At 46.2% G+C, this 144179-nt stretch overlaps 1 protein-coding gene across 1 annotated transcript; it reads right to left on the bottom strand.

The window, feature by feature from the left end:
- Positions 1–25749: 25749 nt before the first annotated feature.
- On the bottom strand, positions 25750–88406 carry grpr (gastrin-releasing peptide receptor). The gene is made up of 3 exons (XM_078560491.1): positions 87746–88406; positions 64392–64743; positions 25750–26820 (listed from the first exon to the last, which is right to left on the bottom strand). Exons 1-3 carry the CDS (start codon positions 88147–88149, stop codon positions 26422–26424), a joined length of 1155 nt encoding a protein of 384 aa, XP_078416617.1. The 5' UTR covers positions 88150–88406; the 3' UTR covers positions 25750–26421.
- Between the last annotated feature and the right edge of the window lie 55773 nt (positions 88407–144179).

Here is a 144179-nt window from a genome sequence, read left to right as displayed (position 1 = left end):
TTCTAGGGCATGGATCTTCGTGCTACAGCATCTTCTAGGGCATGGATCTGCATGCTACACTAGCTTCAAGGACATGGGTCTGCGTTCTACAGCATCTTCTAGGACATGGATCTGTGTGCTACACTAGCTTCTAGGACATGGATCTGTGTGCCACAGCAGCTTATAGGACATGGATCTGTGTGCTATTGTAGCTTCTCGGGCATGGATCTGTGTGCTACTGCTGCTTCTAGGACATGGATCTGTGTGCTACAGCAGCTTCTAGGACATGGATCTGTGTGCTACAGCAGCTTCTAGGAAATGGGTCTGCGTGCTAGAGCAGCTTATAGGACATGGATCTGTGTGCTATAGTAGCTTCTAGGGCATGGATCTGTGTGCTACAGCAGCTTATAGGACATGGATCTGTGTGCTATAGTAGCTTCTAGGGCATGGATCTGTGTGCTACAGCATCTTCTAGGACATGGATCTGTGTGCTACAGCAGCTTCTAGGACATGGCTCTGTGTGCTACAGCAGCTTCTGGGAAATGGGTCTGCGTGCTAGAGCTGCTTCTATGGCATGGATCTGTCTGCTACTGCAGCTTCTAGGACATGGATCTTTGTGCTACAGCAGCTTCTAGGAAATGGGTGTGCGTGCTAGAGCTGCTTCTATGGCATGGATCTGTCAGCTACAGCAGCTTCCTGGACATGGATCTGCATGCTACAGCAGCTTCTAGGACATGGATCTGCATGCTACAGCAGCTTATAGGACATGGATCTGTGTGCTACAGCAGCTTCTAGGACATTGATCTGCGTGCTACAGCAGCTTATAGGACATGGATCTGTGTGCTACAGCAGCTTCTAGGACATGGATCTGCGTGCTACAGCAGCTTCTGGGACATGGATCTGCGTGCTACAGCTGCTTCTAGGACATGGATCTGCGTGCTACAGCAGCTTGTAGGACATGGATCTGCGTGCTACAGCAGCTTCTAGGACATGGATCTGCGTGGTACAGTAGCTTCTAGGACATGGATATGGGTGTTACAGCAGCATCTAGGACATGAATCTGCGTGATACAGCAGCTTCTAGGACATGGATCTGCGTGCTACAGCATCATCTAGGACATGGATCTGTGTGCTACAGCAGCTTCTAGGGCATGGATCTGTATGCTACTGCAGCTTCTAGGACATGGATCTTTGTTCTACAGCAGCTTCTAGGAAATGGGTCGGCGTGCTAGAGCTGCTTCTATGTCATGGATCTGTCTGCTACAGCAGCTTCTAGGACATGGATCTGCGTGCTACAGCAGCTTCTAGGACATGGATCTGCGTGCTACAGCAGCTTATAGGACATGGATCTGCGTGCTACAGCAGCTTCTAGGACATGGATCTGTGTGCTACAGCAGCTTCTAGGACATTGATCTGCGTGCTGCAGCAGCTTATAGGACATGGATCTGTGTGCTACAGCAGCTTCTAGGACATGGATCTGCGTGCTACAGCAGCTTATAGGACATGGATCTGCGGTCTACAGCAGCTTCTAGGACATGGATCTGTGTGCTACGGCTGCTTCTCGGACATGGATCTGCGTGCTACAGCAGCTTATAGGACATGGATCTGCGTGCTACAGCAGATTTCCGGACATGGATCTGCTTGCTACAGCAGCTTCTAGGACATGGGTCTACATGCTACAGCAGCTTGTAGGGCATTGATCTGTGTGCTACAGCAGCTTCTAGGACATGGATCTGCGTGCTACAGCTGCTTCTATGGCATGGATCTGTCTGCTACAGCAGCTTCTAGGACATGGATCTGCGTGCTACAGCAGCTTCTAGGACATGGATCTGTGTGCTACTGCAGCTTCTAGGACATGGATCGGTGTGCTACAGCAGATTCTAGGACATGGATCTGTGTGATACAGCAGCTTCTAGGACATGGATCTGCGTGCTACTGCAGCTTCTAGGACATGGATCTGTGTGATACAGCAGCTTCTAGGACATGGATCTGCGTGCTACTGCAGCTTCTAGGACATGGATCTGCGTGCTACTGCAGCTTCTAGGACATGGATCTGTGTGATACAGCAGCTTCTAGGACATGGATCTGCGTGCTACTGCAGCTTCTAGGACATGGATCTGTGTGCTACTGCAGCCTCTAGGACATGGATCTGCGTGCTACTGCAGCTTCTAGGACATGGATCTGTGTGCTACTGCTGCTTCTAGGACATGGATCTGTGTGCTACAAAGGCCCCTAGGACATGGATCTGCGTGCTACAGCCTATTCTAGGACATGGATCTGCGTGCTACAGCAGCTTCTAGGTTTTGGATCTGCGTGCTACAGCAGCTTCTAGGACATAGATCTGCGTGCTACAGCCGATTCTAGGACTTGGATCTGTGTGCTACAGCAGCTTCTAGGATATGTATCTGCATGCTACAGCCGATTCTAGGACATGGATCTGCGTGCTAGAGCCTATTCTAGGACATGGATCTGTGTGCTACAGCAGCTTCTAGGACATGGATCTGCGTGCTACAGCAGCTTCTAGGATATGGATCTGTGTGCTACAGCAGCTTCTGGGACATGGATCTGCGTGCTACAGCAGCTTCTACGGCATGGATCTGCGTGCTACAGCAGCTTCTAGGACATGGATCTGTGTGCTACAGCAGCTTCTAGGACATGGATCTGTGTGCTACTGCAGCTTCTTGGGCATGGATCTGCGTGCTACAGCCGCTTCTAGGACATGGATCTGCATTCTACAACAGATTCTAGGACATGGATCTGCATTGTACAACAGATTCTACGACATGGATCTGCATTCTACAACAAATTCTAAGACATGGATCTGCGTGCTACAGCCGCTTCTAGGTCATGGATCTGCGTGCTACAGCAGATTCTAGGGCATGGATCTGCGTGCTACATCAGCTTCTAGGTCATGGATCTGCGTGCTACAGCAGATTCTAGGACATGGATCTGCGTGCTACAGCAGCTTCTAGTGCATGGATCTGTGTGCTGGAGGAGCTCCCAGGGCTTGGATCTTCATGTTACATGAGCTTCCAGGACGTGGAACTTTGTGCTACTGGAGCCTCCAGGATGTGGAATTTTTTATTTTTTATTCATTTACGGTATGTGGGATTCGCTGGCCGGGCCAGCATTTATTGCCCACCCCGAGTTGCCCTTGAGAAGGTGGTGGTGAGCTGCTTTCTCAAACCGCTGCAGTCCATGTGGTGCAGGTACACCCACGGTGTTGTTAGTGAGGGCGTTCCAGGATTTCGATTCAGTGACAGTGAAGGAACGGCGATATATTTCCAAGTCAGGATGGTGGGTGACTTGGAGGGGAACTTCCAGGTGACGCTGTTCCCATCTACCTGCTGTCCTTGTCCTTCTAGATGGTAGTGGTCGTCGATTTGGAAGGTGCTGTTTAAGGAGTCTTGGTGAATTCCTGCAGTGCATCTTGTAGATGGTACACACTGCTGCTACTGTGCGTTCGTAGTTCAGGGAGTGAATGTTTGTGGATGTGGTGCCAATTAAGCTGTCTGCTTTGTCCTGGATGGTGTGAAACTTCTTGAGTGTTGTGGGAGCTGCACTCATCCAGGCAAGTGAGGAGTGTTCCATCACACTCCTGACTTGTGTCTTGTAGATGGCGGACAGTCTTTGGGGAGTCAGGAGGTGAATTACTCATCGCAGGATTCCTAGCCTCTGACCTGTTCTTGTAGACATAGTATTTATCTGGCTAGTCCAGCTCAGATTCTGGTCAATGGTAACCCCCAGGATGTTGATAGTGGGGGATTCAGTGATGGTAATGCCATTGAACATCAAGGTTAGATTCTCTCTTGTTGGAGATGGTCAATGCCTGGCACTTGTGTGGCACAAATGTTACTTGCCTCTTGTCAACCTAAGCCTGGATATTGCCCAGATCTTGCTGCATTAAGACATGGACTGATTCAGTATTTGAGGAGTCGTGAATGGTGCTGAACATTGTGCAATCATCAGCGAATGATCAGGAAGGAAGGTCCTTGATGAAGCAGCTGAAGACGGTTGGACCCAGGACACTACACTGAGGAACTCCTGCAGTGATGTCCTGGAACTGAGATGACTGACCTCCAACAACCAGAGCCATCTTCCTTTGTGCTAGGTATGTCTACAACCATTGGAGAGTTTTCCCCCTGATTCCCATTGACTCTAGTTGTCCTAGGGCTCCTTGAAGCCACACTCTGTCAAATGCAGTCACCTCACCTACGGAGTTCAGCTCTTTTGTCCATGTTTGAATCAAGGCTGTAATGAGGTCAGGATTTGAGTGGCCCTGGCGGAACTCAAACTGGGCGTCAGTGAGCAGGTTATTGCTAAGCGAGTGCTGCATGATAGCACTATTGATGACCCCTTCCATTGCTCTACTGATGATCGAGAGTAGACTGATGGGGCGGTAATTGGCTGGGTTGGATTTGTCCTGCTTTTTCTGTACAGGTCATACTTGGGCAATTTTCCACATAGCTGGGTAGATACCAGTGTTGTGGCTGTACTGGAACAGCTTGGCTAGTGGCACAGCAAGTTCTGGAGCACAAGTCTTCAGTGCTGTTGCCAGAATATCGTCAGGGCCCATAGCCATTGCACTATCCAGTGCCTTCAGCCATTTCTTGCTATCACATGGAGTGAATTGAATTGGCCGAGGACTGGCATCTGTGTTGCTGGGGACCTCTGGAGGGGGCCGAGATGGATCACCATCTTGGCACTTCTGGCTGAAGATTGTAGTAAATGCTTCAGCCTGATCTTTTGCACTATGTGCTGGGCTCCCCTATCGATAAGGATAGGAATATTTGTGGAGCCTCCTCCCGCAGTGAGTTGTTTAATTTCCACTACCATTCACGACTGGATATGACAGGACTGCAGAGCTTAGATCTGATCCGTTGGTTGTGGGATCGCTTAGCTCTGTCTATCACTTGCTGCTTATGCTGTTTGGCATGCAAGTAGTCCTGTGTTGTCGCTTCACCAGGTTGACTGCTCATTTTTAGGTATGCCTGGTGCTGCTCCTGGCATGCCCTCCTGCACTCTTCATTGAAACAGGGTTGATCCCCTGGCTTGATGGTAATGGTAGAGTGGGGTATATGCCAGGCCATGTGTTTACAGATTGTGTTCGAGTACAATTCTGCTGCTGCTGATGGCCCACAGCGCCTCATGGGTGCCCAGTCTTGAGTTGCTAGATCTGTTTGAAATCTATCCCATTTAGCACAGTGGTAGTGCCACACAGTGGAGGGCATCCTCAATGTGAAAGCGGGACTTGGTCTCTACAATGATTGTGCCATGGTCACTTCTACCGATAATGTCATGGGCAGATAGGTTAGTGAGAATGAGGTCAAGTAGGTTAGTGAGAATGAGATCAGGTCAAGTATGTTTTTCCCTCTTTTTGGTCCTCTCACCACCTGCAGCAGACCCAGTCTAGCACCATGTCATTTAGGACTCAGCCAGCTCGGTCAGTAGTGGTACTGCCGAGCCACCCTTGGTGATGGACATTGAAGTCCCCAGCCCAGAGTACATTCTGCACCCTTGCCACCCTCAGTGCTTCCTCCAATGAATGTTAAACATGGCGGAGCACTGATTCATAAGCTGAGGGAGGCCGGTACGTGGTAATCAGCAAGTGGTTTCCTTGCCCATGTCTGACCTGATGCCATGAGGCTTCATGGGGTCCAGAGTCAATGTTAAGGACTCCCAGGGCAACACCCTCCTGACTGTATACCACTGTGCTGCCACCTCTTCTGGGTCAGGACATACCCAGGGATGCTTCATGCTGGTGTCTGGGACATTAGCTGTGAGGTATGATTCTGTGAGGATGACTATGTTGCTTGACTAGTCTATGAGACAGCTCTCCCAATTTTGGCACTAGCCCCCAGATTTTAGTAAGGAGGACTTTGCAGGGTTGACAGGGCTGAGTTTGTCATTGCTGTTTCCGCTGCCTAGGTCGATCCGTCCTGTTTTATCCCTTTTTTGGGGCTTTGCAGCGGTTTGTTACAACTGAGTAGATTGCTAGGCTATTCCAGCAGGCATTTAAGAGTCAACCACATTGCTGTGGGTCTGGAGTCACATGTAGGCCAGACCAGGTAAGGACAGCAGATTTCCTTCATTAAAGGGGATTAGTGAACCAGATGGGTTTTGACAACAATTGGCAATGGTTTCATGGTCATCATTAGACTTTTAATTCCAGATTTTTATTGAATTCAAATTCCACCATCTGGCATAGTGAGATTTGAAGCCAGATCCTCAGAGCATTACCCTGGATCTCTGGATTACTCATCCAGTTACAATGCCACTACACCATTGCTGCAAGTGGACAGCTGCAGGTGGTGATGGTCTGTGTTGGGGGTGGTATTAGACAGGGAGGAGAGGAACAAAGAGGTGGGGTGGGTGTGGAAGCCTAGGGGAAGCGAGGATTTTGGGGGTGGTAGGGGAAAGAGAGACATGCTGTGGGGATTATGGAATGGGTGAGGTGGTATTGAGCAGGAGGGCGGGCAGGGCCATGGTGAAGAGTGGGCAGGAGGGCACAGGGTGTGCAGGTGTAATTGGCATGGGGGTGTATGTTGGTGTGAACGGGCATGGAGTGTGCAGGTGTAATTGGGCATGGGGGTGTATGCTGGTGTGAACGGGCATGGAGTGTGCAGGTGTAAATGGGCATGGGGGGTGTGCAGGCATGAATAGTGTGGGGGTGTGCAGGTGTGAACGGGCATGGTGGGGTGTGCAGGTGTAAATGGGCAGAGGGGTGTGCAGGTGTGAACGGGCAGGGGGGGGTGTGCAGGTGTGAATGGGGATAGGGGTGTGCAGGTGTGAATGGGCAGGGGGGTGTGTAGGTGTGAATGGGCGGGGGGGTGCGTAGGTGTGAATGGGCAGGGGGGTGTGTGTGGGTGTGAATGGGCAGCGGGGGTGTGTAGGTGTGAATGGGCAGGGGGGGTGTGATTGGGCAGGGGGGCTGTGTAGGTGTGAATGGGCAGGGGGGTGTGTGTAGGTGTGAATGGGCAGGGGGAGTGTGTAGGTGTGAATGGGCAGGGGGGGTGTGTTGGTGTGAATGGGCAGGGGGTGTGTGAATGGGCAGGTGGGGTGTGTAGGTGTGAATGGGCAGGGGGTACGTAGGTATGTAGGTGTGAATGGGCAGGGGGGTGTGTAGGTGTGAATGGGCAGGGGGGTGTGTAGATGTGAATGGGCAGGGGGTGTGTGTAGGTGTGAATGGGCAGGGGGGATGTGTAGGTGTGATTGGGGTGTGATTGGGCAGGGGGGGTGTGTAGGTGTGATTGGGCATTGGGGGTATGTAGGTGTGAATGGGCAGGGGGGGTGTGTAGGTGTGAATGGGCAGGGGGAGGTGTAGGGGGTGAAAGGGCAGGGGGGGTGTGTAGGTGTGAATGGGCAGGGGGTGTGTGTAGGGGTGAAAGGGCAGGGGGGTGTGTAGGTGTGAATGGGCAGGGGGTGTGTGTAGGGGTGAAAGGGCAGGGGGGTTGTGTAGGTGTGAATGGGCAGGGGGTGAAGAGGGAAAGTGGTTCAGAGGGACGGGTCTGCGGTGTCAACTGATGAGCCGTGGGCAGCACATTGAAGGAGCTGTAGATAGGAAGAGATGGTGAGGGTAATGGGGGGAGTCGAAACCAGTGGGGTGGGAGTGTGAGGATCCCACGATGACAGGTGAAGGGACGCTGAAGATTGTTGGAGGGTACACAGAGGATAAACCGGATTCTGGAGGTTGGCAGGATGGGAGTTGGTGGGGAGTATGTCTGTTGTCACGGGGGTGGGCTGCTTGTGAAGGTAGGGGACGTGGACATTCACCTGCACAGGGCGGAGGGTGATGGGGGAGGGCTGTAGGGTGACTGTGGGAATGTCTGAGGTCCCATCAGGAGGGTCAATGGTTATGCGGGGAGGGTGTGGGACATGGGGGGAGATTGGGAGACTGAAAGTCACACACACCATGGCCACCTGCAACTATCTAAAGCCTTGAGTTCGAGATCTTGAGATGTTGCATGGGAGTTGGGTCAGAGAGGATGGGCGGAGTGGCAGGTCAGCTCAAAAGGACAACTTAAGGGAACCCCAACACATAGAGCTGACAATGCTCAGGCATTTCAACTGATGAGCGCATGAAGGGCAAAGGCTCAGTGTGTGCAGGAGGCTTCTTACACATAGCTCGCAAGGGCCCTGGCAAAGATCCCTGTCTCCCTACCCGGGGGACGTGGACCCAGCCTGGGGTGTCCCCCTGAAGATCGCAGGTTGGTTGGTGCAGACAGGCCTAAAGGATATGAATCACAATTAAACCACATGAGACCTCATTAAAGTGCAAGTGTAGTCTATTTACAGAAGTGTAAGAACATTAGCAGTTATAGTGCGCCCTTGCAACCACATGTGAAATCATAACTTCTTAATCTTTCATTCCCTACCGCTTCTTCTAGGTGCTCCCCCAACATCTGCAGCAAGGGTTGGAGGCAGCCTGCTGACCAGTTTACCCAAGGATGACCTTGGCGAGCGTCCTCTGGAGACCTGAGGCCTGGAGGACCCCGGCTTACTTTGGCTGCCCTGCTGTGCAGCAGCTGCCCCCTCTGCAGTCACAGAAGGTGAAGCTGAAGGGGGGTCACAGGCAAGGGGGATTCTGAAAAGCCGGACATCCTCAGAGAATCCTGAGCGGAGGTCCTAGGGTGTCCAACAGCAAGCCCTCATCCCTTTGAATGCCCAAGGGCCTCTGCCTGACTCCTTGAGGAGAAGGGGCACCTGGAGGGTGGTTGAGGTGCCCCGTTCCCCCTCTCGCATAGCCACAGCAAGATCTCACCCATGGCTACAGGGAGGGAGTTCAGATCTGCGCGCATCTCCGGCAGAAACTTGGTGTTCTGCTGGACCAGTCTCTCCATGGTGTTTGTCATCCTCCCCATGGAGACCTCCATGGCTGGAAGCGCTTCATCAGAGAGGAGGCGAACGGACTCCTCTGCCTCATGTGCCACTCTGTTGATGTTCCCCTACCTCTCGTGGCATCTCCAGCATCTCGGGCAGGGCCGATCGCAAAGGCTCATCAGCTGACTTGGACATTTCAGATGCCTCTTCCCAGCAGTCCGCTGAGTGCCGAAGAGCTTGGCTGACCCTGCCTCCTCCTGCTCCATACATGTGTCCAGATCGTGAGACCCTGGCTGAACTAGATCTAGTACGCACCAAGGTGTGTGCCTCTGGGCTGTTGGAGAGTGCAGGTGGCCACTGTGATGGTTCTACAGGTGCACTTTCAACCTCCCCCGCAATTTGCTCAGTCCTCTGTGGGCTGGAGGCACTGCTGGTCAGGGCATCGTCTTCTAACCTTCCCCTCTTCCTGCTGGCCGCTGTCATTGAGAGTGGAGATCAGCGAGTGACTACATGAGCTGCCTCCAACATGGAGGTACGCATGGCCCTTAGGTTTCTATGTGACTACTTTATGCATGGATCATTACTGGATGGATACTGCCCGCCGACATCTCCGTCTGCACAGGCTCAGTCCAGTTCCTCCTTGCCCGCTCAGCTGCCTGTTCCTCGAACTCTGTAAGGTTCCTCAGTTGAGGTGGGCCCCCTCCCATTTCCTCTCTCTCTCTCTCTCCAGTCATGCCGTGACTTTTCCTGTGCCAAGAGAGAAGAGAGGGTTGAGAGCAATGGGTTTCAGGTATCTTTCTCATGCTTCCGCTCTTGCAAATAACCCACTGGATTGTGTGCCATCTGACTGAGGCACTGCAGGTTGTCCACAAGGGTTCTTGGCAGCACCCTCCAGAGCGGTGAGCCCATGCAGATAGAAGGATATGGCTCACAGAGGCATGTCATTAGTGATGTTTGCTGGTCCTCTCAACGCCTAACCCCCTTCCCAACCCCACCCACCCCCGCCAACCTGGACAGCACCTGAGTCTCTGTGTGGAATTGAGGTCAGGGAGTCACTGTGGTCTCTCCATCCGCAGACTAGATAGACTGCAGTGGGGCTGTGGGGCATCACCTTATCATGTTGAGTAGCTCCTTTATGCATGGGGCGCATGGATGGTGCCCTCATCACTGAGGCCCATGTCCACTCTAACATTCAGTGAGGTGAGTGTGAGCAGTTGAGGATTCACTGACCGTGGTGGCACAGGTGAGGCCATTCATCCTTTTCCGGCACTGCAAGGCAGTCCTCCGGTAGAGGCCGTGGGCACTGACCACCCTGGCGACAACCTCTCATGCAGGGTTGGGCACACGGCTCGGCCTCCTCCTTCCATCCTCAAGTCCCTCTTGGCCTCCAGTGAATTGAGCAGTGCATTGAGGGAAGTGCTGCTGAATCTGGGAGCCAGAGCTCCCTGGGATCACCAGCCCATTTCCTCCTTCCACCGCGGGCTCACGAGAAAGAAGTTGATGTCCGTGCGCCTTTTAAGTACGGCGCCCGGACATGACAGCGGACCACGCGTCATTCAGCTCGCCCCCAACACGCAAAACATCCGATACCCGCAACTGCATAATTAATGAGCCCAGCATCTCGCGATTCGGCACAAACTCCCACAGGGCTCCATGGGGGGAAACACTCCCAGTGCCCGCCCCCACCACGGGACTTAGACCTGGAGTGAGAAATCCTGGCCAGGGTGGAAGGACAATTAATTTCTATTTCTTACTATAGCGATTGTTCAAAAAGAACCAAAAAGAAAGAAGACTCTGTGCAAGCCAGCTTCACCTGTAGAGGTCCTGGGGGTGGCGGGGGGGGGTGATGGTATTTAATGGCCTACCCCATGGCGAGTTTCGTGGTGGGTATTTAATCAGGTGGGGAGGGAAGCAAGTAGGGACCACACCCCCTTCCCATCTTCACCCCAGTTAAGCCCGTGGCAGGAATGCCCGTGCCTGGCCTTACTGCCAATTGAGGCCCATAAGTGAGCAATTAATGCCCACTTAAGGGCTTCACCCTGTTGTCTCTGGTATTAACCTAATGACGGGCGGGGCAGTCGCCATGTGGGTAGCACGACAAGCACAGCCATGCAGGGCTGCTCGCGGGCTCGGGTGAGGTGGAGGCATCCTTCACTCAAAGGCACTCAGTGCCTGACTGAGGGACCCGGCATTGGGAAGGGGGCCCACTGAGAGTCACCCCAATTCCCTTGCTGCTGACACGCTCACCCACCTCTCTCACATGAGCCCCCCCACTGTCGCCATCACTCACCTGTGGCCTGTGTGGTGGCCTAGGCAACTACAGGGAACTCATTTAGTGCTAAAAGGGTTAATGGGGAAGTTGAATTATATGCCTAGGCCTAAGAGAAAAATACTGAGAACAATACCAGCTTGTCTGACCACAGTTGTAGGATGAGCCCTGAGACATTCCATTTTGTTCTTTCTCAGGCCAATGTAATCAGGATTGTGATAAACATTTGCGTAAGCACAACATTTGTTGTGCTGGGAATGAAAATTTACTGAAATATGGATTGGTCAGTTAACTTATGCAAATAAGCGGATAGGTTTGTGCAAAATTTACTGATTGGCTGTAAAAATGCTTTTAACAGGTCTGCGTGTATTCTGCTACGAGACTGTAGAGTAGCTCTTTTGTGTGCTGTCTCCCTTGTGCACAAGTATAAATGGGGTTTCTACGTACGAAATGATGCCTCAGTGTGATTAATCTCCGACACCTGGAGTTCAGTGACGATCTTAAACCTCGAGTAGGTATAGTACCGGCCGCAGCCACCACCACCCAGGTGGTACTGCCACCCGATAGATCTGTTAGCCTTTGACTGGCCAGAAACTCTTGGTGCACGGAATTTCCATCTCCAGGGTCCTTGATCAGGGGATGTGTGGGGGGCTTGCACAGGAGGAAGGCTCACTGCTGACCTGCCAACTGCCTTGAGTGGCACATGATATGGTGGGTCTTCGCTGACAGAGGAGATGCAGGGTTCTCAGTGGCTCGTCAGCTGAAGTTGGGGGGTGGGGGGGGGGGTGGGGCGGGGGGGCAAGGTGTGGTGGTGGCGAGACCCTGTCATCTCCATTTAAATACTGCCCCTTGGCTTTGATTTCCCATTTGCTTTTTTAATTTCAGTGCCCCTGCTGAGCAACCATGGAACCAGAATGATTAAAGAGGGGAGGAAAGACAGTGAAGAAGGTGAGAAATGGCTTCTAAAGCCTATAGGCTGCAAAAGAAAAAGAGCTCCACAAATCTGAGATACTGGGAAAAAGTGAGGGTTTCTGATGGTGTAATGTGCGTTGACTTTAAAACTCTGCTTATAGAGGAAGGATGAAGAAAATGTCGGGAGAATATATGGATATTAAGAGGAATAAGAAAGGGCATTTGGGGGTGTTTTCTGAGGGCAGCTCTGGTAATGGATGAGATATGAGAGGCCAATTTGAGAAAGTGAGAAAAGGACACAGTGGGGCCAAAAATATCAATAAATGAAGATTTGAGGATAACATCTTTAAGGGTAAAAAGAAATCTGGGACTTTTTGGCTGGAGTTCAAGAGACATAGAGAAATTTTTATTTCCCCATTTTGGCTGATGAAGAAGATTCAGATTTACTAACTCAATCATTGCACTGCTGAAGAATTAAGACTGTGTGCGTTGGGGGCATGCACTCTAAAGAAGTTGGCAAAAGCAGAATAATTACCGTAGGCTGGAATCATCAGCTTCTTCCAATAAAGCACATTCACAGCTCTATAAAGCAAACGAGCAAAGAAGTTAATTCCAAAGGCTTCAAACTGACTGAGATGACAGATGATAGGACAGAAAAATAATATGCAGAAATGAACCAAAATACGGCAAGATTTACAGTTGCATCACAGTCGAATTCAGGGAACCTTTCTCTTATCATCAGAAAACACATTTGAAAACAGGCTTCTGTCTCATGGAATTTCTTAATGGTGAAAATGTCAACCTTATTGTGTTGGTAAATTGACATTCTTGCCTATCAGGTCTTTAAAATGGACAAACACTTGGGAAATGAAACTACCTGATGGAAGAATATGGAGAAATTCGAGGGAGGGTTTACACTTTGTCATCTGAAAGCCCAAGTGTACACCTAGACTAGATCTGTAAAGATAATTCTCCCTCAGATGTAGCAAGTAACTATCTGAGGACAATGTTGACATTTCCAGGCCCTTTATTTCATTGCAGACTTTCTCTCTCTCTCCCTCTGTTGCTCTGCAGATCGTTACACTTTTCAGCTGACAATGTCTTTCAGCTGAGGGGGCAGTACAGGCATCATTATGGTGGTGTGAGTGTTGGGGCCACTCTTGCAGAAACACCTATCAGGCACTTGTAGTTTATATTCAAGAAACAATGGGGCTGGAATTGGGCCACAGGGGGATAGGGCTGAAAATGAATCGGCACCCCATCTTACCCTGTGTCCAATTTGATTTCTGACTGAAGCCCCTGGAGAAAACAATTAGTTGGGGTGAAAAACCAACTTTTGATTCCTTAAAATATTAAAACGTCCTAATTCACACAATCATTTTTGTTTAATTGTTAAGACTGGATATTCTTTTGTGAAAGTTATTTACAACCCATCATTTACATCAGATGCTACATTAATTTTTGCACTTGGAATGGGAATAATGGGGAAATTCAAACCCTCAAGAATGAATAGGCTGGCTCCTTACAGCTGTCCCTGTCACCAGTGTCTGCTGTTGCTCACTTGTGAGCTGTGAATCATCAGGTGAAAACCCAACTAACTGTCTTAAGTAAGGTCACCGAAGTGTTTCAAAGCTGCCTGTCAGATGGGAAAGAGTGTAGCTCATGAAAGCACATGGAATCGAAGGCAAGCTATTGAATTGATTATAGGGTGAGTGGCAGGACACAGTAAATAGGGAGAATTGACAGGATCTGACAAGTGGGGCCAGTTTTCAGATGGCCGGGGAGGCAGGACTGGAGGCAGCCGGGCAGAAAAATAGCAGCGGGAGAGCAGCCTATCAATTTGTCAGCACCTTCCCACCTCTGAGCCACACTCAAGCAGACTGCCTCAGGGGCACAATGGCTACCCACCTGCGAGCAGTGGGTAGCCAGTTGAAGCAGCGAAGTGGCCCAATTGAGACCGTCTTCTACACCGACTGGAATTTTCGGATGGGCCTCCTGCGGTGGCCGAATCATGGCCAATGAAAGGGTGCGGCCGCCCAGTGACAGGCTGGGCAGCCTGCTTTCGTGGACAATTTAAAGACCCACTCACACCCCCGCCACTGCCCCCCTCCCCCACCCCTCCCCCACAACACACGCTGATGCTAGTGGGTCCCCCTCTAAAATGGCGGCCTGGCAGTTGTGGTCATTCTTATCTTCAAAACTTTTAAAAGTGCTGAAAAGGTATCTCCACCTTGAGATGCCCTCTCTGCCCCTTAATTGCATCAACACAAGCTGCTGGTCTCAGTGCTGAAGGGCCTCCTATTGGCTGTCCAATGTAGGGAGTCTGCCTACCCACTGTCCTTAATTGGATGCAATGTGTGCCCTCTGGCCATTAATTTGCCAATCCTTTGAAAACCATTTTGAATGACTATTTCTGACTCGCTTTTCACCCTGGTATCAAGGTCCTGACCCCAAGACAATATTCCTGCCTGTGGTACCACACAATGATCTGTGTTGCACCCTCAACTATTCACCGCATTTAATAATGACTCAGATGATGGGAAAGAAAGCCACATGGCATAAACATAAGCAGCATTGTTATCATGGATTCCTTCAATGATATTGTTACGATCAGGTGAGGAAGGATGAAATGATTCCCCAATTCTCCCACTCCTCCTTTGACAAAAACTGTTAAGAATTTAGAGAGGATTTGCTTTACTCATTCTGTTTACAAAGAACAAAGAAAAGTGCAGCACAGGAACAGGCCCTTCGGCCCTCCAAGCCTGCGCCGATCATATTGCCCGTCAACTAAAACAATTTTCACTCCCAGGGTCCGTATCCCTCTATTCCCATCCTATTCATGTATTTGTCAAGCTGCCTCTTAAACACCACTATCGTACCTGCTTCCACCACCTCCTCTGGCAGCGAATTCCAAACATTCACTACCCTCTGTGTAAAAAACTTGCCCCGCACATCTCCTCTAAAGTTTCTCCTCTCACCTTAAATCTATGTCCCTTAGTAATTGACTCTTCCACCCTGGGAAAAAGCTTCTGACTATCTACTCTGTCCATGCCACTCATAATTTTGTAAATTTCTATCAAGTCGCCCCTCAATCTCCGTCGCTCTAGTGAGAACAATCCGAGTTTCTCCAACCTCTCCTCATAGCTAATAACCTTCAGACCAGGCAGCATCCTGGTAAACCTCCTCTGCACCCTCTCCAATGCCTCCATATCCTTCTGGTAATGTGGTGATCAGAATTGCACGCAATATTCCAAGTGTAGCCTAACCAAGGTTCTATACAGCTGCAGCATGACTTACCAGCTTTTATACTCAATATCCATGTCGATGAAGGCATGCATGCCATATGCCTTCCTGACTACCTTATCTACCTGCGTTGCCACTTTCAGTGACCTGTGGACCTGTACACCCAGATCCCTCTGCCCGTTGATGCACTTAAGGGTTCTGCCATTTACTGTATAATTCCTGCCTGTATTAGACCTTCCAAAATGCATTACCTCGCATTTGTCCGGATTAAACTCCATCTGCCATTTCTCTGCCCAAGTCTCCAACCGATCTATATCCCGTTGTATTCTTTGACAATCCTCTTCACTATCTGCAACTCCTCCAACCTTGGTGTCGTCTGCAAACTTACTAATTAGCCCAGTTACATTTTCCTCCAAATCATTTATGTATACTACAAACAGCAAAGGTCCCAGCACTGATCCCTGCGGAACTCCACTAGTCACAGCTCTCCATTCAGAAAAGCACCCTTCCACTGCTACCCTCTGTCTTCTATGACCAAGCCAATTCTGTATCCATCTTGCCAGCTCACCTCTGATCCTGTGCGACTTTACCTTCTGTACCAGTCTGCCATGAGGGACCTTGTCAAAGGCCTTACTGAAATCCATGTATATAACATCCACTGCCCTTCCATCGTCGATCATCTTCATCAATTCCTCGAAAAACTCAATCAAGTTAATGAGACATGACCTCCCCTTCACAAAACCATGCTGCCTCTCACTAATATGCCCATTTGCTTCCAAATGGTAGTAAATCCTGTCACGAAGAATCTTCTCCAATAATTTCCCTGCCACTGACGTAAGGCTTACCAGCCTGTAATTTCCTGGATTGTCCCTGCTACCCTTCTTAAACAATGCGTCGAGGTTGTAGAGAATTACTTAGACAGGTTTTCTTAGGTTAAACAAAGAACAAGGTAAGTTTATTGAAACTATTCCCAAGCTCAAAAAATAAGAAAAACACAACATTCATAATGTCACACACATTTGTCTGGGTCCCATGCACACAGCAGCCCTGATGACAGAGTGGGAGGATAGGCTTATAAGCATTTTACAGTACGTAAAAGAAAAAATGGAACAGGAAATTGGCTGTTCCTTGATTGGTCTCGATGCAGTGATTCAATGTTGCAGTTGTTTAGCTTAGCTGTTCTCCTGGAGCAGATTTCCTCGCTTAATAGATGAAGTTTCTAGCCTTACCTTGGTTATCCTTTCAGGCAGTAGAAAATTAGTCCTCAAACTCAGCTCTTCATAGTTGCGGACTCTGAGATGAGCTTGGCAGTGATTATGCCCCTGCTCTGTCAATGTTTGAAGGGGCCCTTGGCCAGCATACATCACCCTAACAGAACTCCCTGTCCAATTCTCTAAAAGGAACTTTTCAAAATCTTCAACGGGCAATTCCAACTAAGATATTGTTTACTCCACAGCTAGGAAATCAAAATATTCACTATTCCTGCTGGTTAGGTGCTAACTATGGTGCTTGAGAAGTGTGAAAGTGGAGTTATCAAATAGGTCCATTCATCAACAATGCTGGACTCAGACTGAATAGAAAACCCGAAAACAAACTAGTATGAGCCTACGAGCTCAGTGCTACAAAATAAGAGCTTTCAACCCATGTATTAAAAGAAGAACGTTTATTCCCAAAAGAGATTTTAGGGTAATTTCATTAATTAGTCTGAGTTTGTAGTTATTTTTAAAATCGTGTCTTTTTCCTTCGGTTGAGATTTGATGGGAGTTATCAGGTTGGTCTCTATTCGTGGTCAATGGAATTGGTAGTATTAACCCTTCAAGTGCTACAAACCGCTTGACTCATACAAACACTTTGGTGATGAGTTAACTTGTTGTTGGACCGTTCTCCTCCTTGGACATGTAAAAGCTTGTCCAGTTTGGGAGGCTTGGCCTTTGACAACTTGAAAGCAATGACCCTTCCAAGGGGACCATAGAAGATTGAGCGGTCTGACTTTCTGCTGAGTTTCCATTGTGTTTAGTGCTGTTTAATGCGCTCATGAAAAATTCCTAGGAATTTTATACATGTGTATTAATAGGTGTGTTGATAATAGTCTTCGCAGAATTTCAACTCTAAGTGAATTACAATAGGTAGGATATGAACACTTCAATTGAGAGATGAAAGAAGCTGGGGTTGTTATTTTTAGATCAGGGAAGGAGAGACTGGGGAGAGGTGTTTAAAATTATGAGCAATGTTACTAGATTAAGCAGGGAAAAACGTTTCACTGACAGAAGGGTTGATAATCAGAGGAACGAAAAAAGAACAAAAGACTTGCATGCATATAGCACCTTTGATGGCCTAAGGGTGTCTAAAACACTTTAATGACAATTCTGTACTTTTGAAATGTAGCCAATGCTGCAATATGATAAACACAACAGCCAATTTGTGCACAGCAAGGTCCCACAAACGGCACTGTGATAATGGCTAGATAATCTTTTGTGGCACTGTTAATTGAGAAATAAATATTGGCTAGGACACTGGAGATAACACCCTGCTTTTCTTCAAAATGTGCCATAAGATAAAAGACATCCATCCAAGAAGGTAGGCAGGGTCTTGGAGTAACATTTTATTTGAAAAACAGCACCCCCAATAGTGCAGTAGGCTCTCAGTACTACACTGCATATCAGTTTAGATTGCTTTTGTGTTCAATTTTCTAGAGCGGGACTTGAACACACAAACTTCTGACTAAGCAATACAAATTCTACCACCTGAGCTACAACTGATAACCAAGCCAGATTTAAGATAATTAGCAAAAGAAGCAGAGATTTTTTTTATGTAGAGATTTGTTCTGACCTGGAATGCCTGAAAGGGTGGTGGAAGCAGATTCAATAATAGATTTCAGAAGGGAATGGTATCAATACTTGAAAAGGCAAGATTTCAGGGCAAGGGGAAGGAGCAGGGGAGTGAGACTAATTGGATAACTCTCTCAGTGTACGGCACACATATGATAGGTCAAAGGGTCACCTTTGGTGCTGTATGGTTCTCTGAATAGTGAGAATAAAATGAAAGTTTGTGAAAAATGATCAACAATGATGGGAGAAAAAGAGAGAATGGAGAAAGTAAGGTGGAAAGGGCAATGCTGAATCCAGTCCTGGTAATTTCCTCAGGGTTACATCTACTCGGTTGGCAAAGATCAGGTGAAATTTTGGCACCAGTGCTTTTTAGGCACATAAACAAGAGGCTGGATGTTCTTGCGAGCATCGGGCCCCCAATGACTGGACAAAATGGGGGTCCTGAGCCTGTACTTGCCAGTAGGGAGACCAGTTCAGTGATTTCCCGGGAGGCGGATTCCCAACTGGCCACCTCTGTGTTTGCCGTGCTATTAAGGATGGCAGGCAGGATCTTGTTGCTGCACAGCCAATCAGGGGGCTGGCAGCTCTGGAGCCTTGGCTGCCTCACCGGGAGAGGTGGCCACTGCTGAGGCAGGTCGGGGACTGCAAGGGCACCTCAACATGGAGGCAGCCTCTGAAGAATTATACATTTGACAAGTAAATGGTGGTCACTGCTGCCAGCCCATCAATGTGGGAGGAACCTCTCCAACAAGATGACCTGTCACTGTAGCAGTGGCCCTCGCAGGCCAACAAATCCGTGCTTTGCAGGACAGACCTCTAACTGCCCTAGCCTGCCGCCTGTCAGCCTTCCAGATATGCCAGGTATGGGCTGCAGCCACGGTCAGGGTGAAGGGGGTGTGCGTGGCCCATCCACTGCCTGGAAAATCCAGACAGCATGTGAAGAGGGCTGTCAACTGGCATTGCAATTGGCCTAATTCCATAGTTGCTAAATGTGGGTGGGTACCCATCATCTACCCACTTCTCTGCGGGCACCAGTTCCCTGAAAATAGTCCAGAGCTAGGTGTATGGTGGCAGGCTGGCACACCAGTCAGTAGTGAGAACCCCCCATGCCTGCCTTCAAATCCACCTGCATGACAAAATCCAGCGCAAGGTTTCCTCTGAAGTGACAGTCACACAGTACGAGAAACAACCAAGAATTTCCAGTCGGAACTGCTTTCCTCTTTGTTTTATAAAATTATGTTTTATATGCAGGTTACTTCTGATATTTGAGTTCTGCTGTTCTTGTGATATCAAGGGTTTATTTCAGTGTGTAAACTGCAAACTCATACAGCTGTCTGGCTTAAGGGAGCAGTTGTTGCTTTGGATTTGTAGGCTCTCCGAGGTTTGACAGGTTCAAACTGTATCGGAGTCTCAATGACAGTGAATGAAAATGCATCACCTTGGCTGAAATTATATAAGAGAGTGTCCTTGTAGGGAAATGAGAGAGAGTGTGTAAAAACAAGATCAGCCGTATGGAAATACTGGCATCTTCGGGATTAAAAGCACTCCGACTGTAAAGGTAAGAACAAAATGACGCATAAATGCCACTTCACGTGACTTTATCTCCTTTATTGGGGAAAAACAACGCGCAGGCACAATGTAAACAAGGAAGCATCAAAACATTCTGCATCACTTCAGTGCAAACAGTTCTAAAATAATAAGCACACATCAGATGCAATGCTACTGATTCACTATTGTATGACAATAACGACCTTGCCTACGACATGTACACAATTATTCATGGCAATAAATATTTTTTGTCGTAGTTTTTTTTAAACAATAAAAGTACTTTATGATAATTCTATATATATTATACTTTTACTTTTGATTGTAGTGAAAAAAATAAATGTCTTTAGCAACTAGTAATCTTTGGGAAGAAACAAAATGCAGACAAGGGGAGGGATACTTATATTGATAGCTTTTCCCTTCAAAGCACAGCTGTCAGAGATACTATCAGGTTCATGCTACCTTGACAATTGGACCGCAACAGTCTTAAGCATTGATCTCTGTGTTAAACCACAGAGAACAAGAGGTAAAGCCGACACAGCAGGAAGCCATGAATCACAGATGATAAGTGGCATGCATCCACATAACTCATAACAGCACATTACAATTGACTTGTTTTCCAAATTCTACTGCTATCCCATCATGTATTGTTTTTTATATCATACATCCTGGTGTCCTTATTATAAAATACAACACAGTTCTTTGCCATCATTTTAAATCTTTTTGAATTGTCCTATGATCAGCCAATTGTTACAGTCAATTGCTGGTCAGTGTTGCTGAGTGCTCAATATATAACTACAATCTCATCTGTTCACACTCGAGAGCTCTATAAAATGAAACCGGAATCAATGGAGGGTAGAACAGTCAGCGCAGTGCAGGAAATTAATGGGTAGATGAGAATGAATAAGAATTCCTGGAATTACAAAGAAAATCAGTATCTGTCAAACCATTAGTCATCAGGAAATTAGGTGAAATAATTTAACTATAGGCCACAACTCTTGAGCATCAGCGACTTCTGTAAACCCTGCCCTTGTCACAGCCATAACGTTCCCTCAATTTTAAACCAGCTATATATTACTGCACTTAAAATAACAGTCACCTTCTGTCTGCTCATTGAAACCATGTTGCAGAAGAAAAGCATTTGTTAACACAGAAAAGGAACACGCCGATGTGTCACATTTGGCGCCCTCTGGTAAAAGACCAGTGAAGCAAATGATGAGAAGAAACAGTTGGAGGTATTATGAATAAGGTTTGGTCTTTCTGTAACCATGAATAATGGTTGACTTTTTTTTGGATCCTTTGGGTCCAGGAGCCTACTTTGTACAAAATACAAAACTGGGATATAAACCAGTGATCCGTTCTGTAAATCTACCTGTCTTGGCAGATATAGGGGAGGATAACATTTCTTTTCTAATTGGAACTGATGGTTCTTTGTCTCTGCAATTTCTTGGAAAATGTTCCGAAGCTACAAATTCCTACAAGTATGAGAGCAGACTTCCTTTCTAACCATGGAAAAAGATGGCCAACCCCCCTTCTCTCATTAAAATAGGAATTACACCCACCATGTCAAATACTGATGTTTCCATCAGGATTGTGCACAAGCAAGGTTGGTTGTGACGTGTTCTACTTCCAACAAAACACTTGAATATTTACAACTTGACTTGATGGATGTTATTGTAAACTAGCTCACTACAGTCAGTCAGCTTTGGAAGAGGGCTCTCCTAAAATGGACTTACTCGCATTGAAAAGGAAAGATGAGTTCTGAAGAATGGAACCAGTTTTAGCTTTGGGCACCCAGTGTCAGCACTAATACATTCCCATTTCAGGTAAGGGCATTTCAAAGCTTCCTTCACTCTGTCTGAACCATAAGAATAGAATAGCAATCCCTACTGCACCAATTAGACATAGTCACCTCCTGCATTAACAACCTAATGACATCTTTTTTAGTGAAGCCGCCTATTTTGGTGCCAATTTGTCTCAAAAGGTAGACAGGGGAGGATAACAAAAAGAGGACGAGACGGGATAGAAGGATCCAAGGTGGGTTTGGGAAGTGTAGTAAAAGGCAGATAGAAGGAATGAATTTGGGTCTGCAGGAGCAGCCAAAATAGGGAATTCTGGTTTCATAGGCACGGCAAAGATTAGGATAACTGTCCTGGTTGTAAACAGAGGATAGGGAGGAGCCTGTTGAGAGAGTTTAAAGTTAAAGTCAGAGTCCCATAGTGGGATAAAGTTAACCAGGGTTAAGTTAGCTTTCAGCACAATGTCCAGATTCAGAGACATATCAAGAGGGCAAGTGAGTCCAGGAGCTGTTTGAAGCACAGAGTATCTCTGCATTCTGGATTTTGGTCCAGTAGTGACTAAGACCTTAAGCTATTTCATTAAGGACCCATGAAGCTAACAGGAAAAAATGTAATCAGTCAAGGGAAAGGACTGTGAAACCCGCTGTACCATCCAGAACACCCTACATTACTTTTCAAAGGGAAGGGTTCCTTTTACAATCACGGTTTGTATTTTCTACTTTAGAGCACCAGCAAGACACAAATCCTTCATGCTTATAGAGCTATGGAATTCATGATTTCTTATACAGTGTTATCTAATTGCATTATTTAGAAATTCAAATAGAAAATGTTATAACTATACTTTTGGTTGTCAGAGATTATGAGGTCCAGCAAAACCAACAGTGCAAACTTTGATATTACAATCGGCATGAACACAGCTTCACCTGCACTTACTTCAGTCAAATATATACAATCTATTTACATATTATCACAATAGTCATATGCAGCAGGCATATAGATTGTCATCATTTACTGGTTGGCAAACTAACGTTCAAAAAAAGTCATATTGTTGAGAACTGAGCATGCTAATGCTTTTATTTGTACAAGTCAGACTAACGGTATCACAGTGAACTACGATCAGAATCAGGATCACATTTTAAGACTGAAATAAAAATGATAACGCATAGTATTCCATTGCTAGCTCATGGCATTCCACTGATAGCACGATGTATCAAGTTTGTTTAAAGAAAAATTAGTTAATTTTACAAAATATCAAACAAATTGCCTTTTTGTAATGAACGAGGGTGAAAAGACAATTTTCCCTTTCCAATGTGGAAATTTCCAAATGTTATACAGGAGCAGAAGCTGCAATGTAGCAATATGCAATTTGTTCTCAAAGTGATGGAGAAGCTTCAGAACTCACAAAGTACAAAGGCACATGAAAGTTATGAAGCCCTTCCTCACAAGGGATTAAACAAGGCACTATAATTCTTCCCATTGTATATTCTCCTATGTGACATGTTGGAATTGTTACAAAGAAAAGCTATTTTGATTTTTTTCAACCTTGAATGAACATTGCAGGGTGCTTTAACACTCATTGTTTTGACATGCAAGCTACCTCTCACATCCATGCCCGGCAGCTATTTTAAGAATCTTCAAGCATAAACTAATTCATGGGTGCATCTCAGCTGCTCCAATGTGACTTGAATATGAGCAGTGAAATATTAAAAATCTCTAAGTAGTTTTTATTTTGAACTTCATAGGATAAGTTTTTTTTTTATTTGTTGCCAATCCCTAACTGCCCTGCTAGAGCAGAGTGCAGGCTAGCAGATTTTCTTAGTGAACCAGGTGAGTTTTTATTGACAATTGGTGACAGCTTTAGGGTCACCATTACTAAGACTAGCTTTATATTCCAGGTTTATTAATTGAATTTAAATTCCACCAGATGATGCTGTGGGATTTGAACTCACACTCCTAGAGGATTACTAGTCCAGTGACTTTACCACTTTGCCACCATCTCCTCTATATTAAGTGCAATAGAACACTAGTGTATTAACATGGTTGAAAACTCCCAAAAATGCTAGACTGAGAGCAATGGAATGGGGACTATAGGTTTGGTTGTGAAGTTATCACTCAAGCATGGCATGTTTGTGTCATGCATTTATAACATCCAAGATATTAAAATACATATAATATAGCCATTGTGTTTAGTTGGCTTGTTTTCTAAGTCTGTAAATTTTATGCTGATATAAAGTTTCTATGGAGTTGCACAAACCTTTGATGTATACCTTCCTGATTTTCCATCTATAAACTCTTGGGAAAAGTGTTTAGCATTGACCGCCTTTAGTATTTCCGATTGCTCTTTGCTGATTCCCATAACTGCTGTCTCTAATATTGAACATACTTCAGATTATCTGACAGATTAATCTCAAAGTTACTTGCATAATTTAACAAGGAGGACAATCATTGTGCTTCATATCCTTGGTGCTTTGTGTGCTTTCCACAGATGACTTTATATTGGCTTCTTTAAACAAAGCACATCAAATAGCAGGAAATGGAATGACCAATCATCTCTCCCAGCATAAATCTACAATATTTTAAAATCTTTTTCTTTGTAATTTGATATTCCACTTAACCCGATGAAAAAATTGCCACATGAAATACAAACTTCGGGCCACTGTGGGATAATTAATTTGTTTTGATAATATTGCAGTCTAATGACTTTATTTCAAAGTTACTTTGTTCAAAATATCAGTTAAATCACATTCACATTAAAATGATTTAAGTTGAACAGAGGGATAATTCGAATTTACTTCGAGCAAAGGAGCCCTGAAATTAGCACAGCAGCCTGTTTGTCAGATACTACTTTAATTTAATCGCGGATGAATGCCATTTCTTCTTTGTGGTGCTTTTGCTGAGGCATTAATCTTCTTGAAGTAATTGAGGATAATCTACAGGTTCAAACATGACAGTTCATCTACTACATCCCACACTAACTTGAGGGTTGTAGAGTTTTGGATTGTGTAGACTGGGCTGAAATCAATGTTTGGTCACAACAGGGTGTCCCAAAATTTGGTGAAGGTCTATCGTTGGATTTTCCACTGGGCATTGAGGATACCACCAATTTTGTTGTTTCACTTCCATGGGTTTTGGCTGACACTCATGGCATCCACCATATCAAAACATTGTTCCACTGGTGTCCAGATGGACCAAATCTGCTAGCATTGGTCTGGTGCTAAAATTATTAGCCACTGGGCAATGTGTCAGGAATATCAGTGTTTGCATGCGGAACTAGCAAAAATACTTTATTTAAGGTCCCAGTTCCAAACATGCATTTCTGAAATTCTATCCCCGTGGTATTTTTTAATTAGTTATCTATGATTTAGCCACCAGACTGATTTCCAATCATTATTTTGGCAGAGCCTTTATAGCTGCCATTAAAAAATAGCGTATTGCCATTGGCAAAATATTCTAAAGAGTGGTTTTACACTGGAAGTGAAAAATACCTGTAGCAATATTTATTTACATTTTCCACTGGAACTGGAAAATCCATCTGTTTCATGTAAAAATCTTTGCTCCTAGCCATTCATGATTCTGAGCCTTACCTCAATGCAAATCCCTACTCTGAAAGGCAGATCCCAATAAATCCTATCCCAGTACAAGGAAACACACTTACTGGATACAGAGCCATAACTAAAACCCAATTCACTTGAAGGTGGCCTTTGTTACCAAGATGGCACTTTTGGAGATATAGGAGCTCCTTATATTATAATACTGCCTGATACTTCCCAACCCCTGTTCGGACATCTCTCTGCTGTACCACAACCTTGAAATAAAAAAAAACAGGGATTTGAAAGACCACAATCCTAGTTCTTTTCAACTTTCCTTCCAGCTTTGTCACTGCTTCTCTGTTGAAATCAGAAAGACTTGCTGGGCCACCATTATATAATCACTGACCAGTTGCTACCTCAACAGCTGCCATTTTTCAGATGTAAGCCTTCAACACTGAGTGACAGTTTGTGGTGGCTAACATAGTTGACTCAAGGTTTCCCTTGCTAAGAGTCCATACCGGATCACTTTCCAACTGGAGTAGTTTGATTGTGACCACGAGTTGGACATATTACAGACATATATGTAATAACAATGCTTCAATCTTCACTCAGAGCAAAAACCCCTCCTGTTGAGGGTTATTTTCACTTTACTTCCCATTTGCCTCAGGAAAACATCAACCATACTTCAAAATGGTCATAACCAACCCTCCCCCTCTCCTCTTTTGGGGCATCATTTGGCTTCTACTCAACTCAAATTAGAAACTGGGGCCGGGATTTTCTAGCCCCTCACGCCAGTGGGATCTTCTGGTCCTGCCGATGAATAGCTCGATGGCCCAGCCATGGGGGAACCCAACGCAGTGGGAGGAGGGGGGCGGGAAAATTCCAGCCTCGATGTGGGATTATTTGCATTAATCCATATCCCATTGCTCAGTGGCATTATTGGTTGGTGCTCTCACGAGGTACTGTGCTACCAGAGCCTCCAACTTAATTACAGCTGTCTGATATACCACAGCATTAGATATAATGCACCTCTCTCTAACGTACTAACAAATCTTTGATGTAACACACATTATTTATAGACCACTATCAAATAGAATAACTAAAATTCTCCACCTGTAACAAAACTCTCACTATACTGGTTTTATTTATTGCCTCCCACAAGTTCCCTGAGAGCAAGTCTGGCAAACCACAACCTTTGTGGCATATCTTTGGTACACCATTAGCATCCCTGATGGATGCCCTACTACGAAAGTGGGCCGACTGTACATCAAAACCGTTTCGAACATCTTAAAGGACTGCTTTAATCTGAATCTTGTATTTATTTAACAAACACACAGCAGACACCTTTCTGCCTGAACTCCAACTTTCTCCCATCAACCCATGAATGCATCATTCTCCTTGACATCCTCTTCTCTGAGACTGAGACCCCTGGGCATGATTGCGATTGCTGAAAAAAAGTGCCAAATGTACATTGTTTAAGAATGCCGCTCGGCACCTCTATACATAACCTTCCTGCTGAACAAAGTTCCCGTTGATTAGGCTGAAGCTTGCCACTGAGTGGTTTGTGCTTTTGAGGGATGTCATGCGCGAGGCGGTGGTACTCCTGCCCATGCTGGTTGAGCGGATGAGGAGATGGCTCCTGCAGCAAAACAGGTTGCTGTTGAATTGTTTTCGGAAGGTCTTGCTCAGCAGGTAGAGGGCAAATGGGTTAACACAGGAGTTGCTGAAAGCGAGAATCCTGGCACAGATGCTGCCAACCATGTGCACCAAGGAGGTGTCCGCCTGTCCGTAATGGTAAGAACGGTATAGGTAGATGATGTGATTAGGGAGCCAGCTCACTGCGAAGAAACCCACAAACACCAGCACTGTCTTTGCAAGTCTTTTCCTGGATTCCATCTGTGAATAAAACAAAATGGAAAGATTGAAACTTTCTAAAGCAACAGCAGCAGTTTGTGTGAAACTTAAGGGCTATAGTGAGTACCAAAAATGACTCCATTGATATTGAACCTGCATAAGAGGACTGAATAAAGCAAAACAATGCAGAGAAGAAAATAATGGGTGGAGTTTTCCATTCCGGGACTAGGTCCCATGGTGGGGGCGGGAATGCAGAGGCTGCCGGGAATTTGCGCGACCCCGGCCTCATTAATGATGCAGTTAGGGGGTTTCCCCATGTTTTACGCGGAGGGGTGGGCTCTAACCTCATATTGGGGCGCCATATTTAAAAGGCACCTATACAGCAACTTACCTACCATTCAAGGAGGAGGCAGCCAGAAGAGGAACCTCAGCTCTGGCGCCCAAGTTCAGCGATGCTTCACTGGGCGTCCTCCTCGGTCAAATGGAGGCTGGGAGGGACATCCTCTTTTCAGCAGATGGGGTGGGGAGGGGGAGGAGGCTGCGCAGAGAGACAAACTCTGTATTGGAGCAAGTCTCCAGGGAAGTCAGTGCCCAGGGCATCCAGCAGAGGACTGCCCTCCAATGCTGCAAGAGGGTAAATGGCCTCATCCGCACTGCCAGGGTAGGTGAACCCTCAGCTGCTCAAACTCACCTCAATGAATGGTGCAGGGGACATGGGCCTCATTGGTAGCTTGATAAGGTCACATCTCATAGCCCCACTGCAGGCTACCCACTCTGCAGGTGGAGAGGCCACTGTGGGTCCTTCACCCCTTCCACAGAGAAAGCTCATATGCTGTCTGGAAGTGGGGTTGGGGGAAATAAAGGGCTCAGCTGTTGAGGACACCAGCAAGCAATGCTTGTGACATGCCTCTCTGAGCTTTATCCTTACCTCTGCATGGGCTCACCGCTCTGGAGGGTGCTGGCCCAGAACCCTCCTGGACAACCTGCAGTACATCAGTCACATGCCACACAATTCTGTGGGTTACTTGTAAAGCTGGAAGCATGAGAAAGGTACATGAAATTGCTATATACAAGTAAGCGCTAAATGCAATTGTTCTCAAACCCATCTTCTCTCTTTGCACAGAAGTTCAGTCATAATGGTAGAGAGAGGGAGAAGGTCAGTGGGGGTCGGCCACAGTTATAAGGAACTCACTGATTTTGAGGAGCAGGCGGGTTGGCAGTGATGGGGGCCATCAGAGATGGACAGATTGGCTTGCGGCCTCTATCCAATAAGGATCCATGCATGTCATAGAAAATTTAGGGTCAAGGGTGTTATGGCACAGCTGATGGTAAATGCTGAGCTGCTCAAATCCCAAAGGGAAATTCGAAACAACTGCCACAACTGTTTTGCAATTTGTATAAATTTCGAGGTGCGTGCCTTGAATTCAGTGGTAATAAGAACACCGAGTCTTATAGGTTTCTTACAAAAATTAATTAAACCCTTATTAATAGAAGAAATGATTTAATACATACATAGATCTACAAATTACTACTATGATAACTTCTAAATCCCCTAGTTAATCTAACTCCCAGTTACACTTTCATAAAGGCAACAGTAAGACACATGGATTGTCAAAGACCCAGGCAAAGCGACACACAATACCCTGAAACAGTCGAATTCAAAGTGAGTTGTCTTAACTTCAGTTCTTTGTAGACAGCAGGCTGAGGCTTGGATGCTGGAGGTTTTGCACACTTATTTTAGATCTTGGAATGCCTTCCCTTGCACACAGCCTTCTTTCCTTTATCCATATTTTCCCCTTCGAATGCAAATTCCCATCATTTCACTATGTCTTTGGACTTTACCTCTCTAACAATAAAAATCTCATAGTACCAACTTTACTAGTAATCTTTGGGGAAAAATAAACACACTGTTTCTAAACTTCTCCAGACTAGGTGACACATTTCACCCCCTCCTTTGAAATCAATCTAGTCTGGTTCATTTGAAAATTCAAATGTTCCCTTTACACCTACTTAAAATTTCAAACCTAGCTAATCTTCCATTACATCAAAGACTTCAGAGCAGCTGCCTTTAATTCAGTTACGTCACACACACACACACACACCCCACTATTACTCTTCTTTACAATAAATTCCAATAACATTATGAAAATTATTATATCTTCCTAACAAGGGTGCCTCCCATGTTGGAGGCAGCCCATGCAGTCACTTGCTCTCTCTTCTCTCTCACTTACAGGTGCCACCAGGAAGAGGGCAAGGCCCGAGACACAGGAAGCCCTGTCTAGCTCAAACACAAGCCTGGAGAGGAGTGAGGACATTGCTAATGACCAAAGTGCACCTGTAGAGCCATCACAGCAGACACCTCCACCCTCACCAGCCCAGAAACGCACACCTTGGTGGGCATTAGTTTAATTTTAGGAAGGGTATCACATTCTGATGGTCACTGCACAGGCACATGTCCGCAGCAGGAGGAAGCAGAGTCAACTAAGCTCTTGGAGGAGTGCTGAGAAAGAGGCATCTGTGAGGTTCGAGTCTGATTACAGGCCTCTGGAATTGGCCTTCCAACTGATGCTGGAGAGGCAGCAAAAGGTAGGGAACGTGAGGCAGAGATGGCGGAGGCCCTCAACAGGGTGGCAGGCAAGGCAGAGGAGTCCATCTGCCTGCTGGCTGATGAAGTGGTGCTGACCTGTGCAGGCATGGAGGTCTCCATGGGGAGGGCGGGAATCCATGGAGAGCCTAGTCCAGCAGGTTCTGCCAGAAATGCGCACAGACCTGCACTCCATCATAGTAACTACGGGTAAGCTTCTGTAGTGGTTACACGAGAGGGGGATGGGGCACCTCGGCATCCCACCAGGTGCCCCTTCCCCTCAAAGTGTCAGGCAGGGACCCTTGGGCACCCAAAGGGAGGAGGAGCGGCAGCTGGACACCCCTCAGACCTCCACTCAGGACTCTTTGAGGTTGTCTAGCCCTTCTAAATTCTGTTTGCCTGTGACCCCTACAACCTCATCCTTGTCCCACAGTAAACCGAGACCTGGAGAGGACAGCTGCCAAGGTCATCCAAGGAACAGGGTCAATGGATCAGCAGGTTGCCTTCACCCCTGCTGCAGAAGCATTTAGAAGAAGTGATAGGGTGAGAGAAGTTAAGAAGTTCTCAATTCACAAGTGTTTGCATGGGTGCACTATGAATGTCACACATATCAAACCTTTTAACATATGGTTCACTTGTACTTTAATGTCTGATGTGGTTGATTTGCCATAGTTCTTAAGCCTTTGCACAGCACCACCCTTCATCTTCCAAGGGACACCCCATGTGTTGTGTTATGGGTTCGCTTGATGTCTCAATGATGAGATCTTGAGACTTGTATGTTTGAACACGAGCCATTTATTTGTACTCTTGAACTATATACAGATTAAAGTTATTGGCATACATGGTGCTGTTTCCATGCAGGTAGGCTGCTTCTACAGTGTTCTCTCAGTCTATTACCATGTGACTCGATACATCATACCGTGGGCGCTGTTATTTTCCAGTCCTACGTTAATCTCTGCTCTACTGAGCACCTTTACATGACAATGGCTTGCAGGCACATACAACATCATACAACACATGTACCCCAGAATCATGCATGTGCAGGGAGACAAAGCTCTTTGGCACCTCTTCACACGCCATCGTCACACTCTCATCTGCCCACTCTACCAGCTCTCACTGCCCCCTTTAACCATTACCATCCCCTCATACTGCCGGTTGCCTCAGTTTGCCCACCCCCCAGGAATCCTCCGTTGACTCCACAGACCCCTCCCTCTGAACCCTTTTCCCCTTGGTAGCACCCCCCACCGCCCCCCAAGCTCATCCACACCTTTTGACAATCCCTATGCCATTTCACATCTGTGAAAACCTCTTCTCTGCCTGCCCTCCAACATGACCCCCATGGTCCGCACCAACGTACCCATTGCAAGACCCCCGCTGAGTCTCTCTCTTTCCCCTAGCACCCCCAACCTCCCCTGTGCAACCCCCCGTTCTAGGCCTGCACACCTGCCCCACCTCTACATTCCCCTCCTCCTCGTCATTTGCCACCCCCCCCACCCCGCACAGCCCTTCACTACCCGGACATACCTCCTGCAGCCTTTCACCTGCTGCTGGAGCATCCAAACGCTGGAAAAAGTGGCTTCCGGGACATCTGGGCCCCAGGAAAGGTTTCTCGCTGAAGATCCAAGTCCCGGGAGAAGCTGCTGTGCCGAGGACAACCCACACCCTGGGGTGCTGCCGCTGCTTAGGAAAGACCCCCCCATGGCTGATGCTCCACCCACCCACTGATGCACATGGCGTTCCAGGGTCCGCTCGCTGGAGGGGTCCACCTTCTCCTCATCGCCATGAGCTGCCCCAGGCCCACGCCACGTTGGTCCAGGAGTGTTCTGGACAGGTGTGACTTCCTGCTGGCGTCACGGACAATCGGGCCTGGGGTGGGTGGGGAGATTCCAGTCAAGCCTTCACCTGCATCTCATTCGTGGGATGCAAATCAGTTTCACGCTGGCCTCTGGCAGGATTTGTGAGCCGCCATGGCAGCCGGGAACGGAAGATCCTGCCGCCATTTTACACCAGCGGGAAACCAATTTTCGAGCTCCCACCGTATTGTCCCCCTGCCCACCGTTAAACCTGCCATTGGTGGTTGGGGTGGGGGGTGGGGGGGGGGGGGGGTGTGGGACTGGAAAATACCAGCCAATGACATCCAACTCATCAAGCCCATTCCTTCAACAAGCCACGTCCACACTGCTCTATCAAAGAGACTATTAATTCCCCTGGGGAAAGGGCCTGTCAGCTCCATTAATGGCAGTAGTGGATGTACCACCCATTATATAGCCTGCCTGTTTTTCCTTTAAGCAGCTGTATCGCAGGCAGGTAACCCTTTAGCATCATCCCCTATTAAAGTTGAAAGTTTGAACCATTTGAATCCACAGTTGATTGCTGAGGGCTTGGCCTGGATTTTTATATTTTTCCCTGTAACACACGCCGTGTTAATATTGGGCCATAATTACCCCGGAGTGGCGGTCAGCGTCTAATTGCCACTCCGTGCCCAATTACTTACTCTAAATTTCTTCCATGCCCTTCTCACCCGGCCTTCTGACCCAGGCCAGGCCAGGCAAGATCCAAACAGCGCAGCTGTCTCCGAAGCCCAGCATCGCAGTCCAGCAGAGTCAGATTGAAGAAGGATACTCCCCCTTTTTTATGGGTACTAGCTGCTGTAAATCAGGTAACTTAAAGGTCCCACTAAACTTGACAGGCCAGGGAGTGGGAGAGCATGGGGGTTTGGACTTTGGGGTGTTGGGGGGATGGAATTTGGGGGAGGTGGGTGTTTGGACCTTGAGGGGGGGTGGTGGAGGGTCTGACTTTGGCGGGAATGTGGGGAGTTGGGGGTAGGACCTTGGGTGGGAAGGGGTCAGAGGCTGGGGGTGGTCAGGTCAGGTCAGCTGGGGGGTGAGGTTGGGCCTGAAGGGTGGGGGGGGTTCGTGTCAGGCCTGCAAGGGTGGGGTGGGTGGGTGGGGTGGTTGGGTCGGGTAATGCGGTGTTGGGTCTCTGGAGGGGGGAGAGTGTGGGGATCGAGTCACTTCGGGCCTGTGGGGTGGTGGGGGAAATAGGGTCAGGTCAGGAGGTGTGAGGTGGGGGAATCCCATGTGGGGCCAAGGGGTGGTTAGTAGGGGGAGGGTGGGGGGAGTCCTGTGGGGTGGGTGGGGGTTGGTCTGGGTCTTTACAATAGTTACCCAGAAGTTAGAAGAGGTTTTAATTCTTCTAACTTTTCCTGAGTGACCATTCGTGTAACACAACTGGAAATGTCTGAAGTCTGCCATTTAAATTGCATTTTCAGATGGTTCCCAGAGCAAGTCATATGCCCAGAGGAAGTTTGCACTTCTAGGCAATTGCTGTGCAAACCCTTACCTGTGAAGTTCCAAGAGGGATTCCCCAGTGCATCTTTGGGATACCCTCCAAATCCAAAGCTGGGGAGCTCAGAAATCACAACCCAACATTATTCTCATATTAATAGCGGCTCTGTGGAAATCTCTTTTTATAACAAAGCCATGTAAGTAATGGATCAACAGCCCTGCACACAAAGAAACGAGGAAACCAGGTTGCCGAGCAGCAGTTTCCAGTGGCAACGGCCACCAGCTAGCCTTATTTTACTGATGTCTCCGAGCAGCAAAGGTCAAAGGTGAGGTGACCCTCGAGGACTCAATTGCAATATTCTTTTCATATTTAAATGGAAAGTAATACTAAAGTAAGAGTGAGAATAAACAGTTTGAGAAATTTTAGTAAAATCAATTAGAAGTGGAATTAGCAGAATGGTTCCAGGCATGAAAGGTTTACAGTTAGATGGATGGATTGGAGAAGCTGAGGTTGTTTTCCCTAGAGTAGAGGAGGCTGAGGAGATTTCATTGAGGTGCTTAAGAAGGAGTTTAAATACAGTAAATAAAGAGAAATTGTTCCCCATGGAGTAACCAGAGGGCACAGGTTTAAAGTGGTCGGCAAAACAATCAGAGGCCACATGGGGGAAAAAAACAGATTTTACATGACGAGTGGTTAGGGTTTGGAAGATGCTGCCTGATGGAGTGGTAGAAACAGACTCAGTGGGTAGCTTTCTATACAGGACTTGGTAGAAAAGTAACTGCAGAGATTTTGGGAAAAAGCTGGGGCGTTGAATTAACCCTTTGAAAGAGCTGGCACAGAGTCGGTGGGCTGAATGGCTTTTTTCTGCGTTGCACTATGCAATGATTCTATGACTTAATGAAATGCAAAATAAAACACTGTCTTGTTTTCTGTTAACGACGTCTTAATTACCTCAGACCTTCCTTTATAATCAGGCCTAATAGCTGAAACTCTTTCGAGTTATCAACAGTCACAGATTGCAACTCTTTCGAGTACAATCACAGTTCTTGGTTTCCGGGAGTGGAACATGAACCCACAACCCTCTGATTCAAAGGTGCTATGAACTGAGCCACAGCTGACACCTCCCCTAATAGCTGAAACTCCTTCAAGTTATCAACAGTCACAGATTGCAACTCTTTCGAGTACAATCACAGTTCTTGGTTTTCCAGGAGTGGGATATGAACCCACAACCCTCTGATTCAAAGGCGAGGGTGCTATGAACTGAGCCACAGCTGACACCTCAAAATTGAAACTCTTTCGAGTTATCAACAGTCACAGATTGCAACTCTTTCGAGTACAATCACAGTTCTTGGTTTTCCAGGAGTGGGACGTGAACCCACAACCCTCTGATTCAAAGGCGAGGGTGCTATGAACTGAGCCACAGCTGACACCTCCCCTAATAGCTGAAAGTGCAGTAATCCGGTCAAGGGCCAAATTGGTACTTGACAATTCAATTAGACACAACGGAAATGACCTAAGTGACCAGCTTTAATTCGTACTAAATATGTCAATGGCATCTAGAGGGTGACCTTAAACACTGCATTAAAAAAAAAACTGGAATTGTAGGCATGATCAGGAAGTGTACGGAAACCTGCTAACTTCCACCTTTAATGAGAGTGCTTTCTACAGCAGCTGGGGAAACCCCCTTAGGGCAGGCGGGTCTGCTATTTTATAAACGTGTGAATGATCATTAGTTGCTGTTTAAACCAGGGTTCTGACTTTAACTCTGAGCGCATGGGTTTCCCAGGCTTACTGCACCTAGCAGGTTTTGCAGCTTATATCCCTGTCTGACACTAGTGCCTTTTAAGAAATATTACAAGGGGAATGTGTCTGGCATTTGAGTTGTTTCAAGCCTGTGCAAATTGTGCAATAGCCACTCTCTGCTGGCTCAAATACAGAATTGGTACAGGAACTTTGCTGCAAAATGAAGACATCGTGGCTGCTGTCAGGACACTGGGTATTAATTTGCATGATACCCTGAGTAGTCACACACTAGCTGGACTGTTGAGGGAGTAGAATTCCTTTCAGTTGTGGTATGTCTCAGGTAATGGCATGTGGCGATGGTAAAGTGATACACTCAATGGCACCCTACACCATGGGGAAGCCTGCAATCCTCATGAAGCCACAAACTTGCACCACCTTCTTCTTTCTGAATAGAGAGAATGCACTATATTCAAGTCTCTTTGAATAGAGATCCTCAGAGGCCTCCATTTTGTAACAACGGACAGCAAACTGGGGAGATCTTTCAAATATCATCTGCCCCAGCCTCGAAGGAGCCAGACGCATAAATGTCCACGGTCATGGTCACTTGCAAAGCCACTGGCAATGCTGCCCTGCTCTGAGGTTGTGTAAATTCCTGTCAGCACCTCCGTAATGAAGCAGAGATTTCTCACACGCTGTTCTTTACTGGCTTTCCTTCTTTACTGGGTGGGAGAATCGCTCTTTGAACACACTGGGCATAAATGATCTCCTACCAAGAACTGTTCTTCCCATCCTCCCTCTTTCAGCAGCGTGTCCTGCTCTGTGTCACTTTTGCTCATTCTCCCTGTCACGCTATAGTCCAAGGGCAATGCAAACAACGTCTGGGAGCAAGTGGTTTGTGCAGAATCCTTGCAGTCAGGAGCAAGTCCTACACCCATGTGCCACACCATTCCCTGTAGGCTTCAGCAACTTGAACCAACCCTGGAAAACACCAAACACTTCTACAATTGCAACAAGAGTCAGTAGAAATCAATCAGCAACAAGTCGATGATCTCTTTAAATGGCGCGGTCCTGCGCGTTGCTGCACACTGTGTGTGGCTGTGCGAGGTTAGGAGGTGGCATCAGCTGGAGCATTGAGCTCCAAGATGGCAGCGTTGGTGTCAGTCAGCCTTACACAATGGTGAATGTCGGCCTGCTCTGCATATTTCTGGTGATGATCCCTGTACCCATGCTAACATTCTCACCAAATGGCACCTGGCGTGGCTAGCACCCAAAGTGTTGCATGTTCACAATGGCACTTGTAATACTAAAAAGGTAGGTGCTACAGAGCTGAATTTCATAGGCCTTAGTGTGGCAGTAACAGCAGCTGACCAGGATGATTTTTAAGTTAGGTGCAAAATCTCAAAGCGAGCGCTGAATGAATGCTTCATGAAGTGGGAATTGTCTGGTGGCATCAACTCCTCTGTCATGAGGATAGCAAGCAAAAAAAAGCAGTAGGCAATAAATCAGGAACGTTGGAAAATGTTGAATCTGATCGCTTGTAATTTGTTAACAATGCAATTGAGTTCCACTCCAGTTTACTGAACAAATCAGAGGACATTGAAACCCAGCTCTGAGAGTGATTAAATTTAAATAGTCACCGCAGTGTGTGAACAAACAGCAGGAGATCAGCAGCTTGTTGATATAAGCTTGCCTGTCGGATTCTGATACATGGTAGTTTTGATGGAAGTGTCACCTGGTAATATATTTCCCAGCTATTATGATGCAGGCTGATTCTTGTTTACAATAATGGCTGTAACATAGAAAGTAAAGTTTAGTGGCTGCCTTAGTTTAACGATATCAGCCTCTGTATAAATTAATCCACTGGCTGCTCACACAGTTTACGCTTCCAGTCCAAGGCCTGGCTTCACAGATTCTGCACAGTTCAAATAAACCTAGGCCTCAGAGTTCATGTCCATTCTCAGATGAATCCTCACTGATTTGTTTTAACCCCAAATCAAATTTCTCAAGTCCTGTTTTCTGTCGCAGAAAGCGCACCGTGGTTCTGTTCCTCTATTCCACCCGTGTGTCAGAATTCCTGTCCCCACATCCCGCCCATGTGTCACAATTCCTGTTCCTAAGTCCCGTCCGTGTGTCACAATTCCTGTTCCTAAGTCCCGTCCGTGTGTCACAATTCCTGTTCCTAAGTCCCGTCCGTGTGTCACAATTCCTGTTCCTAAGTCCCGTCCGTGTGTCACAATTCCTGTTCCAACATCCTGTCCGTGTGTCACAATTCCTGTTCCAACATCCTGTCCGGGTGTCACAATTCCTGTTCCAACATCCTGTCCGGGTGTCACAATTCCTGTTCCAACATTCTGCCCGTGTGTCACAATTCCTGTTCCAACATCCTGTCCGGGTGTCACAATTCCTGTTCCAACATCCTGTCCGGGTGTCACAATTCCTGTTCCAACATCCTGTCCGGGTGTCACAATTCCTGTTCCAACATTCTGCCCGTGTGTCACAATTCCTGTTCCTAAGTCCCGTCCGTGTGTCACAATTCCTGTTCCAACATCCTGTCCGTGTGTCACAATTCCTGTTCCTAAGTCCCGTCCGTGTGTCACAATTCCTGTTCCAACATCCTGTCCGTGTGTCACAATTCCTGTTCCAACATCCTGTCCGGGTGTCACAATTCCTGTTCCAACATCCTGTCCGGGCGTCACAATTCCTGTTCCAACGTCCTGTCCGTGTGTCACAATTCCTGTTCCAACGTCCCGTCCGGGTGTCACAATTCCTGTTCCAACATCCTGTCCGGGTGTCACAATTCCTGTTCCAAGGTCCCGTCCGGGTGTCACAATTCCTGTTCCAATATCCTGTCCGTGTGTCACAATTCCTGTTCCAACATCCCGTCCGGGCGTCACAATTCCTGTTCCAACATCCTGTCCGGGTGTCACAATTCCTGTTCCAACATTCTGCCCGTGTGTCACAATTCCTGTTCCTAAGTCCCGTCCGACTGTCACAATTCCTGTTCCAACATCCCGTCCGTGTGTCATAATTCCTGTTCCAACATCCCGTCCGAATGTCACAATTCCTGTTCCTAAGTCCCGTCCGTGTGTCACAATTCCTGTTCCAACATTCTGCCCGTGTGTCACAATTCCTGTTCCTAAGTCCTGTCCGTGTGTCACAATTCCTGTTCCAACATCCTGTCCGTGTGTCACAATTCCTGTTCCAACATCCTGTCCATGTGTCACAATTCCTGTTCCAACATCCCGTCCGTGTGTCACAATTCCTGTTCCAACATCCCGTCCGAATGTCACAATTCCTGTTCCTAAGTCCCGTCCGTGTGTCACAATTCCTGTTCCTAAGTCCCGTCCGTGTGTCACAATTCCTGTTCCTAAGTCCCATCCGTGTGTCACAATTCCTGTTCCTAAGTCCCGTCCATGTGTCACAATTCCTGTTCCAACATTCTGCCCGTGTGTCACAATTCCTGTTCCAACGTCCTGTCCGGGTGTCACAATTCCTGTTCCAACATTCTGCCCGTGTGTCACAATTCCTGTTCCAACATCCTGTCCAGGTGTCACAATTCCTGTTCCAACATCCCGTCCGTGTGTCACAATTCCTGTTCCAACATTCCACCCGTGTGTCACAATTCCTGTTCCAACATCCAGTCCGGGTGTCACAATTCCTGTTCCAACGTCCCGTCCGTGTGTCACAATTCCTGTTCCAACATCCTGTCCGTGTGTCACAATTCCTGCTCCAACATCCTGTCCGTGTGTCACAATTCCTGTTTCCACACCCTTCCACCTTCCACCGCTAGGTGTCACAGTTTCTGCTCCCACATCCCATCCAAGTATCACAATGATCATTTCCATATCCCAACCAGATGTCACCGTCGCTGTTCCCATACCCAGGCTAGGTATCTCAATCCTTCTTCACTCGTGTGTCAAGGATCCCGTTCCCATATCCCACAGAAAAACATAACATACGATAGGGTTTATCTGTATGAGCAGTAAGTGGCTGTGATTAATTAATTAGTAAAATAACTTTAAATTTTGAATGTATGAGTCAATTAATTTATCACCCCATTGAAAAATACTGATCAATTTGTTAAGGCTTTTGACTGGCCTTTTGGTATCACTCAGTTCCTATTTGACATGAGAAAATTGAAAGTTGGTTTTAAAAAGCCAAGAATTGTCTTTTTTTACCCCTGGTACAACGCATCACAGAGTAAGTTTTGACCAATCTAGTTCGTGAGGACTTTAATTCTTCACTGAACATAGCAGAAATGTGTCAGATGCCAAATTAAACATTCTGCCTGAAAGGATAATGCTTCAATTCAACTTTACAGTCTTTTAATCCACAACAGGAGTGATCAGTATTTATAGTTAAGCTCGTTCACAGCTCACAGTATTCCCATTCGTGTATATAACAGTGCCAGTTATGAACGTGTTACACATTTTAAATAATGTCCTATTACTGAGCTGCATGTAATACTGATAAACACACTTTCACAAACCCCAGGGTGACCACACATGAAAGGAAGGGAACCTGAGGCCAGAATGTCAAATTTAACTGAGCCTTTTAAAAAGAAATATGATAAAATGCTGCTTTGAAGAATTGCACTCAGTCATTGTAAAGGGGAGCTCATCAGTGTGGCTTAGTAAGACTATAAAAGGAAGATAAAAACAAAAAACTACTGCGGATGCTGGAAATCCAAAACAAAAACAGAATTACCTGGAAAAATTCAGCAGGTCTGGCAGCATCGGCGGAGAAGAAAAGAGTTGACGTTTCGAGTCCTCATGACCCTGCAACAGAACTGAGTAAAGTTAGGAGAGGGGTGAAATATAAGCTGGTTTAAGGTGGGGGGGTGGGGTGGGGGGAGAGAAGTTGGGTGGGGGGGGTTGGTTGTAGGGACAAGCAAGCAGTGATAGGAGCAGATAATTAAAAGATGTCACAGACAAAGGAACAAAGACGTGTTAAAGGTGGTGATTTATATAGATTTTTCTTTTCCCACCTATTTCCATTATTTTTAAATCTATAACTGTAATGCCCTGTCAGTCTTTCCACCCCACCCCCACTAGAGCTGTACTTTGAGTGTCCTGCCATCCATTCTTAATTAGCACATTCTCCTAGATAATATCACCACCTTCAACACCTCTTTGTTCTTTTGTCTGTGACATCTTTTGATTATCTGCTCTTATCACTGCTTGCTTGTCCCTACAACCACACCACCCCCCCCAACTTCTCTCCCCCCACCCTAAACCAGTTTATATTTCACCCCTCTCCTAATATTACTCAGTTCTGTTGAAGGGTCATGAGGACTCGAAACGTCAACTCTTTTCTTCTCCGCCGATGCTGCCAGACCTGCTGAGTTTTTCCAGGTAATTCTGTTTTTGATTTGTTCTATAAAAGGAAGACCTGTAAATGGCCAAATAGCCCTTTAACCAGCTGCAGTTGTACTTTGAAGTATCTGCTCAGTGGGTGTCAGTTGCCAGAGGCAACCAGCTACAAATGAAAAGGTGCTTTTACTAGAAAGTTTATGTGATATCGAAGTTTCAGGTTCCTGCTCATTGTTCATTTCCTCATTAGTATTTTTTTGCTTCTCTATAACAGTAAAGTCCCAACATTCGAAACTTCTTCTTTCGTAAATTCGCTTATCTAGGCAAAAGTCTTTGTGCGCCAGTTCACCCATAGCGGGCCCAATGTTCACTGATCCACGATTTTAAAAATAAAAAAAATAGAAGCCATCTTTAGAAAATGCCGAAATAAAATTTAAAAAACGCCTAAAAAGAGCTTTAAAAAAAGGAAAGGCGTCCACGATGTATTTCCTGCAGTAGAAGGTGAGCATCAGCTGCTGTGGTTTACATGTGGGGGGTGTTCCTTGTTACTGGGATTTAATTCCTGATCACAGTCCACCTCCATTCTCAACTAAAGTGCTGTTAAGTGTGACAAATCTTACATCTTTCTTGTTTTATTAAATTCCAGTAAATTTCTCTTTAAATTTATTAAAAGCATCGTTTCTCTTGCCTCTGATGTTTTATACTTGTAAAGTTTTCAGGTGGCTGGAACCCACCAGATTGATTCCCAATGTAAAGTATGTTCATCGTTTGCGATTTTGCAGTTTGCGAGGTTTCCCGGGGATTGGACCACCCGCAAACGGCAGCACGTTACTGTTTGTATTTAGTCGAGCGGATATTTAACCTGTAACTTAATATATAAGTAGATATTTGAGACGAGAACTTACTCTTATCCTGTGGATGCACTCCAAGTTGGAAATGTGGCGCCCTGAGATGTCACGCCTTAGGCCTCAGAGAATGATTTTAACACTTGGGGTGAGGGGAGGGAACCACTTTAATGCATGGAAGCTTTGCCAGAAGCCTGGCACATTTTAACTGCGTAAACACCTTTGAATGCCACTGGTCTGCTTGCCTGTCTGCTTTGGGCCAGAAGTGACAGCAGACTGGCAGAGATATGGGGTGGCGCACATTGGTGACCCAAAGGCTGACTATTGGCAGCTAGGTAAGTATGGCAGAGGAATTTTTTTTTATTCAGTCACGGGATGTGGGCGTCACTGGCTGGGCCAGCATTTATTGCCCATCCCTAATTGCCCTTGAGAAGGTGGTGGTGAACTGCCTTCTTGAACCGCTGCAGTCCATGTGGTGTAGGTACACCCACAGTGCTGCTAAGGGAGGGAGCTCCAGGATTTTGACCCAGTGACAGTGAAGGAACGGCGATATATTTCCAAGTCAGGATGGTGAGTGGCTTGGAAGAAAACCTCCAAGTAATGGTGTTCCCATGCACCTTCTGCTCTTGTCCTTCTAGATGGTAGAGGTTGTGGGTTTGGAAGGTGCTGTCTAAGGAGCCTTGGTGAGTTCCTGAGGTGCATCTGTAGATGGTACACACACTGCTGCTACTGTGCGTTGGTGGTGGAGGGAGTGAATGTTTGTGGATGTGGTGCCAATCAAGCGGGCTGCTTTGTCCTGGATGGTGTCAAGCTTCTTGAGTGTTGTGGGAGCTGCACTCATCCAGGCAAGTGGGGAGTATTCCATCACACTCCTGACTTGTGCCTTGTAGATGGTGGACAGGCTTTGGGGAGTCAGGAGGTGAGTTACTCACCACAGGATTGAGAGGAGCTCATGGCCAGGAGGGACCAAGGCAGCACAGGCAAGGGCTGTGCAGCTTGGAGGAATTCTCCTGGCCCCACTAATGAATGTTTTAGACTTAGCTTAGAGGGCCACACTAGCTTCTCAACAGCTTTACCTGGCAAGGTGGCCGCGGAGTGTAGCCCTGCTTGGGAGTGTGTTAAAATGCTACTGAATTCCTGTGCATTTCACAGTATCCTGATTTCTAATTAGTAATGAGGCTCCCTCCAAGCTTCAGCTGGTTCCAAAATTAATGGAGTTCGAATGGGCTATTGATGAGAACAGGATGAGACATGGAGCCACTATATTTTAACACCTGTCCTGCTGACTGGGAGAGTGTTAAAATTAACCCCTATATTACCAGGCGTGATCCCTCTGAAAGGTGCTGTGTGATTGGTGCGCACTCGGTTACAGATGTTTAAATATTTACATGAGTGAGACATGATAGAAGTTACAAATGACACCAGGTCAACGTGACTGCCCTTAATGAAATCTAAAAAAACAAAGAAAATTTATCTGATCGAACGCAAACACTACTGAAATACAACTTAGGAGCTAATGGAACAAGACTAAAATATGTACTTAAATAGCATCACATTCGTCCAAGAAAAAAATAAGACCCTTTTGCTGTTAGTTCAATTCTATGAATTATGAATTACTTCACAAAATGATTTGATATAATTGTCATCCAGTTCCATTCATTAAATAAGGTGTTGCAACAGAATTTTTTTGTGTGTGGGCCATTTGGAATTTTGTTGGGGAAATGCTAGAGCAGTTCTCGTTAATACTGAATGACATGACATTGAAAAATGCAACATAAATTGTAGCAGCCACATAAAAAGGTTAAGATAGAAGCAAGACCAGGATTCTCATTCTGATCAAAGAGATTTCGTGGAAATTTTAAGTGATTAAAGTGAGCGTGCTCAAGGCTACAGTGACAGAGAGATGGAGGGTCATCAAAGAGATTCAAATAACATGGGAATCACAAAGCAGGCCTGAACGCTCTTTCGAACGATTGGGTAAGCATATTTGAAGTTCTTCGCTGATTGCTTGTAAAACATCTGCACAATGCAAAGCAGGAAGAGGGCAGATTTCCATTTACTTTGTTCAAGGTTCTCCCCTTTTCCTATTGTGCTTTCCAGAAAATACTCAGTGCACATTTGACCCAAGGTAATGAATTTCAGCAGCCTATTCAATCATGGCGGGCAATCACAATCATGACCCCGTCCTGTTTTCTCCCATACATGCCCTTGGCAGCACGGGCCAAAAACCTTGAATGATGTATTGCTTTCCCTTGCCTGAGAGCATAAGGATGAAATTGTACTTCTACTGCCATCGTGGCTGAAAATGTGTAACTCAGCAGAGACCAGGGATCAATCCTAAGGCTTTTCAGGTCTATAGGTCTCAGTTCTCCACCATGCACTTACCCAGTGAGTCAACGAGGGAACTGTGAGGCAGTACTTTAATTGTGAAACTTGTATTGTGTTACACTTGAAAAAAATCATATCCAGAATTGCAAGGCTATAGTGCTTCATGCCTGACATTCTTTAGTTCAGTAAGTTTTGGGGGATGTTTTATGATTTAGAGTTGACAAAAGGAAAAAAAAAAGATTTGTGAGTCAAAGTGCACAAATCATGAAAAGCCACTAGTCAGATATAAAAAAACAATCAAAAAGCCTAATGGAAAGTTGACCTTTATTTCAAGGGGTTGACATACAATGGAGAGCACATTATGCTTCAGTTACATAACGGGGACAGGTTGTATACATTTGGTTTGTTTTCCCTCAAATATAGGAGATTGAGAGGCATTTAAATGTTAAAAGGGTTTGACAGTCGAGATTATATCCTCTAGTGGGTCAACCAAGGACAAGGAGATGTAATCCTTAATTAGAGTCAGGCCATCCAGGAGCGAAATCAGGAAGCGCTTCACGCAAACAATAGTAGAAATTCATGAGTCTCTCGTCTAAAAAGCTGTGGACTCTGCGGTAATTTGGATCTTCCAATATTGAGATAGGTTGCTGTTAGGTAAGGGTATCAAGGCATATGGAGGTTGCGCTGCAGGTCACTCTGATCTAATTAAATGGTAGAACAGGCTGGATGGACTGAATGGCTTCCACTTATTCCTATGTTCCTAGCTGAGCAAATTTAGTCATAACGCATATATTTTTCTTCTTATTAAAATGAATGGATAAAAATTAAGGTAGACTTTGAATCAGATCTCTGCATTCAAGTTCCCAACAGCTGCTGTCATACAAAGCTTTGTGCCAGCAATGCTGAATCTTAAAATGTAATCCAATGTGTCATATCAACTGAGCCAAAGTTTACTGATAATTCTTACCACTGCCACAGTATACCTTTCTTTGGCATGAGTCATTTTATGTAGAGCTGGCTAAGAATTCCAGTTGTGCCATAAAATAATGAACTTAAGGCAGCTATGTAAAATCAATTTTTTTCCCCCACTGGTCAGTGAGCATATGTCCCAGAATAGTAAGAATGTAAGATTTGCAAGTGACAGTCAGACCATCACATCTATTGCCTCCACAAAGCACAGAACATATGTGGCATTTATACTATACTTTGCTCATTTAATCTCCTGAGGAAAAGCTCTGATAAAATGTTTTGTGAGCACTGGGATCAAGGAGAGAAGTTTGTAACTCAGCTGCACCCAGACGCAATGACAGCTCAAAAGCAAAGAGAAATGAACTGTTCTCTATAACAGGAACTAGATAGAACTGATTGGGTATAGGCGGTCAGTAAGAATGCGGTCTCTCACGGCTGAGACCTGAGTTTAAATACAGCTTAGACCAAGAGGTTGAAAACCTCTCCCTGCTGGCTGTAAGGGCTCTGCATGAAGTAAGTTAAAGAATCAGGGCAGAAATGGGAGTAGGCATAACTTCACAACATGAACTGCTTACAATTTCCACCAATTGCTCTAATGTGGCAAAAAGGCAAGAATCACTACTGTGGGAAATAATGATATCACAGTTTGGAAGTGGGGAGTGTTCTGAAGTCAAGATCAAGGTGAATTGTTAGTGAACAGCAGCTTTACACTGAACTTAGCCCACACGATCACTGACCCTGGGATTACTCGATACCCTTGCCAGTGGGAAGCGCTTTCTTCCTAGGACCATTTCCGATGAGCACAGAAACTCATTCAGCAACAACAACTTGCAGAACATACAGTGCCTTAGATGAAGTAAAACTGCCTGGGGTGCTCCACATGAACAATTTTAGACTGGCAAAAAAGACTTCCCAAAAAGATGAACAGCAAGACACGAGCATAGAGAATTCTGGGAATATTACTTTTCTGTCAAATCTCTGTAACTATTAAACTAAGCCTTACATCTGGAAACCTGAATTTTTAATTCCTGACACTCGAGCAATTTTCAGTACTCAATTTTCCCTCTGCAACTGTCATGAGGCTGTGCCCCTTTATTTTTGAAAATATGATTTTTAAACTTTCAACTGACTGGAAAGTATGCAATTTGATCTGAGACAGAGCAAGCTGCTTAAAAATGCAAGGCCACATTCCAAGGTGAAGATTAGATACAAAAAAATCACCCTCAGGGTGTGTGAAGAGAGAGGTATTTCCTTTAATCTAAACACCCATCGAAGCTCGTAACTGTTTAAGGAACAGACATTAAAAATGCAAAATACTAGATATTGAAACAATGTCTGCCACAGACAGACACACGCAAAACCTCCTGGAAATACACAATGGGTGAAGTGTTTCTAGGGAAGGCTACCCTGCCATTTGCGAGAGGTTGAAAGTGATACAGACGGTGTCAAGGAAGTCTTCAGCAGAGGAAATAGGCTGAGAACTGCTCTCTCCCCCTCTCTTTCTCTTTTGGAATAAGAGTTTTGCCCGGTGTGAAAAGCCAACTCTATCAGAAACCTACAAGTGAACTGAGATCTCGTAATAATTGCAACACCTTCTACATCCGACCACATCCAAGAAACCAGCTAACCCAAATCGGCCGCTGCATTTAAAATCTATGCCTCAAGGACAATCAAAGGAAACTAAACCATATATTCTTTTATCTTTTTTTCTTATTGGACTCTAACTCCCCTTATTTTTGATACCTATGTGCGTGTGCGTGTGTGAGTCTGGGCTTGAGTGACTGCATGAGGGCCAAATGCTTGACATCGCATTTTTTATTATTTTTCTTGGGTGATGGCCAATAAATTTGCTCTTTCTTTGACTCAAAGAGGCCTTGTTTGATTGGCTCCTTATGGCTCACAGCTTAAATCGTTAAATACATTCTGATTGGAAAAGGCATATCCTCATGAAAAAGGAGCTTAGAACATTGTTGTGACCAACTGAGGAGGTTAAATGGAGGGGATCCAGTTCACCCCTTCTCACCTGATCATAACACAAGTTATACAAACAGTTTATGCAGTGGTGTCATTGGGGTGTTGCAGTAACAGAGCAGCAAATATATAAGCTAAAAACAGCATAGCCAAGAGGCAATGCAGCTTCATTTAGTGTAATCAGAAAGGTATAAGACTGTAGATTACCATTGGTGATGCTACTGTACAAACCTCTAAGCGATGATGTCCCAATCGGGTGTTGTCAACAAAAATTAGCAATCCCAGGGCACTCAGATCAGGAACTATTTGAACCATCTGTTTAAATTACTAGATCGGGAGTTGTGCATCCATAATTTTGTGACTTGTGATCCTACAGAGGAACTGCACGTCACCAAGAGATGCAGATCAGGCAGTCAGCCCTTTCAGTATCTTGTAGCAGATATTTCTCTCTATACTATTTTAATTTAAATGTTAGTATATCTAAAAGTAAAAAGTAGACTTATCCATTCAGAAGGCCGTCTATAATTGATATGGGCTTAAGGTGTAAATAGGTAGTAGTTCTATTAAGTCTTTGGAAATTACTTATATTTTGTATAGCTGTTTTGCCACGCAGCGTGACAGCTGGATTTTGCGCCATCACTTACACCCACTCATGTTTTTTCTTACTTAATTAATGCCATTGTTATTTTCAGTCTCCACAGCATTTGGTATTTCCAAAGTTAATTTGTAGAAGATGATCAGTAATATTGGTTCCACTTACATTGGATGCAGATAGAGTAGGTAACCATTTAGGAACAAGAGTAGGTTATTTAGCCCATCAAGTCTATCCCTTTATTTAGTTAGATCATGGCTGATCTATACCTCAACTTCATTTACCCTTGCTTCAAATCCCCTGATACCCTTAACTAGCAAAAGCCTGCCTATTGTAGTATAAGGGTCTGACACAGAAAGGGTTAACATGGGACTGGGAACAGTATTGCCCACAGTGTGATGTAAGGGAACACTTGACTTGAGTCTAGAAGGCAGTCTTGTACTGGACAGGGACATGTGTAGATACAAGCATGGAGGCAGATCCTAGCTTAGACCTTATACAATAAATATATATAGAGTTACAAGTAGTTAATAATCATTACTGTTAAACTATACAAGGCTCAGAACCTCTTTATGAGACCTACCACACTACAAACAACATCTTACAACATGGTAGCAGATATCAGAACAGCCCAGAATCTCACAGAAGCTGGAGAAGAAATTTAAAATTTGGAAGAATTATAAAGCTTCCAGACCACCTGAACTTGTAAACACAGAGACCTGAGGGGGGAAATGGGTAGTAGAAGTAATGTATATATGTTGGGCAAACAGGAATGGATTGAAAATATGTTGGATAAAAACTTGGAGGAGGTGTACTATAAGGTTCTGGTATAGAAAGAGTTAACGTGGGATTGGGTACAGTACCCCCCCCCCCCCCCCCCACAGTGTGATGTAAAGGAATACATGACCTGAGTCCAGAGGGCAGCCTTGTACTAGACAGAGACATGTAAGAGGCAAGCATGGAGACAGCTACTAGCTCAGACCTTATACTGTATATATACGTATTATACATAGTTACAAGTAGTTAATAAGCACTTACTATTAAACTATACAAGACTCAGAACCTCTTCATGAGACCTACCAAACTACAAACAACATCTTACAACATCTATCTCAGCTTTCAAAATTTCAACTGACCCAGCATCCACATTAACGTAAAATGTCCCACGCAATCTCTTGTTTTTTTTATGGGCTTCCAGACGGAGATTGCTTGCTCAGCTGCTGCACTTGTCTACAATCTTGTCTGCAAGGTACTAGAACAAACATAGCACCTAATTCAATTATACAATGATCACTATTTGTAAGAGATTCCCTTATTATCAGATTGCTAACCGATTTACAAAGGATTAAAAATAAATCCCAAACTAACCCATTCAATAGTAAATCTACAGCTTACAACGGACAGCACTGCTGCTTTAGTTAGACAAGTTACATTCCCTGTAGCTATGTGATTTGACTTACGAGTTGAGCTCCCTGCAATATTCTTCTACCCAGAAGTTGAAATCAGCTTAAGCACACTGGGAGGATCAGTTATAAGAGCTGTATCTGCTTCTCTTGGCACAGACTTCAGCGAGATGGGCAAGATCAGCTGCAATAATGTGCCGGCTTAAATGAAACTTTACAGTAAATTTAAGTACTGGGATGAGGTGTAATCTCCCATCACAGTCCGGCTGTGCAGGACCCCACCACTGCAGCTGATTCTCCATCTGGCCCTAGTGTCCAACCTTAAACATTCGCAGTCTGGAAAATATTCTGAATTCATGGCTTGATACCAGGAACACTGATTCAGAACATTTACATTAGTATGTCACTGTGTGGGGTAAATCAAAAAGCTGTTCATAACAGACATTGAAGGCTACATATAAGGTATTCATGCACAAACCAATTCATTAAATGTAGTTGTATCTATTTATGATTTTTTTTATAAAGAAAGAGAGGACAGAACTTGTATTTATATAGCATCTTTCTTGACGTCAGAATATCTCAAAGGGCTTTACAGACAATAAAGTACTTTTTGAAGTGTAGGCTATGTTACAATGTAGGAAATACAATGTAGAACAAAGAGATAAGGACCAGATAATATTTTTATTTAATAACATTTGGTTACAGTTTATAGTTCAATTCTGCGCTCAGTGCATTCAGGTGTCCCTGGGCTATGATCTGAGATCAAAGCTATTTTCAATTTTGAATCAGCTATTCAGAGTTGTGCAGGAGCAGCTTGATGGTGATTCCAATTTCTTTCTGCACACCTGAACTGTCACATCCCTGGTGTCATCCTGGTAAGCCCCCTCTGTACTGTCTACTGTGTCTTGACATTCATGGCATCAGAATTGTATGCAATAATCCTGCTGAAGCCTAAACATAGATTTCACGTCCTTGCTTTTGTATTCAATGTCCCCATTTACATAGACAAGTATGCCATTTTTTTTAACTGCCTTATCAACTTGTCCTGCCACCTTCAAAGACTTGTTAATTTGCATCACCAGATCCCTCAGTTCTCACACATCTTTCAAAACTGTACCACTTAAAATCAAGGAAGTGATGTTAAACTTGTGTTGAGCACTGGTTCAGCCTCAACTGGAGTACTATGTCCAGTTTAGGATGCCACACTTTAAGAAAGGCATTAAGAAGACTGCAGTAAAGATTCACAAGAACGGTCCCAGAGATGAGGAACTTCAAATCCGTGGATAGATTGGAGAAGTTGTGTGTTTTCCTTGAAGAAGAAAAGATTGAGAGTAAATTTGATAGAGGTATGAAAAATCATGAGAGGTCTGGACCGAGTAGATGGGAAGAAACTGTGCCCAGCGGTGGAAGAATCGAGAACAAGAGGGCACAGATTGGTAATTGGCAAAACAAGCAATGGTGACATTAGGGAAAACTTTTTCACATGACGTGTGATTAGGATCAGGAATGCACTGCCTGACAGTGTGGTGAGGGCAGGCTCAATCGAGACATTCAAGAGGGAATTAGATTGTTATCTGAAAAGGAAAAGTGTGCAGGGCCTTGGGGAGAAGACGAGGATGTGGCACAAGTTAAATTACTCCTACGGAGAGCCAGCACAGACATTTTTTAAAAATTCATTGATGGGATGTGGGCATCGCTGGCTAGGCCAGCATTTATTGCCCATCCCAAATTGGCCTTGTTCAGAGGGCATTTTAGAGTCAACCACATTGTTGTGGGTCTGGAGTCACATGTAGGCCAGGCCAGGTAAGGAAAACAGATTTCCTCTCCTAAAGGACACTAGTGAACCTGATGGGTTTTTACAACAAATCAACAATGGTCATCATTAGACTTTTAATTCCAGATTTTTATTGAATTCAAATTCCACCATCTGCTGTGGTGGGATTTGAACCTGGGTCCCTAGGGCGTTGCCCTGGGTTTCTGGATTATTAGTCCAACAACAATACCACTACGCCATGACAGGATGAATGGCCTCCTTCTGTGCTGTAACAATTCTGTGATTTAGAATATATTGCTTGGCCATGGTGTTCCTACGAAAGTGCATGACTTCACAGCTATCTGTGTTAAATTGCATCTGGCATGTGCCTGCCCCGTTTATGAAAGAAATTCCTTCGGGACATACAGTTGAGACATACAGCAATAAAAACAAAACTTGCTCCTTTTTTATATATAAGCATTTTAGAGCTTCTAGAGCCCTTCACTCCTCTGAATGAAGTTGCATTTTATTCCTCGCCTGTAGGTGACACCACTCACTTAGGCAGTCAGAAATGTCAATGTATATTTTTCAGCTTTATCTTCAACCTGCAAACAATGATGATTGAAACAGCTCTTAACTCCTGGTAAGTTATGACTGAACTTGCATACCATGCCAATCAGTCTTTGATCAATTAGTTTACTTTTATTAAGAGATAGCGTCATTAAATTAAATCTCCAAGTGATATCTACAATACAAAGAGTGTTTGCTACGTTATAAAGTTCTGGACACAATTTATTTCTATTCCTTCAGTCATTCCTGTGCAGGTTATTGGATAGTGGAAGATTTGGTTTTGTTTCGAAGTTTGACGAATAATGTCTAGTCTCGCTTCCTTGTTCTGCTTGTACTTAACTCCCTTTCCCCCCCCAGGTAATAATAATCGTGTTTGTCACTGGGGTCTTGCAAATGGCCCCATAATCTCTGGGTGGGATGGGATGGGGTGGGGTGGGGTGGGGGGCGAAATTGGACTATGTCATTGGCAGTGTGTGAGGAGGGGCGTTAGTTTGGTGAAAGTGTGAAAACAGACACTAAATTGGTTCTGTGATAGTAAAACACACCTATTTGAAAGTCTAGTGTTAGCATGCAATTTTGGTCTGAATTGCTGATTACCATAATTTGAACATACCTGGGTGTGCTAAACCAGAGGCCTGCAGGTTTGACACTAATGCGCCGATTAGACGCAACTTTGTGGAGTACTATGGACAGAATTTTATGCGGGAGGGATTTTACAGTCCGACTCAAATCAATGGATTTTTAAACGGCTCGCCACATTATATGGTCCTGGTCCTGCCCCAGCTGCGACAGGACCGTAAATTCCACCCTATGTGTGGACTTTACTCACCTACCTCCACCGGAGGTATGGAATGGGGTGGCTAACACACAGCGACAGGTTTGCAAAGTTTCTCTTTGACCTCCAGTACATTGGAGTGCCGAGGGTAATCACATACTCCCATGCTCCAAACATTGAGTAGGAATGCAGGTCTGAGAATCAGGCATTCAAATTGCATTGCAACCATTCATCTTAATATTGGGAGCATTACAATTCTATCCTTTTTCCAGTTGCTTTCCGCAGAATAATTTCACACCATGATGCATATGATCAAATCTGTCCTTATTTATCCCTGTAATTGCCGATCCTATTTCTACAATTGAAATATTTGTATTTTCAGAATGATAATCTGAATTATGGGGCGTTTTTTTTTTTACATCAATATTACATCAAGCTAGTCAGTATTTGTGCTCCGCTGATACCTGGGCCTGAATTTTTAGGTTGTCGGCACACATGGTCAGCGGACCCAGGAGCGGCCGGGAAATGGACCCCTCACCGCGATCGGCCCCCGACTGCAATTTCACGCTGGCTTGCCAATGAACAGGCAGCCAGCGTGAAACGCACGCTGAAATGCTCAGTGCTGCCAGGGTGAGTCTGGGCCACGAAAAATCTCAGGCAATTGGGCCGTTAATGGGCTTAATTGCCCACGTCATTTTCGGCAGGCGCACTTCCGACTTTTGCGCATGCCCGACGAGCGAAATATCGCGTGAGTGCGCAGTGATATGGGGACGCTCGCCCGACGATCTTACGTCCAATCGAATTGGGCAAGCGCCCATCTGTGCAATGTCAAATTCTGCCCCTGGTCTATATATCTTACAACTGTATGTTAGCGTAAATCATCTCAGACCTTCTGCGTGCATTTTTCTCTACTACAAGCTTCCCCATTTACATCTCTAGTTATCCATTTCTGCATTCATCCAAATGGATGGAAGATTCAGAGTCTAGACTACCGACAACTGTGCCAGCGCTGCCCTGTGATTCTTTAACAGGAATTATGTCCAGCTAGACTGCACGATGCTGGAAGTTTACTCACAGATTGAATCAAAATGCTGTAATGCTGTGAAATGATCTATTCAATGGCCCTGTCGGAAACTGTTGAAACTCATGCAGAAAGTGTGAAAGGCGTGGTCTTAAATACTAACCAAGGCAATGATTCAAAAACAAAAACAAAAACACCTGGAAAAACTCAGCAGGTCTGGCAGCATCGGTGGAGAGTTAACTGTCACAGTTAACAGTTAACTGTGTTCCTCTCCACCGATGCTGCCAGACCTGCTGAGTTTTTCCAGGTATTTTTGTTTTTGTTTTTGTTTTGGATTTCCAGCATCCGCAGTTCTTTGCTTTTATCTCAATGATTCAAGAACATAGTCGGCTCCGTCAAATCATAAATCCCACTGCACAACTTTTCGTTTCTCCTGCCAAAAATATTTTTGTTGATTTGAGCTCACTCATATAAAACAAATGCACCACGTCTCTCTCCTAAAGAGACAACGGCCCTGAATTTAACGCTGGGCAGCTTTTAAGAGGATGGCTGTGACTGAAACGCACTTGCCACTCAGGAAACAGGCCCCGAGTATTTTAACACCTGGGCTTCATTGTTTGATTTCAATTTCAGAGGCAGATGTTGCTGACACACCGTTAAATTTATCTACTCTGCTGGGCTGTCCATTAACCATGATAAAGTCAAAGATCAGCAAAGTGGCATTTCCTACTGGAAGATTGCGCTTTAGACTGTGAGAAGGGAAAACAGCATCAGCATGAACCTCAGGCAAACCTCCAGGCTACCTGAAGCCTTGCTGGAATTCTAGCTGGAAGAGGCCAGGAACTTTCTCTTCCCAGCTATAGTAGGAGCATCCTTCACACTAAGTCCATCAGGCATGGACAGAGATATGCCAAATTCAGTAGTGTATAGTATATTCAACTATAGGACATGGATACAAGGCAGGGAATACTTCAATAACCTTGCAAGTGTAAACAGAGTAAATATAGCTCTTCAGTTCTCCAGAAAATGCTGGAAAAACTCAGTAGGTCTGGCAGTATCTGTGGAGAGAGAAACAGAGTTAACGTTTTGAGTCCGTATGACCCTTCTTCAGAGCTGGTCAGAGATGGTCATACGGACTCAAAACCTTAACTCTGCTTCTCTCTCCACAGATGCTGTCAGGCCTGCTGAGTTTTTCTAGCATTTTTCTGTTTTTATTTCAGATTTCCAGCATCCGCAGTATTTTGCTTGTATCTTCATTTCTCCATTTCACTTAACAACTTGAGGCAACAGTTCTTTCTCCCCGCTCCTCTGGCACTCTCAAAGCTTCCCTTTCCTTCATGGTCAGTGCAAGGACAGATTGTAAAACATCTCATTCTCATTACAAATACACACACAGACACTCTCACACATATACAAGCACACACACACAAACACACCATACTCACAGACTCACTCACTCACACGCACACACCCACACACACACAAATATGAACGCATGCACACAAACAAACACGCGCGCACACACCATCCACTACCACCATCCTCTTCATACTTCCTGGTCTTTGCACAACCACCAATGTATTTGGCTCCTTCCTCACTTCACACACACCATGTTTGCTTTCCATTCAGCACCTTTCCATTCCATTTGTTTCTTCTCACTCTTGGCATCTGCAACAACAGCAGAAATCTTGGAATTCTGTATTCCCCTTTGTAGGAGATACTCACTGACTCATGCCCTCTCTGTAGGACAAGGCAGTACAAAACATAATGAAGACCTTTAAGACCGAGTTAACAATCTCCAAGATATTGAACCTCTCCAAGTTGGAGTGGCAAGCACTGAAAACAAGTGGCCATCCAGAGATGACAGAATTGGAGATTTTGAGGCTGAGAATTTCTGTGAACGTGGCCTCTGACCATTGCCTGCATCCCTTCACAAACCTCTGACAAATGTGCATTCAGGCAGCCTGACCACATTAATCTGCATTGTGACCCCTGTCATCTACTACACCCCCGGTCTCTCAGCGCCATTCTGTCCCTTCTCTCTTTCCACCAAGTCCCTCAAAACAGCCACAGTTCATGGAAGAAGATATCTCAGTGGTGGGAAATACTTTGGAGGAGGCAGATCGATGAGCCACACCTCAAACAGCTGCCAGATGGATGTTCAGTCAGTCGTGTGCTCTACCTTGAAGTAGTGCACTTTCCCCTTGAAGAGTCAGTCGCTGTTCAAGAAGTCAGTTACCTTACACTACCTGTCCACAAACAGGTGAGTGGAAATTCTGAGGCCCAGCCCAGTGGAAATGGTACTGCCACAGCAAGAGAAGAATGAATTACCCTCTTGCAGGATGTTAGAATGTCTGCACCTTTACCACCATCTCAACCAATACCACCCATGCCGACAGGAACCACTGACCCATCCATGCTGCAACCAGGCCCTTGCAGGCTCAAGTTACCTGAGGTTGTCAGCTATGAGTATCACTAGGGTCCCCATTTTGTCAAAGCCACTGCAGGAGCAACTCATACAGGAGCAGTACAGTTAGTTAACAACTTACTTTAAGAAAAATACTAAGTACCACTTCATAGTACCACAGGGGTGCCTCAGGGAGATTAGTTTTAAGTTCAATGAAGTGTTGAAAAAGTTTTTATGACGTGTCCCCTCATGTGAAACTGCAACATGAGCCGGGACATGTGCATTAATTTCAATAAAAATTTTTTGAGAAATTTTAAAATCATTCATGAACCCTCATCCCGCCCGTGGATGAGGTTCCGTGAAAAATGCGAAGGCCACCTGGGCTCTTCGCCTGTCCCCCGCCAATCTCACGGCTGCACGCCCGCCGAACTGAAAATCTAACTGACGCGCTGTGACGTCAGGACGCACGCCCAACCTCACCCCGCGTCATTTTGCGCCTCGGCGAGCGGGCCCCATCCCCATTCGCCGAGCCGAAGATTCTCCCCCAGGCCTCAGTTTAACATATGTCGGCTGAAAGATGACATCTCCAAAAGCACTCCCTTAATACTGCACCCTAGAGTTTTGTTCTCAACCTTCTGTCTCAGCAGTGAGAGAGGTACCAACTGATCCAGAGTTGGCACCTCCAAAGAAGCAAACTGAATGCTCAGAGCTGCCTCAGAATTGTACAGCTCACACTTGTAAGCAGATTGCATGGCCTAAGTGCCTGCAGGTTTAATAGCCCTTTAAAAACAGCTTCCAATCACGATACTCAGTTTGTAAAATCAATCCGGCCAGGTTTTACTTTGTGAACTTGCCCCTGCACAGGACATTTGACTCATACGAACACACAAATTAGGAGGAGGATGCGTGCAAAAGAGTGCAGAAATCTCCCTGAGGGCACAGAGCTGCCTCAGGGAGATTAGTTTAAGTTCCCAAAATTTTAATAAAGAAAAGAAAAAATTTTAAGACATGTCCCCTCATGTGACATTGTCACATGAGCTGGGACATGTCAATGAATTTTTATTCAATTTATAAACACCTCACAAAACCTCATCCCGCCCGTGGATGAGGTTCCATGAAAAATGCGAAGGCCGCCTGGGCTCTTCGCCTGCCCCCCCAAGCTTAAGGTTGGACGGGCAGCTCAGTTTATTAGTTTAATTGATATTTAAATGGCCTTAATAGGCCATTGGCAGTTAGGCAGGTGCGTAGCTGACTTGGCTGTGCGCCCGCTGAACTGAAAATCTAAATGACGCGCAGTGACATTGGGACACCCACCCGACGTCACAGTGTGTCATTTTACGCATCGGCGCTGCAGGCTCTGCCCCCGCTCACCGAGCCCAGGATTCAGGTCCAAGAATCTATCTAGCTCTGCCTTAAAAATATTCAAAGACTCTGCTTCCACCGTCATTGAGGAAGAGAGTTCCAAAGACTCACGACCCTCTGAGAGACAAAATTTATCCTCATCTCTGTCATAAATGGGCGACCACTTATTTTTAAACAGTGACCCCTAGTTCTGGATTCTCCCACAAAAGGAAACACCCTCTCCATTTCCGCCCTATCAAGACCCTGCAAGATCTTAAAGGTGTTGATCAAATTGCCTCTTACTCTTCTAAACTCCAGTGGATACAAGCCTAACCTGCCCAGCCTTTCCTCATAAGACAATCTGCCCATTCCTGGTATTAGGCTAGTAAATCTTCTCTGAACTGTCATTATTTGCTGTTCTTTATGTTCCTTCCAACCTGTCACTTATCTTTGCGCAATTATATACTTCTTCTTTAAGTTTGATACTGTCTTTAACTTTTTTAGTTAACTGTGGATGGTGGGCCCTCCCCTTGGAACTTTTCTTTCTCATTGGAATGTACCTATTCTGTGTATTCTGAAATATCCCTTTAAATGTCTGCCACTGAACTTCTATTGGCTTATCCCTTAACCTTATTTGCTAGTTCACTTCAACTAGCTTCGCTTTCATGCCCTCATAATTCCCCTTATTCAAGTTTACTTGAAGGTTTTACTTTGTGAACTTGCCTAGAAATACTAGTCTTGGACACACTCTTCTCTCCCTCAAACTGAGTGTAAAGTTCAACCATATTATGATCGCTGTTACCTAGGGATTCCTTCACTTAGAGGTTATTAATTAATCCTATCTTGTTGCACAATATCAGATCTAGTATAGCCTGCTCTCTGGTTGGCTCCAGAATGTGCTGTTCTAAGAAACTATCCCGAAAATATTCTATGAACTCCTCATCTACGCTACCTTTGCAAAATCTGATTTTTCCAGTCTATATGTAGATTAAAATCCCTCATGATTATCGCTGTACCTTTCTGACAAGCTCGCACTATCTCTTCCTTTGTACTCTTTCCTACCATGTAGTCACAATTTGGGGACCTGTACACCACTCCCACAAGTGACTTCTTGCCTTTATCACTTCTCATCTCAACCCAAACATCTTCTCCATCCTGGTTTCCTGAACTTAGGTCATCCCTCTCTAATGTGCTAATACCATCATTAATTAACAGAGTCCCCCCTCCACCTTTTCCTAACTTACTGTCCTTCCAAATATCACATACCCTTCAATATTCAGGTCCCAATCTATGTCATCCTGTCGCCATGTCTCTGTAATGGCTCTCAGATTGTGCTTATTTATTCCTATTTGCGCTAACAGTTCATCGCCCTCCCAGTTAAAATTGCTTAGCAGTCTAAATAACAACCTTAGAGCTCAATTTCAATTTATTAATCGGGCACCTGCTTGTTTCTGGTAGATGTGTTTCCCGTCTAAGTAATCTCCAGAGTTACAATTGAATTCAGCAGCGTTCCCGCTGGAACGGCATAGTAGTCAATTTTTACAAATTAAACTGCTCAGCCATCCCGTTATGGCCAGGCGAGCTTGATTAAAACCAGGGCCAGAACTCATTAAGTCTGTGGTAACATGGAAGTGAAAGCTTATTGCTCATCAATCCCTAAACTTCAGAGGAAGTTTTAAACACATACTTTACATGGAGACAGTAAAATAAATTAAGGGCTGGATTTAACACATCCCACTGGCGGTTTTGAAGGCATGTTAAATCCGGTGGGCATTGTGCCTGCCACCTGCCCACCAAATGCTGCCCCCAACACAATTTTACAACCGGTAGGGCTGGCTTCGGGCGGCCTGCCCATTCATGGGTCAATTGAAGCCCTGAAGTGGTCAATTAATGCCAACTTGTAGGCCTCATCCCACTGCTGCTGGAATTTAATCAGTGGCATGAGAGGCCCATGCCAAGTGCACAGCCCAGCAGCTCTCCATGTGCAGGCTGGTGGCAAGTGGTGGTTCCTCCTTAATGGGTCCCCTGAGTCCATCGGAGCGTTCCCCCAAGGTTACATTCCCAGATTCCCCTCCCCTTGCCCTACCTACACAGGCCCCCTGCCCCCTGCCCCCTCGCCAGAGCTAGCCAGCTTAGCCCCAGCAAAACCGCAGACTTACCTGCCATTCTGGATCCAATGCCGCATGCCTTTCTCTCAGCCTCACTGCAGTACCGGCAGTGGCCACCGCTCCCAGTGGTGCTGCCGGTAGTGGAGAGCTGATTGGCCGGCAGTTCTCTGAGACGGGACTTGATGTTGCTGAGGTGTGAAAGTCCTGCCTGAACTCAATTAATGGCCATTCAGTTGTCTAATTGCTGCACGGCAGCCTTTAGACTTGAAGGCCGGCTCGCCCCCTGACCTTTCCGCCGGAGGCGCAGGGACTATGACACCCGTTAAATCCAACCCTATAGGACATGAAACAACATCAACTTATATTTAAATAGACTGTTAACATAGCAAGGTGCTTCACACGGGCCTAATCAAACAAAATATCACACCAAGCCACATAAGAAAATATTAGGATGGATGACCAAAAGCTTGGTCAAAGGGGTGGGTTTTAAGGAGTGACTTAGAGGAAGAAAGAGAGGACGAGAGTCAGAGAGGTTTTAGGGCAGAATTGCAGAGTCAGAGAAGTAACAACCACTAATGGTGGAGCTATCAAAATCAGGGGTACACAAGAGGCCAGAATTAGCATAGCGCATATATCTAGAAGGTTTGTAGGGCTGGAGGAGGTGACAGAAATAGGGAATGGCAAGGCCATGGTGGGGTTTGAAAACAAGGTTGAGAACATTAAACTTGAGATATTGCTTAATGGGGAGCCAATATAGGTCAATAAGCACAGGAGTGATGGGGGAACGGAACTTGGCACAGAATTTTGAATGGCTTTAAGTTTATGAAGGGTGGAAAATAGGAGGCCAAGTAGGAGTGTGCTAGAATTGATAGATTGAGAGGATCTGAAACACATGAATGAGGGTCTCAGCAGCAGGTGGACTGTACAGATGCAGAGTGAGGTGTTGAGACGGAGGTAGAAATATGTGGTCTTAATGATGGCCTGAATGTGTGGTTGGAAGCTCATCTCACGCTCAAATATGACACCAAGGTTGCAAACAGTCTGGCTGAGCCTTAGACAGTTGCCAGGGAGAGGGATGGGGTTGATGGCAAGGGAACAGAGCTTGTGGGACAATCGGAGGTGAGGGTCTCTATGTCATTCTACAGTCCTTCCTAGTGGACAGTCACAGAATGGCAATGACAAAAATTTAGGATCAGAAGACTTGTTCACTATCTTAATTGGATGGGAACCAAAGAGTGGGAGAAAAGTTTAAAGTAAAGGAGACATTATTACTATGACTCTGCCCATTTAACTGGCTCACGTAGATTTTAAATGCCCTAAGAGACGAGGAAATTCTTCCAGTAAACCAGGCACATTCCTTCCTCAACTAACGTCAACATTGACCTTATCCCTGTTTGTGGGACCTCTGCTATAAATTAGCTCCCATATTTTTCCTACATACCAGTTATCACTGCATTAAATGTGATGCACTTTGGGATATTTCTGAGAGACATGCTGAGTGCTATATAAATACAAGCTTTTTCTTATTCCATGCTTTCTTAACAAGTGACAACCCTTGTAAAAGTCACCATATTTCAAACTATAAAAATTTTACAGATTTACAGTCACTTTTCTTGAAAGGCTCTTGAGGTTGCGTCGGAGATTTGAATAAATGGTGATTAACATGCAAAGTACTCAAAACATTTGTTCACCGCATTTCCCAGACTTTACAGCACTCTCCAATGTAATTTTAAGATAGTAATCATTCCTTGTTGTAATCTTGAAATTTCTATTGCAGAAAGTGCTGAAATCACCACTTCCTAAACTTATGGCCTGCTGCCCACTGAACGCTGTATTGGATATTGCTACAAAGCTTCTTGATAGACCATGTGACTTCTCACACAGCGAGGCTTTCTTACACAAATATGCTCATCAAAGGCATTTTATGAGAGAGCATGCAGTGCCTTGCTGAATGAACGCACTATTCCTGTGATACGGTAATCTTGGGCATTTGTTACAGCCAATAGAATTCACCATGGTATGGCACGTCAAGAACGAGGGTAATGCTGCATTGTGAAATTTCAGGGGCGCACAGCTCCAGTATTGTACTCTTGACTCAGAAGAGAATGTTTGGATTGAGTTTTATTGCCTTCCATGCACAAGTTTCACTTTAATGTCTGTGCGTCAGCATCACTTGTTTAGATTGCAAGGCATAATCGTCCCAGGTCTGCACTAAGTGCAGTAGTGGGCATGAAAAAAAACACGTTTTACCCGCAATGTTTTGTCCCCTTCCTGCCTTATTAATTATGCAGTCACAGGTAACACGCTGGATCTCTGGTGACTAGCTTCTGATTGGCCCGCCACGCCATTACCTCACCGCTTCCTCACGCTGGGTGCTGTATTTAAACTGCAGCTGCACAGTTCTCAATGCTTGCAGCCCAGGACTATTCCAGTGTAGACATGGCCCTGAAAGCCAAGAAGAGTGTAGCCCCCCCCCGAATTCAGTGATGCATCCCTGGGACGCTTTCTCTGGCCACAGAAGGCCCATCAGCCTCGCCACACTGGCTTGGGAGGGGTTGGCAGAGGTGGTCAGTGCCAATGCTGCACACATGAGGTCGGCCATCCGGTGCAGATAACAGATGAATGATTTCATCCGTGCCGCCAGGGTAAGTCAACCATTTCATCAATCTCAACTCTCACATTCACTGGCATCTCACTCACTGCCAGCTCAAGGAACATCACCGCCCGTTCTCACACACACACCCTCAAATCTCCATCTAGCCTCATCTCCTCTGGAGGTTACCTCCTCATCCCGTCCATGGCTCCATTCAGCACACACACACACCTGGCATCCTTCTCATCTGGCTTTATTCAGGACAAGATTGTGCACAATCACTGGGAGAAGTCCCAGACCAGGGGTGGAGTGCTGGATATCAAGGTCCTCACAATGAGAGTCAACACATTGGAGCTGGCCGGAGAGAATGTCAACCATTCCTGCGGTGATGTTGAGGTCAGCAGCGAACATCCACGTAAGGATCCTGCACAATATTATCCCTCTCTCAACCCTAATCTGTTCTGTGTTCAGCGCGGCTGCCAAGCACTAATAACCTCCAATTTCTCTTCTAGGCACATCTGACATGTCGCCCTCAGGTGACCTTGGCCCCAACCCCAGCACCAAGAACACCTCAGATGAGGAGCCTGAAGGCAGCCCCGTTGAAGATCTGTCACGGCGCTCACCCACACCCTCCACCAGCACAGAGACACACACCTCGGCGGGACCTAGAGGTAGAGCAGCCTCGGGATCACAATCTGTTGAGAACAGCACACAATCTGTTCCACAGCAGGCGGAGACAGGGATACCCTTGTTCACCGGCACTCGGAGGACTGATGGGGGCAAGAAGTCTGCTGAGTCCGAGTCAGCTGATGAGCCTCTGGACTCGGTCCTCAATCGGTTGTTGGAGCTGCAAAGACAAGCTCGGGAACATCAGGAAGGGATGCTTGGTGCACTCCACAGATTGCAAGGGATGATGGAGGATTCTGTCCTCCTTCAGTCCGAGGTGATAGCGCCAGCATGCCGACGCACTGAGGTCAACACTGACAGGATGGCGACAGGGTGCCAGTCATTGTATTTAGAAATTTAGAAATGTTTTGTCAATTTTATATTTGTTTTGCCAATTTCTTATTGGTGTATCATTCATTTGATTGTGGCTTTAATTTATACACTTCTGTTTACGGTTTTTAAAAAGACACGGGGTAATTTTGACACTGGGTGATAGTATAAAATGGGCAATATTGAATGAGCTACTTTTTATAAATCTCTTCTGATTTTTAGTTCTAGTAATTTCAACAGAAATTTAAGTTAAGTGATTTATAGCAAGGGGCGAACCCAATTCACAAAATTATGCGCATTGCATCAAGCGGCATTCTTATGTCCATAACAAAGGGAGGTGTCACTCATTTCTCCCCCCCACCCACCATTCCATTTTATTTTGGTCTGTTACATATCTGACACACATGGAATCCTGTCACTGTATTTAGGGTCTTGGAAACAAACTACTGAGAAATCTATGTCTGTAGAGTTTCAGTTTTTTTTATTCATTTCCGGGATACGAGCTTTGCTGGCCAGGCCAGCATTTATTGCCCATCCCTAGTTGCCCTTGAGAAGGTGGTGGTGAGCTGCCATCTTGAACCGCTGCAGTCTATGTGGTGTAGGTACACCCACAGTGCTGGTTTTGAGCTTCTTGAGTGTTGTTGGAGCTGCACTCATTGAGGTACGTGGGGAGTATTCCATCACACTCCTGAATTGTGCCTTGTAGATGGTGGACAAGCTTTGGGGAGTCAGGAGGTGAGTTACTCACCACAGGATTCCTAGCCTCTGACCAGCTCTTGTAGCCACAGTATTTATGTGGTTAGTCCAGTTCAGTTTCTGGTCATTGGTAACCCCGCCAGGATGTAAATAGTGGGGGATTCAGCGATGGTAATGCCATTGAATGTCAAGGGCTGATGTCTAGAGTCTCTTTTGTTGCAGATGGTCATTACCTGGCACTTGTGTGGTGCGAATGTTACTTGCCACTTGTCAGCCCAAGCCTGGATATTGTCCAGGTCTTGCTGCATTTGGACATGGACTGCTTCAGTATCTGAGGAGTTGCGAATGGTGCTGAACATTGTGCAATCATCAGCAAACATCCCCACTTCTGACCTAATGATGGAAGGAAGGCAGGTTATTGATGAAGCTGCTGAAGATGGTTGGGCCGAGGACACTACCCTATGTTTGTCTAACGTAGAGTGCGTGCTCTCTCCACACTGGGACCGAGCCCACATATTTAAATCCAGAGAGCTTTAACATAGGTTCGCAGATCTAAAGCTTAGCGATCCCCAAGTGTACACTGTGGTACTGCTTGAATTTAACTCACTGAAGCCACATGGTTATCAGTACAAAGCACTGAAAAGCTTTCTGCTGCATGTCCATCTAAAACCAACCTATCCATTAAAAGACTGGCATGAGGGTTGTTGGGAGCCAAGTGAATTGAATCTCTGTCCCACCAACTGGTCTTTTTAAGTCCAACCAGCAAAGCAATAACCATCAATAAAAAGAAAGACTTGCATTGATATCGCACTTTTCACAACCACTGGATGTTATAAAGTACTTTACAGACATTGGAGTACTTTTGAAAAGTAGTAACTGTAGTGTAGGAAACAATACCACTGACCAGCTTGGTTCAAGTACCCGATTAGCAAATCCATTGCCAGCATTTACACATTGGAGCTATTTCAACCCCAAAGAGACCCTGTGTACCATTTCCACCCTCAGATGGACAATCACTCGTTAGATATTAAACAAGTGAGGTTAAGCCCTCGCCAGCTATACAGCAGGTGCCAGGAAATCCTCATGAGTGGCATGTTGTGTGCTATATAACATGTGAGGGCATCGCCACCATCCTTCTGACCTAAGAATAGAAACACACCATTCTTCATCAATACACTACATTCCACCAGGAGCTTTTCCATCAGACTTTTCCCCCTTTAATGTCTTATTTATTCCTTCAAAGGGTGTGGGCATCAGTAGCAAGGCAAGTGCTTATTGCCCATCCCTAATTGCCTCTGAGGGGGTGATGGTGAGCTTCTTAAACCAGAGCAGTCCTTATGCTGTAGGTACACCCACGATGCTGCTGGGGAGGGACTTCTAAGTAGTTGACCTTGAGACAGTAAAGCAACAGTGATATATTTCCAAATCAGGATGGTGTGTAGCTTGGAGGGCAACTTGCAAGTGGTGGTATTCCCCTGTACCTGCTGCCCTTGTCCTTCTAGGTGGCAGAGGTCAAAGGTTTGGAAGAAGCCTTGACCTGTTTCTGCAGCTAATCTTGTAGATGGTAAACATTGCTGTCACTGTGTGTTAGTGGTGGAGGGAGTGAATGCTTAAGTGGTGGATGGGGTGCCAATCAAGTGGGCTGCTTTAATTGTCCTGGATGGTGTTGAGCTTCACAAGTGTTGTTGGAACTGCACTCATCCACTTGGCATTTCTGGATGAAGATGGTTGTAAATGCCTTTTGTACTGACGTGCTGGCCACCCCCATCCTTAAGGATAGGGATGTTCGTGGAGCCTCCTCTTCCTCCTGTTAGTTGTTTAATTGTCCACCTCCCTTCACGACTGGATATGGCAGGAGTGCAGCACTTTGATCTGCTCCGTTGGTTGAGGGATCACTTAGCTCTGTCTATAACATGCTGCTCCTGCTGTTATGTTCTGTGTTGCAGCTTCACCAAGCTCTTACCTCATTTTCAGATATGCCTGGTGCTGCTTGACTAAATAACTAGTATTGATGGAAATGTTTAACTGTACTGAATTGACTGAATATTTGAGGAACATTAGAAAGATCGCGAGGAGCATGGGAGCTCTTTACGGTCACATGAAGAATTCTGGTCTAAAATGTTAATTGTAAGCAGGATTTGTACTTGCTGTGAACATCATGTTTTACAGCCCAGTGAAAGAAATTGATTTGTCTGGCTGAAATGATTGGTTTCAAGCAGGTTTTCATGCTCTCAGTGTTGATTCAAAATGGCCTTCACTACATTATAATACAGTACAAACACCTCTGAAGTTCATCAGTCTGAAATCCGTCGGCTTACCTGTCTCAAAATGTGCTGATTGCCCTCTGCTGGAATATTGTAAGCACTCCTGATCAAGTTCTTGGCAATGTGGAAATAGTACACGGATATGATGAAGAGCGGGATGACGTAGAGAATCAGGAATGATGCTGCGGAGTGGATTTTCGGGTGCAGCTCATCACCATGCGGGTACGGAGCACAGGCCTTAAATGTGTCATTGGTATGAGGGTCATAGAAGGTGTGCAGATCGGAAAATACTGCCTCAGGAACAGCCAACAGCATTGAAAATACCCAGATAAGGGCTGCTTTCACACAAATTTTCATCAGGGCGTTGGTGGTCTGGATGTCCATGGGTCTGACTATCGCTTTATACCTGCGAAATGAAAAATGAACAGTATGTAGTAATGTTTGTGATAGATCATAAAAATTACAGAGAAATGAATTACAATAGGCATGTATTCAGTGGGGCTCAATGGGAATAATCTGAGATGACCACTTTTGCTTAACACCAATGTAATTGTGCCCAAATTAGTGCTCTGATATTCTGTAATTGTACATTCAAGTGCAACCCCCACCCCCTCCCCCCATTTAAATTCTAGATATCTAAACATTAGAAAGTTGAGAAAGCGAGCAGGAGATACAATATTCTGAAGTCAACAACAAAAGCAGATTTGTCAGCAGAAAATCCTATTCCCACCCTAAGCCCTGATCCAAATTCCATCCTTTGAACACAAGAGTGAGTTGAGTGATAGGCCTGACATCCCTGATGTATACTCCTAGGGCTAATGGACACATGGGATGGACAAATCAAACATCTCTCAAAAATCAAACAGCACGTTTTCCACTGCTCCTGAAGACAGTGATTTTAAAGGGTTTTGCTTTACACTGATGTGTTACTGAAACCATTGCAATAAGAGATTCTTTACAGAGTTAATGATGCACTGATGTTGTTATTGAAACAGATATTAAATAGTAACATCAGAGGAGAGTGGTATTTGTATATGAAATTTGTATTAAAGCAATACACTTTTATCACACTTTCACAAGAATATAATCTCCTGATCCCTGCAAGACTGATATTGCTAAAACACTTATTAACCTATTAAAACACTTTAGCAATAAACGCAATGACCCACTCATGAAGCATCGATCAAGTCACTTAACAGGAATTAACATGTAGAATGGACAAGTCTCGCTGTGGTGGAGGGTGCAATAATGTGCAAAGAAAAGCTTGTTTTACTGAATGGACCCTGAACATTTTTTGCTAGCTTCTTCAGGTCACAAGCCCACAGCACAGGTTGTCTACAAGAAAGTCAGGCACGGAAAAAAATACAATTGTTTAAAATAACATTGCAATTTCAATGAAAGTGCCCAAAAAAGCTGTCCAATCTTTGGAAAGGTGCATAAGTGAACAATGAAAAGTGTGAAGAACAACAACAGCAACTTATTATTATTGAGGACTCCTCACACGGAGGAAGACATTTTGTGAGCACTGATCAGAATTATCAGGCAGGCAGATATGGGCATAATAGTAAAGCAATGAAGGTTAATGTGGGCAGGGTATGTGTGGTCCTATTAGAAAGCTGAAGTTGATAATATAAATGGCTAAATAGATTTGCAAATGAAACTGTTAATAAGAATTTTTCAAACCATGTGTTCTAAATAAAGCATCATGCTATGTCACTGTAAAGTATCAGAGTAGATCATGCATGGCAAAGGTGTCAGGCTTGGTCTCAGTGATAGCACTCTAACCTCTGAGTTAGCAGCTCCTGGGTTTAAGCCCCACTCAGAGACATAAGCACATAATCTTGGCTAGCTGAGCAGGGTGCTGTCTTTCAGATGGGACATTAAACCAGGGCATTATTTGCCCTCTCAGGTGGATGCAAAAGATCCTGTAGCAGTTGAGGAGCTCTCCCTCCACCAACACGTTTATTTCATTGCTGTTGGTGAGACCTTGCTTTTTGAAAATTGGATGCCACATTCCTTGCATTCCAACAGTGGCTGCTGATTGAAAAATACTCCTTTCAAGGTCTTTTCAGACATCCTAAGTTATGAAGAGTGATATATAAATGCAAGTTATTTATTTTCCTTCTGTTGACAGGATTAAAAGTTCGAAGCGACAAATGTTCAGGTCATGAAAAGAATATTGCTTCCTTCAATGAGGCTCTGTCACTCTCTTTAGATGGCCGGCAGCCTCTGCTGGAGATGCAGCTGCTGCCTTGTTCTGTCACTGGAACAATTTCCCACTTTGGCGCTAGTGGGCTTCCTCTTGGTCATGTGGATCCCTCTGAGAGTCCACCCAAAGAGTCCAGATGAGCCCCAGCCTATAAAAGTGAGTCATGACTACGGGGAAGGGGTGGTTGCAGCAGAGGGAAAGTTCACTCCCTGCCTACTCTGGCAGGAGGAAGGCAGTCTGGGGGTTTCAGCAGCCACCAATAAAAGAGATTTTAAAAATGTTCATGATGACAGCCTTCGTTCTCCTTAGGAAAACTGAGTCTTGCATAATTACATAAGGAGAAAAGTATCATCAGCACATCTTACAAACTATTAATCATGCGCATGATGCTAGTTTCACGTCATTGGAATAATCATCAAGTATCTTCCACTGCTGGTATGTGATGGGATTATGTACAGTTGCACGTAAGTGTCCATATGCCAACAGGATGAGATGGTCTATATCGCGGAGGTAACAGGACTGGGGAAAATACGTCAGTACCTGTGCTGCTGCAATAATGCAATGCTAAAATCTGTATTCTTTGTGCTGTGATGGAGGGCAGTTGCCATCATTTTAACCCATTAGTATATCTCCACATGCCACCATTTGAAGATGTGCCTTCAGTCACCTAGGTCTCATGCTCTGAAGTTCCCTCCTTAAGCCCCTCTGCCTCTCTGCCTCCCTCTGCTCCTTAAAATATGCCTCTCTGATCAACTTGTTCACCCCTCTTAATATCTCCTTTGGCTCAGCATTTGTTTGATTATACCTCCGTGAAGTGACTCCAGATGTTTTCTACGTTATAGGTCCAGTGTAAGTTGCCATTAGTAACAAGCTATCTCAGAGATGTCTTCCATTGATGAATATAAGGAGGGCCATCTGGTAGGTAAAGCCATGGTGATTTTCTGCCCCCCAGAACAACTAGTCTTATAAAGGGCAGTCTCTCTACTATGACACAACCTCCCTAATCACTGATCCTGTGTGATATCCAGCTCACTGGGAAGTGGTAATACTAATTTTTGCCTTCTTTGTCCTCTGATCTCTAAACCATATGCCCCTTGTCCACCTTCTCCTCCAAGAGGTTTTGGATGTTGTTCTCATGTTGTCACACACATAAAGATAATGGAACATCAATAGCTGTGTGGCTGCTTGGCTCCCAGGTACAATCCTGTAATGCTCTCACATCAGATATTATTATGCACTATACATGCACTGTAAATGGGGAATCTTATGTGGAAAGGCTAGAGAAGTTAGGACTGTTTTCTTCAGAGAAGAGAAGATCAAAGGGCGATTTAACAGAGTTGTTAAAATCCTAAGAGTTTTCTCAGAGTAAATAGGGAGAAACTATTTCCATTGGCAGAAGGTTAGGTCATTGGCAGAAGGTTAGGTATCCAGAGGACACAAATTTAAAATAATTGGCAAAAAAAAACAGAGCAGAGATAAGGAGGTTTTTTAATGCAGCGAGTTATAATGACCTGGAATGAACTGCCTTGAAGGATGGTGGAAGCAGGTACAATAATAACTCTCAAAAGGCAGTTGGATAAGCACTTGAAAAGGGAAACAATGTAGGGCTTTGCAGAAAGAATAGGTGAGTGGGACTAATTAGATAGCCCTTTCAAAGAGCTGTCAAAGGCATAATGGAACAAATCATCTCCTGTGCTGTATGATCCTACAATTTCATGATTCCACGTCTGGGAAATGTTATAAGGCACTGTTAGTGCTTATCCTGGGAACTGCAATTGTTGGCTACACAAGCTTACACAAGAGAGGAATTTTGAGACAAACAGTGGATCAAATACTAGGTTCATGCAAACTTCATAAATTCCTCCATGTTAACATAAGCATGGGATAAATTTAACGAGTGAAGTGATTTCTCTCCTATAATGCCTTTGAAAAATAATCTGTTGTGGCAGCCTTTGCTAAATTGATGATAAAGCTACAATTAATCAACTCTTTGCAAGGAAAAATGCTCATATTGATTTGTCTTAAAATGGAAAGGTACAATAAAGATGAATTCAGTTGATGTACCTAATCTGTTCAAATGAATGTTACAGATGACTAATGATTGCATCTAAAGATTAGTGTGGGCATTGTACTTAGTCCGTTACCTGCCTTCTATACCAGGTCAATCAGCAGCATAAAACAATAGAAAATCAAAATGGAAAATCGCTTACATCTTACACCTTAATGAATAAATGAACAATACAAAAGGATTAGCAATTTCACTAATGTATTGACATTTTAAAGAATGTTAAAAACTTACAATGTTTTTCTCATTGAAGCATTATTCACATAAAACATTATTCTGTGCTCCTTGACTTACCATCAGGGTTATGATACAGTGTAATCCAAAAAATGTACAATCACTTTATGACTTTTATATCACACATTTATATTTGAGGAACTGAGACTAAAGGCAATAAGCAACAAAATGATACAGGTCATCAGAAGTGACCTTCACAGTTGTACACTTAAATGGATTCCATTGAAATATTGGGTTTTTTGTGGAGCTCTATTGGTAAGATTGATGTACAGTGACTTGAAGAAGGCTGTATTAAATAACTTAGAATTATAAAAAACATTACAACAGCAAAGCAGACTGTTAGGGCCCAACCAGTTTGTGTTTGTGCTTATTCAACCTTGTTCCCATATCCCATTATATCTCTTTCATTTCAACATCTATGTCAACACAACCTTGACTTCAATAATTATGGTAGTGTATTCCACAGCCTCACAAACCTCTCTGTAAAAATAAGGGGTGGAATAGTCCCAGATTTGCACTAAGTGTGGTAGCGGACGAGTTAAATGGCGCTTTACCTACCGGCCGCAACGGCAGCTTCTCACACCGTATCTTCCCAAACCCGCCACATTAATTATGCATTCCCGGGAAACACACCACTTTGATGGAGGCCGCAGTCTCATTTGCCCGCCATGCCATCACCATGCCGCTTTGTCACGCTGGGTGCCACATTTATAGTGCAGCCGGGCGCACAACTCTCAGTGCTTCCAGACAGGACTGCTGCACGGAAGACAGGATGGTCCCGAAAGGCAAGAAGACTGCAGCCCCTTGGTTTAGTGACTTGTCCCTCAAGCGCCTTTTGGCTGCCGTGGAGGTCCGCCATGATGTCCTCTACCCCGCTCTGTCCGCCAGATGGGCAGACGCATCACCAATCTAGCATGGGAGGCGGTGGCAACAGTGGTCAGCAATAATGCCCTGTAAAAGAGGACAGCCACCCAGTGCCACTACAGGATGAATGGTCTCATCTGTTCCTCCAGGGTAACTCACTCTTCGCATCACTCTCAACTCACACACTCACAAACCCGTCACACACCCACAGGTATCTCACACCTCAAGGGACAACACCACTAACTCCCACACACACCCTCACTCAGCGTACAAACATTCCATGCTGTGCCATATATTTTGCTCATATCAGCAGGGAGAGGTCCCAGACCGAAGGTGGAGTGGTCCATATTAGGCCCCTCACTGATTTTGAGGAGCGTGCTATCCTGCTGACTGGTGAGGACATGGAGCGTGCCTGCAGTGACAGTGAGGTTGGCGGCGAACACCCTCGTGAACCACACCATCCCTCTCTCACCACAACTGTGAGGGCTCTCTCTTCTGTTTTCGACTTTGCTGCCATGCATTAATTATCTCTGCTTTGGTTCTCAGGGAGCTCTGCCAAGCGACCGACACCCTCAGCCAGCCAGTCCCTCAGCTCCAGCCAGGTTCTCACCTCCAGCCAAAAAGACGACTCCTTCATTGAAGAGCTGAAAATAAGCAGCCTGGAAGACCAATCACAGCACTTACCCACACCCAGACACGCACCTCGGTGGGACCTAGATCTAGAGCAGGCTCGGGTTCACAATCTGGTGTCCGCAGCAGGAGGAGGCAGGTTCAGCCGAGCTCCCTGGCACTCAGAGGACTGCTGGGGAAGAGGCATCTGTGAAGCCTAGAGAGAGTGCAGAGGAGATTTACCAGGATGTTGCCTGGGCTGGAGAGTTTTAGTTATGAGGAGAGATTGGATAGACTGGGGTTATTTTCCCTGGAGCAGAGGAGATTGAGGGGGGACATGATTGAGGTGTATAAAATTATGAGGGGCATGGATAGGATAGACAGGAAGGAACTTTTCCCCTTGGTGGAGGGATCAATAACCAGGGAGCATAGATTTAAGGTAAGGGGCAGGAGGTTTGGGGGGATGTGAGGAAGAATTTTTTCACCCAGAGGGTGGTGGGAATCTGGAACTCACTGCCTGAAAGGGTGGGAGGGGCAGAAACCCTCATAACATTTAAGAAGTATATGGATGTGCACTTGCAATGCCATGATATAGAAGGCTATGGGGCTAGTACTGGAAGATGGGATTAGAATAGTTAGGTACTTGTTTGACCGGCGCAGACTCAATGACCGAGAGGCCTTTTTCTGGGCTGTAGACCTCTATGACTCTATGACAGGTCTGACTCAGATGACGAACCTCTGGATTTGGCTTTCCAACTCATCCTGGAGAGCCAGCAGAAGGCGTGGGAACATCATGCAGAGCTGTTGGAAACCCTCAACAGAGTGGCTCACGAGTTGGAGGAGTGCGTCTGCCTGTTCTCTAATAAAGTGGTACCCACATGTGCATACATGGAGGTCTCCATGGGAAGGATGGCAGATGCCATGGAGAGCCTGGTCCAGCAGAATGCGGAGATGCGTGCAGGCCTGAACTCCATCGCAGGAGCTATGGGTGAGTTCCTACAGTGGCAACATGACATCCCTCCATAAGAACATTAGAAATAGGAACAGGAGTAGACCATTCAGCCCCTCGAGCCCATTGTGCCATTCAATAAGATCATGGCTGATCTTCGTGTTTTGATTTCCTCATTCCCATCTAACCCCGATAACCTCTGATTCCCTTGCCTAACAAGAATCTATCTACCTCTGCCTTAAAAATATTCAATGACCCCACCTCCACCACCTTCGGAGGCAGAGAGTTCCAAAGTCGCACAGCCCTCTGAGAGAAAATATTTCTCCTCATCTCTGTGCTAAAAGAGCGAACCCTAATTTTAAAACAATGCCCCCCTAGTTCTGGACTCACCCACAAGAGGAAACATCCTTTCCACATCCACCTTGTCAAGGCCATTGAGGATCTGGTATACTTCAATCAAATCGCCCTTCACTCTTCTAAACTCCAGTGGAAACAAGCCCAATCTGTCCAATCTATCCTCATAAGACAACCCACTCATTCCAGGTATCAATCTAGTAAACCTCCTTTGAACCACCTCCAATGCATTTACATCCTTCCTTAAATAAGGAGATCAAAACTGCACACAGTATTCGAGGTGCGGTCTCACCAATACCCTGTATAACTGAAGCATAACATCCTTATTTTTATGTTCAATCCCTATTGTAATAAAGGATAGCATTCCGTTAGCTGCCTTAATTACTTGCTGTACCTGCATATTAACTTTTTCTGACTCATGTGCTGGAACACCCTCTGCGTCTTAGAATTGTCAGCCGTCCTCCAGGTGCTCCTTCCCCTCAAGGAGTCAGGCTGGGTCCTCCAGGCACCCAAAGGGAGGAGGAGCGGCAGCTGGACACCCCTGGGTCATCGGCTCAGGAATCTCAGAGGCTGTCCTCTCCCTCCGAGTCCCTTTTGCCTGTGAGCTCTTCAATCTTGTCCCCCATCACCGCAGAGATAGCAGCTGGCCAATGAGTGATTCTGGAGGGAGAAGTGTGTGTGTGGGGCAGGGCTGTTCGGAGTCTCGTGTAAGCCTCTCCCACGCGCCGATCCTTCCCATTTCACACTCACCTCAATGTCCTGAGCATTTTTAATGCTACCTGTTGGGGTTCACTTTCAGTTCTCCATCTGAGCTGACCTGCATCTCCGTCCACCCAGTGATCACACTCCCATACAGCACCTGATCTCGCCCACCTCGAAACTTGTTCCGCTTTCGATTTAAACAACATGGTGGCGATATAGTAGTTCATTCGCTCTCCCATCCTTTCCCCTCCCCCAGTCACCCATTTCCTTTCCCCCATCACCGTAGACACCCCCTGGCATCACCTTCCACCACCCCCACAGGAACTACCAGCCAAAACCCTTTTATTTTGGGGAAGTCCAGATGAATGTGCACATTCCCTTCCTTCCCAAAAATGCCACCCCCACCCACATTCACCTCCCCAACCTCCTCCTTCCCGCCCCAAGGGTCCGTGCCTACCTCCAAGTCCCCACCAGCTACCCTCAACGTCCCTTCTACCGATACCGCCGAACCCTCATACACCCTCCCCCCCACCCTACTGCCTCACTCTGCCCTTGTCATTCTCACCAACCCGTCATTCCACACCCAACCTCAGTTCACTCCCCAGGAGGCAGTCAAGGACTCATCAGAGCCCTTCCTTGCATGTTCACCTGGACATTACCCTCTCCGGATCCCTTCCCCCCTGGAACTCCTTCCCCTCAGAGTCCCTTCCCCTCTGGAACTCCTTCCCCCCCAACCCCCGGATTACACAGCCCCCCCTACCCCCCCCAACCCCGCTTAGTCCTTGCCCCTTCCTGGCTCCTTCAGACACGCTCACTTCTTTCATCACTCTTTGTCCTTCCTCCCCTCCTGACTTCTTCCACCAGCCTTACTCCTTCCCTCTTCCTGACTCTTTCTTCCACCCTTACTCCTTTCTCCCACCCAGTACACCACGCCCCCTGCACTGCTTCCTCCCCCTGGTCCCCCCTCCCCACTCCGCATTCCTTCCTCCCCGGGGGCTCCCTCCCCTCCCCACACTCCTTCTCTGAACTCCTTCCCTTACACCTACCCCCGCAGTTGCCGTCTTCCCCCCCATTACCCACCCCTCCCTCCCCCCCAACACCTTCATACCCCCCTCCAACCCTCACCGCTGACACATTTGTTCCCTTCTCCCAACGTTACCCCCTCCAACACATTCGTTCCCCCCTCCCAACCTCACCCCATCCCGACACCTCTTCCTCTCTCCTAGACCTTCCTCTCCCAACCCCCCCCAGCTATATCTGCCTCTCCGAAAAACAGCTGGACCTTCCTGTCCACCCCCTCGACCATCATCCGTTGTGAGCAGACCCTCAACGGTGACTTTCCAACTTCCGTGAGCTGCTTCTCAGCAGAGCCATGTCCATGAGAATCCACCCATCATGCCATGGACGTTCCTACAGTGTGCCCTTGCTGTCGGGCTCCAACATCTTCTGCTCCTCGGGTGTCCACGATGTGAGCAAGGCCCTGGCGGCAAGTCCCGACTTCTACACGTCACTTTTCAAGACGTGTTCTGCACCGGCGTGTTTTCCCATCGATGTGGACAGACAATCCAGTGGGAGGGGGTGCGGGGGTTGATTCCGGCGGCCTGGCCTTATAATGATATGCAAATGTATTACAATGAGGTCCCCGATGTCCGATGGCAGGAGACGCGGCCCACCATCGACAGGCTGAACGGGCAGCTGCAAACTGTCGTGAAACCGATTTCTGGCCTTTTCGTCATATCGACCATTCACGCCACCGAACACGCCTGACGCCAGCGGGCACAAAAAATTCCGCCCAATGTTTCTCTTGCTCTCTGTCTTAAATCTTTCACTTTTAATTTTTTTATCTATGTTCACTTACTCTAGACCCCACAATCACCAGAGACTGTCTACTCCGTCCCATCCCTTCATAATTTTAAACAGCTCGAACAAAGCACCCATTAATCTCCTCTGTTCTAAACAAAACAGCCCCAGTTTGTCAATTTGTATTTCATAGAACTATAAAATAGCACAGCACAGAGGAAGACCATTTAGTCCAGCGAGTCTGTACGCCTCTTTTGAAGAGTAATCCATCTCTCCCACTCTTCCTCTGTAGCCTTATAATTTTCCTCCTTCAAGTATTCATCCAATTGCCTTTTGGAGGTTAGTACTCAATCTATATCCATCACACTGTGCAAGCACTGCATTCAAAATCCTAAATACTCAGTGTAAAAACGTTTTGCCTCCTCTTTTGATTTAGCAATCACCTTAAATCTGTGTCCACTGGTTATCAACCCTTCAACCATTGGAAACTGCTTCTCTTTATCTACTGTATCTTAACCCCTATGTCAAATCTCCTCGTAGCCTCTCTGCTCTGAGGATTCATACCAGGCAACATTCTAATGAATCTGTAACTGCTCTACTGGTACAATATTCTTTCTTTAGTTTGGAACTAAAAAAATGCACAGTGCTCCAAATACAAACTCATTATAGGATTATATAGATCCACCATTACATTGTGGCTTTAATGTTCTAAACCTCTGCCTTTAAACAGTGATTTCCATTAGCTTTTTTTAAACCTTAACCACTTCAGATGCTGCCTTTAATATCTTGTGAACATGAACCCCCAAGTCCCTCTGCACCTTCATGTCACCAAGTTTTCCCTGTTCAGAGTATAATTATTTTTCTGATGTGCCACCTCACATTTACTGACATTGAATTCCATTTGCCAGTTTCTGGCCCATCCATCATTTTAGCAACATTACCTTTGGTCCTTGGAATTACTTAGTGCATCTACTTTTAATGCAATAAACTGAAGCAGTCTGAGAACAGAACTCTGTAGGACACAGCTGCTCACTTCTTCTTCAGAAATCCTCTAACTCCTATTCTCCGTTTTATCATTTCCAAATAGCCTTTTATCCAGTTTGTTAGCTTTTCCTAATTACATACCCTTCATCTTCTCAAATGGTGCCCTGTGTGGTATCTTGTCATAGGTTTTCTGAAATTCAAAATATACTACTTTATTTTCCTATCCACCATATCAATCATCTCCTCATTGAACTTTATGTGGTTAAGCATAATCTTCTAAGCTGTATTCACCTTGGAGAACATTGAATAACTTTGAGAGTAAGCAAAAGGATATGTATTTATATAACACATTTCATGGCTTTGGGGCATTCCAAAACTCTTTACAGTCAGTGAAGTACTTCTGATGTGTTGCAACTTTTATAAGGAAACACAGTAGCCAATTTGATCAGAGCAAGAACACTTTGTTTAGTATAATTCATGAGAACAAGTTAAAAATACCATCCGTTCTTCTGAAGAACATCGTAAGGTAAAAGTTTGATTTTGCTCACATTCTATCATGGTATATTCCTGTATGATTATAATCATCAGAAAACTTTTGGGTCTTGGGATCATACTGTGCAATTTTAGCACACGTGTATAAAACTGGAGAGGAAGACAGAGTTAATGTTTCGAGTCCGTATGACTCTTCATCAGAACTCTTCATCAGTTCTGATGAAGAGTCATACGGACTCGAAACGTTAACCCTGTCTTCCTCTCCACAGATGCTGTCAGACCTGCTGAGCTTTTCCAGCTATTTTTGTTTTTGTTTTTATTTCAGATTTCCGGCATCTGCAGTATTTTGCTTCTCCCATTAACTGACAATGGTCAATTAATATATTTCCACTAAAGTAAACAACAGGAAGTGCAAACATTATTCAGATGATACTTCTCAGATGCCATGGTTGTTTAGATAGATTAGATTTTAAACCTAATATTAGAATTTGCCTACCATAGTATGCTGTACAGTGATTTAATTGCACAAAAACATGTTTGTATATATTCAGAAATGAAAACAAATGGATGTTTTATATAGTATTGTGGGAATTCAGTCAGCTGACAGTTGCAATCACCTTTGCACAAACTTCAAAGTGAGTGTAACACTGTGTTCCCTGGGTTTTTGAATTATCACAGAATCACACAGTGCGGAAGAGGCCCTTCGGCCCATCAAGTCTGCGCCGACACATGAGAAACACTTGACCTACCTACCTAATCCCATTTACCAGCACTTGGCCCATAGCCTTGAATGCTATGACATGCCAAGTGCTCATCCAGGTACTTTTTAAAGGATGTGAGGCAACCCGCCTCCACCATCCTCCCAGGCAGTGCATTCCAGACCGTCATCACCCTCTGGGTAAAAAAATTTTCCTCACATCCCCCCTAAACCTCCTGCCCCTCACCTTGAAATTATGTTCCCCTCATGACTGACCCTTCAATTAAGGGGATCAGCTGCTCCCTATCCACCCTGTCCATGTCCCTCATAATCTTGTACACCTCGATCAGGTCGCCTCTCAGTCTTCTCTGCTCCAATGAAAACAACCCAAGTCTATCCAACCTCTCTTCATAGCTTAAATGTTTCATCCCAGGCAACATCCTGGTGAATCTCCTCTGCACCCCCTCCAGCACAATCACATCCTTCCTATAATGTGGCGACCAGAACTGCACACAGTACTCCAGCTGTGGCCTCACCAAGATTCTATACAGCTCCAACATGGCCTCCCATTTTTATAATCTATGCCTCGATTGATAAAGGCAAGTGTCCCATATGCCTTTTTCACCACCCCACTAACATGCCCCTCCGCCTTCAGAGATCTATGGACACACACACCAAGGTCCCATTGTTCCTCAGAACTTCCCAGTGTCATGCTGTTCATTGAATACTTCCTTGTCAAATTACTCCTTCCAATTTGTATCACCTCACACTTTTCAGGGTTAAATTCCACCCGCCACTTATCTGCCCATTTGACCATCCCGCCTATATCTTCCTGTAGCACAAGACACTCAACCTCACTGTTAACCACCCGGCCAATCTTTATGTCATCCGCAAACTTACTAATCCTACCCCCCACAGAGTCATCTATGTCGTTTATATAAATGACGAATAATAGGGGACCCAGCACCGATCCCTTTGGTACGCCACTGGACACTGGCTTCCAGTCACTATAGCATCCTTCTGTCATCACCCTCTGTCTCCTACAACTAAGCCAATTTTGAATCCACCTTATCAAATTACCTTGTATCCCATGTGCATTTGTCTTCTTTATAAGTCTCCCATGTGGGACCTTGTCAAAGGCTTTGCTGAAATCCATATGAACTACATCAAATACACTACCCTCATCTACACACCTGGTCACCTCCTAAAAAAATTCAATCAAATTTGTTAGGCATGACCTCCCTCTGACAAAGCCATGCTGACTATCCCTGATCAAACCTTGCCTCTCCAAGTGGAGATAGATTCTCTCCTTCAGAATTTTATCCACTAGTTTCCCTACCACTGACGTGAGACTCACTGGTCTGTAGTTCCCTGGCTTATCTCTACAACCCTTCTTAAATAGTGGAACCACATTAGCTGTTCTCCAGTCCTCTGGCACCTCCCCCGTGGCCAGAGAGGAATTAAAGGTTTGGGTCAGAACCCCTGCGATCTCCTCCCTTGCCTCCCTCAGCAGCCTGGGACACAAATCATCCAGACCTGGAGATTTGTCCACTTTTAAGCCTGCCAACACCTCCAATACCTTGTCACTTCCTATATCAATTTGCCCAAGAACCTCGCAGTCTCTCTCCCCGAGTTCAAAACCTTCATCCTCATTCTCTTGGGTGAAGACGGATGTGAAGTATTCGTTCAACACTCTACCGATGTCCTCTGGCTCCACCCATAGATTGCCCCCTTAGTCCCTAATGGGCCCTACTCTTTCCCCAGTTATCCTCTTCCCATTGATATACTTATAGAATATCTTGGGATTTTCCCTACTTTTACCAGCCAGAGCTTTCTCATATCTCCTCTTTGCTCTCCTAATTGCTTTCTTAAGCTCCACCCTGCATTTTCTGTACTCCACTAATGCCTCCGCTGATTTGCTTCCCTTGTACCTGCTAAAAGCCTCTTTTACTTCTCATCGTAACCTGAATATCTCTGGTCATCCATGGTTCTCTGGGCTTGTTACTCCTTCCTATCACCCTAGAGGGAACATGTTGAGTCTGTACCCTCCCCATTTCCTTTTTGAACACCCCCCACTGTTCCTCTGTAGATTTCCCCGCAAGTAGCTGTTCCCAGTCTACCTTGGCCAGATCCTGCCTTATTTTACTAAAATCCACTCTCCCTCAATCCAAAACATTTTTTTGCAACTTGTCTATTTCTTTGTCTATAATAAACTTAAACTGTACCATGTTGTGGTCGCTATCACTAAAATGCTCTCCCACCACCACCTCAGCCACCTGTCCGGCTTCATTCCCCAGAATTAAGTCCAGCACTGCGCCGTCCCTTGTTGGACCCTCTACATATTGACCTAAAAAGTTCTCCTGTACACATTTCAAGAAATCCACTGCATCCAAGCCCTTAACACTATGTCTATCCCAATTAATGTTGGGAAAGTTGAAATCACCTAATATAATTACCCTATTGTTATTGTTTTTACACACCTCCACAAGTTGTGCACATATTTCTCCTCAATTTCCCGCTAACTATCTGGGGGTTTATAATAAACACCTAACAATGTGGCTGCCCCTTTTTTATTCCTAAGCTCTACCCACAAAGCTTCATTCGATGCCCCCTCCAAGATATCATCTCTCCTTACTACAGTAACTGACTCCTTAAATAATAATGCAATGCCTCCTCCTCTTTTACCCCCTCCCCTGTCTCGCCTGAAGATTCTATATCCAGGAATGTTGAGCTGCCAATCCTGCCCCTCCCTCAACCACATCTCTTTGATGGCTACTATATCACATGTCAATCCTCACCCTTAACTCATCCATTTTACCTGTAATACTCCTGGCATTAAAGTAAAGGTCATCCAGCCTTGCCTTACTCCCTTGAAACTTAATGCAGCTGTACTCCCTCTGATTGATTGTTTTACTGTATTATGACAAGTCCCTATTCTGCTAACATTCTGTGTCCCCCTCCCACTACCGAATTAGTTTAAGCTCCTCCCAACAGCACTAGCAAACCCGCCCACAAGGATGTTAGTCCCACTCTGGTTCAGATGTAGACCGTCCCGTTTGTATTGGTCCCACCTTCCCCAGAAACGGTCCCAGTGGTCCAGGAATCTAAAACCCTCCCACCTGCACCAACTCTTAAGCCACATATTCATCTGCACCATTCTCCAATTTCTGTGCTCGCTAGCACGTGGCACTGGGAGTAATCCAGAGATTACAACCTGAGAGGTCCTGCCTTTTAGTCTACTGCCTAACTCCCTGAATTCTTGATGCAAGACCCCATCCCTCTTTCTACCTATGTCATTGGTACCAGTATGTACCATGACCTCTGCCTTATCACCCTCCCCTTTCAGGATGCCCTGCAGGGAGGCAACACACCATCCTGGAGTCACGTTGAGGGCCACATCAGCACCTATCTGTTCCCCTGACTATAGAATCCCCTATTATTATTGTTCTTCCTCTCTTCCTCCCCTCCTGTACAGGCAGGCTGCTGATGGTGCCAGAAGCTTGGCTCTGTCTGCACTCCCTGGAGGAACCAGCCTCCAAAATGGAATACCGATTTGCGAGCGGGACTCCAGGGGACTCCTGAACTACCTGCCTGTTTCCCTTGGACTGCCTGGTGGTCACCTGTTCTCTTCCTTCCTCAAGTCCCTTCAGCTGCGGTGTGACCACCTCTCTAAACGTGCTATCCACAATGCTCTCAGACTTGCGGATGCTCCACAGTGTCCCCAGCCACCGTTCCAGCTCTGAAACCTGAGCTTCCAGGAGCTGCAGCTGGACACACTTCCTGCACATGTGCTGATCCCGGGCACTGGAAATGTTCCCGGATTCCCACATGGAGCATGAGGAGCACACCACAGCTTTGAGCTCTCCTGCCATGATTTATCCCTTCAAATTAAACCTTTTAAATCAATTACCCTAGGGCCCTTCTTTCGTGATCCTCGTTACTACAGAAAACACAAACTATAACCCACAATAAGGCCTTAAACTATAAGCGATAAAAGTAGTAAATACTTACCCGACCTTACTCACTACTTCCCAGTCATTCCTTTCCCTTGTAGCCTCTACTGCTGCAGCAGGGCAAGACCCCTCTCTGAAGATTTAAGAAGTTGGATAGCAAATAAAAAATGCAATGAGCATCTCTTCCCTATGCACCGAATTCCCACTGTCCCACTATCTATTGGTAATTTTATATTTTAACAGTAGCAAGGAGCACAATCTGTACATGGACTCAGTAACCACTGTGAGGGAGTTACAGCATTAAATTCAGTCAAGGGCTTACATTTCATCAAAACACATAAAGGAAAAATTCAAACAGTTTATTAATGTTATCTGAATTAACTGAATAAATTATCTTCAGCTCACATCTCTTTCTCAGGTAATATATGCAGTTCCCCTGCAATTATGCAATTGTGCCGAAAGCAAACTGTGCCAGGATTATGACACTGAGGCAATGAGATGTAGATTCTGAAATATGTACAGCTGATTTTTATCTGATTTATAGTCCACACTTATCTTTGATCGAGGAGTAGTCAAGATCAAAGCTCTCTTTGATGAGGAATGTATTTAAAATGATACGGGTAGACTACAAGGTGTCAGCTTATCCCACTGGCATTTTATTTTTTTTTATTTCTGGGATGTGGGGGGTCATTAATAATGCCTGCATTGATTGTCCATCCCTCATTGACCTTGAGAGGGCCGTGGTGGGTCTCCTTCTTGAACTGCTGCAATCCATGTGCTGAAGATATTCCCAAAATGCAGTTAGATAGGGAGTTCAAGATTTTGACCCAGCAATGACAAAGGGGCAATGATATATTTCCAAATCAGGGTGCTGTGCGCCTTGTATGGTAACTTGGAGGTGATGGCATTGCCATGCACCTGCTGCCCTTGTCCTTCTAGGTGGTAGAGGCCACAGGTTTGGAAGGTGCTGCCTAGAAAGCCTCGGCAAGTTGCTGCAGTGCATCTTGTGGATAGTGCACAGTGCTGACATAGTGCGCTGGTGGTGGAGGGAGTGAACTTTTAAGCTGGTGGAAGGCGTGCCAATCAAGTGGATTGCTTTTTCCTGGGTGATATTGAGATTCTTGACTGTTGTTGCAGTTGCACCCATCCAGGCAAGTCGAAGGAATTACATCATACTCCCGACTTATGAATTGCACATGGTGGAAAGGCGTTGCGAAATTAGGAGGTGAGTTAATTGGCGTAGAACAGCCATAGAGCACCTTACACCTGCTGTGTTTTAGTGCTTATGAAGTTATATGGCTGTTCCAATTGAGTTTATAGTCAATAAGATCTTCAAAAGTTAAGGGGTGGTGGTCAGGCTCTCTCTTGTTGGGGGTAGCATTGTCTATATAAAACTTGTGTGCCACACCAGTTACTTGCCACTTATCAGTCCAAAACCTGGGCCTAGCCCAAGTCTTGCTGTATTTGGATATACACTGGTACATTATCTGAGGACTTGTGATTAGAACTGAACATTGTACAAGCCTCAGCAAACATCCCCACTTCTGACCTTATGATGGAGGTAAGGTGATTGATGAAACAGCTGCAGATGGTTGGTTCTAGGACACTCCCCTGAGGAACTCCTGCAGCGCTGTCCTGGGGCTAAGAAAATTGGCCTCCAACAACTACAACTATTTTCCTTTGAGTTAGCTATCACTCCAGCCACTGCAGAGTTTCCCTCCTAATTGCCATTGACTTCAATTTTATTAAAGCTCCTTGCTACTACACTCAGTGAAATTCTAGCTTGATGTCAAGGGTTGTCACTCTCACCTCCGCTCTGGAATTCAGTCCCTGTATTGAGGTTTAGACCAAGGTTGGTGCTTATATCCTGGCAAAAGTCATTGACAGCCATTGCCCAAGTGTTTGTTGATCTACACTGGCTCCCTGGTCTCCCAAAGCCTCCAATTTAAAATTCCTATTCCTGCATTCAAATCATCTCACAATTTTGTCCTTCCCTACCATTGTATCCTTGTTCAGCCCTACTTGTTTCAAAAACTGTATTCCTCCAACCCTGGCCTCTTGCATGGCCACCCTCCAATTCCTTTGCCCCATTACTGATGACTATGCTTTCAGCTAACTAGGTCCTAACCTCTGGAATTTTCTCCCTAAACATCTCCACTTTCCTGTCCTCCAGGAAACGCACTAAAATCTTCCTTTTTGACCAAGTCTTTAGCCAACAATCCTAACATCTCCTTTTTTGACTTGGTCTTAATGTTTTGCTTGATTACACTCCTGTGATGTATCTTTGGAAGCTTTTTCTATATTAACGGCATTATATAAATACAAGTTGCTGTTTATTGTCGTAGTTGCGACAATGCACAATCAGCAGCATTATCTGCATGCCAGTTGCAAATCTAACTTCACAGATAGCAGCCTGAAACTGGTAGCTGCAGTGTTGTTGAAGTTTTAATGGATAGGTCACAAGACCTAGGGCTACCGGCACTGTCAACTACAGGGGCAGGTCACAGCTGGACTTTTAAGATTGGATACCTAATAGATATTTCCATACAAATGATGGCATCTGCCTGATCTAACTTGAGGGATCTGGCAAGGGGAATTCTTCAGGAGCTGTTCTGCTGGGTCTTGGCTACATCTGGGACTCCCTGCTGGAAATGACAGGGTGCTTCCAATAGTTGTGCCCTTGTATAGGTGAGTGCATTGCAGCAGAATAGAAGCACTAGAGGTATGATGGAATAGAATAATTCTTCATGATTAGGGATGCATGTGTGTCTCAAACATCCAAAGTTACTGTGCAATTTGGAGATTAGGAAATTAAAAGTTAAATGATTAGAAAGCCCAAACAACCAAAACCTACTATGTAGCTTGAAGTGTAGTTAGAGTTATAATGCATGAAATTTGGCAGCCAATTTGCTACAGCAATGCCCCACAAACAGCGATATGATAAATGATCAGATAATCTGTTTTAGATGTTGGTTGAAGGTTAAATATTAGCCAGGACATGGAGTGGAAAAACTCTCCTGTTCCTCTTTGAAATAGTGCCATAGGATCTTTGACATCCACCTTGACTGGGCCTCGGTTTAGCATCCCAGCAAAAAGATATTGCACGGCAGCCCGATTTCAAGAGCTGCCACTACTAATCTCTGTCCCTACAATCTATGTGTTCTTCCCAGCACAAACGACCTAGAACCCAGAAAATCAGCTGGGGTCAGGGGTGCATCCTTATCATGGACTAAACTCCCATTCTGCTGAACATACGTACGCCTGCATTTGGACAAAAGAGAAAATCCTAATGTGTTAATCTTATCAGGAAATTAATGGTATTTAAATCAATAGAAGTTGCCTAAAAATATACAGCTTGCTCTTACAAGCACTCCACACTTTAAGAAACGTACTTATGATGTGTAGTAAGAATTAATTTGATCTCTATATGTTTTTTAAGAATCTTCAATACTTGTTTGGAATTGCTTTACTCTGATTATTATGCATGAGTTGTCTGTGCAGGCTTTCCAATGTGCCGGCCAGTTTATTAATCTTTAGAATCAACTGTAAAGCTCCTGCCCAAATTGCATCAATATATTTGCAATAAGCATAATAAACAAAATGGATTGACACAATGGAAGACAGTCCAGGATCGAAATAAACTTGAATGGAGCAATGTATTTAAATAGATTTGAAAGGGATGTTGCTTGAAGGCGAGTGCATATGCTCGCCAAAATTTGCATCATCTAAAGTCTCCACAGTGCTTCCCTTGAGGAGCAGGATTCAGATAAGACAGGAAACCCTGTGTTGTATCATCCAAACCATTAGGAATTATGCTAATCTGAGACTGATATCTGTGAAGTGTGTGGATCAGTCAACAGACCCAGGTTATAGGGTTGACTGTGCTTCACACCGAGCTTCCTGAGGAACTCATTTTTAATATTACTAAAAATTGGATAAAAACACTGAAAGTTAACTTGCAATATGACCTCTGGGGTGGTGTTGTACTACGTTCAGTGCATACCCCAAGCAGTGCAAGAGGGTAGGTTCACATCTGTTGCTTATGTATGCTCAGCAGTTGTGCCAACTTCCTAACCACGCAACCACACAGTCGTGTGTGCAATGTTGGTGTCTGTGTATGCTTTTTAAATTAAATTTTGCATCCTTGATCAATAAATATGTACAAAGTAATCATCCTCTTGCTGCATGATCGTGGCTTTTGATACAGTTTGCATGTCACCATTAATGAAGTGAAAACATAAACTCAGACAAAAGCAGAAGAAAAGCAGTGGAAATCTGAATTAAAAACTGAAAACGCTGGAAGCACTCAGCAGGTCAGCTTTTCTGTCTCCACAAATGCTGCCTGGCCTGCTGAGTGGTTCCAGCATTTTCTGTTTCTAGTTCATGAACTCAAACCCTGGGTATGGTCTCAAGAGTGCAAGATTCAGCTACCAGAATTACATTGCAGCTCATTGCATCTCAGGCTGAATTTAATGACAAGGAGCTTGTTGCATGCAAGCTTAGACATTTATTCCGAGCTCTTTTCACTGTGAATATTCAAATAGTACAGATGGCAGTGACCCTTTTCAAACACTGTGAGTGTTGAAAAGTAATTTTATAATATTCATGGCAGCTAAACTACCCAGTGTGCACCTAAATTGAGGTAGAACCACCTGCCAGAGCAAACCTCATGACTATACATGCAAGGCACCGGAGAATCAGGTCATCAGCTTGAGATAGACCACCACTTTCATGCAGATACATGCAAACACCTGAAACTCTTTCACACTAGCGTATAATTGTGGTCTTTCCCTGCTTAAACCAGGAAGATGTATCTATACCATGAGGAAGATGGTCTTTAAGTGACAACATTTGTTATGTGTAATGACATTATAAGTGCCCGTTTTATACTTTAACCACTGTGTACCAAAGGAGTGTAATGATCATTGTGACGAATCTGATGATTCTGGTACTACAGTCTATATGTTCTTTGAAAAAAAAAAGTGAATTCTCCAGTAGATTGAATTAAGCAAAGTTATATTTTTGCACAATTTCAAATTATATTTTTGGCAAATACTGAGTTCAGAGTAGACTGATAAATTAATCCGTTAAAATCAGTCCATGTTGTTAAATTGCAACCACCCGAGGGAAAAATAGGACATCTGGTTTGACACCCTGTCTGTCCTTTACAAGTTATTCCAACCAAACATGGGTGGTATGAAAATGTCAATGAATGCAGATAAAATGAACAAGCATGATAATTATTATAAATGCAGTCTTGTCAACAACTGAGAAAATAACAGCCAGGGCTTAGATTTTGACCTGGTGTGAGAGAGTAAACTGGATAAGCAGGAATCAGCAGTCTGTTTTACAGCTGTCCCATTGACTTCAATAGAAATAAAAGTCAACTCCCTATTACCCATTTTACACTGTGATGTAAAGTCAAGTTCCACCATTTGTCTTTGAATTTGCTGTTAGGAGGGGAGCAATGTTGACAAGACTGTTGATTGGCTGTCTTGTTGATCTTGCCTTGTCAAGGAACAGGTAGTCAGTCCTTTTCCTTGTCTCAGTACAATCCTTGGTCTAATGGGGCTCCCCTGATAGCTTGAAAATGCCAGGATTCTGGACTCTAATCCCCCTCTCCATACTCACTTCTCGTACCTTACTTTATTTATTCTTTTACAAACAACTGCTTAATTCCCTTTATAATTAAAGTGCTCATGGGCTCTGCACCAATAATAGCTTGTGGCCAGAGAATTCTTTATGCAAATACCCTCTCTGTAAAGTATTTTCTTACCCTACCTAGCCTTCCTTTAATTCCTGTTGTGTTGAAATTTGTTCTGTCTGTTACCATCTCACTGGGCAATGTAAAAAAAAACTCTCATTATCTTACCCTAATCATTCAAATGTATTGACCATCTTTATCAGCTTTCCCCTCATCAATTACAGTGGGAAAAAGACTCACTTCTGAAGTCTCACTGCTTATCTGTAACTCAGCAAGACCTTGATGAATCTTACGACACTGTTTCCATGGTGTTTATATTGCTATATGCTCAAATTATGCACAACGCTGACTAGAGAGGTAACTTTGAATTCATACACGATCTCAGCTAGATTACAACTGGTGTATTTTGTCATCAGCAAATTATTGACCTTCTGTGCAGCCCACAGTGTATTCTGTGTAAGCAGTTGCAAATAAGAGCAGCAACGACACAGACCCTTGGAGAACACCATTACCATTAACTTCACCCTGCCCTAATCCCCCATTCCCAATACTCCACATTCCTAACAGACAGAACTCCCTGGTAATCCATCCACTGCAAATGGCCCAGTGGCAGCACCAAAACAAAATAAAAACACGCGTCAGGGCTGCAGGAGCCTGTTTAATGCGGTCACCAGGCATCTTCACGAATCTCATTCCCCAAGGCATGGACAGTTTTATCCATATTCCAGATCTGCAAAACGTGCAGCATTTCAGTTTGGAATATGGACCCATGCAGTGTGGGTTAAGCTGGTGTGATGCAGACCGTGAGGTCACGAAGACAAGTGTTTTTGCTCATGACCAATGTTCCCACAAGGGTTTATTTTTTGGGGAGGGGGGGAGAAATTGGCAGCCACGGGTCCTGCGAACAAGCAAGTGCTGATGAAAAAGTTGGCGGAGTGCAGGAGCCATCAGCCCAACATAAGGGGTGACCTGCAGAATGCAACACGTGTGATTTATCGACTGCAACATGGGACTTCAATAAACATAATGGCAGCGTGGACGAAGGATGACTTAGGTTGTTGAGCACTTGTCATGGAACTGAAGCAGCTTAAACCAAGACCCAGCCGCTACCGACTGACTGCACCGGCAGGGCAGGGAATCCTTTAGGGGCCAAGATTATTTCGACTTGGTTCAATTCTCAGGGTCGTGTTCGACCCAACTCAATCCGATCCGAAATTTCAGCACAGCAGAATTCCGAAGACTGGCCCGTTCGGAGAGAGTTGGAAGTGATAAGTGGGAGATGAATATGTGATTTGAAGGGGTTGCTCCCCATGGACCTGTTGTCCCGCGGGTGTCCCCAACCTGTCTCTCCACCCCACCCTGGGGAAGGCGGCTGCACTCCGGGACAATCCGATTCCCCCACACCCCCACCTCCCCAGGTACAGCAGACTGCCCTCTGTCACACAAGGGAGCTCAGGGTCTTTTCCAACCTTCCCGAGCAACTTTCTCAGCGCCCACCCTCTTATCTCAATTATACAACAGTTCACCAATAACATTTTATACCAGTAACTGTAGCTGTTGTGAAGTTCGGGAACTGCACTAGTTCATATTTACTGGGCACTGATCTGACCCGGACGCGGAACCCGCCACTTTGCCAGATTTAAGCTGACTGGCACAAAGTACATAACGCTTACCGGGGGGTTGGGGGTGGGGGGGGGTCTATCAGCCTCATTATTTCAGGCTATGAATCTGGCAAAGCGACACTTTACTATTCCAAACTTGGAGGGTGTAGAAATTCAAGTTATCCTCTTACCTGTCTGCACTCAGCGCGGTCAGGGTGAACACTGACACCCCCACCGAGGTTAACTGGATGAAGGAGATCAGCTTGCAGCCCACCCGGCCGAAGAGCCACTCAGTGGACACGTACTTGCTGGCATCCACCGGGGCGCAGGTCAGCAGCAGCAGCAGGTCTCCCAGGGCCAGGCTGGTGATGAAGATGTTGGGCACGTTCCTCATGGACTTCACCGTGCAGAAGATCTTGATGAGGGTCACGTTGCCGACCAGCCCGAACAGAATGATGAGCCCGTAGACGGCGGGGATGGCGTAGATGAAGGGGGAGTCCTGGGCATTGGCTTCGAGACCCTGGCTGCTATCAGTAAGGGACTGGTTCAACTCTAGCAACTCCCAGTCCAAGTGGGAGAAGTTGTCTTCAGTCATTGTGCCATTGTGCTCACCAGCTGGAGAATAGGCAGAACTTTTAATATTTTGGGAAAAAGCCCATGGGTTTTTTTTTTGTTCTCTATTGAGTCGAGTTTCCCGGTGTCAGCAGCAGCTGGACGAAGCTCTTTAGTGTCTTTCTCCCTCCCATTGCCTCCTCTCCGTTTGCAGTGCGGTTGAGAGATTGGTCGTGGCAAGATTTAAAGTGGGAGCCCCCGGGCCAGCAGATGTGCGCAGCTTTACCGCACTGGCGTCACTCCTCGCCGTTTAACTCGGTGTGCGAATGAACTTGATAACGAGAGCAGCAAAACTCATCCTCATACACGGAGCAACCAGCCACCTACTGGAGAAATAAATCACCGGCTTGTGAAGGAGCTAGCAATCCCCCTCCCCCTCATACACACACACAAACTTATATACACACACACATACACACAAACACACACACATATACACACACACACAAACTTATACACACATATACACACACACATATACACACACACAAACATACACACACACACACAAACTTATACACACATATACACAAACATATACATACACACATATACACACAAACATATACACACACATACATACACACACAAACATATACACACACATACATACAAACACACACACACACACAAACATATACACACACAAACTTATATACACACATATACACAAACATATAGACACATATATAAACACAAAAATACACACACAAAAAACATATACACACACAAACATATACACACACGTACAAACACATACATACACACACAAACATATATACACACATACAAACACACAAACATATACACACACACACAAACATATACAGACACACACAAACATATACACACATACAAACACACACACATACAAACACACACACACATGTATATGTACACACACATATATATATATATATATACACATACACACAGAAACTGGCAGGATCCCTGGCTGCAGGGTACCAGTATCATGATTTTCTTTTTCTCCGCAAGAATTGATTAGTCTTAGGAGTCCTCTTTCTTCAATGCAGACTCCCCGCAACTCATTCCTTAAACCCTCCCTTTAATCCAAAAATGCTATGACCATGGAAGTCTGGTGTTTCTGCATTGGGATGAAAGTGTTGATATAGTATGCTGGAGTAGATGGTTATATGTTGTCAAGGGGTGGGGTAGAATCTGTATGTTCAAGAGAATGCACCATGTGAGTCTGTCAAATCTCTCCATCTCCTCACCCCTCCCTATCTCTGTAACCTCCACCAGCCCCATGACCCTCCGAAATGTCAGCACTTCTAATTCTGGCCTTTGTGATTTCCTTCATTCCACTCTTGGCAGACATGCCTACAGTTGCCTAGGTCCTAAACTCTGGAATTCCTAATCTAAAATCTCCAGTTCTCTTTTTTTAAACACAATCTTTAAAAGCTACCACTTTGGCCAAACTTTAGGTCAACTGAACTAATGTCTCCTTATATAGCTCCATGTCAAACTTTATTTGAAAATCCCCTAGGGACATTTTACTACAATAAATATTACATAAAACATGACCTAGTGTTGTTATTTTTGAAAAATATTGAACGAGTGTTTGCTCCAGAAAAAAGGCGGAATTTCTAAAAGAGCAAACTCTCCCTTTTACCCGACAGACCTATCTTACCATCCTATGTTTTTTATTTGTTTGTTCATGTGATGTGGGCATTGCTGGCTGGACCAGCATTTATTGCCCATCCCTAATTGCCCTTGAGAAGGTGGTGGTGAGCTGCCTTCTTGAACCGCTGCAGTCCCTGTGGTGTAGGTACACCCACAGTGCTGTTAGGGAGGGAGTTCCAGGATTTTGACCCAGCGACAGTGAAGGAACGGTGATATATTTCCAAGTCAGGATGGTGAGTGACTTGGGGGTGAACATCCAGGTGGTGGTGTTCCCATGTGCTGCTACCCTTGTCCTTCTAGGCGGTAGAGTTTGCGAGTTTGGAAGGTGCTTTTGAAGGAGGCTTAGTGAGTTGCTGTAGTGCATCATGTAGATGGTACACACTGCCGCCACTGTCTGTCAGTTGCGGAGAGAGTGAATGTTTAAAGTAATGGATGGGGTGCCAATCAAGCGGGCTGCTTTGTCCTGGACGGTGTCAAGCTGCTTGAGTATTGTTAGAGCTGCACTCATCCAGGCAAGAGGAGAGTATTCCATCACACCCCTGATTTGTGCCTTATAGATGGCGGACAGGCTTTGGGGAGTCAGAAGGTGAGTAACTCACCACAGGATTCCTAGCTTCTGGCCTCCTCTTGCAGCCGCAGTGTTTACATGGCTGGTCCAGTTCAGTTTCTGGTCAATGGTAACCCCCAGGATGTTGATAGTGGGAGATTCAGTGCTGGTAATGCCATTGAACGTCAAGGGGCGATGGTTAGATTCTCCACAACACGAGTTCCTCAGGGTAGTATCCTAGGCCCAACCATCTTCAGCTGCTTCATCAATGACCTTCCTTCTATCATAAGGTCAGAAGTGGGGATGTTCAACACCATTCGCGGCTTCTCAGATACTGAAGCAGTCCATGTCCAAATATAGCAAGACCTGGTCAATATCCAAGCTTGGGCTGACAAGTGGCAAATAACATTCACGCCACACAAGTGTCAGGCAATGACCATCTCCAACAGGAGAGAATCTAACCATCGCCCCTTGATGTTCAATGGCATTACCATCTCTGAATCCCCCACTATCAACATCCTGGTGATTATCATTGACCACAAACTGAAGTGGACTAGCCATATAAATGCTGTGGCTACAAGAACAGGTCAGAGGCTAGGAATCCTGCAGCGAGAAACACACTTCCTGACTCCCCAAAGCCTGTCCACCACCTACAAGGCACAAGTCAGGAGTGTGATGGAATACTCTCCACTTGCCTGGAGGAGTGAAGCTCCAACAACATTTAAAAAGTTTGACACCACCCAAGGCAAAGCAGCCCGCTTGATTGGCACCCATCCACCACCACAAACATTCACTCCCTCCACCACTGGTGCACAGTAGCAGCAGTGTGTACCATCTACAAGATACAATGCAGCAATTCACCAAGGCTCCTTACACAAGCTTCCAAACTCACAACCTCTACCACCTAGAAGGTCAAGGGCAGCGGATGCATTGGAACATCACAGCCTTCAAGTTCCCCTCTAAGCCACACACCATCTTCACTTGGAAAAATCACTGTTGCTGGGTCAAAATCCTGGAACTCCCTCTCCAACAGCACTGTGGGTGTACCTACACCACATGGACTGCAGCGGTTCAAGAAGGCAGCTCACCACCACCTTCTCAAAGGCTATTACGGTTGGACAATAAATGCTGGCCCAGCCAGTGACACCCACATCCTGTGAATGAATAAAATTTTAAAAAGATGCCGATCAGCCAGGATTTAATTAAATGACAGAATGGGTTAGAAGGACTGAATGACCAACTCCTGTTTCAATGTTCCAATCAAATGGTTATTTCTACATTGGAGAGAGCAAACATAGACTGGGTGATCGCTTTGTGGAACACCTTTGATCTGTCCACAGGCACGACCCAGACCTTCCTGTCGCTGGCCATTTCAACACTCCACCCTGCTCTCATGCCCACAAGTCCGTCCTTGGCCTGCTGCATTGTTCCAGTGAAGCTCAGTGCAAACTGGAGGAACAGCACCTCATCTTCCGATTGGGCACTTTACAGTCTTCTGGACTGAATATTGAGTTCAACAATTTCAGACCATAAACTCTCTCCTCCATCCTCACCCTGTATTTTTATCCCCCTTTTTCAATATTCATTTTCATTTTTTCATTTTAATTTTTCATTTTTATTTTTTATCCACTTATTTTTATTTTTATTTACTTTCATTTTTATTCATTGTTTTATCCCCACCTGTTATCCTATTTTCAATCTTTTTTCCCACCACCGTCCTCTCCCCACCTGTTAACTGTGTCCCTCTCTGCAGTTGCTGTCAGACCTGCTGAGTTTTTCCAGTTAATTTTGTTTTTGTTTTGTCACTTGTTCATGTTGTTCTTTCCAGAGTGCTTACCCTTGTCCTGCCATTATCACATTCTGCTTTCTGACCTTGGTGCCACCATCAACACCTCCTTTAGGCAGTATCACTATCATTAACACCCCTTTGTCCTTTTGCCCATGACGTCACTGGCAATTTCTCCTTTGTCTCTGCCTATTGCTGGCCTTCTAGCCAGCTTCAACTACTCCACCTTGCACCCTCGAGGCCCGGGACCGTCACGGTACCCAGCACCGTACGCGAGGTGTGAGTAAGTTACGGGACTTGGTAAGGTCCTTCGACTTGGTGGACGTCTGGCGAAATCTCCATCCCGATTCCAGCGTTTTCACCTTTGTGTTACCTGGAGTCGGAGCGTCCAGACTCGACCGTCTTTACGTTTCCAAGGCGTACGTGTCCTGCGTTCCGGCGGCTTCCGTGCAGCAGGTGCCGTGCACGGACCACCGTCTGGTGTGGGCGGAGCTCGTTCCGTTTTGCGCTCGGACGGGGTCCGCGCACTGGCACTTTAACAACCTGTTGCTGGAGGACGAGCGGTTCCTGGACTCGTTTCGTCGTTTTTGGGCCGGCTGGAGAAGGAAGCGGGGAGGCTTCCCCTCCTTGAGGCTATGGTGGGACGTGGGCAAGACTCACGTCCGAGTTTTCTGTCAAGAGTACGCGAAGGGGTCGACAAAGAGGCGGAAATCCAGGGTGGAGGAGTTGGAGAAGGAGGTGCTCGACCTGGAGGCACGTCTCCGTCGGCCCGACGCGGACCCGGCCCTGCGGTCGGTGTACGATGAGAAGAGGGGCGCGTTGCGGGACCTGCAGCTCGTCGGGTCCCGGGGCGCGTTCGTGAGGTCACGGATCCGGTTCCTCAAGGACCTGGACCGTGGCTCCCCCTTCTTCTACTCGCTGGAAGAAAGGCACGGGGTCCGTCAGCAGCTCTTTACGCTGCTGGCCGACGACGGATCCCTCGTCTCGGATCCGGAGGGCATCAGGGCCATTACCGGGAACTTTTACACTGCCCTGTTCTCTTCGGATCCGTCCAGCGAGGATGCTTGCAGAGTTTTGTGGGAGGACCTGCCGCAGGTCGGCCCGGAGGGCGCCGGAAAGCTTGACTCCCCTATAAGTCTGGGGGAGCTGACCGGCGCCCTCGACGGTCTCTCCAGGGGAAAGTCCCCGGGACTTGACGGGCTGACCGTGGAGTTCTTCAGGGCGTTCTGGGACGTCCTGGGGGGCGACTTCGCGGGGGTCCTGGGGGAGAGTATCGCTACCGGGGAGATGCCCCTTTCGTGGCGCAGGGCCGTGATTGCCCTGTTGCCGAAGAAGGGGGATCTCCGCCTACTTAAAAACTGGCGCCCGGTCTCCCTCCTCAGCACGGACTATAAAATATTCGCCAGAGCCATGTCTTCTCGGCTCGGCACCGTGCTGGACCGCATGATCCACCCTGACCAGTCCTACACCGTCCCGGACCGCTCGATCTACGACAACGTCCATCTGGTCCGGGACATAATCCACCATTCCCAGAGGGCTGGTCTGTCGAGCGCCTTCCTGTCCCTTGATCAGGAGAAGGCGTTCGACAGGGTGGATCACGAATATTTACTCGGGACTCTGCGAGCATTCGGTTTCGGGACGCACTTTGTCGCCCGGATCCGACTTCTGTACACCGCCGCGGAGTGTCTAGTGAAGGTTAACGGGTCCCTGACGGCGCCCCTTCGCTTTGGGAGAGGGGTACGTCAGGGCTGCCCCCTGTCCGGCCAGTTGTATTCTATTTGCGTGGAGCCTTTCCTGCGCCTCTTGCGGAGGAGGTTGTCGGGATTGGTTCTGCGCGGGCCGGGCATCGGGGTGGTCCTTTCGGCATACGCCGATGACGTGCTCCTAATGTTTAATGACCCGGCTGACCTGCGGAGGATGCGCGAGTGCCAGGAGGTCTACTCTGCCGCTTCTTCTGCCAGGATCAACTGGGAGAAATGTTCTGGACTCCTGGTCGGCCCGTGGCAGACGGATCCCCTACCCGAGGAGCTCAGGCCTTTCACCTGGAGCAGGACCAGCATCCTCTACCTGGGGGTCCATCTCTGCCCTGCCGAGGAATCCTGGCCGGCCAACTGGCAGGAACTGGAGACGAAAGTCACCGCTCGCCTGCGGCGCTGGACAGGACTGCTCCGAGTGCTGTCTTACCGGGGTCGAGTTCTGGTCATAAACCAGCTGATCGCCGCCATGTTGTGGTATCGGCTGGTCACTTTGACCCCTCCCCCGGACTTTGTCGCGAAAATCCAGAGAATGCTAGTCGACTTCTTCTGGGACAAAAGATTGCACTGGGTCGCCGCTGAGGTTCTGAGTCTCCCGCTTAGGGAGGGCGGTCAGGCGCTGGTGTGCCTACGCACGCAGGTGGCGACTTTCCGTCTTCAGACCCTGCAGCGATACCTTTACGTCGAGCCTCCTCCGAGATGGTGTGCCCTGGCGACGTATTTCTTCCGCCAGGTGCACGGCCTGAATTACGACGTGCAGCTCCTGTTTGTAGATCAGAGGGGCCTCGGCTCCTTCCAGGTGTTGCCCGTCTTTTACCAGGACCTGATCAAAGTCTGGAACGTGGTCGCCACGCGACGCAGCTCTCCCCCGTCAGGAGTAGCGGCTATCGTCAGAGAGCCGCTGCTCAGGAATCCGCCCCTCCGTCCCTTTCAGTGGCTGACGGAGAGGAGGGCTGTGGCTGCCGGGGTGACCAGGGTCGGGGACGTGCTGGGTGGCGGAGGACTGGGCTGGATGCTCCCGCAGGAGTTGGCGCGTCGCGCGTCAGTGAGTGTCCAGGTCGCAGCCGATGCCATCCAAGACCTAAAAACGGTCGTGCTCGGACCCGAAGTCATTTTAGGTCTGGAGGTGGCTCAGGTGCGCGGTGATCTTCCGGCTGAACGTTCCCCTGTTCGGACGGAATTCCACATTGGCCCCAAGCCCCGAACCCTCCCTCGGGTGCCGGTGCCCCGCAATAATATGAGCCGCCTCGGGGACATGCCCTCCGTGCCATTTGGCACGGCGCGGAGGGGTTTTCTGTACGGACTGCTGCTGCACACCTTCCATTTTCTCGCCCTGGTCCGCCGCCCGGACACGCCCTGGCGTGCCTTGTTGCCGTCCGGCGGCGGAGGCCCCCGATGGGAGGCCCTCTACGGAGGTGTTCTCCCTCTTTCTATCGGGGACCTGGGTTGGAGGGTGTTGCATGCAGCAGTCCCCTATAATCGTAAAATGTGTAGGTTCACGGACTCCCAAGACACCTGCCCTTTTTGCGGTCTTGTGGAGTCCGTGGACCACGTGTATATAGGGTGTCTTAGGCTGCACTCCCTTTTTAGTTATTTAAAAAATCTTTTGTTACTGTTTTGGTTGCACTTCAGTCCCACGCTCCTGATCTACGGACACCCGGTGCGGAAGGGGGTCGGGAAGGAGGAGGACCTCCTCGTGAACCTGCTCCTGGGCCTGGCCAAGTTGGCCATCAACAGGTCCAGGCAGCGGGCGATCGACGGGGGAGTCCCGCCCGATTGTTTGTCCCTCTTCCGCGGCTACGTTCGCGGCCGGATGTCCCTGGAAAGGGAGCACGCGGTGTCTGCCGGCACCATCGAGGCCTTCCGTGCTCGGTGGGCACCGCGGGGTCTGGGGTGTTTTGTTGACCCCTTTAATCACATCTTAGTTTGATGTTTGTAAGGTTCCTTTAAAGTTTTTCCTTGATTTTACAGCTGACCTGACTTAGGGGCTGTGCTTGTTTTCTCCCTTGTTCCTTTTTGCTCATTTAGTTTATTGTTTTGACTCAAAAGAGTTACTCCACCTTGCACCCTCGAGGCCCGGGACCGTCACGGTACCCAGCACCGTACGCGAGGTGTGAGTAAGTTACGGGACTTGGTAAGGTCCTTCGACTTGGTGGACGTCTGGCGAAATCTCCATCCCGATTCCAGCGTTTTCACCTTTGTGTTACCTGGAGTCGGAGCGTCCAGACTCGACCGTCTTTACGTTTCCAAGGCGTACGTGTCCTGCGTTCCGGCGGCTTCCGTGCAGCAGGTGCCGTGCACGGACCACCGTCTGGTGTGGGCGGAGCTCGTTCCGTTTTGCGCTCGGACGGGGTCCGCGCACTGGCACTTTAACAACCTGTTGCTGGAGGACGAGCGGTTCCTGGACTCGTTTCGTCGTTTTTGGGCCGGCTGGAGAAGGAAGCGGGGAGGCTTCCCCTCCTTGAGGCTATGGTGGGACGTGGGCAAGACTCACGTCCGAGTTTTCTGTCAAGAGTACGCGAAGGGGTCGACAAAGAGGCGGAAATCCAGGGTGGAGGAGTTGGAGAAGGAGGTGCTCGACCTGGAGGCACGTCTCCGTCGGCCCGACGCGGACCCGGCCCTGCGGTCGGTGTACGATGAGAAGAGGGGCGCGTTGCGGGACCTGCAGCTCGTCGGGTCCCGGGGCGCGTTCGTGAGGTCACGGATCCGGTTCCTCAAGGACCTGGACCGTGGCTCCCCCTTCTTCTACTCGCTGGAAGAAAGGCACGGGGTCCGTCAGCAGCTCTTTACGCTGCTGGCCGACGACGGATCCCTCGTCTCGGATCCGGAGGGCATCAGGGCCATTACCGGGAACTTTTACACTGCCCTGTTCTCTTCGGATCCGTCCAGCGAGGATGCTTGCAGAGTTTTGTGGGAGGACCTGCCGCAGGTCGGCCCGGAGGGCGCCGGAAAGCTTGACTCCCCTATAAGTCTGGGGGAGCTGACCGGCGCCCTCGACGGTCTCTCCAGGGGAAAGTCCCCGGGACTTGACGGGCTGACCGTGGAGTTCTTCAGGGCGTTCTGGGACGTCCTGGGGGGCGACTTCGCGGGGGTCCTGGGGGAGAGTATCGCTACCGGGGAGATGCCCCTTTCGTGGCGCAGGGCCGTGATTGCCCTGTTGCCGAAGAAGGGGGATCTCCGCCTACTTAAAAACTGGCGCCCGGTCTCCCTCCTCAGCACGGACTATAAAATATTCGCCAGAGCCATGTCTTCTCGGCTCGGCACCGTGCTGGACCGCATGATCCACCCTGACCAGTCCTACACCGTCCCGGACCGCTCGATCTACGACAACGTCCATCTGGTCCGGGACATAATCCACCATTCCCAGAGGGCTGGTCTGTCGAGCGCCTTCCTGTCCCTTGATCAGGAGAAGGCGTTCGACAGGGTGGATCACGAATATTTACTCGGGACTCTGCGAGCATTCGGTTTCGGGACGCACTTTGTCGCCCGGATCCGACTTCTGTACACCGCCGCGGAGTGTCTAGTGAAGGTTAACGGGTCCCTGACGGCGCCCCTTCGCTTTGGGAGAGGGGTACGTCAGGGCTGCCCCCTGTCCGGCCAGTTGTATTCTATTTGCGTGGAGCCTTTCCTGCGCCTCTTGCGGAGGAGGTTGTCGGGATTGGTTCTGCGCGGGCCGGGCATCGGGGTGGTCCTTTCGGCATACGCCGATGACGTGCTCCTAATGTTTAATGACCCGGCTGACCTGCGGAGGATGCGCGAGTGCCAGGAGGTCTACTCTGCCGCTTCTTCTGCCAGGATCAACTGGGAGAAATGTTCTGGACTCCTGGTCGGCCCGTGGCAGACGGATCCCCTACCCGAGGAGCTCAGGCCTTTCACCTGGAGCAGGACCAGCATCCTCTACCTGGGGGTCCATCTCTGCCCTGCCGAGGAATCCTGGCCGGCCAACTGGCAGGAACTGGAGACGAAAGTCACCGCTCGCCTGCGGCGCTGGACAGGACTGCTCCGAGTGCTGTCTTACCGGGGTCGAGTTCTGGTCATAAACCAGCTGATCGCCGCCATGTTGTGGTATCGGCTGGTCACTTTGACCCCTCCCCCGGACTTTGTCGTGAAAATCCAGAGAATGCTAGTCGACTTCTTCTGGGACAAAAGATTGCACTGGGTCGCCGCTGAGGTTCTGAGTCTCCCGCTTAGGGAGGGCGGTCAGGCGCTGGTGTGCCTACGCACGCAGGTGGCGACTTTCCGTCTTCAGACCCTGCAGCGATACCTTTACGTCGAGCCTCCTCCGAGATGGTGTGCCCTGGCGACGTATTTCTTCCGCCAGGTGCACGGCCTGAATTACGACGTGCAGCTCCTGTTTGTAGATCAGAGGGGCCTCGGCTCCTTCCAGGTGTTGCCCGTCTTTTACCAGGACCTAATCAAAGTCTGGAACGTGGTCGCCACGCGACGCAGCTCTCCCCCGTCAGGAGTAGCGGCTATCGTCAGAGAGCCGCTGCTCAGGAATCCGCCCCTCCGTCCCTTTCAGTGGCTGGCGGAGAGGAGGGCTGTGGCTGCCGGGGTGACCAGGGTCGGGGACGTGCTGGGTGGCGGAGGACTGGGCTGGATGCTCCCGCAGGAGTTGGCGCGCCGCGCGTCAGTGAGTGTCCAGGTCGCAGCCGATGCCATCCAAGACCTAAAAACGGTCGTGCTCGGACCCGAAGTCATTTTAGGTCTGGAGGTGGCCCAGGTGCGCGGTGATCTTCCGGCTGAACGTTCCCCTGTTCGGACGGAATTCCACATTGGCCCCAAGCCCCGAACCCTCCCTCGGGTGCCGGTGCCCCGCAATAATATGAGCCGCCTCGGGGACATGCCCTCCGTGCCATTTGGCGCGGCGCGGAGGGGTTTTCTGTACGGACTGCTGCTGCACACCTTCCATTTTCTCGCCCTGGTCCGCCGCCCGGACACGCCCTGGCGTGCCTTGTTGCCGTCCGGCGGCGGAGGCCCCCGATGGGAGGCCCTCTACGGAGGTGTTCTCCCTCTTTCTATCGGGGACCTGGGTTGGAGGGTGTTGCATGCAGCAGTCCCCTATAATCGTAAAATGTGTAGGTTCACGGACTCCCAAGACACCTGCCCTTTTTGCGGTCTTGTGGAGTCCGTGGACCACGCATATATAGGGTGTCTTAGGCTGCACTCCCTTTTCAGTTATTTAAAAAATCTTTTGTTACTGTTTTGGTTGCACTTCAGTCCCACGCTCCTGATCTACGGGCACCCGGTGCGGAAGGGGGTCGGGAAGGAGGAGGACCTCCTCGTGAACCTGCTCCTGGGCCTGGCCAAGTTGGCCATCAACAGGTCCAGGCAGCGGGCGATCGACGGGGGAGTCCCGCCCGATTGTTTGTCCCTCTTCCGCGGCTACGTTCGCGGCCGGATGTCCCTGGAAAGGGAGCACGCGGTGTCTGCCGGCACCATCGAGGCCTTCCGTGCCCGGTGGGCACCGCGGGGACTGGGGTGTTTTGTTGACCCCTTTAATCACATCTTAGTTTGATGTTTGTAAGGTTCCTTTAAAGTTTTTCCTTGATTTTACAGCTGACCTGACTTAGGGGCTGTGCTTGTTTTCTCCCTTGTTCTTTTTTTCTCATTTAGTTTATTGTTTTGACTCAAAAGAGTTACTCCACCTACCCGCCCCCCCCTCTCTTAAATAGTATAAAATTCATTACATTTTTACTTCTCTTTAGCTCTGAAGAAGAGGCATAAGGACTTGAAATGTTAACTCTGTTTTTTCTCTCTCCACAGATGCTGTTGAACCTGCTGAGTTTTTCCAGCATTTTCTGTTTTTGTCTCAGATTTCCAACATCTGCAGTATTTTGCTTTTATCTTAGTGGTCATTTCTCCTTGTTCCTCTTCACTCACCATGTGCCCCAACTCTTTCCTGCAACTAATGGAGGCATTGGGAATGTGATTGTTACTGTAGGAGTGGGTGGCACACAGAGCTGTGTGATGCTTTATTGTCGCTGTGCACTGCTGCCCTCACATTTTGACAACTTAGTGGAGGGAAAGTGGATTAATGGCATTTTCACTGGACTAGTATTCCAGAAACCCAGGGTAATGCTTTAGGGACCTGAGTTCAAATCCCACCATGGCAAATGGTGAAATTTGAATTCAATAAAAATGTGGCGTTAAAGTCTGGTGATGCCCATGAAACTATTGCCGAAAAAGCCCATCTGGTTTACTAATGTCCTTTGGGAAAGAAACCTGCTGGGCTATGTGTGACAGTGATGTAGCTGGCTCTTAAATGTCCACTGAACAAGGGTAATTAGGGATGGGCAATAAATGCTGGCCTAGCTAGTGATGCCCACACCCTATGAATGAATAACAAAAATCTGACAACAAACATATTTTATAATGCCTTCTGGATTTCATACAGCATTACATCATGGCTTGTTACATTAGATTGTTTCGTGGTTGAAATAATTACCATTTTAATTACTAGACTTTTAAGAAAGCATCGGATGATTTTTCACAGGAGCCTGCCTTCAAGTTAGAGAAAGGCCAAAACGCTGTTGTTCACACTCAATCTACCTGAAGGCTTAATTCAATTAAGGACACAATAGCATACCTAGTGGAAAGAGCTCCTGTGTGTAAAGTCTGAGGCCCAGGCTAAAGCTCTGGGGACAAGGGTTCAAATTCCACCACTGCAGCTGGTGGAATTTAAATTCAATTAATAAATCTGGAATTTAAAAAAAAGCTAGTCTTAGTAATGGCTGTTACATTCTCCTATTTGACATAATGCCTGTCGGGTGGGCCGTTCGGGATGGGGGTGCGGGCAGATGTGGACCCAATCCGCCCGCAATCGGGTCCACGCCACCATTTTATTCAGGCGGGTCAATTAAGGCCCGTCCAGTGTGAATCGCGGCTCCCGAGGACAGCGGGAGTGGGCGGGCGGCGATGGGACTGCAGTGACCACCGGGTCCAATGGTGACCCGGGCGGCCTGTTTTAAAAAGCTGCTGCAGCCTTTCACAGGCTGTGAATCACGGCCAGTGGGAGGTCTCCCCAGAGAGCTGCTGGTGAACAGGCCGGGCAGGAGGGTAGGGCAGGGGGGGCACTGAGTACCTCGCTTTTCTGACAATTGCCTTGCTGCCCTCCTCGAGGATGTGGCAGCACGTTGGGAGGTCCTGGTACCCCAGGATGGGAGGAGGAGAAGCCCCCCCGACATGACCAAACCTGCCTGGGAGGAGGTGGTGGAGATCGTGAGCTCCCACAATGCACCTGGATCTAGTGTCGCAAGCGCTTCACTGACCTGTCGCGCTCGGGAAGAGTGGGTACCATATTGGCATTGGTCACATAACACAACAGGTAGGCTTTCCCCCTGGTGCCCCCATTGCCCCCCCACCCACCCACCACCACAAGTCTGAATGCAGTGACTGCATTGAATCATTGACGGCATGTGTCCTTTGCTGGATGTGTCAGCAGATATTGCCCATGCCAAGGTCACCCTGAGAGGGTGGTGATGAGATGGGTTCTGCCCCCACAGCATGTGGTACACTGAGTCCCACATGACTGTTTCGGGGGCAGCCTGGAGGAGCTGCACCTGGGCACAGTGCTGGAACTCCAGGACATGTCCAAGTCAGGGTGATGAGATGCTGGGAGGGGAGCTTCAAGGTGGCGTTGGCAACGAACCATCTGCTGCCCTCTGCGCTCCACGTGCTTGTGCCTCCTTGCTATGGAAGGTGAGACCATGTGGTGCCTAATGTGATGTAGGCAGCATGTGGCCAAGAGGGTGTGGGGGGTGGGGAACAGGCCGAGCATCTTTGTGTGAGTGTTGGGCAGCAGCGGGGTGAGGAGGCACTGGAGCCTGATATGTCCCACTCTGGTTGGGGTGGGCCGTGTGTGAAGAGAATCCAGGTACAATTTGCTCTAATCAATGCTCTTCTCTCATTTTCAGGAGGAGAATGTACATAATGCAGCAGAGCGGGCGAGGACTGGCGATGGCCAGGCGCAGTTAACCATTCTCAGCCGGTTTGAGCAGGCGGTCCTGGATTTGGAGAGGCGCCATGTGCCCAGGTCCACTGGTGTCGGTGAGGCTGGGGTGCCATGGGCAGGTATTTATGCCCAGCAGTGAGGTCACCATTGTTCTCCCAACAGCCATGGCAGTGCTGAATGTTCAGTGATTGAAGTTTGCAACATGGCTTGACCATTGCTTATGGAAGGATGAGCACATAATGATCCGGGGGACAGGGATGCACATTGACATTGTCTCCACGTTAACTGATCCAATGTCCTTGTTCTTCCTTTCAACATCAGCGGAGCAGGGCCGGGAGGAGGAGCAGCAGAGACCCCCTCTCACACCTGAGGGCCCTGAAGTCTCACCAGCGTCACACCATCTCTGCCAGGCAGGCACCAGCGCAGATACTAGCACCTCGGTGGGAATTAGAACATCAGCTAGTGTCCCGGGGCACAGCGGTGAGGGCACTTCACAGTCACTGGAGGAGCTGGCAGAGACAGAGAGTACCCATAGCGCCAGCAGTCGGAGGACTGCAGGGGACCAGGCACATGCTCAATCGGTGCCTGATGATGCGCCTCTGGAGTCGTCCCCGACGCAGCAGCTGCAGGAAATGCGGCCGGGTGTGTGGGGGCGTCTAGGGGAGATACATGAGGCTATGCTTGGCTTGGTCTCTGTGGTGGAGGAGTCTACACAGACCATCGCCGATGCAATGAGCCACATGTCCAAGCGCCATGCGTCCTCCATGGAGAGAGTGGCGACTCTTGTGGAGAGGCTCCTCCAGGATACCAATCAGGGCCTCCTGGGGATGCACTTGGACCAGCAAGCCCTCACATCGGCATTGACCTCAGCTGGTCAGTGCCAGTGTGGGAGATGGTCTGGGCATCAAGTCTCCCAGCTCGGTGCCCATCCATACACGGCGAGCAGGGAGGTCCAAAGCGACATCACATCGGCGCATTAGCTGCCTGACGTCTCTGCGGGCTCCTCTCAGGGCGCTCTGGATGAGCTCCTCTGCATCTCTGCCAATAACCGTTGCATCCGGTGAGGCTGCGGCGACTGGGAGATGCCAGCTGTGGAACTGGCAGCTCCCTCCCAGGCGGGGTCAGCACAGGCTCCATGGGCCAGAGGAAGACCGCCAAGGTCATCGAGGCCAACAGGACAGCAGAGTCAGCAGCTGTCTCAGATACCACTCCACGAGCACCAAGATGTAGCACCTGAAAACGTAAACATAAAGCACCTTAGGCACATCATGGGTTTCTCACTGGTACCTTTGTGTTGGCCCGAGATGAGGTCTTTATGAGTTGCTGTGCTGTTTAACACCTTTGTCATTTTGTTTTCTTAAGTTCCTTTTGTTATAATATTAAATTCAGACATGTCACCATCGCTGAGGGTGCCTCTTTTCTTCTGCAGGTGGATGGTTGCCAATAATGTAATGAGTGCTTTGTGGGACATTCAGCTTTATTAACAAGGCCCTTAGATCCAGGCAGATTTTGCACTCAGGTATTGAGTATGGAGCCTGCAGCCCAGGCTTGTCCTGGTGGTCCATCTGAGGTGTGCTAGCTGAAATTTCATTGGATTAAAGCCTCCCGGATGTCCCTGCCTCCCTGGAGTATGCCCAGGTCAGCGTCTACCCCCTCAGCATTTCCCTGTGCGCGCTCATCCTCGGACTCACTGCTGGAGTCATCGTGTGCAGCGCAGCAACTGCGTCTACATCTTCATCATCCACAGTGTCCCCCCTTTCCAGCGCAAGATTGTGGAGAGCGCAGCATGCAACCACTATCACCGAGACACGATCTGGGGGGTACTGGAGTGCGCCCCCTGAGCGGTCCAGACATCGGAAGCGCATCTTGAGAAGACCAATGGTTCTCTCCACCACAGCCCTTGTGGTGCCGTGGCTCCTATTGTACCGCTGCTCAGCTTCTGTTCTTGGATGGTGGAGAGGCGTCATGAGCCACCTTCTGAGAGGATAGCCCTCGTCACCCAGCAGCCATCCATCCAGCTGGGCTGGAACACTGAAGAGCCCCGGCACCTGGGAGTGTCTGAGGATGTAGGCGTTGTGGGAGCTACCTGGGTACCTTGCACAGACTTGTAGAATCAGCATCCTGTGGTCACACACTATCTGCACGTTCATGGAGTGGAAGCCCTTCCTGTTGACGAAGGCACCGGGCTCACCCGCTGGTGCCTTGATGGCCAGGGAAGGAATCTGCCATCCTTAACATGTCTAGCCTAAATGACTCTAGACACACAGCATTATGGTTGACAGTTAAGTGCCCTCTGAAATTGCCTAGAAAGCTGCTCATTTGTATCAAAACTGCTACAGGAAAATCAAAAAGGAATGAAGCTGGATGGACCACCCGACTAGGACAGCCCTAGGCACTGGACGTGCCAATGGCATACCAAAATCTGTCAACCTTGCAAAGTCCTCATTACTAACATCTGGGGGGCTTATGCCAAAATTGGGAGAGCTTTCCCATAGACTAGTCAAGCAACAGCCTGACATAGTAATAGTCATGGAATCACACCTTATAGGCAATGTCCCATACACCAACATTATAGCCATCCCTGGCAATGTTCGGTCCCACTGACAGGACAGACCCACCAGAGTAGCAGCACAGTGGTGTGCAGGTGGGATGGAGTTGGCAGGGAATCCTCAACATTGATTCCAGACCTCATGAGGAGCGTGAAAGAGGAGGACCCTGGGACAGGCAGTCAGCAGCACCTAGAGGAGAGTGCGAGAGGAGGACCCTGGGACAGGCAGTCAGCAGCACCTAGAGGAGAGTGCGAGAGGAGGATCCTGGGACAGGCAGTGGGCAGCACCTAGAGGAGAGTGCGAGAGGAGGACCCTGGGACAGGCAGTCAGCAGCACCTAGAGGAGAGTGCGAGAGGAGGATCCTGGGACAGGCAGTCAGCAGCACCTAGAGGAGGGTGCGAGAGGAGGATCCTGGGACAGGCAGTCAGCAGCACCTAGAGGAGGGTGCGAGAGGAGGATCCTGGGACAGGCAGTCAGCAGCACCTAGAGGAGAGAGGAGGATCCTGGGACAGGAAAGCAGCAGCATCTGGAGCAGAGTGAAAGAGGAGGACCCTGGGACAGGCAGTCAGCAGCACCTAGAGGAGAGTGCGAGAGGAGGACCCTGGGATAGGCAGTCAGCAGCACCTAGAGGAGAGTGCGAGAGGAGGACCCTGGGACAGGCAGTCAGCAGCACCTAGAGGAGAGTGCGAGAGGAGGACCCTGGGACAGGCAGTCAGCAGCACCTAGAGGAGAGTGCGAGAGGAGGACCCTGGGGCAGGCAGTCAGCAGCACCTAGAGGAGGGTGCGAGAGGAGGACCCTGGGGCAGGCAGTCAGCAGCACCTAGAGGAGAGTGCGAGAGGAGGACCCTGGGACAGGCAGTCAGCAGCATCTAGCACCTGATTCACAGGAGAAACATAAGTTCATTGGTTGGCAAGAAATTACTGTTAGGGAGCGTCATTAAGTAGCTGAGAATTAGAAAAACACATTCTGTTTAAAAGAAGGGGCTACTTACATTTAAGTAAAAAACACAAACAACAGGGAAATAAAGTTAAGTTGAGGCCAGGGAAAATAAAGTTGCATAAGTAAATCAAAGTAAAATAAAGTTAACACAAGGGAAGTAAATTGAAGTTATGGTAGGGCAGCTCAGTCTTGTGGAATGCATGTCTTGTAATATGTGTGTAGGGGGTGGTGGTGTGTGTGTGTCAGCTTCACCTCAGACTACTGAGTAGTCCGAATCACTCCCACTCCCTGGGTTCTAGACCTTGGACTTATTTGGGGGTTGTGACAAAATGCAGCAGACAACTGGCTTTGCTGCAAGAAAAAAAAACTGGGTTTATTGAAGTCACAAATGAATTTATAACATTAGGATTACACTGAGATTATACAGACTTACAAAGTACACTTAGTTAAGAATGGGGAACACACGGCATAACGAGGGAAAATCACGCTACTAATCCCCTTACCCTTGTCCCACCCCCAAAACCTAACTAAATTGAACTAGGAGAGGTCAGGGATCATGCTCACCAGCCAGGGTTCCTTGACAGTTCGAAATCCAGCCAGGTAAGCCGGATGCAGTTTTGGGGTACGCTCTTTGTGTCCTCTGGGGCCTGCCGTCCCCACGTGGTCCTGGTCTGTGGAATCTGCGAAGGTTCTTCAGTTGGGTGGAGGGCGCGGTTGTGGGTGGTTGGTCTTCATGGAGGGTTGCGGTTGCAGCCTTGTTGTCTTCGGATGAGTCTGCCACCCCGTGCCCCTCGCTGTGATGTTGCCCGTGGGCCTGCAAACCTCCAGATCTCCTTCCTCCGCTTGGCTCAGCTCCCTGCTTAAACTCTGCGTCAACCACTCCAAAAACTGCTCCCCCTCCTGTGTCCTGCCCTTCGCAACTGCTGGCCCAGTTATACTGTTTTTTTTCGAATTTCTCATCTGAAACCAAATCAAGGTTAGCCCTTTGTCTGATTTGGGCTTCTTCAGGTGATTGTTGTCTCATTGTTTTTAATGTGCTCGCATGATGTTTATCATTGTCTTCCTGCCCCCATAACTAGTCTTGAGCTGAAAGCCATTGTATATGTAGAGTATTGATAGGTTCGCATAATTGCATTGATTGCCGCCTTCCTGCCTTAGTAGTTAGTAGCGATTATTTATGCAAGAATTTGATGGGCTTTAGTTTTGTGTAAGATGAAGTCTTTCTCTGGGTTGATTCTTTTAAAGGGAAGAATGCGTATTATGTCTCATCTCGTCCTGTCTGCAGGGTTCTACACTTAACCCAGCAGTTGGGTCCTCTGCCATAAAAGTCCAAAAGTCATATCCTTGTTGATGATATGAAAAATGTGGGAATTTTGAGAACCCTTCATGTGGGAAGTTGTGGATACTACCAATGTCTTAGGCGACCACATATGCAGGAAGTCTCACCAGCTGCAAAACCTTGAACTCCAGGTTTCAGAGCTGGAACCACTGTAGTGCACCTGCGAGGCTGAGAGCTATTTGGATAACACATTCAGAGAGGTGGTCACACTGCAGCTTAGGAGCCTGGAGGCAGGAAGATAATGGGTGACCACCACACAGCCCAAGAAAATTAGGCAGATGGTGCAGGAACCCCTTGGGGTCCTGCTTACCAATCGGTTTTCTGTTTTGGATACGGGTGAGGGCATTGGTTCCTTGGAGGAGTACAGTCAGAACCAAGTTTGTGGCACCACAGGCAGCTCTGCTATGGATGAGGGAAGAAAGAAGAGGGGAATAGCAGTAGTAACAGGGGATTCATTAGTTAGGGGAACAGATCTTCGTTTCTGTGGGCATAGACGTGACTCCAGGATAGTATGTTGCTTTCCTGGTACCAGGGTCAAGGATGTCATGGAACAGCTGCAGGACATTCTTCTGGGGGACGGTGATCAGCCAGAGGTCGTGGTCCACATTGGTACCAATGACTTCGGTAGGAAAGGGGATGAGGTCCTGAAAGTAGACTTTAGGGAGCTGGGGAGGAGATTGAAAAGCAGGACCTCTAAAGCAGTAATTTCAGGATTACTCCCAGTCCCATGTGCAAGTGAGTTCCGATATAGGAGACTTGAGCAATTAAACACATGGCTGGAAAGCTGGTGTAGGAGGGAGGGCATCAGATTTCTGAGGCACTGGGACTGGTTCTGAGGAAAGTGGGACCTGTACAAGCTGGATGGTCTACACCTGAACAGAACTGGGACCAATATCCTTGCAGGGAAATTTCCTAATGCTGTTGTGGGGAGGCGGGGTAGGGGTTAAACTAGATTGGCAGGGGAAATGGGAACCTGAGGGCAAATTCAAAGCAGGAGATGGGAGATGGGAGATGGAAAATTAATGAACGCCTCTGAAAGACAGAAGCAGCACCGATTAAAAAGTGTACAGGACAGGAATTTGGCAGTGTTAAAAGGTACATATGTAAATGCAAAGAACATAGTAAATAAATGATGAGCTGAGGGCACAGATAGACAATGGCAGTGTGATATCATCACTATAATGGAAACTTGGCTTAAGGAAGGGCAAAAATAGATTGAGGATTGGTTAACACACAGAAGACAGAGTCAGGATTAATGGGTCTTTTTCAGGTTGGAAAGATGTAACTAGTAGAGTGCCACAAGGATCAGTCCTAGGGCCTCAATTATTTACTTTACTATCTATATTAATGACTTGGAGGAGGGGGCAGAGTGTAATGTATCCAGATTTGCTGATGATACAAAAATAGGTGGGAGGACATGTTGTGATGCGGACATAAAGAATCTGCAAGGGGATATAGATAGGTTGAGTGAGTGGGCAAAAAGTTGGCAGATGGAGTTTAATGTAGGAAAACGTGAGGTCATGCACTTTTATAGGAAGAATCAAAAGGTAGACTATTTAAATGGAGAGAGACTCCAAAAAAGTGCAGCACAGAGGGATCTGGCTGTTCTTGTGCATGAAACACAAAAAGTTAGCATGCAGGTGCAGCAAGTAATTAAGAAGGCAAATGGAATTTTTGCCTGTACTGCTAGGGGATTGGAGTTTAAAAATAGGGAAGTCTTTTTACAATTGTACAGGGTGTTGGTGAGGCCGCATCTGGAGTGCTGTGTACAGTTTTGGTCCCCGTAGGTAAGAAAGGATATACTGGCATTGGAGGCAGTTCAAAAGAGATCCACTAGGCTGATTCCTGGGATGAAGGGGTTGACTTATCAAGAACACCTAAACAGGTTAGACCTTTATTCATTAGAGTTTAGAAGAATGATGGGTGATCTTATTGAAACGTACAAGATTCTGAGGGGACTTGACAGAGTAGATGTTGAGAAGATGTTTCCACTAGTGGGAAATCTCAAACTAGGGGACATAGTTACAGAATAAGGGGACACTCATTTAAAATTGAGATGTGAAGGAATTTCTTCTCTCAGAGGATAGTGAATGTCTGGCATTCTCTATCCCAGAGAGTTGTGAAGGCTAGGTCACTGAAAGTATTTAAAGAGGAGGTAGATAGATTTTTGAAATATTGGGGAGTTGAGGGCTATGAGGAGCTGGCATGAAAGAGGAGCTGAGGCCTGGGGCAGATCAACCATGATCTTATTGAATGAAGGGGCAGGCTTGAGGGGCCAAATAGCCTACTTCTGCTCCTATTTTTTATGTTCTTATGTTAAAAATGGCAAATCAACATCCACGGATATTGAGTTTTCAGGCAGGATAGAGAGGGGGATAAAAAAGATGGGAATGTGGCATTATTGGTTAAAGAATCAAGTACAGTTGTGAGGAGGGATGATATACTAAATGAAGCATCAAATGAGGCCTTATGGGTTGAGCACAGAAATAAAAAATGGGGCAGCCACACTGCTACCATAGACCCTCAAGTAGCGGGAGGGAGTTTGAAGAGCAAATATGTAGACAGATTTCTGAGTGCAAAAACAATAGGGCATTAATCATTGGGGGCTTCAACTACCCTAATATCAGTTGGGATACGAACAGTATGAAGAGCACAGAGAGCGCAAAATTCTTGAACTGTATTCAAGAGAACTTTTTTTAGCCAGCATGTAAAAAGGTGAAGGGAGGGGTTGCAATTCTGATCTAGTCTTAGGAAATGAAGACTGGGCAAGTGGGTGAAGAAGCAGTGAGGGACCAGTTTGGAGATAGTGACCATAATATAGTTAGACTTAACATCATTATGGAAAAGGAGAAAGATAGAATAGGAGCAAAAGTTCTAAACCAGGGGAAGACAAATATAACAAAGCTCAGAGGTGAGCTGGTGACAGCGGACTGGATACAACTGTTAGAAGGAAAAGTTGTGTCGAATCAGTGATCAAAAGTGAGATTCTACGCACAGTGTAGACATGTCCCCATAAAAAAATGGGTGGTATTGCCAAGTCCAGAGACCCCGGGTTATCCAGAAGCCTACAGACCAAGATAAAGCAGGAAAAGAAAGCTTAAGACAGTCACAAAAAACTTAATACTGTAGAAAGCCTAGAGAGTATAGAAAATACAGGGGTGAAGTAAAAATGGAAATTAGGAAAGCAAAGAGAGGACACAAAAAAATATTGGTGGGTAAAGTCAAAGAAAATCCTAACATGTTTTACCAGTACATTAAGAGCAAGAGAATAGCTATGGAAAAGTTAGGGCCTAACAGAGATGTACATGGTAACTTGTGGGTTGATGCAGAAGATGTGGACAGGGTTCTCAATGAGTACTTTGTCTCTGTCTTCACTAAGGAGCGGATGATGCAGACATTCTAGTTAAAGAGGAGGATTGTGAAATATTAGATACAATAAGCATAGTGAGAGACGAAGTACCAGAGGGACTGATATCCTTGAAGGGCAGATAAATCACCAGGGCCAGATGGATTATATCCCAGGCTGTTGAAGGAAGCCAGGGAGGAAATAGCAGATGCTCTGAGGATCATTTTCCAATCATCACTCAATACTGGTGAGGCCCTAGAGGATTGGAGGTCTGCGAACATTGTACCATTATTTACAAAGGGTGCGAGGGATAGGCCAGAAAATTATAGGCCCCTCAGTCTGACTTCGGTGGTGGGCAAATTATTGGAAACAATTCTGAGAGACAGGATAAACAGTCACTTAGAAAGGCACAGGTTCATCAAGAATAATCAGCATGGTTTTGCTAGAGACAAGTTACAGAGTTTTTTAAGCAAGTAACAAGGAGGATTTCTCACGTGTCGGTGCAGACTCAATGGGCCGAAGGGCCTCTTCTGCACTGTGTGATTCTGTGATTGTTGAGGGTAGTGCAGTGGATGTTGTCTACATGGATTTCAGTAAGGAATTTGACAAGGTGCCACATGGCAGACTGGTCAGGAAAGTGAGATCTCACAGGACACAGGGGAAGGTGGCAGGTTGGATCCAAAATTGGCTCAGTGACAGGAAACAAAGGGTAATGGTCGATGGATGTTTTTTCGAATGGAAAATGGTTTCCAGTGGTGTTCCACAGGGCTCAGTGTCGGGGCCCTTGCTGTTTGTTGTATATATTAATGAGTTAGACTTAAATGTGGGTGGTACGATTGGGAAATTTGCAGACACAAAAATTGGCTGTGTAGTTGATAATGAGGAGGTTTGGTTGAGTGGACAGAGAAGTGGCAAATGGAACTCAAATCTGGAAAAATGTGAGGAAATGCATTTGGAGAGGGCAAACAAAGCAAAGGAATACTCAATAAATGGGAAGATATTGAGAGGGGTTGAGGAAATGAGAGGCCTTGCAGTGCACGTCCACAGGTCCTTGAAGGTGGCAGGACAGTTGGACAAGGTGGTCAAGAAAGCTTATGGAATGCTTTCCTTTATTGGGCAAGGTATTGAATACAAAAGCAGGGATGTAATTATGGAACTGAACAAAGCGCTGATTAGGCCATAGCTGGAATTTTGTGTACAGTTCTGGTCACATTACAGGAAGGACATATTTGCTCTGGGGGGAGTACAGAGGAGATTTACAAGAATGTTGCCAGGCCTTGACAATTGAAGCTATGAGGAGAGATTGGATAGGCTAGGGTTGTTTTCCTTAGAACAGAGGAGGCTAAGGGGTGACCTAATTGAGGTGTACAAAATTATGAGGATAGGGTACAGAGGAAAGATTTACTTCCCCTAGCTAAGAGGTCAATTACCAGGGGGCACAGATTTAATGTGATTGGTAGAAGGATTAGAGGGGACATGAAGAAAAACTTTTTCACCCACAGGGTGGTGGGTGTCTGGAATTCACTGCCTAATTTGATGGCTGAGGCTGAAATGCTCAACTCATTTAAAAGGTACCTGGATCTGCATCTGAAGTGCTGTAACCTGCAACGCTACGGACCCATGTTGGAAAGTGGAACTAAAATGAGCAGTTAGTTTCTTTTTTCTCTTTTTGGCCAGTGCAGGCATGATGGGCTGAATAGCCTTTTTCTTCACCGTAACTTTTCTATGGCTCTATGAAGTCTCATGGCATCAAGTAAAACTTGAGAAAGAAAACCTCCTGCTAATTACCAGCTACCCCACCCACCCAACCCCTCAGCAGATGAATCAGTTCTCCTCCATGTTGAACACTACTTGGAGAAGCACTGATGATGGCAAGGATACAGAATGTACTCTGGCTGGGAGACATCAATGTTGGTAGCACCACTATAGACCTAGCTGTCCGAGTCCTAAAGGACATAACTGCTAGACTGGGTATATGGCAGGTGGTGAGGGAACTAACACGAGGGAAAAACCTGCTTTACCTCATCCTCACCAAACTACCTGTTGCAGATCCAGCTGCCCATGAAATTATTGGTAGAAGTGACCACCACATGGTCCTTGTGGAGACAAAGTCCCATCTTCACATTGAGGATATCCTCCATCGTGTGTGTGACACTACCACCGTGTTAAATGGGATAGATTTCGAACTGATCTAGCAACTCAAAACTGGGCATCCATGAGACGCTGTGGGCCATCAGCAGCAGCAGAATTGTATTCAACCACAATCTGTAACCTCATGGCCCGGCATATCTCCCACTTTACCATTACCACCAAGCTGGGGGATCAACTCTGGTTCAATGAAGGGTGCAGGAGGGCATGCTAGGAGCATCAGCAGGCATTCCTAAAAATGAGGTGTCAACCTGGTGAAGCTACATCACAGGACCATTTGCACTCCAAACAGCAGAAGCAGCATATCATAGAGAGCTAAGTGACGCCTCAACCAACAGATCAGACCTAAGCAGTTCTGCCACATCCGGTCATGAATGGTGGCGGGCATTTAAATAACTCACTGGAAGAGGAGGCTCCACAAATATTGCCATCCTCAATAATTGGGGAGCCCAGAGTATCAGAGCAAAAGTCAAGGCTGAAGCACCTTCATCCAGAAATGCTGAGTGGATGATCCATCTCAATCTTCTTTTGAGCTCCTCAGCATCACAGATGCCAGTCTTGAGCTATTTCGATTTGATCCACTTGATCTCAAGAAATAGGTGGAGGTACTGGATACTGCAAAGGCTATGGGCCCTGACAACATTCTGGCAATAGTACTGAAGAATTTTTCTCTGGAACTAGTCTTGTGCCTAGCCAAGCTGTTCCAGCACAGCTACAACACTGGCATCAACCCAGCATTGCGTAAAACTGGTCAGATATGGCCAGTCCTCAAAAAGCAGGACAAATCCAACCCAGCAAATTACTGCCGCATCAGTCTACTCTTCATCATCAGCAAAGTGATGGAAGGTGATGGTACCAGTGCTATCAAGCTGCTCTTACTCAGCCAGAACCTTCTCAGTAATTCTGAATTTGGGTTCCGCCAGGGCAACTCAGTTCCTCACCTCATTGCAGCCCTGGTTCAAATATGGACAAAAAACTGAACTCCTGAGGTGAGGTGAGAGTGACTGCCCTTGACATCAAGGCAGCATTTGACCGAATGTGGCATCAAGGAGCCCAAGCAAAACTGGAATTAATGGGAATCAGGGGGAAAGCTCTTCTGGTTGGAGTCATACATAGCACAAAGGAAGATGGTTGTGATTGTTGGATGACAATTATCTCGGTCCCAGGATATCGCTGCAGGAGTTCCTCAGGGTAGTGTCCTAGGCCCAACTATCTTCAGCTGCTTCACTAATGACCTTCCTTCCATCATTAGGTCAAAAGTGGGGATGTTTGCTGATGATTGCACAATGTTCAGCACCATTCATGACTCCTCAGACACTGAAGCAGTCCATGTCCGAATGCAGCAAGACCTGGATAACATTCAGGTGGATAAGTGGCAAGTAACATTTGTACTTCACATGCCAGGCAATGACCATCTCCAACAAGAGAGAATCTAACCATCTGCCCTTAACACTTAATGGCATTACCATCAATGAATCCCACACTATCAATACCTTGGGGGTTACCATTGACCAGAAACTAAACTGGACCAGCGATATATATACTGTGGCTACAAAAGCAGGTCATAATCTGAGAATTCTGCAGTGAGTAACTTACCTCCTGACTCCTCACCCCTCCTGGGTCACCACCATCGTCTCAAGGGCAATTATGGATGGGCAATAAATGCTGGCCTAGCTAGCAATGCCCACCTCACGTGAAATAATAAATAAAATAATTTTGGGTAAAGTTAAAAATAAACTGCAAATGCCTGATAGATTCTCATCATCTTTAGCCTAATATTGTATATTAAAACAAAGTGACTAATTAAAATCAAAGCTGGGCTCAAACAATATGTATTAAGTAATGCATCATTCCTTCAGATACTCCTTTGTATTGTAAGGCTTTGTCAATACTAATTTTTAGGATTCATTGTTGGTTGGATGTAACAACTATGGCTTTTATTTTAACCACTTTTTAAAAAATAGTTCCGTTTGAATTTCTGTTTGTGAGACAATGGAGAGTCAAGGCTGTTGGGAATCTTTACAGGATGACAGCTGTTGCTTGTGAGAAACTACACTTAATGGTTTTACGACTTTAAGTTGCCTAAGAGCCTGAGTCCAGCAGTTGTGCGTTGTCTTAATTGTATTGTGGGCAATTAAGAATGTTTTTTGTCAGCTTTGAATTAATGGCTAAAAAGGCAGCTTGAACTTTGAACAACACCTTACCTTTAAATAAAACCTATGCATTGATTTAATTGATTAGCCATATCTGTAGAGGGGAACATCTGTATTAGATGGAAGTTTTTCTTCCTGTTTTGACATTATGGTAAGAGGTGCTATTAACATTTGTTTTTAATGGTTTTAGTGTTTGTGGGACTTGGGTTAAAATATGTTGAAGAGGATGTGACATTGTTTATACACTGGTAATCTGAATCTAAAGGATGTAGCATTTGTTCACAATGGAATGTGAACTCTGGAGGCCCAGGGGATAAGGGATGGACATTTGTCTTTAGGCTACATGAGGTGGGTGACACCAGATGACCCGGACCCTAAGCCAATGGAACAAGTGAATTTGGACTATTTCCAAATAAGGGATTCCGGAATATTGAGAAGTGGGGATAAAAGTTGGAAAATTGGAATCCTTGTTGGCACAGTTTAACCATGGCTTCTGTGGTAGAGACAGAAGAAGAGGAAGACTGTTGCCTGTGCAGGCAACGATCAAGGAATCCTAGGAACTTGAGGGATAAAAATTTCTGTGTTGTCTTCACTGTTTTTTTGATAAATAAATGCAAAATCTTACTTAATAAATTCTACTTGATTCATAAATTCTAGTTTTTTGTACCTTGTTAGGTCAGGCACAGCTGATGTTCCTAGTGTTAGAAATTAAGAATTTGGAACTCAGAGATTTTAATTAGAAGGGTTTTATATCTTATAACCCTGAAATCTTACAATATTGTGGAGATGATCATATATAGCATAGCATAAATAGTATTGTACATTTGTATAAGCCTCAGGAAAAGTTTCTTCGATACAGCAACAATTAGCTGGATGGTTGCTCTGGATTGGATTGATGTCAACCACTAAGGGTTTGATCTCCATCCTGGCTGGGGTAGGTTTGGGATGTGCCTTCTTGCCCTACCTGTGGTGGAGGTCCCAGCACTGTCATTCGGACCTGCCTTCGGGCAGAGAACTGAAGAAAAAGAAGTCCTGGCAAGCCCATTATCTATAGAAAAGATCCAACCCCACCTCCCCATATTCTTGCTCTAGAAACTCATTTCATTTCCCCCTTGAACCCATTTAGACTATTTGCCCAAATGGCTTCCAGGTAACTTATTTTGGCAACTCTGATATGCTTTGAATGAAAATGTTTTTCCCTGTCCATAGACTTTATCTTTCTAATATTTAACTTCTGGCTCCTGATATTTGAGCTCGTCGTAGCAGTTAATTTTGTCATAATGCATGTGTAACCCAATAGCTTCAATTAGACCACTTCAACATTTCCTCTCCCCTAACAAAAATAAACTTAACTTCTTCCATACTTCCTCGTTACTTTAAGTTTCTGACAAGGATAATCATTTCCATTGCTTGAACCTGTAGCCTCTTGGTAGCCATTTAATAATTCCAATGATTAGATTCCCAGTTCTGTAGGCAGAACCTTATGCAAGTACAGCATAATGTTTGTTGACTTGCATCCTTTTACTAATACAGCTCGCTGATTAATTATTGTCTCCTTACACATGCTTTCACAAAGTTATAATCTTTCAATAATTCTTGACATCTTTCCAAACCAAGAAATAAAACTGCTGCTTTTGGGATTTTGTTCTTTGTTTCCATGCTAATTACTTTACGCTTAAACAAATTGGATTGCATTTCCCATTTATTGACCATAAAAGATTGAAGCCATTCTAAATTGTTGCTTGTTACTTTCTCTGGCTGAAAAATCTGCACCTGGAGATTTTACTTATGGTAATTTCATCTAAATCGTTAATATTTATTGGATACGAAGGGTTCTAATGCTGACTCCTGGAGAACCTTACTTGTAAAATATTTTAAACTGTCAAGTCCCAGTTTACTGCTACTCTACATTGTAACCTAATTTGCTGTCCAATGCCATCATTTGAGTCCCATTTGGTAACTCCTACAATTTTGCACTAGATTTTCTTGGGTTCAGCATCATTGGCCATTTGGATAAACGAACGCCACATTTTTCTCAGCATCAAAATGAATCTTCATGTGTCCCATTATCTAGATAAACATAATGAGACCCACAGGTCAAACTGAGAACCCTTCCATTGTACCCTGGCTTATTGGGATATATCAAGTGTTGCTATGTGATCTCCTCAACTTCAGGAAATGGATGAACATACACTGGGATTCATTGTGACTCAGGCTATCAAACAAGCCTAAAAACTCAAAGGACATTGAACTACAATATGAATATGGTTCAGTATTTATATTAATTACAAACTTTGCTTTTCTTCTCAATATGAAAGCAACCTTTACACTGCACTGATCTTCAATCTGCAATTGATTCTTAATCTACAGGCATTTTTTTTAATGCACTGAATTGCTACCTTGCACCTTTTGTTAGTTCTTTACCTCTGGTGGCACTAGACTTACTGCTCAAAGTCAGTCCCTGTTACATCAATCAAAATTTCAAATATATAGGGAAGCAAAGTCCATTAAAAACTCTACTTCTTTCAATTACTCATGCATTGTTAATTGAATTTGGTGTTTATTTTGAATAGAGTGGCTTGTTTCATTGCTCAATGGCAAACACATTGGGCTGGATTTTCCCAGATTCGATTGGGTTCGAACAGAGGCGGGCCAGTGAAAAAATGGCCACGATGTTGTGCAGTTGGAGGTCCCACCTCCATTTCTGAGCCTCCCTCCGATTTTCTCGAGGTCGGGGGAAGAGCTCAGGCCTTGGAATTTGCCCACATGTCGGCCAATTAACAATGCAGTGGGTTTATTAAAAGCCCATCCCCGAAACTTTGCAAATCTTCCCAAAGGGGGGCCAGAGTTTAGCAACTGTCTGAATCAGAGCAGCTACAAGGAGGCAACAACCGTGTGTGGGGCAAGTCATGGAGCTGGGAAGGTAAGTAAATAAGGTAAGTGAAAATGTTTTTTAAAGTTTAAAGGGCAATACCAAAGTTGCAGCAGCCTATCACAGGTCAAGGGAGGAGCCAGCGTTAAGAACAGGGTTGGAAACTTCTCATATTTTAAGAGATTATCCCTTATTTTGACTAATAGTCCCATGCCTTTTGTCCCTTATTCCTAGTACAGCCTGTGCGGTACTGAGCCTGGACTCTTGCCTTTGCCTCTGTTTATTTTTGTGAGCAGTTTGGCCCTTGGCCACCAGGGAGAGTTCTGTTCATCAGAAACCCTCCTCCCACACTGTCCATACCAACACCCCCCACCACCCATCCAGCCCATGCCTCTTCCCCCTGCTCTTATGGTCACCAACACTACTCCCCATCCTCCACCCCGAAAGCTCAGAAACCACACTGCCCTTGTGCCCCCCTTCCCCCCACTTATGGTCACCAGCATCCCCATGCCCACACCACACAACACCCAGGTCGGTGTCCCTTATTTTATTTCGTAAGAGTTGGGTCACTCTGATGAAGAACCTTGCCAGTTCAGGGGGTTACGTGGGCACTGGAGCAGCACTGTCGGAGATCGAGGGCATTGAGGATGAGGAACAGCAGTCTGCACAGGAAGGGCAGAACACCGGACATCAGGAAGCAAGAGGAGAGGAACAAGAGGCATGAAGCAGAGGAAGACACTACCCTGAGCACTGGACCTACAGGCAGAGGCAAAGTTACTTGGACGTGACTGAGAACCAGTGCCGAAGAAATCTGTGACCTTCTAATCAGATGGTGCCCTCATCAGCGTGGACCTCTGTGGCATCTCACAGACAGTTGCACACTGGTGCATCATTCAGGTGACAGATATCCACTTTACCACTGCTGCCAACACATAAGGATCACAAGTGGTAGGATATTGTGTGAAAAGCAGTCACATTTTGAGCTGTGTTCCCTGCAACTTTCAGAAACAGTTGACAGTAATTTAACTTGACTGCTGTATGTCTAACAACTGGCAAAAAAGAATCTGATGAATAATCTAACAACAAATTTTTTGTAACACTTACCTTATCCATTAATCATTGATCCTGGTCAAAAGATTTCTGAAATGTAAATGTATAATGGCAGCTACATTTCTCCTTGTGAGTAAAGTCTCCAATCTCCCTAGAAATCTCTTGCAAATTTCAGGAGATAAAGAAATATCAAATAAGCTACACAAATTCCCCCTTCTTTTCATGTCAAGAATGCATGTTGCCTGAATCAGGCTACTTTAGCTATATTCAAAGCTACTAGACTGGAATGACTGAAGAAACTGTTTTAATCTTTACTCTGGACAAACAAGTTACATAACATTCCCTCCTCTATCCAGATAAAAATGCAGGAGAAGGAACTATTTAACAACTTTGCTGTTTCAGACTCTGGATTTCAGCTGCACACTTTTGAAGTGCATCAACATATTATTTTACCCTTTTTTTACTGAATAGCATTTGAAAAGCTCATTATTGCAACTTGCAATGTTTTCCATAATCTTACATTCCCCATTACCCTTGCTTCTTTTGGATTCTTTCCTTGTCTCTCCTTTCCCTGATAATTTACCCAGTCCTCCTGAGTTTCAGTTGCCTCGTATTATTTGAAAGCTTTCTGCTTATACCCAGCACATACTCCTTTACACCCATATTTAAATGCATAGATTTTTCTTTCTCTGTAATTAATTTTACGTTTAACCTTAGCCACAATTCCTAACTATCTTCCATTTTGTGCTGCACATCTCCTAACTGTTTTATCACTCCAATTAACCTTTTATGAAATTGGTTTCCTATTCCCTGAAAGTTAGCTGTTTTAAAGCCTAATGTATCAGGGCAGTTCTTTCTGTATTTGATGGTAAGTATTTCAGTATTAATAATATTGTAATCATTGGATCCCAAATGCTTGTGATTTCCATGATAAAGCAAGGTATTCGCTGAATATTAGAGGTGACCAAATCCTTTACTCTGTTAAATATTTGAAAAATTGTGAGGAAGAAATCCTGGATCTTTTGCATTTCTCTTTTTATTTTCTTCATTATTTCATAGGATGTAAGCAAGGCCAGCATCTACTGCATATCTCTAATGCCCTTGAGCTGAGTAGCTTGTCACACCATTTCAGAGGGCAGTTAAGAGTCAACCACATTACTGTGGGACCAGGTAAGGACAGCTGGTTTCTTTCCATAAAGAACATTGATGGTTTTTTTTTTAAAGACAGTTGTTTTATGGTCACCATTACTGAGACGAGCTTTTCAATTCCCGGTTTATTCATCTAACTTACCATGGATTTGGACCCATGTTGCCAGGTCATTAGCTTGGGCCTCTGGATTACTAGTCCAGTGACGTTACCACCATGGCCCCATCCTCTGCTGCTCTATTTCCCAGAATACAACAGTGACTACACTTTAAAAGTATTCATTGGTGGTAAAGTAATTTAGAATATCCTGTGGCTGTGCTATATAAATGCAAGTCTCTCTCTTTCTTCTCTTTATTGATTTCTCCATCAGTAAGTGGTTTATCAGTACACCGTGTAAATAGACTGCTGTACTGGTTTTATCCTGTGCACTAAACTCCTTCATCCAACTCTAAATACCTTTCAGCCAGCAGGAAGTGGGGAATGGATGGATGCTGAGGAATTATTCCAGTCTGATATGAAGAGGGTCTTCTCCTTAACTAGTTTAAATCATATTTTGGTTCCTATTATATTAGGAGATGAATTAATTTCATTGAGGTTTAGGAATAATCTTTTCTCATAGCTGCAGTAATTATATTTTGGCAGAACTCTAAGCAGGAGATCAGGAACCAAGCTGTTCTCTGGGGGTCTTTTGTTGCTATCTTTCACAATCTTTCTTTGACTTCAACTGCCAGTCCTGTCTCCAATGTTCTCTTCTCTCACAAGCCTGAGTATCATTCTCTCTCCCTATCTCTTTCTTTGATTAGAGATGTCTTTTTTTCTCCCTCCCTGAAGCGAAAGAGGAACGCAAACCCTTTCAAAGAGATGGAAATTTCTCAACCACCTTTGCAAGAGTAGAACTACTGGAGTCACACAAAAAATTTAAAAAAGATGCTTGGCTACTAAATTTAATTACTTTTTCTAGATTTCATTAGTCATTGCATGCCAAAAAGAAAAGACCATTCACAAAATTATCAGATAATATGGATGAGGAAGAAATAGACAGGTATATGAGGAAGACTACTTCACCTATGTTAATTCATCAATCTAAAGAAACATGCAGTCCCCCATTACAGCATTCAATTATCTCTTAAAAAGGTTGCAAGGCTTTTGTCTCTATGGCCGTCTCTTACTCTGTCTGAATCTTAAGCAGTGAGCCATTCGTTTATATGGCAGTTATTCTTCCTAAGGAAGAGAAAAACCTGCATTTATTTGGCGCCTTTCCCTATATGACAAAGCACTTTACAGGCAATTAAGTACTTTTTTTTAGACTGTAATGTAGAAGACAATTTGCACACAACAAAGCCTCACAAACAACAGTGCGATAATGAACAGGTAATTTGATTTGAAGTTTTGGTTTGAGGTCCAATCGTTATGAGGAACTCCACTGCTCCTTGAAATAATGCCATACAATCTTTAACATCCATTTGAGGAGGGTCTTGATTTAAATTCTCAATTAAAAGATGGCAGCCTGGATTTTCACTGAGTCAGGATGACTCGGGAGCCCATTAAAAATGGTGGCAGATTAGGACTTCATGATTCATGACCCCAATCCCTGGCTGTCTGATTTTCTGGAGTGCCTTTAAAGAGTGCGGGCTAGTTCCTGCGAAAAGCCCACATCTGGCATTCCCAATTTGGCTGGCTGCATTGCAGAGATAGGCATGTCCTACTCTTCAGCAATTTTCATTTGGTCGGGCCAGGTTTTTAAAGAGTCGTGGTTCAAGGCCCCTCAGAGGAGTCGTGAACCCTAGTCTGCATTGAGGGGACCTTTTAAAAGGTGAGTTCAAAAGTCCTCCTCAGGCCCCCTATGCCAAGCACTGCTCTTCTACCCACCTGCTATGGCGCCTCATGCCTCCCATGCCAACCTCTGCCTTTCCACCCATCCCCATGACCCCTCATGCCCCCAGGTGCTATGGCACTTCCATGCCCATTGACCCACTATACACTGTCTAGAACCATTGAATCCTATAGTATATAGTGGGCTGTGTTTAAAAAAAGGTTTAAAAAAGTAATTCATTCATAACTTTCTCCTATGTTGACAAAAAAGTCATTTCACTACAAACTAATAAAAGTATCAATAAATCAGACCCTTTAAAGTATCAATAACAAAGACCACAAATCATTGAAGCCACTTAGCTTGTGTAAATAGATGTTGTGAAATTGACAGCAGAAATGAAAGAGTCTGAGCTGTAAATCAATTAATGTTTTCTTTGGGGCACAGATGTTTAGGTCCTCTAATGGTTGTCTGGGCTCTCAGCCAAGCACTGCAGGAACTCACCATGGCTCCTTCGGCAGAACCTTCCAAACCCGCGACCTCAACCACCTAGAAGGACAAGGGCAGCGGATGCATGGGAACACCACCACCTGCAAGTTCCTCTCCAAGTCACACGCCATCCTGCCTTGGAACTATATCACTGTTTTATCACTGTCACTGGTTCAAAATCCTGGAACTTCCCAACACTGTGGGTGTACCTACACCACATAGACTGCAACAGTTCAAGAAGGCAGCTCACCCCCACCTCCTCAAAGGAAATTAGGGATGGGCAATAAAAATGCTGGCCTAGCCAACGATGGTCATGTCCCATGACAGTTTTTTTTTTAAATTCTATAATCTCCTCCACCCCTACAACCATCCGAGATATCTGCATTCCGCTAAATCTGACCATCTGCTCATCCCCCATTTTAATCAGTCCACTATTGGGGCCTAGGTCCTAAGCTTTGGAATTCCCCCCTTAAACCGTTGATCTCTTCACATCTATTTCCTCCTTTAAGACATTCTTTAAATCTTGCCTTTTTGACCAAGCATTTGATCATCTGCCCTAATATCTCCTTATGTGGCTCAATGTCAAATTCTGTTTGATAATGCTGCTATAAAATGTCCTGGGACATTTTACTATGTTGAATACACTACTAAAATGGAAGTTCTTGATGTTTGAAACTGGTGTAACTATTCTGGCAAAAGTAAGACAAATGACATCATAAACACAGCAACTTCTAGAATAAAATAAATTAATGGAGAATTACATAGCTGCCCTATTCGACCCTGCTTTTACTGAGGTCAATACATTAGAACAGACACTATAAACTCTTGTTTCTTAGCCTATAGTCAGTTAGAATTACATACTGTGAACACTGATACACAGGTTCCAACTACTTCACTGGCTACACCATTTATCTCTCAATATACTTTAAGGGCAGAATTTTCTAGATGGCAGGGGGTGCGGTGCGAAAGAGGGCGTGGGCAGGGGTGGACCCGATCGCCTCTCGCAATCGGGTCCGCGCCGCCATTTTACGTGGGCGGGCCAATTGAGGCCCACCCAGCATACTTCATGGCTCCCGTGCACAGCAGGAGTGGGCGGACAGCGACGGGCACGCTCACCCTGTCGGGTTCAATGGCGAACCAATGGCCTGTATGAATGCAGGCCTGGCAGCCTTGGAAAGGCTGCTCGCAATGGCTGGGCAAAGGGCTTTGCAGAGGGGCAATAGAGGTTACTCAAGTCCGGAGGGTAGGCCATCGGGGCAGGCCAGGCCAGAGGGTAGGCCATCGGGGCAGGACAGGCCGCAGAGTAGGCCAGCAGGGCAGGACAGGCCGGAGGGTAGGTCATCGGGGCAGACCAGGCCGGAGGGTAGGCCACCGGGGCAGGCCAGGCCGGAGGGTAGGGTGGGGGGGGCCAGTGTACCCCCCGCTTTTCCGATGACTGCCTTGGTGGGAGGTGCTGGTTCCCCAGGCCAGGAGGAGGAGGCCCCCCCAACATGACAAAACGTGCCTGGGAGGAGGTGATGGAGGTGGTGAGCTCCCGCGACGTGGTGCAGTGCACCTGGATCCAGTGTCGCAAGCGCTTAAATGACTTGTTGCGCTCTGGAAGGGTGAGGACAATGTTGGCATTGGTCAGTTAACCCAGCAGGTCGGCTTTCCCCCCTGCTGCCCACCCCCCCCCCACCCCCCCCGCCAAGTCTGAATGCAGTGACTGCATTGAATCATTTTCGGCATGTGTCCTTTGCTGGATGTGCCAGCAGTTATTGCCCATGCTGAGGTCACCCTGAGAGGGTGGTGATGAGATGGGTTCTGCCCCCACAGCATGTGGTACACTGAGTCCCACATGGCTGTTTTGGGGGCAGCCTGGAGGAGCTGCACCTGGGCGCAGGGCTGGAACACCAGGACATGTCCAAGTCAGGGTGATGAGATGCTGGGAGGGGAGCTTCAAGGTGGCGTTGGCAACAAACCATCTGCTGCCCTCTGTGCTCCACGTGCTTGTGCCTCCTTGCTATGGAAGGATATACTGGGTGGTGCCTAATGTGTTGTAGGCAGCATGTGGCCAAGGGAGGGGGTGGGGGGGTGGGGATCAGGCCTAGCATCTTTGTGTGAGTGTTTGGCAGCAGCGGGGTGAGGAGGCACTGGAGCCCTGATATGTCCCACTCTGGTTGGGGTGGGCCGTGTGTGAAGAGAATCCAGGTACAATTTGCACTAATCAATGCTCTTCTCTCATTTTCAGGAGGAGAATGTACATAATGCAGCAGAGCGGGTGAGGACTGGCGGCGGCCAGGCACAGTTAACCATTCTCAGCCGGTTTGAGTAGGAGGCCCTGGATTTGGAGAGGTGCCATGTGCCCAGGTCCACTGGTGTCGGTGAGGCTGGGGTGCCGGGCACTCCGGATGAGGGCGGCAGCTCCTCTGCCCCTCTACCAATGACGGTTGCATCCGGTGAGGCTACGACGACTGGGGAGGTGCTAGCTGCGGAACTGGCCGCTCCCTCCCAGCACAGGCTCCACGGGCCAGAGGACAACCACCAAGGTCATCGAGGCCAACAGGACAGCAGAGTCAGCAGCTGTCTCAGATACCACTCCCAGCGAGGGGGCAGCATCAAGACGTAGCACCCGAAAACGAAAGCATAAGGCACCTCAGGCACACCACGGGTTTATCACTGGTGCTTTTGTGTTGGCCTGAAATTAGGTCTTTATGATTTTCTTTGAATTGGAACACCCTTGTCATTTTGTTTCATTAAGTTTCTTAGCCTGTGATATTAAACTCAGACATGTCACCATGGCTGAGGGTGCCTCTTTTCTTCTGCAGGTGGATGGTTTCCAAAAATGTTGGGAGTGATTTGTGGGATATTCAGCTTTATTGACAAGGCCCTTAGTTAATGTTCCTAACCAGGCAGATTTTGCACTCAGGTATCGAGTATGGAGCCTACCGCCCAGGCTTGTCCTGGTGGTCCATCTGTGGTGGGCTAGCTGAAGGTTCATTAGATTAAAGCCTCCTGGGTGTCTCTGCCTCCCTGGAGTATGCAAGATTGTGGAGAGCGCAGCATGCAACCAGTATCAGCGCCACACGATCTGGGGGGTACTGGAGTGCGCCCCCTGAGCGGTCCAGACATCGGAAGCACATCTTGAGAAGACCAATGGCTCTCTCCATCACAGCCCCTGTGGTGCCCTGGCTCCTATTGTACCGCTGCTCAGCTTCTGTTCTTGGATGGCGGAGAGGCGTCATGAGCCACCTTCTGAGGGGATAGCCCTTGTCACCCAGCAGCCATCCATCCAGCCGGGCTGGAGCACTGAAGAGCCCCGGCATCTGGGAGTGTCTGAGGGTGTAGGTGTTGTGGGAGCTGCCTGGGTACCTTGCACAGACTTGTAGAATCAGCATCCTGTGATCACACACTATCTGCACGTTCATGGAGTGGAAGCCCTTGAGAGTTGGAGCCTCCTTCAGCGCTGCACCTCAGACATATTGAGGTAGCTGCTTCGCCGCCTGATACCCTGGCAGCAGGATAGTGGCGTGTTCTGCAGGCCCTTCCACCTTGGTCTACCTCTTGGCCCTGCACCCCCTGTGCCTACGCCTGTCCTCCCAAAGGTGGCTCCCCTGGAGGCTGAATGTGGACTCCTGGCCTCCTTCCCCTTCTAGCCCTCCCTTCCCCCTCAGAGGAGGTGCCTCCAGTGGAGAGTTCAGCTCCCATTCCCAGGCTAAGGGAAGGCTTCCTGAAACCTGCAGGCCCCAAAAAAAGATTCCTGACTGCAGAGTGCTGACCTGCAGGCTGTGAGTCCAGACCATACATCTGGGATGCACTTTGAAGTATTGCAGATCACACAGGCAAGTATCAGTAACTTTGAAACATCAATATTTGACAAAGCACACTCGTGACCCCACTGAACCCTCTTATCCTGCCCGTGGATGAGGGTTATACAAATGTGTCCTACCCGCCTGCCTGTTGCGCCCGTGCGCCGACCTGAAGATCACATGGGCGCCGAAAAATTGCCGTCGATTGGTGAGTCAAGGGCCTTAAGTGGCCCGTTAATTAATGGCGGGCGTACAGCGAATATCAGCGCGCACCCATCCAATGAAATATCGCGATGGTGTGTGGTGACGTTGGGACGCTCGCCCGACTTCTCCGCACATCATTTTCCATGCGGATGTGCAGGGCCCACCCCCACACGCCAATGGGAAAATTCTGCCCTAGTAGTTTGTTCTGTCAGCGTACAATCTGTGACCCGTGCACTCAGTTTTCCAATCCAAGCTTACAGTAAGTATATTTCAATATTCGTCCACCCCCTCGCAAAACACTTTCTTTTATTCTTATAGCCTCTCCTGCTGTCTCTTACAAAGATGTATCTTACCCAGCATCGCTATTCACACAAATCTGCAGAGTCAAAAGCTAGCAATCGATGGAAGTTGCAGTCTGACTCTTTGCAGTCTTGTGTTTCTCGCGACCATTAGGAAATAAGAGTGCCAGGTGATGCTCCCTGCACAATGTGTTGCATTCTCTGTTCAGTACACAATTCCTGTGATTGCAGTTGAACTTCAGTTCGCCCTTTTTCTACAAAGCAAACAGATTCTGTTCATTTCTGCACAGCGCTCCTGGCTGCTGTTGTTGAGCTGAAGCTCATGGGATTTGAAGGCAAATTATTGACCATCTTAGGAGGTTGGCTAAGTGCCGGGAGACGGGGAGTAGCGACACTGGACACGGTGCTCTGATTGGCAGGATGTGACCACTGGTGTCCCACAAGGATCTGTGTTGGGGCCTTAACTATTCAACGGGCAGAATTTTGCCCTGAGGGGGTGGGCTCGGCCGAGGGGGGTTGGGAAGCCGACCGGCGCCCGCGATTGGAACCGCACCACGATTTCACGCTGGCGAGACAATTATGGCCCACCCATAATAACAAAATCAATTCAAGTGGGGGCAGTCACAGATATGCTTCCTGTTCCCATCCTCCAGCTAAACTGCTCTTGAGGAAGCTACATTATTTTCTCTACCGACAAGACAAGCTCAGCGCTGCCTGTGCCGGGGGTGGGGTGGGTGTGAGGGAGGAGTGCGAGCTGGCTGAGCGCAAACTTCGCGCATGCGTGTGAGTGAGCGCCGCATAGTCTCCCTGAGGCACAGAGCTATCTCAGGAAAATGAAGAGATATATTAAAAACTTTTTAAAATAACAACGTAATAGAACATGTCCCCCCATGTGACTGAGCAGGGACATGTTATTCATGAACTATTAAAGTTTTTATTTTATTTTCATTTGCTTTTGGAAATGTCGTCACATCCGTGGATGAGGTTTCCAAAAAAATGCAAAGGGCGCTTGGCCTTCTCGCCTGCCCGCCAACCTGATCGCTTGTTTGCACAGTAACTTACTGCCGTGGCGGGATAGACAGACAAACATTAGAATAATGGATATTGTTCTCTCACTTCAAAGACAACAGCAAACGTCATTTATGTAACATCTTTAATGTAGAAACTATGTCAAAGCACTTCGCAGGTGCTTAATCAGAATGAAATGGACACATCGAGCCAAAGGAAGAGCTACTAGAAGGGATGAGCAAAGTTTGTCAAAGAGATAAGTTTTAAAGAATCTTAAAAAAGGAGATAGTGACAGAAAATGTTTTAGAGAGGGAATTCCAGAGTGTTGAGCCCCGGCAGCTGAAGACACGGGGCAGGATTTTCTGATCGGGAACGGGCGCAGGTGGGTGGGGAGCCGATTGCCGCCTGCGATAGGCTGCGCCCTGCCATTTTACGTGGGTGGGCCAATTCAGGCCCGCCCAATGTGACGTGCGCCCAGTAGCACTCAGCGCTACCTGTGCGGGCAGGGGGAGGAGGGAGAGTAGGGGCCTGCGCTCTTTCGCACATGTGTGAAAGAGCGGCGCAGCAATCTCCCCGAGGCACGGAGCTGCCTCAGGGAGATCAAGTTCGGATTGAAAGTTTTAAATAAAGAAGGATTAAAATTATTTAGACATGTCCCCTCATGTGACAGTGTCACATGAGCTGGGACGTGTTTATGAATTGTGAAAAAAAGTTTATTTATTTAATAAAACCTTCAAGAAACCACATCCCACCCGTGGATGAGGTTTCCTGAAAAACACAAAGGTTGCTTGGGCTCTCCGCCTGCCCCGACAACCTTAAGATTGGACGGGCAGCATTGATAATTCCTTCTTTAATGGCCTTAACAAAGATCTGAATGACACGCGGTGACATCGAGATGCACACGGGGCCCGACATGCCCCTGCCGATGTGAAAATTCTGGCCATGGTTGCTAAAGAGAGAGCAAAGATGCACAAGAGACCAGAGCCTTCTCCAATTATACTATAAATAAGGTTGTCTTTATTATGGCAAACAATGATTCAATTTCTGCTTGTGAAGGAACTTCAGAAATTATCTACTAATGTGCTCCCAACATTGTAAGATAACAAATGACCTAGTTCATTTTGTGCATCAGCTTTCAGAATAATAATCCATAGATAAAGCTAACAATTTTATCACAAATATCTCCTGAGAAAAGAACATCTTATTTCTGGTATCAAATTAGTTGAAATCATTAGTTAGAGTGACGAACAGCATCTCAAATTCAATCATGATGTGCTACCATTTCAATTTTAGGGCTTCAGATTTTGGCTGGGAAGTGAGCCTTAAGCTGAAACCTGGTGCAAAGTGGTGGGTAGTACATTAGTAACGCGCACCCAAAGGTGAAGGCCTTGCTGGGATTTGGCCCTCAGGCCTCCTCACTTATTGTCAGAGATCATCAGATGCCAATCAGGTACCCCAATGCAGCTCACTGGTCAGGACACTGAATAATTTACCTGTTACAATTTGAATCCAGACACAGGTAAGCCCTGGGGAGGTGATGCGTGGGAGAGGTGAATGGGAGGGAGCAAGCAATATCCACCAGTGGTCGGCAGCATTACTATGGAACCAGGAGATTAATTCTTCTTCGTGGCCCATGAGAACTGTTGGAAAAGCACTTACCTTCATCTGAAAGCTGTTTTTCCCTCCCCTTGGCTGCAGGTTTAAACTTGGAAGGCAAGTTCAATCTGAAGCACATGTCCCTTTTATAATATTTAAATGTACAACCTGTTCAGTCCTGGTTCTCTGCAAGAGTGATATGAAGCATTGTGGGCAGCCCAGCTTCAGTGTTATGGCCCATGTTTGTAGTCACCCTGTGGTGAGACCCTGGAAACTCTTACTCTGTGCAGTATATTAAAATATCTACCTTACAGTCACATCCCTACTAACCCAGCTCACACAATCTTTCCATTGAAAGAAGGTAAGGGCACAAATGATCAACCCATAGCTAGACATTGAAGGAAATAGATAGTGAGATGTGAAGACACGCAACAAAATTTCAAAAATAGCTAACTCTTACAATTATGAGATTTATAATATTTTTATGTTTTGGAACTGTACCTTTTATTTAAGTTAAGATGGGGGTGGGGAGGAGGGGTGCTGTCATATGACCTGTTCTTAAGTCTGCTTGACAACAGGCAACAGTGGTTACAGTTCAAAGAGAGGTCCAAATTTTTTACTGAAGCGATGGTGTAAGGCTTTCATGTTTGGAGACAATGGCAGCAATCTCTGAGTTCACAATGGGTAGACTCCGAGTCTCCCAAAGTCCCAGAAAGATGTTGAAAGCATCATGTTGTAAACAGTTATGCTGTAAACTGTACATTTACTTCTAAGGTGAAAGAAAGTTGGGGCCAAGATAGCTAAGCATTTCCACCTGGATGCAAGGCTAATGTGTTTCATGTTGGGATGGGGAAGAGTGCAGAGGAAGCCATTATTGAGGTCAGGTTACAGGCTTCCCTACAAATTAATGAATATCATAGACAGACAACAGTTTTGTGTGATCAGCAGAGAGAAAAGGCTGCTTGGTTGTGTGAACTACCACATCCGGATGTGGGAGGAAGATGGTCTCTAGCTGAAGAGGTGCATCTCACAGCCATCTAAGGATTGTGGAAGATTTTTCCTGATGTGGCCAGAGAGGAAGAATCATTGGAACAGTCTTTACTGTTGCTGGTGGGTTAGGAAACTCTCCGAAAGGGAAGAACCTGGAAGTGGTCACTTGAAGTTTCTACTTGGTGAAACAGGGAAATGCGAACCCATTGGAAGCTGGGAGCAACTGTGGACTCTTTGCTATAAGGACTGTAATTCAGTGGAGTGCACAATGTATGATAAGTATAAAAGGGGAAAGTTTATTTCTGTAGTTTAAGATATAAGCTGCCTATAAAAAGAAAATAAGGCTTACTAATAACAGTAAAACAATAGTATTTTAGTCATTTGTTACAGGACAAGTCTTAAAATGTGAAATCTTGTGTCATTCTTTCAGACATTAACTCTAAGTTTGACCCTTTTTTAAAAAGTCTCTGCATAGATTGTAACACTAACAATGAAATGAACAAATAATAAAACAATACCAGTTTCTCTGCCCATTGTCCCCATGTTGCCATTCAGAAGCAATTTCAGATTTTTAAATCATAAGATTGCAGAATATCTTTAATTTCCTTTTTTAAACCTTAAATCTGATTAACCAAGTAATCTCGCTGGGAAGCTCCTTTGCTGTGTTGGTCTCTACTTTCTGAGTGTTTTTAGTTGTCCAATCATTACGTCCATGCCCTTATCTAAACGTTAGGTTTCAATTTTAAATAGATTTGTTTGCCTGGTCATCTCAGGACAAATTTATTTTCATTATTCCCAAATCCTCTCTTATTAACAGTCTTGCCAATCCTCAATCTCTTCTGAGAATTTCAGATCAACCATATAAAAAGCATGCCTATCCTTGTTTATTAGCAAAATTTACCCTCACAATTAACCCTCAAGCTGCAGCATCTTGTTGATCATCCTTATTAATATACTCACCTTTATCAATATCACGATAATCCCTATTATTTTGTTTTTCTTAATATTACTCAACTTCTTAACATCCCACCTCTCTCCTCAGAGCTATTTATCATCTTTTATATTTACTATCCCCAGCTTCATGCTTCTTGTAGCTCCTCTCTCCTGATTTCTAGTTCATATATTTTCCAATTAAAATAGATTGAATCTTCTATTCTTAATCTCAAGTATATTTATCTTTATCGCAGCTCTTCTAAACAGCCCATTCTTTCCACAAAATTTACCCCAAACAATGGGCAGGAAATTGCCCATGTCTGTTAATGACATGTGAGATAAAAACACTTTTGATTACTTGGCTCCATTGGGTACTTTTAGTTTCCTCTGCTCTGTTGATGTGCAGGGAGCTAGGTGCCCCTGCATGCTGTCACTGCAGGCAAAGATCCACAGAGTAGCATTATGTTAGCGTTACACCAGGCACTGGAGGGATGCTTTTTAATATTAAATTTGAACCTGGATATTTTAATTTTAATCAGTTGCACTTGAGTCTTCATTAAACCAGTTTTTCACAGTCTCCAGTGAGTTAATTAAACTTCAATTGTATCTTCATTACTTTGCTTTAACCAATGCTGGTTGGATAATATAATCAATGGACAGGGGTCAAACTAACAAAATGTTAGAAAGATCATTTAACATCTTGTCTTTTGCTGGTACATTCATAAACCTAACCACAATAAGGAGCCTAGAATTAATTCAAGTGAACTAAGTCCTACGTGCTATCTATGGAAGCTGATAAGGAAGGATATCCTCACCAGGCTTTTGGGCTGAGAAATTTGCTGTGGCTCATTCTCTGGAATGCAGCCGGTATGGTTTAAAGTGTGTGTTATACCTGGGAGGGCAGCATCCATCAGCCACTGCCCAGCTCATGAAGCAGAGTTTTCGAACAGGCCCAGATGCTGCTTGCCCTGTATCTTCACGTTTTCTTTTAATCCATTCATAGAACGTGAGGGTCACTGGCTAGGCCGGCCTTTATTGCCCATCGCTGATTCCCCTTGAGAAGGTGGTGGTGAGCCACCTCCTTGAACACGACTATGTAGCTTGCTAGGCCATTTCAGAGGGGAGTTAAGAGTTAACCACAATGCTGTCGGTCTGGAGTCACACGTAGGCTAGAGCAGGTAAGGATGTTAGATTTCCTTTTCTGAAGGGCATTAGTGAACCAGATGGTTTGACAATTCAGTAGTTTCATGACCACCATTACTCATACTCACTTTTCATTTCCAGTGTGTTTAATTAAATGGATTTAAACTTTACAGCTTGGCAGGGTGGGATTTGAACTTATGCCTCCCGATTATTAGCTCAGGCAGCTGCATTTTGACTGTACAACCAAAACCACTTTGCTACTGTACCCCAGGTTGCTGCTGCTGCTGTGGCTCCTCCAACTGTCTGTCCATTCAGAGGTGAAACATAAATGCAGCACCCGGCAGTGAGTGCTTTGAGGATGTTCAAGGGAAAAGCCAGAAAGAAGTGAACTGGAGGCTCAGAACTGCCGACACAGATCCTAATGTCCTAAATGCCCACAGGTTCAGTCGCCCTTTTAATGCAGATTTAATTTGAGCTCCATTCCACTAGGTTTCACTCAGCAGGTTTACTGCTAGCCAAGAGCTCTGACCCAGGCAGATGAGAACACATCAGGGTTCAAATGACATTATTAGATCCCTATCTCAATTTACTCACGAGGCACCCGTCTGTTTCTGGCAGATGTGTTTCTGTTTCAAAAGCAGCTTGCAAGTTAAAGTGGCGGGTAGCAGCTTTCCTGTCCCATTCCCATCAGACTAGCTCTTTAAAATCAGGACCAAACATTAGAAGTTGCCAAGGAAACATGGACAACTGTTGAGCACATTAGAGAACTGTAAATTTCCCTGAAGTAAGAATATTATTCCTGAGTTGGCAACACGGGCAGAATTTTGCCCTTGGCTGGCAGGCTCGGCTGGGGTGGGGGTGGGCGGGGGCGGTCAGGAAACCGATCGCCGCCCACATTCGGCACCCCAGTGTGATTTCACGCTGGTGGGCCAATTAAGGCCCACCCAGCGCGGAACATGGGCAGCAGTGCTGAGCGCTCCCTGTGCGGGGTGGAGGAATGCGAGCTGGCCAAACGTGAACTCCCTGCATGTGCGTGAGTGAGCGCTGCATAATCTCCCTGAGGCGTGGAGCTGCCTCAGGGAATGAAAATATCAAATAAGTAATTAGAGAAATAAAAATGTAACAAGACATGTCCCCCTCATATGACTCTGTCACATGAGCAGGGACATGTTATGAATGAAAAATTAAAGTTTTTATTTTATTTCCATTTGCTTTTGGAAATGTCATCCCGCCCGTGGATGAGGTTTCCAAAAAAATCCTTTTCACCTGCCCGCCAACCGTTAGGTTGGACAGGCAGCAAAAACTTTGCGTTAATTGATAACTTAATGGCCTTAATAGGCCTTTCAATTGTAAGCGGGCGCCCTGCCGGCTTTGGCGCACACCCACTGACTGAACTGTCCTGTGACTGTGCGCTGACGTTGGCACGCTCAGCCGACGTCAACACGCGTCATTTCACACTCGAGCAAGTCGGGCACATACCCACTGAGCGAAAATTTCTGCCCTTGGTGTCTATCTTGCAACAAACTAAAATCAGGCCCTTTCAGGTTGGATTGTCATTGAAATTTTAATTAAAACCATCAAAGAAGCAAACAACTCTCAAAGCAACTTTTATTAATTCTCTTCATTAACTATTTCTCTTTTCCCTCATCCTGCTTTCATTCCCTCTTTGCTGTTTTTAAGTAATTGCAAATGGGGAATAAAACAAACTATGGGAGCAATTGTAGTCTCAAATCCAATAAAGTGGAGAGATACAAGGTTAAATGTAAGAGACACAATAAAACTGAGATTTACACAGAAAATTGTGAGGCCATGCTGTGCACTACTGGAGTTAATGATTGAAGCAGGAACAATGCAATCATTTTGGTAGGAGGATGAAGAAAACTGTAATAAAGGACTATGTGAACAGCATTACTGTTCATGTGGACCGTAAACACCAATATGGACTGTGAGCCAAATGCATATTTTTATGCTGCAATTTCAAAGTCATTTGCCACGGTCACAACAACTTAAAGAACATTACATTGCACAATGTGCTCAATCATTTCTATCTGCATTTGTCCTCACAACTTTTAATCTCATTCCTCACCAGATAATCGTCAAAATCTTTTAAAGGTTAAGCATTAACTGTTTCAGCTGAAGCCTAATCCACATATCTGTAAATCTGTGGGAGGAAGCAATCAGCCCTAAGAAGGCAGAAAGCCAAGGATGAGTAATATAAAGATTAAGTTTAGATAGATCTCCTGCAGTTTTCCTTTTTGTTTGGGAAGGAGATAAAAGAGACACTTCACAGACTGTTCCTCTGAAGATTTAATGAGTAACATGGAGTCCATGACAGAGCAGGTTGTATATCCTTTGTGAAAGGGACAAACTTGATAAGTAAAACCATTTTTACCCTTTAAGCAATGCTTTTTTTTTGCAATATTCTTGAATCTTTCCCTGGTCCAGTGGTCAGTCTTAAAATTTCACTCCATTTATCTGTGATGTCCAGCATTTGTCAGTGTTATGGGAGTTTGACAGGGAACTGGCAGTGATTTATAATTACTGGCATAGACATAATACATAAAATTTGAATTAAACATCACTCAACACTTTCCTTTTAAAGCCACAGCTGCAGTAATGTTTAATGGATGGAAATAGCTATACACATTACCAAAGAAAGACACAACAGTTTCTATACAACACTATTATTGTTTTAATCATTGATAATACTGTGAATCCCACTCCTCTCTCCTAAAAAGAATAATTGTCAGATTGCCTTACTCCTGTAACATCAGTAGCTACCTAGTGCATGCCTTGAATCCCACATGTAATGATAATGGTCGGTAAATTGGTGAGAATAGTTGCTCAATCTAAGTGACACTCACATTTCTCCAATTGCACAGCGGGTCTGCACAGTGAATGAATGGTCTGTCTATTTAGCTTTAGCATTGCGCTTTTCTCTACCTGAGCAAAAATAGTAAATTTGCAAACTTGGTTTTGGACATTCCAATTGTCCTAGCACCCACACAAATTTGGGGGTCAGAATTCCAAATTTTTACTACTCTGTGTGAAAAAATGCTCCCTGATTTTGCTTCTGATTCACCTGGGAGGGAGCGGAATTCTTAAAATGCATCCAGGAGAGCTTTTTAAGCCAGCAAGTAGAAGGTCCTACAAAAGAGGCAGCGGTCCTGGACTAAATTTTAGGGGATGACGCTGGGCAAGTGGTAGAGGTATCAGTGGGGGAGCATTTTGCAGATAGTGATCATAAATCTGTTAGATTCAAGGTTGTTAGGGAAAAGGAAAAGGATGGGCCAGAAATCAGTGCTCTAAATTGGGGGAAGGCCGATTTTAATAAGATCAGATATGGTTTGGCCAGAGTGGACTGGGAGCAGTTACTTTTAGGTAAATCTGCGTCAGAGCAGTGGGACTCATTCAAGAAGAAAATAGGGAGAGTACAGGACCAACATATTCCAGTAAAGATTAAGGGTGGGACCAACAAATCCAGGCAACTCTCGATGTCAAGGGATATGTAGAGTTGGATAAAGAGAAAAAGGGAGGCTTATGGCAGATACCGAGGGCTCAAAACAGTGGAAGCCTTGGAGGAGTATAGAATGTGTAGGGGGGAAATTAAAAAGGAAATTAGGAGAGCAAAAAGGAGACTTGAAAAAAACATTGGCAGGTAAAATAAAGGAAAATCCAAAGATATTTTACAAGTACATTAAAGGTAAGAGGATAACTAGGGAAAGAGTAGGGCCCATTAAGGACCATAGTGGTAATTTGTGTGTGGAACTGGAAGACATAGGTAAGGTTTTAATGAATACTTTGTGTCAGTGTTCACAAGTGAGGGGGACGTCGTGGGTATGGAAATCAGGCAGAAGGACTGTGATATAATAAAGAAATTAGCATAGAAAGGGAAGAGGTTCTAAGTGATCCGGCAGGCTTAAAAGTAGATAATTCTCCAGGCCCAGATGAAATGTATCCCAGGCTGTTGAGTGAGGCAAGGGAGGAGATAGTAGGGGCGCTGGCAATAATTTTCAATACCTTTCTGGCCATAGGAGAGGTGCCAGAGGACTGGAGGATAGCCAATTTGGTTCCGTTATTCAAGAAGGGAGGAAGGGACAAACCAGGGAACTACAGGCCAGTCAGTCTAACCTCAGCGGTGGGGAAACTATTGGAAGCAATTCTGAGGGACAGAATTAATCTACACTTGGAGAGGCAGGGATTAGTCAAGGACAGTCAGCATGGTTTTGTTAAGGGGAGGTCATGTCTGACCAATTTGATTGAATTTTTCAAAGAGGTGACCAGGTGTGTAGATGAGGGCAATACATTTGATGTAGTCTACTTGGACTTCAGCAAGGCTTTTAATAATTTGATACGAGACTGATAACAAAGGTAAGAGCCCATGGGATCCAAGACAATTTGGCAAATTGGATCCAGAATTGGCTGTGGCAGGAAGCAAAGGGTGATGGTCGAGGGGTGTTTTGGCGACTGGATGCCTGTGTCCAGTGGGGTTCCACAGGGATCGGTGTTGGGTCCCTTGCTGTTTGTGGTATATATAAATGATTTAGACTTGAATGTAGGAGGGTTGCTCAGTAAGTTCGCGGATGACACGAAAATTGGTGGTGTGGTAAATAGTGAGGAGGATAGCCTTAGATTACAGGAGGATATAGATGGGCTGGTCAGATGGGCTGATCAGTGGCAAGTGGAATTTAATCTGGATAAGTGTGAGGTGATGCACTTGGGCAGGACAAACAAGGCACAGGAATACACGATGAATGGTAGGACCCTGGAAAGTACCGAGGATCAGAGGGACCTTGGTGTGCATGTCCACTTGTCCCTTAAGGTAGCAGGACAGGTAGATAAGGTGGTTAAGAAGGCATTTGGGATACTTGCCTTTATTAGCCGAGGCAGAGAATATAAGATCATGGAGGTTATGCTGGAACTGTATAAAACGATTTGGCCTCAGCTAGAGTATTGCAGTTCTGGAATCTGCATTATAGGAAGGATGTGATTGCACTTGAGAGAGTGCAGAGGAGATTTACCAGGATGTTACCTGGGCTGGAGAGTTTTAGTTATGAGGAGAGATTGGATAGACGGGGGTTATTTTCCCTGGAGCAGAGGAGATTGAGGGGGGACATGATTGAGGTGTATAAAATTATGAGCGGCATAGATAGAGTAGACAGGAAGGAACTTTTCCCCTTGGTTGAGGGATCAATAACCAGGGGGCATAGATTTAAGGTAAGGAGCAGGAGATTTAGAGGGGATGTGAGGAAGAATTTTTTCACCCAGGGGCTGGTGGGAATCTGGAACTCTCTGCCTGAAAGGGTAGTAGAGGCAGAAACCCTCATAACATTTAAAAAGTATTTGGATGTGCACTTGTAATGCCATGGCATACAAGGCTATGGGGCCTAGTGTTGGAAAATGGGATTAGAATAGTTAGGTACTTGTTTGATCGGCGCAGACTCGATGGGCTGAAGGGCTTTTTTCTGTGCTGTAGACCTCCATGACTCTATGACTACTTCAAAGTTATGTTCCCTTGTCCGTTGTCCTTCATTTCCCCCTCACAAGAGGAAATAGTTGATCTTCCATCACCTTCCCTCATTGTTCAAGGTACATTGTGTGTTACATGCTGGAAATGCCACACAAGGTGTGCAAATAAGCTGCCATTGCATTATCGGCCAGCTCATGTTTCTGCAAAGAACTCCTGAATAATGCACGTGACACTGGTGATCCCACACTGGAGCCAAAATATGGGCCCCAGAGATTTAGGGATGAAGGGAACAGAGCCAGGGAGAGGTAACTGTAGTGATTGTAGGTGTAACCTTTCCTACTGCCTTTACGGGGTCACGTGATTGTACTGACGAATCAGCCCTAAGTGCATGTAATCTTAGGGCGGAGTTTTCTACTCGTGTACCTAGTTCAAGCATGTCCCTTCTACAAGAGTTCCGCAAATAAAGTTACCTGTTCCAAGCAAGAAAGTTGTCCGGTATATCAAGTTTATTATAGCAACACAGAGCAACGTAGAGAAAGTGCAACAGAGGGAAGCTCAAGCAACCTAAATCACCAACCATGAATATTTCAATGGTCCCCAAGTGAACAACAGTAATCTTCTACTTTGAGGATACTATGAGAAGGGAAAGAGAGGCTTTTAGCAGGTACAAGAAAAGCAAATCAGCGGAGGCATTAGTGGAGTACAGAAAGTGCAGGATGGAGCTTAAGAAAGCAATTAGGAGAGCAAAGAGGGGATATGAGAAAGCTCTGGCTGGTAAAAGCAGGGAAAATCCCAAGATATTCTATAAGTATATCAATGGGAAGAGGATAACCATGGAAAGAGTAGGGCCCATTAGGGACTAAGGGGGAAATCTATGGGTGGAGACAGAGGACATCGGTAGAGTGTTGAACGAATACTTCACATCCGTCTTCACCCAAGAGAATGAGGATGAAGGTATCGAACTCGGGAGAGAGACTGCGAGGTTCTTGAGCAAATTGATATAGGGAGTGACAAGGTATTGGAGGTGTTGGCAGGCTTAAAAGTGGACAAATCTCCAGGTCCAGATGATTTGTATCCCAGACTGCTGAGGGAGGCAAAGGAGGAGATCGCAGGGGTTCTGACCCAACTTTTTAATTCCTCTCTGGCCACAGGGGAGGTGCCAGAGACTGGAAAACAGCTAATGTGGTTCCGCTATTTAAGAAGGGTTGTAGAGATAAGCCAGGGAACTACAGGCTAGTGAGTCTCATGTCAGTGGTGGGGAAACTATTGGAGAAAATTCTGAAGGAGAGAATCTATCTCCACTTTTAGAGGCAAGGTTTGATCAGGGATAGTCAGCATGGCTTTGTCAGAGGGAGGTCATGCCTAAAAAATTTGATTGAATTTTTTGAGGAGGTGACCAGGTGTGTAGATGAGGGTAGTGTAGTTGATGTAGTTTATATGGATTTCAGCAAAGCCTTTGACAAGGTCCCACATGGGAGACTTATAAACAAGGCAAATGCACATGGGATACATGATAATTTGGTAAGGTGGATTCAAAATTGGTTTAGTTGTAGGAGACAGAGGGTGATGACAGAAGGCTGCTTTAGTGATTGTAAGTCAGTGTCCAGTGGTGTACTACAAGGATCTGTTCTGGGTCCCCTATTATTTGTCATTTATATAAACGACATAGATGACTATGTGGGGGGTACGATTAGTAAGTTTGCGGATGACACAAAGGTTGGCCGGGTGGTTAACAGTGAGGTTGAGTGTCTTGAGCTACAGGAAGATATAGATGGGATGGTCAAATGGGCAGATAAGTGGCAGATGGAATTTAACCCTAAAAAGTGTGAGGTGATACACTTTAGAAGGAGTAATATCACAAGGAAGCATTCAATGAACGGCATGACACTAGGAAGTTCTGAGGAACAAAGGGACCTTGGCGTGTGTGTCCATAGATCTCTGAAGGTGGAGGGGCATGTTAGTGGGGTGGTGAAAAAGGCATATGGGACACTTGCCTTTATCAATCGAGGCATAGATTACAAAACTAGGGAGATCATGTTGGAGTTGTATAGAACCTTGGTGTGTCCACAGCTGGAGTACTGTGTGCAATTCTGGTCGCCACATTATAGGAAGGATGTGATTGCACTGGAGAGGGTGCAGAGGAGATTCACCAGGATGTTGCCTGGGATGAAACATTTAAGTTATGAAGAAAGGTTGGATAGAATTGGATTGTTTTCGTTGGAGCAGAGAAGACTGAGGGGTGACCTGATCGAGGTATATAAGATTATGAAGGGCATGGACAGGGTGGATAGGGAGCAGCTGTTCCCCTTAGTTGAAGGGTCAGTCATGAGGGGACATAAGTTCAAGGTGAGGGGCAGAAGGTTTAGGAGGGATGTGAGGAAAACTTTTTTACCCAGAGGGTGGTGACGGTCTGGAATGCGCTGCCTGGGAGGGTGGTGGAGGCAAGTTGCCTCACATCCTTTAAAAAGTACCTGGATGAGCACTTGGCATGTCATAACATTCAAGGCTGTGGGCCAAGTGCTGGTAAATGGGATTAGGTAGGTAGGTCAAGTGTTTCTCATGTGTCAGTGCAGACTCGATGGGCCGAAGGGCTTCTTCTGCACTGTGTGATTCTGTGATTCGGTGATTCTGAGGGCAAGGAAATCTCTGCACTCAGAACTCATTCTTCGCATCTCTTGCTGCAAGGTGTTGAGGTGGCCTTGTTCCTTCTGCTGCTTCCTCAATTTCCCCCTGCCCTTCCTCATCCGATGAAGACTGCTGCTGTTGCTGTGTTTCTCTGGATGTAGGTCTCTCTATAGCGTGGGATTGTGCAGGATGCAGCACACCACCATGACATGGGAGACTCTTTGTGGGGTATATTTTAGGGAGCCTATCCACACCCTGAACCCCTGCTACAGCACCTCTTTACTATGCTCAATAATCATCATGCCGGTTCCATGCAATTGCTTATGCCTATGTTGCTCAGACATGGTGACATGGTTGGGTTGCAGAAGGGCATCACACGTCACACATGTAGGAGTATAACTCAACTCCCAACAGCCACCCTGTCATATTCGTAGAAAAGTCGAATGGTGAAGGAAATGGTTGGTTATCGCAGGACAAGAGCATCATGACAATTGCCTCGGCATCATGGTCTTGTTACTTTGGTCAGAGACTTGCTGAACAGCTGCATGATAGCCCTTCCTATTCATGAAGGCTGCTGACTGACGTCAATGACGCCCTGGATGCAAGTGAAGCCAAGCTGGACGAGAAAGAAAGAGTCTGCTCAGTCCATGGAAATATACCCCGACCTAAGTATCAGTCTTCTGCAGAGTCACAGGGAGGGGAGGAGAGAAATGTAAAAGGAGTAAACTCACTGGCACCTTCACTTTTGTGGGTCTGTGCTGGCACTGAAAGTCTCCCCAAAAGTCAGTCCATATAATATGAGAAGGATAAACTGTTGTTTGTTCACTGAGGTTCTAATCTGGAATGTGTGGGTAGGAATCCGAGCTCAGTAGAAAGGGTGAAAATCAGGTAGATGGCAGTGAGTGATGTTAAAGTCAGAAACTGTGGACCAAATCACCTGGTCCCATTGGAGGCAGGCATCATGGCAGGGCCGAGGTGTAGGGAGGGCCGTGGGGAGACAATTCAGCGTGAGAGACAGAAATCGGTTTCATGCCTGTGTGAAATCACAGTGGAATCATCCGATGGCGCCGGCCATGGCAGAACACAAAGGCCGGTGTGAATCTGGTTTGCGTCCCAGATGTACCGGTATACCATCGGGAAGTCATGCCAGCCCAGAACATGTCTGGACAAGCAAGATGTGCAGAAGTAGGGAACATAGGAACAGGAGAAGGCCATTCAGCCCATTGAGCCTGCTCTGTCATTCAGTACGATCATGGCTGATCGTACACTTCAATGCCTTTTTCTTGCACTATCCCCTTGGCCTTTATGTTATTGTTAATCAGAAATCCATCAGTCTCTACCTTAAACATTCTCAATGAGTGAGCTTCCACTGCTCTCTGGGGTAGAGAATTCCAAAGATTCACCACACTGTGAGTAAAAAAATTTCTCCTCACCTTGGTCCTAAGTAGCTCCCCACTTATTTTGAAATTGTGTTCCCTGGTTCTAGACCACCCCCTCAATCAGGGGAAACATCTTACCTGCATCAACCATGTCTATTCATTTGGTAGGTTTCAATGACATCGCTCTCATTCTTTGAAACTCTAGAGAATACAGACCCAATTAGCCCAATCTCTCTTCATAGGACAGTTCTGCCATCCCTGGAACAAGTCTGGTGACCCTTCATTACACTCCCTCTATGGAAATAATATCCTTTCTGAGATAAGGAGACCAAAACTGCACACAGTACTCCAGGTGCGGTCTAACCAAGCTTCTGTACAATTGAGGCAAGACTTCACTACTCCTGTATTCAAATTCTCTTGCAATAAAGGTTAGCATTCCATTAGCCTTCCCAATTGCTGGCTGTACCTGCATGTTAGCTTTCAATGACTTATGGACAAGGACACCCAGGTTCCTTTGCACACTTTCTAATCTCTTACCATTTAGGAAATACCCTGCACATTTGTCCCTTCTGCCAAAGTGGATAACCTCACATTTTTCCACATTATATTCCATCTGCCATATTCTTGCTCACTCACTGGGCAGAATTTTACAGCCCCGTTAAAATCCCGCTGCCGTAAAATTTTACCCACTAAGTCTGTCCAAATCCTCCTGTAGCCGCATCTTCCCCACAACACATATTCCCACCTAGCTTTGTATCATCCCCGACCTTGGGAATATTACATTTGGCTCTCACATCCAAATCATTGATATATATTGTGAACAGCTGGGGCCCAAGTACTGATCCTTGCGGTACCCGACTAGTCACTGCCTGCTAATGTGAGAATGACCCATTTATTCCTCTCTGCTTTCTGCCTGTTAGTCAATCCTTAATCCATGCCAAATATTGCCTCCTATCCCATGTGCTTTTATTTTGAAAATCAACCTCCTGTGGGGGACTTTATCAAGAGCCTTCTGAAAATCCAAGTATACTATGCCCACTGACTCTCCTTTATCAATTTTGTTAGTAACATCCTCAAAAAACTCCAAGTTCGTCAAACATGATTTCCCATTCGCAAATCTGCGCTGACTAGGCCCAGTCAGATCATCATTATCCAAGTATCCATTTATCACATCCTTTATAATAGATTCTAGCATCTTTCCTATTAAGGCTAACAGGTCTGCAGTTTCCTGTTTTCTCTCTCTCTCTCTTCTTAAATAGCGGGGTGACATTTGCTACCTTCCAATCTTTAGGAACCATTCCAGAATCTATAGAATTTTGGAAAATAATCACCAATGCATCCACTATCTCTATAGCAACCTTCTTCAACACTCTGGGATACAGAATATCAGGGGCAGAATGTTATGTCCCGTGGGCGCGCGCGACCCGATCAGGCATAAAATTCCACACGATCACGTTGGGTGAGCATTCCGACATCATTGTGCACTTACACGATGTTTCGGTCAGCAGGCATGCACGGGTGCTGGTACTGCGCACTCCATGAATTAAGAGGTCACTTAAGGTCCTTAACAGTCCAATTGATGGTGATTTTTCCTTGCCAGTGTGATTTCACGCTCATCGCATGGGCAAAACAGGCAGGCAGCCAGCCTACATTTTTAAAAGTCTCATCCACGGGCAGGATAAAAAGGGTTTGCAGCATTGCCAGTGTGAGTAATGAAGAGTTTTGGAGATAGTTTGCTGTTGGTTGCTTATTGGTACTTGGCAACCTCATCTGTTTGGGGCTCCATTGTTAGCATTTCCAGACTTCAGTTCAGGACTCATTGGTCTCTCCAACGTCACTGGAGGATTCAAATCGTGTGGACCCTTCCAGGTATCAGACAGCCTTCCCTTACCCTGGTAATGGGGATTGTGGTCTCCGCTGGAGCCACCTCCTCTGAGGAGGAAGAGAGAGGCAGAAGGGAGAGGAGGCCGGGTGTCCCAATGCAGCTTCCAGGGGAGGGACCTGTGGGAGGAGAGGCGCAGGCACAATGGGCGCAGAGCCAGCAGGTAGTCCAAGGCAGAAGAGGCTGCAGAAGTCGCCACTATCCTGCTGCCAGGGTTTACAGGCAGCGATGCAGCTACCTCAATATGTCCGAGGTGCAATGCCGAAGGAGGCTCCGCCTCTTCAGGGAGACTGTGACCTCCATCTGTCAGATAATTGGGCCTGAGATCACCTCTGGCTGTGTGGGTGGACACCCCATGCCAGTGGCTCTGAAGGTCACAGTGACCCTCAACTTCTATGCCTCCGGCTCTTTCCAGGGCTCAGTGGGGGAATCTGTGTGGAGTCTCCCAATCAGCTGTTCACTGTTGCATCAAGCTGGTGACAAAAACTCTGTTCAGGCAGGTACTGATCTTTATTCTTTACTGTACCGACGAGGCCAGCCAGGCTGAGTGAGCCAGAGGCTTTGCAGCAATTGCTGGGTTCCCCCGTGTCCAGGATGCAATAGACTGCACACATGTGGCCATCAAGGTGCCAGTGGGTCAGCCGGATGCCTTCGTCAACAGGAAGGGATTCCACTCCATGAACGTGTAGATAGTGTGTGATCACAGGATGCAGATTCTGCAAGTCTGTACAAGGTACCCAGGCAGCTCCCGTGACGCTTACATCCTCAGACACTCCCAGGTTCCGAGGCTCTTCAGTGCTCCAGCCCGACTGGATGGATGGCTGCTGGGTGATGAGGGCTATCTGTTGAAGAGGTGGCTCATGACGCCTCTTCGCCACCCAAGAACAGAGTCAGGGCATCGTTACAATAGGAGCCACGCCTCCGCAAGGGCGGCGGTAGAGAGGACCATAGGTCTTCTGAAGATGCGCTTCCAATGACTGGACCTTTCAGGGGGTGCACTACAATACCCCCCAGAGCGGGTGTCACTGATAGTGGTTGCATGCTGCACTCTGCACATTCTGGCACTGGCAAGAGGGGACCCGCTGGAGGAGGGGGAACTTGATGCAGCTGCACAGGCCACAGAGGATGAATCCAGTAGTGAGTCCAAGAGGAGCACGGTGAGGAGAAC

Source organism: Cetorhinus maximus, chromosome 16 (assembly GCF_964194155.1).
Source record: "Cetorhinus maximus chromosome 16, sCetMax3.hap1.1, whole genome shotgun sequence".
Taxonomy (NCBI): Eukaryota; Metazoa; Chordata; class Chondrichthyes; order Lamniformes; family Cetorhinidae; genus Cetorhinus; species Cetorhinus maximus.
Note: the sequence above shows the minus strand (reverse complement) of the source record. Positions and strands in the feature narration are given on the sequence as shown.

What these genes read in the sequence shown, in the direction of transcription:
- grpr (XM_078560491.1), bottom strand. Translation starts at nt 88,149, where the DNA reads ATGACTGAAGACAACTTCTCCCACTTGGACTGGGAGTTGCTAGAGTTG. An exon ending in ACCGCGCTGAGTGCAGACAG is followed by an intron (nt 64,744 to 87,745) that starts GTAAGAGGATAA and finishes TTCATTTCGCAG; the next exon opens with GTATAAAGCGATAGTCAGAC. An exon ending in ATCAGCACATTTTGAGACAG is followed by an intron (nt 26,821 to 64,391) that starts GTAAGCCGACGG and finishes TTTTATTCACAG; the next exon opens with ATGGAATCCAGGAAAAGACT.